The sequence below is a fragment of the Pyrgilauda ruficollis genome, unplaced genomic scaffold (genome assembly GCF_017590135.1).
Source record: "Pyrgilauda ruficollis isolate IOZ18807 unplaced genomic scaffold, ASM1759013v1 scaffold37, whole genome shotgun sequence".
In the NCBI taxonomy this organism is placed as follows: Eukaryota; Metazoa; Chordata; class Aves; order Passeriformes; family Passeridae; genus Pyrgilauda; species Pyrgilauda ruficollis.
The window spans coordinates 13,315,807-13,459,985 of record NW_024525156.1 but is presented as its reverse complement, the minus strand read 5'-3'; positions in this window follow the sequence as shown (position 1 = coordinate 13,459,985).

Here is a 144,179-nt window from a genome sequence, read left to right as displayed (position 1 = left end):
CAAGTAAGTGGTGTTGAACAGGCTGCCCAAATAAGTGGTGGAATTACCCTTCTTGCAGGCATTAAGAAGCCTTGTAGAAGGGTCACTTAGGAACATGGTTTAATGATGGATTTGGCAGTGCTGAATTAACAGTTGGTTTTGGTATCTTAAAGGTCTTTTCCAAACTAACCAATTCTATGTTTATGTGCTTGACAAGAGCAATAATACAACTTTTGTTATTCAAATCTACAAAAAATAAAAATCTGCAAAAATTAATTGTTGAGATAGAAAAAAAAAATGTGTCACAGAAAACAGGGAAGCATCCATTTTTTGGTTAACTTGGGTCAAGTCTTTGTGATCAAACACAAAGTATTCATCCAGCAAAGAGCCACAGAGACTACAGTTACAGAAGTTATAAGTGCTCATGGAAGATCTTTTTGAGAAGTTATTGGGATGCTTTGCCCCAGAAGTCTTAAGATCATTGCTACAGCAGCCAATAACTATTACAAATGGTCTCTTGCCTGATAAAGGCAGGAAACAAAGTTAACAGTTGTATTGTACGTGTAAACAACAGATAACTGACTTGTAAGTCATTGACTAATTTACACAAAGCCTAAGCTTTTGACTTCTAAGAAATTTTCACAGACTAGACTCTCTACCATACCCCCCAAAACCCCTAATTATTTAAGGATTAGCAAATCTCTTAATCTTACAGGCAAATTAATATTACTATCTAAATGACAATCTCAAAGTCACTCAAAACTCTTATTTTCTCTACAGATTTATCTGTAGAAATTCACTACAGAGTATTCCCTGTGGCATATTCCTGTATGGGGAAGAATTAAATTCCTGAGAAGCTAAACTAAGGCAGAGATCTCCACTAAGCTGCGCGACTCATCAGTCCTAAGAAAGCATGTTTGTTGTGCTTCCTTCTGCTGTGTGAGCTTTGGGCATCAGAAAAGGGATACATCACAGTAATAACGATCTAATGACTGCTGTTGTCCCCATTGATGTCTTGACCATCCTACGATAAATCTTCCTGTCTGTACTTTTGATTCGAAAGCTCAGGAGAAGAATGTCTGCTATCTAACAAAGCCTGCTTCCAAAATATTATGGGAAAAAAAAAATGACTTGGAAAGTCTGTTGTGGATTTATGCAATGTGGGTTCCTTGGAATAAACCACACTTCTCCGGCATCTGTTTCAGGAAAAAAAAATAATTGGCTTTGTGAAAAATTTGAGGGTTCTTACGTAGATTAAAAAATCCTGAAATACTAGTTGATGAATTTATAAGCACTTTGATACAATGTATCAGTGAATGTAAGCAAAGAGAAAAAAACATCCATAAACAACATAAACTCCTAGTGATGACTGGTCATTCAACCAGTATCTTTGGAAAACAGAAAAAAAAAAATAAATGCTTAACACAAATTTAGAAAAGGAAAAATAGGTGATGAAACATGATTTTTGAAAAAAAATCTGTGTTAAAATGAGATAAATGTCTGTATTATTTTCTGGAATTGTTCATCCAACTAGAAAAATTTTACTCTAAAATTCTCAGATGAATTCCCACTGGAAACACATGATTTTAACTAATCTATATTCCCAAGGAAGTCATCCCTTACATTACAAATATTAATTATTAAATGAAAGTTGACCATGTTTTTTAAAGTAGTTGCAATTACAAGTTGCAAAAACAGATCTAAAATCCTTCTTTGCATATATACTCTACCTAAAACTATTTTTGTGAGCACAGTGAGGGTAAGTTCAATTTCAGTTTTGCATCTGGACACTAATACTAATGGTAATATTTTATGAATGATGCCTTGCTGTAGGTAGAGAACTAAAAGGAGGAAGTTTGAATTATTAACAGTTGTTTTATGAGTATATTAACTTTGCATTTTGGGCTGTATATGGCCTTTAATTCCTGTCCTAAACTGAAGTGTTGCTGCACAGCTAATAAACATGGATGGATGAAATTATCCTTGTGTGGAGAATATAAATTACTTTAAAAGCCCTTTGAGAGGCTTAGGGGTTAAATATGTCACAGAAAATTATCACAGTATTGTGTGAGCATCAGTCCATCATTCTATTATTGCCATGAGCTATCCATTATACCATTATCTTATGATCAGACTAAAGTTTCAGGGTAGTTTTTATCTCAGAAGAGACTGAGATCGCTTTTCAAGACTATTGATTGATTTCAGGTTGCAGTGCAGTTTGGATTAATGGCAAAATAAAAATATGTTATACTGGGCAATGAAGAAAAAATAAAGAAAAGATGAAACATAGTATAGAGGAATAAGAAATAATAAGGAATAAGTAAGAGTATAGAGGAATAAGTAAGAATATACAGAACAAGACTTTGTAGTGTGTTGAATAGAGTATTCTAGATTCTTCATTCAAATAATCACCTTACCAGCATGTATCAATAAGACCACAGCCGGGAGATGGAGGAGACAGGTTCTGTTCAACACTCTGAAGAGAACATATAAATACTACATCCAGTTTTGAGTTTCCCACAGCAGAGAGACATTGATAAACTGCAATTAGTTCAGCAGAAGTCTTTCAAGCTGGTGGAGTCTTGAGCTCCAGCTCAGTGTAGTGATGCTGAGAGACTGAATCTTATTCAGCCTGGAGAGGCGGTTTTGAGGGACCTTTGAGCAGCCTGCAAGCAGCCAAAATTGGGATTACCAGAACACAGAGCTGGGCAGACACCTTGGTGCCTGGTGAGAATACAAGGCAGAGCAGGCTTAAGTGGAACGAGAGGAGGTTGTGTTCAGACATGAGGAAATTATTGCCATAGTGAAAACCTTCAGTATTAGAAAAGGCTTCCCAGGGAGGCTGTGCAGTCTTTATCTTTGGAGATTTTCAAAGTTTGACTCCATAAAGCCCTCAGAAACTTGGTGTGAATTCAGTCTTGGTCAAGGAAACTGTGCCAGAGACCTCCTGATGTCCCTCCCCTCCACAAGGGTTCAGTGATACAGCACAGTCAGAATCACAGCACAGAGCAATGAACTCCTTAGGTCCCCACACAGACTGACCAATTCCTTCAAGTTCTTGACATTTGCCAATCAGACCATGCAGGACATGGTGGAAGCTTCAGCAGCTTCTCACGGGAGCCACCTGTGTGGCCCCCCTACCAAAAACCAGACCATGCAAAACCAACATATCAAACCAAACAAAAAAAAACCTCCAAAACCACAAAAGCAACAAAAAAGAAAACAATATCCAACACTCAAACACAGTAAGAGCCAAGAGTAAAACATCAATTTAATTCAGGCTGGAAATATATTCAACTGTATAAGAGTATTTTGAAACCACAAAATATGACCTCAATAAGAGAAATTTCCTTCACACTAATTCTGTGCATCTCAAAACTGGAGGTTTAAAGCACTCTCTTAAAATCACATATCTATCTCTATCTCTCTATATTGTTATCTATATAATCTATATTTATCTATATACAAATATTCAAATACTCTCAGAGAGAAAGGAGTCTACTCCTTAGTCTTTTACTAAGTAAATGCTCAAAATATGGAATAATTTGGAGTCCTGTGCATCCTGACTTTGTAAAAATTGACAATAATTTTTTTCTTCTGTCAAAATTATTTTAAAAAATTGCAAAAAATTAATTATTTTTTTTTCATTTTTGGTAGATTTTTCTGCTTTAATATTATTGCTTTTAGTCTGGGTTTGATTTTGACTGATTAGATTTTTAAAGGCATGAAATAGGCTTGATGATCCAAAGCAGCGTGCTGCTCTTGCTATATAGGTTTCTATAGCCTACATTTTTTTCAAGAGGTATTCAGACTTTGAAATAACAATACTTGATGAGAAAAGTTTTCTTTTTCAATTATAACACTTAAACATTATTTGACCTAAACAACCACTTTTTCAAATTCTTATATTTGTTACGATTTATAAATCTTTCCACTCCCCAGTCTGGAAATATATTCTGGCACAAATCTTATATGGAACTGCTAGTACTTCAATTCATTGCTGAATTTGGCTAGTAATAAAAATACTCATTTCATTTAAATGAGTAATGTTCTGGAGATTGGCATCCGCTGGATCTGGGTTTTAATGGTAATCTCCTACTTATTTCTTCTACTAATGTCGAGTAAAGCAAGTCTTGCTTTTTTTATTAATTAATTAAAGCTTTTCATATGCCTGATGATGCAAAGATTGGCTTACAGTAAATAATATCATGTCAGTGGAAAAGAGATCAGTGATATTATGCATTCAGTAACAAGTTCTGAGAATTTTCTTTTGCAGTAATAACTGAAGATATTGAAACCTAATTAAACTGTTCCTTGATTCAAACATTCAAAAGATGTGATTATAATTTTTAGATGGCAAACTGCTGATTTTGTAGGGAACCTATACAGCACGCTGTTTTTCTGAAGGGCTCTGATTTACCCTGCATTTCAACAGGATCGTAGCACTGAAACTACAAGTTCCATATGTCTGCCTGTGGTGTTGTGATGGCATTGCTATTCCTCTGATCATGGTGAGGAGATATTGAGAGCTGGTCACAAGCTGGAATAGAGGGGATCTTGTGTTTTGCTCCAAAAAAGTACCTGGGCATATGCTCAACTTCCTCTCTGGCAGTGCTTACAGGTCTTCATAGACGATGTAGGTTCATTTGCATCATCAAGACAATATTTTCAAAGGCCTAATGGAGCCACCCATGAACTGTCCCCACAGGATCTTCTATTAATCAAATTCACATAGCAGTAATCTCATTTTGATTTAAAATAATTAATATAATTTATCCCATGATAATTAGTTCAGGATATTACTACGTTTAATAGACCACATTCTGTAATCAAGTTATATTTTTAGACTTTTTATTTCCAATACATTTAAAAATAAACTCCATAGGTAAAAGAAAATTAATAAAACTTAAATTAAATCCTTAATTATTATGAACAAGATATATTTATGCTTTTTTCTTACCGTGTACCAGATTGCATGCACAGCTAGCTAGTAATTTACAGATGAGCAATTATCTATGACTAGGGAATGAGAAAGAGATAGATAAGTTCAAATGTTATATATCAGCAATTAATATTTTAGAACATAGAAAAAAGAATCTGTAAGAAAAAAAGGAAAAAACCCTACTCCATAGAGGATGTGGATTTAAGTACTTCCATGGAGAAAAATGTCAATAATAAAGGACAAGTAATTTGTTTGAGAGTTGGCTGGCATGGTTTTTTCAGTGCTAGGTTCTGAGAGGAGGACTTCAGACAGAATTATTCTTTGGTTGAATATTTTCTATGCCAGAGTGCACTGGCAGCAAAATGCAGGAGTATGAGTGAACCACCACAGCAGTTAAAGGGATGGTGAAGCACTTACTGTAGAGGGCTACATCCCACCTGTATCTGCAGTAGTACTCCATTTATAGCTTTGGTATCCATGTAACCTCTTTCTTTTCTTAACAAAAAACATTTTCACATAAATGATTAAAAAAAAAAACAAACCAAAAACCCCCCCAAAAAAAGCCAATGGCCAATGGAATTCACACAGACCAATGCCCATTAATATTTTCCCCTCTCAAGGACTCTGCTAGACTGAAGACCCAATATATCTGATATACCGACCTTTCAGTTCACAGTCCCTGGCTTTTGATGCAGTAGGCCACCTTTTTTTCAGATTAGAGGAAATTTTTTTTCCTATTTTATCTTTAGTGGAGTGGACTTGGTTCAGATTGTTTGTTTGTTTTGTGGTTTTGGGGTTTTTTTTGGTTGGTTGGTTGGTTGATTTTCTTTGTAATTTATTTTATTTTGAGAGTTAGTTAGAATGACCATACGAATAGATGAAATCAGTTGGAAACTCACAAAGAACATTATTCTACAAGTATCTCGAAACTACAAGTTTCTGGGGCTGAAAATGCCAAAAGTACTTTTTCACAGCTGTCCAATACTGCAGATTCCTCTTTCAGAAAGTCAGGAGACATGGATATGCATAAAATAAAACTTAACAATTGTCTAGTGTTAACCAGAAGTTTCATGTGCTTAATCATAATAATCCTTTAGCTTAAGTGAAGTCAAAGAAGGATATTTTGCTTTTACATCACTGTTTATAACTGTACTTTTACTGTCCCTTTTTTATTTTACATGTCTGAATTCATGCTAGCAGTATCTGCTCTTGAATAATTAAAATTCATTTAATTATGACTTTACTTGAAAGATGTACAATTAAAGAACCTGTAAGTAAAACTTTTGGGGATGATTAAACAAGCTTAGTAAGAGAGATTTAATGATTTGGAATACATAAGTACAATAGCTTTATTTAATCTTACTATAAAATGGACATTTTTACATTGTAAAATATGTTTAAATGCAAAACTCAAATAATTTACAATAAAGACTAATGCCCATGTAAGCCTTTTTTTTTTAATGGCAGGGGAAAAGGAAATACTGCAATACATTTTTCAGGTTTAATATTAGATTCTCAGACATGGGGAGGGAGGGGGAAGGGCCTTTATTTTCTAAAAACAATGAAAAATATATATTACTGATTTTTACCTAAACGTACTTGCAAAATAATAAATCTAGAAATTCCTTAGGAGTAATAAACAAGCAACAGACTGTACACAGACTTGTATACGGTTTTTAATAACTTAAATATTTAATTAAAGTTTCAACATTTTTGTCACCACTGTCTGATGAGAGAACATGCATATAGGGAAATAGCACCTTCCCTTGGGAATTCAATTCAAAACTGCCTTAGTTCTTTCAGGGAAACCACTGATCTTCAGCCACCAGTTGAGTACTATTGTCTTAAAATGTCAGTTTAAATTTGTCTAAATGGATTCTCTGTGTCTGGTCTGTCTAAGTCATGGATGGATAGGAACAAATGAGGAGGAAAAGAAGCACTGCATCACTGCTGCAATCCCTCATGGCCTTTCCTCTAAGGCAGAAGGTGAATTTCCCCGACAATTAGAGTCTGGTGCTTTGTGAGATTCAGTCACTTGTCTGTGATGCTACAAACAATGTTTAAACTCCTGTCCCACTGCAGCTGAACTAGGTGGCTTGTGAGATTTTGTGTTGTGCTCAGATGACCTAAATTCATAATATGAGGAGAGTGGACAGCTAAGTTATAGTTGTATGCATCTGTGTTACTGTTATGCATCTCTCTACACAGATTTACAAAGATTAACATTAAATTTGTCTGCACAGGCACAGTCATTGTAGATCCAACATCATGAAGCTCAGATAGATATATTTTATTCTATTTTACCTAAGTAGCTCAAATAGAATGTTCATATTCAACAAAACAGTTTCTTCATGATGTTTAAATATTTTGCAAATCAAGACCTTAATTAATCCTATGCCAAACACTTCTATTTGAATCCAAATATGGATAAAAGCTAAAACAATTTGATTTTATCTTCATAGAATCATAGAATTGTTTATGTTAGACAAGACCTTTAAGATCAAGACTGAAGTGTGTGACTAACTCCTTTTTATAGTAAAACATGCCAATCTTAATTAATAGTCTTTCTCAAAATGAAAAATAACTAATTTTACAATGAAAGATTAAAATATCAACCCTCAAACAAAGCATTATTTTACAAAAATTCCTAATAAACTTCTTTCACATTTTTAAGCTCTCTCTTCTGGGTATTTTTTAAAGACCAAACAGAAGACACATGACCTGATTTAAGTCTTTCTGGAACAATTTTTCAATTAGTAAAGAAGTTGTAAGTTCTGTGTCTGTCTTCCAAATCATCTGTTTACCAAAAGCATGAACTCATCTTCCCATAAGCTATCTGTATTTCTGAAAGGGACCTCAAGAAATTTCTACATTCTCCAAAATAGCCAAATTTACACAAGATATCAGTAAATGATTGAATCTTCTTATTTATCTTTTTAGCTTTTTTTTTTTAATTGCAGGGGGAAAAGTGTCATTTCAGCCAGACATATTGTGTTGCTATGGGCTTTTTACCTAAGGAGTGTTATCTAGAAGTCTAGTGTTATTTAAAAGTCTCTAGGAGTTATCTAGAAGTCTCTAGTCCTGATTTTATTTTAAATGTCAGGATTTATAAACAAAACTTATTTCCCACAACTAACAAAGAGTCTTGTTACTCCTGTGAGTTTATATGAAACCTAGTCAGATGGAAAAGAAGATATTGATGTCTGAAGAAGTGTTTTTTCCATGTGGCCCCATATGTTGGAAAACACAGGTGAAGGATGAAATGCAATTTAATCCTTTGTGAGGGTTTTGGATGGCATAGAAAAAGATTTCTTCATCATAGCTGGTATGGGGCTGTGTTTTGGATTTGTGTTGGGAGCAGGTTGGTAAAACAGGGATGTTTTCATTATTGCTGAGCAGGGCTAGGCCAAGAGCCAAGGCTTTTTCTGCTTTTCGCCCCACCCCACAGCAAATAGTCTGGGAACACAAGAAGTTGGAAAGGAAACACTGCCAGGACAGCTGACCACAACCATAACAAATTGTGTCATGCTTAGCATATACTGCTGCAGGAGAGGTTTATGCTGAGGGCTACTGCTTGGGAACTGGCTGGGCATAAATTGGTGGTGAGAAATTATTTCAATTTGCATCACTTGTCTTTCCTTGGATTTTCCTTTTCTCTCAGTGTCTTTTTAATAATAATAATAATTATAATTATAATTATGATAATAATAATACCTGTGTTTTTCTCAACCCATGAGTTTCTTCACTGTTATACTTTGATTCTCTACCTTCCCACTAGGGCAGAGGAGTGAGCAAGTGGCTGTGTGGTGTTTAGCTATTTTCTGGTGTTAAATGCTGACAGTATTAAACACAATAAAAATTAATGCATTTGCACAATTCAAAACAATAATTTAGTTATAAGAACATGAAATGCAATTGCTTGGTTTTGTAAAAAGCACTGTTTTCTTCTGAAAATTCTTTGATTAGATATCGGTATCTAAACAGAAACACTGAATTTTGCTCTCTTTTTTACATTAGTGAGTGATTGCACATCTGGGGTTTTTTCACCCCTTTTGACATTCCAATGTATTGGAGAGAATCACATTTACACTTTTCTAGGAAGCATAATTTACAAGGACAAAACGCTTTGTGCAATAGTTGTTACTTGCAAAATGCAACATCTTCTTTAGAAATTATGTTAACCAAAGTGAACAAGTGATATGCATTGTACTAAAGCAAAAAGACATTACCATGATGCCTGTTAATAGAGATCAAGAAAATGCTTCCAGGCACTGTACCTCTAGCATGGCTTCAAAAGTCACCATTTCTTACATTCTATTTTAAGTATTCATAACTGAATCTCTTTTGACAAAATATAAATGATGATAGTAAAAGACAGTTCTTTTTTCTAAAGGGTAATAAGAATTGTTGGAGGTTATCCAGTTGTCACATCTGATTGCAGCAATCCTTTCTTGTTTTAAGAATGTGTGTAATTGCCACAAGTTCACAGGAACCCCTGAATTTTAGGATCTCCTCCCATTCTGCTGTTGCTTTCCACCTGTCTATTGCTGTTGTTTCCCAGCACAGGCATCTTTCCACCATCTGGACATACTTCCAGCCACATCTGTCGGCTTTGGATCTGCTTTGCTGCCCCATGCCTTGAAAACACCGAAACCTATGGTACTCAGTAAACTCTGCTTTTCCAGAATGCTCCCCACCACAGTCTCTTGGCAAAAAAGGATATATCAATGAGGCTGGAAAGTCTTAGGGGCTTTCCTCTAACATTTAATTGTTACAAGAATATTAATAAGGGTGTCATATTGAGGGCTGCAGGTAAACGACTGGTTTAAGCCAATTCAGCTAACAGAAGGACATGGAACAAGACGTATCATGAGAAACTGCTGAACATGATAGAAAACTAAGTGTGAGAAACTTGCTGAATTATAGATAGTGCTATGAGGGACTGCTGGGTATCACAAGTGGTTAAGGAGCAGCTGTGGGCAAGTAACACAACTTCACAGATAATGGGAGGAGAGCACTATGGAAAGTTTTGGGAGCAGAGTCCTGCAAGGCCAGTCCCATAGGTAAGGCTGACATTGCCAAAGCAACACTATCATAAATACTAAGTTTGTGTACAGTTGTGACAAAACTAGGAATTATGGAAAATAGAGTAAATAGAGCAGGTTTGATAGCTAAGCAGATTGTGGTAGAGACAGAGAGGTAAAACAATGGTGAAAATTAAAGTCAGGAAATGACAAAAAGAATAACAAGGTATGCATGCCATGCACTGGTTTTTTCTGGGGGCACCTGTTGGCAGCCTTGGGCAGAACCAGCCCTGAGCATAACCAGAGATACAGACCCTTTTTAAATGACCACACCAAAAGTGCCAGACTGCTGCCATGGTCACAAGGGCTACAGATGGTGGAGCAGAAGCTTTCCCAGGTGAGCAAGGGGAACACATGGATTGACAACTCAAGCATCCTGGTGTCCTCACACCAGTGACTGCTGCAGACGTGGTGGCGCCAGTAACAGACCAGCACTTCATGCCACACAGCAGCAATCCTTGCACAAATATATTGACTATATTAAGACATAAAACTTTCTACTAGCTCTTGACAGAGAACATATGAGGGAGGAAACAAAATGTATTTGAGAATAGCAATGGATATAAACTAGTCAGTTCATCAAATACAATCTGCTGACATGAGAAAAGTCCATCACAAAAGTCAGACGCTGAGATGAGTAATGTGGGCCAGGACACTACTAATTCATACATCAGTGTCACTAGAAGAGTAACATCAAAGCTCCACGAATATTTCAGGAATGGGTAGCTTAAAACTGCTACCACATGGAACAGTCATCATCACAGCGCATTTACTGAAACAGAGATTTTTTTTTCTTGAATTGTATAATTGTGGCCTAAAATAGCTTAAGATGCTTCCAGAACCACTGCATGGTTCTGTATTATTTCTAGAGCACAAACCAAGGGAAAATTAAAGCAAAATTTTCACATCACCAGATGTACAATGCATATATTTTTTGGGTAAGGTGTTACCACTCCATCATGAAAATAACTGGATATTTGGGGGAAGGAGCTGTGGGTTTTGATGACTTTTTTTTTTCTTTTTTTTTTTTTTTATCAAACACACTTCAATATCCACATATTTATTTACACCCCCTCAAACTTTTTCATTCTCCAAAGAGATGTAAAGGCCCAGATCTCTTTATTTCAGTACATATACAGGTGATTAAATATGGATTGAGACTTTTTTTTTTTTCCTAGGTGGATTTAAATCCAAGCAAAATAAGCAAAAAAATTACAGTACCTGAAGGTATATCATTCAAATTTCTGTCCTTCTGCATTCATTTGCCAGCACTGCATATGTTTAAATTACCAGTTTTTATCTCAAACTTTTTATTACATCTCTAGGAAAACTACTAGAATCTGTTGTCATTTTTCAGCATAAACGGTAAAAACATAGGGCCATATTTTCTTTTATTTTGAATGGGTTAAACTTATAGTTTTGTGTCTGAATGTTTTTTTTTCTGGTTTCTTTTTTTGGTTCTTTTTTTTTTTTCCTACTTACAAAAAGAAAAAACAACCAAAAACCCAAGAAAATAAAGCTCATAAAATTGCTTAAGGGCAGGATATCTATAAATTCATGCCAAGAATTTTACAGACAGAGATTCTGTCTGATAACTGTGAAAGAAAATTTGAATAAGACATAAGGCATTCAAGCAGACCTCCTATAAGGTATTTGTCAAAGAGTTAAAGAGCCCCAGATTGATGTACTTGATCACTGCTATGACTGCTTTTGAAGTATGCACTCCAATAGAGTCAAATGCCATCAATAAGAGCAAATCCCATGTGTGTGTTTCTGTGTACACATATTCACACACACAAAGCAATAAGCAGGTTGACTACAGAATTCTGAGACTAATAATAATGATTTTTTTTTCGCAGAAAATTCATGGTTTTAAAGCAATACTGGTGAGAGCCATTAGACGGAGCCCACTAGGCAAATCTGCAGGTGAGTAACCATGATCAAACAGAACTCAAATACTTTCCAGCTTCTGGGAACAGTACAGCATAGGACATGCTGACAGCACGAAGAAAAATAAATCCAGAGACAAACAGTAAAGAAGACTCATGGATACGTAGAATTGTTTATGACCTCTAAGATCTAAATGACCTCTAAGTTCATCAAGTCCAACCACTAACCCAGCACTGCCAAGTCCACCATGTACCCAAACACCACATCTACATCTCTTCAAAGTATCTCCAGGGGGTGGTGACTCTACCACTTACCTGGACAGTCTGTTCCAGTGTGTGACAACCCTTTTGGTGAAGAAATTCTACTGATATCCAACGTAAACCTCCCCTGGAGTAAATTGAGCACTTCCTTTCTTGTCCTGTTTCTCGTTTTTTGGGAAAAGAGACTGATCCCCCTCCTTTCAGTTAGTTCCAGGCAGTGAGTCCTTTTCCCTAGGCTAAACATCCCACCTCCCTCAGCTGATCCTCATCAGACTTGTGCCCCTGACCCTTCACCAGCTATGTTGCCCTTGTCTGGGTGCACTCCAGCCTCTTCATGTCTTTCTTGTAGTGAGTGGCCCAAAACTGAACAGAATCACAGATTCACAGAATCACAGAAGCACAGAACTAACTCAGCTGGAAAGGACCTTTGAGATCATCAAGTCCAACCTATGACCGAGCATCACCTTATCAACTAAACCATGACACTGAGTGCCTTCCTCAGACTTTTTTTAAATACCTCCAGGGACAGTGACTCCATCAGCCCCTGATCAGCCCATTCCAATGCCCAATCACTCTTTCTGTGAAGAATTTTTTTCTAACATCTAGCCTAAACTTTCCCTGATGCAGCTTAAGACTGTCCTCTCGTTCTATCAGTCGTTGCCTGGAAAAGGGACTGACACCCACATGGCTGCCCCTCCTTTCAGGCAGTTGTGGAGAGCAATAAGGTCTCTCCTGAGCCTCCTTTCTTCCAGGCTAAACAACTCCAGCTCCCTCAGCCATTCTTCATAGGGCTTGTGTTCCAGACCCTTCACCCGCCTTGTTCTTCTCTGGATGCATTCAAGCATCTCAACATCCTTCCTAAATTGAAGGGCTTACAATTGGACATTTATGGACATTCACGGTCCAGCTTCACCAATGCAGAGTTTGGGGGACAGTCACTGCCCTGGTCCTGCTGGCCACAGTATTGCTGATCCAAGCAAGCCCTCTTGGCCCTTTCCCTGGTGCAGCTTAAGACTGTCCTCTCATTCTATCAGTCGTTGCCTGGAAAAGGGACTGACACCCACATGGCTGCCCCTCCTTTCAGGCAGTTGTGGAGAGCAATAAGGTCTCTCCTGAGCCTCCTTTCTTCCAGGCTAAACAACTCCAGCTCCCTCAGCCATTCTTCATAGGGCTTGTGTTCCAGACCCTTCACCCGCCTTGTTCTTCTCTGGATGCATTCAAGCATCTCAACATCCTTCCTAAATTGAAGGGCTTACAATTGGACATTTATGGACATTCACGGTCCAGCTTCACCAATGCAGAGTTTGGGGGACAGTCACTGCCCTGGTCCTGCTGGCCACAGTATTGCTGATCCAAGCAAGCCCTCTTGGCCACCTGGGCACTCATTGGCTCATATTCAACTGGCTGCGGACCAGCACCCCCAGGTCTCTTTCTGCTGTGCAGCCTTTCAGCTTCTCTGTCCCCAGAGTACCACTGTAGGCGGTTGTTGATAACCAAGGGCAGGACCCTGCCCCTGGTCTAATTGAGCCTCATACAAAATTGACCTTGGCCCATTCATCCAGCCAGTCCAGATCCCTCTGCAGAGCTTTCCTACCCTCCAGCAGACCAACATTCTCACTCAACTCAGTGTCACCTGCAAACTTTATGGGGGTGCACTCAATCTCCTTTTGCAGACTATCAATAAAGATATTAAACAGGGCTGTCCAAATACTGAGCTCTGGGGAACACCATGGGCCACCAAATGAATGTAGCACCATTCACCAGCAGTGCCTTGGCCGCACTACTCAGCCAGTTCTTAACCCAGTGAGGACTGTACATGTCCAAGCTATGGGATGCCAGCTTCCTCAGGAAAATGCTGTGGGAAACAGTGTAAAAGGCTTTATTGAAGTCCAAGTAGCCAACAACCACAGCCTTTCCCTCATTCACTAAGAAGGTCACCTTGCCATGGAAAGAGATCAGGTTGCTCAAGCAACACCTATGCTGGCTGAGCCTGATCCCCTGGTGTCTTGTACATTTCATGTGATGGCATTCAAGATGATCAGACCATGACCTTCCCGAGCACTGAGGTCAGACTGACCAGCCTGTAATTCCCTAGATCCTGCTTCTGGTTGTCCTTGCAGGTGGATGTTGAATTTGCTAGCCTTCAATCAACTGTGACTACCCCAGTAATCCAGGACTGGTGGCAAAAAAATTGAAAGCTATCGTTGAGCTCTTCTATCAGCTCTCTGATAGAATATTCTCAGGTGGATTCAGCCCTTCAGTTTTCTGTATTTCTAAGGGGTGTAGTAGATCACTAACCACTTCCCCTCGGATTATGGGGGCTTCATTTTGCTCATATAATCTTACCCATTTGCAAGTGTTTATTTTATTTGGCTTTAGAAACAGAGCTTTTACCTTGCTTGTAATTTGTCAAATTGTAAACAAAATTGAAAGCCCACATCACAAAAAGGTCTGATACAAATCAAAAACCTGTTATGTATTGAGCAAATTAACAAAAAAAATTAGATTTACATGTTTGTCCTGTCTCCTAAGAGTCCTGTCTGAATCTGGTTGTTTGTAGCTACAGTTTCTGTGGATTCTTTTTGCTGCCCGAATACTTATGTATGCTGGTGAGAAATAACCACTAGTTGGTGAGGATAGCAATTGTTCTAGGAAGACAGAGCGTTATTTACTCTAGATTTGCCATCTGGACTGTCTGGAGAGAACCAAATAAGCTATCAGTTTGTCAAGAACATACAGCAAAACAAAAAAAAAATATCCAAAATAAGGTGAAAGGCAAAGAACTGTCAGTTGCTTCTGTAGAGCTTCATAAGCCTGATGGCTTGTATTTTTTGTTGAAGTTCTGGTCTGTAAGAAAATGTATTGTGATATCTCTGAAAAGTACTGCAATTTATATGCTACCCATGCTGCGCAAGCCAGTCCTGTGACAGCCTAATAAACACTACTGTTAGGGGAATTACTCAGTCTAGTAAAATATTATATATATGTAAGAATAATGTAACTTAAATTGGGCCATATCATATATTATTATTGCACTTAATATCTTAAATAATATCCATCTTCCCGTGTTTTCTTACCCTTCACATGTTTGTGGTCTTTCTTCAGCCACCCAATCTGTGCATATTTAACTATTCTAATATTTCCTTACCTCCCTGACTGTTTTTAATCCTCTTCTCTGAAATCTCTTCAACATTTTTCTGGCAACTAGATGCTGTACATCTAATGCAGCATTTGGAATACACTCACATTGGAGCCAAACAGAAAAGAAAATTCTCTGTGGCAAGACACCTTGTTAAGAATTTTCTGCCAAATTGTGTAAGCTATTTTTGCTACAATGCCACATTCGTTGCATTCTCAATATTAGCTTGCTGTAACTGTGACCATAACTTTTCTTTCTTCATTATTGCTTCCTAGATTTATGAGGTGTTAATTTTTCAAAGACCCACATAATAGCCCGCATCAAGCATAGAAGTGTTGCACTCCATTACAACAGGCTGTAGGGTGGGCAAGAAGTGCAGGTGTGGCTCACTGAGAGTAGAAATTAATTTCTTTCTTACATTTTGTAACCATTCAGGAATAATGGAACACTGTTTTCTCTTTTCAGAGGATCCTAGACTCATATAATTGTTACGGTTGGAATGGATCTTAAAGCTCTTTCAATCACCTTGCCATATGCAGAGACACCTTCCTCTAGACCAGGTTATTCAGAACCCCTTCCAAGCCTGGTCTTGAACAGCTCCAGGGATGGGGCATCTTAAAGAGACACTCAGAAAGAGAACAAATTTCTTATGTCAAATCCTAACTAAGCCTTTTCTTGATGAGTCCCTTCCTGTTCCTGGATGATGTTGTCACTCAGCAGACAAAAATCAATTTCTAAAGAGAATTTCCCCTGCTCTCCCTTGCAGTAAATTCTTCCATGTTTCAAAAACTTAAATGAATAGTCAAAATACTCATGCCTTATCCTGGAAAAAAAAACTAGTCTAGGTATAAATTTTCACAGACTTAACTTTGGCCATGTGAGGTCCTTGCCAGTCTCCATCAGCATTTTTATGTTCTATTTTACAATCTGAGTAATCTGATGAATGAAAAACTGCCATTATTGATCACTGAGGCTACTGCAGACTGAGGCTATAAAAGGATTTGAGTGAAGAGGGTGTATGAATTAGGTGCTCTGAAGGCTTTAGCTGATCCTCCCCACTTCACTTATCCACAGCTTCTGTAATTCTCCCTTTATCCCACTTTGCTAGTGGAAATTGCACAGCTCTGACTGCTGTAGAGTGCCTTAACTTTTCCCCAAATCCTCTAACACCTGAAAAATATGTGTATTTTCTCTATACTTCATAAGCCTCACTTTACTTACATCACTGTACCCCTAAGATTCAATTAGCAGCTTTAGCACAAATATTCTTCTGCCAGGGCTCCAAGGGATGTATCCTTGCATTACATTCATGTCATTTTTCAAGTGTGATCCTGACCATGCAATCTTTGCAAAACCAGTGTAACATTATTTAATGGATTATTCTGTTCTCAGTAAAATATCTATCCTTTCATTTGCCTTTAGCATTAAATAAGGTCTGCCCACAGATGAGGAGACAGTCAATTGCCAGATGCTAAATACCTAGCCAAGGATAGTGCATGTGTGAAAATGAAGCTGACTGGGCATGTTGCTCACTCAAATCCTGTAGTTACTCAGCTCTTTTGGCTAACATTCACCCTGCTGTCAGTGTGCAACTCCTGTCTTCATGTTTCAATTGGAGTCCAAGTGCACCCCAGCCTATTTGGGTGGCAAACTCAAAGTACTTTGAAAATTTAATCTGTTGTAAGCCTTCATGCCTTTCCAGACACAAAATAATTAATATACTGCTTTTTGTTCTCCCTTGTATCCAGCTTTGCTGCAAATAAAAAATAATTAATCTAAAGGCACCCCTTCTGCAAAACTGATTTTAATCAAGAAGTGATTTGTAGCTCCATGTAAGCAGTGTCAGGTAGAGGAGGGATTCACAGCTTTCACCCTGTTCTACATATGGAAGCACAACATGAGCATCAGCCTCATGTGCTGATCCACAGCAGGCAAAGATTGCTGCAAACAGCTGTTCTGTGAAATGTTTGCACTTCGAATGTGTGCCCTGGTTGGCTTTATTCTGATTCTAGGAAACCACCAGTCCTTTCTGGGATGCTTTTGGGTGGAAGCTGGAGAAAATAAGCTACGCCATCACAAACATAGTCTTGGCAGGCTTCCCCACTGGTTTCTCTTGTTGGTGGTAGTGTTCTTTTTTGTGTGTTTTTGGTTTTGTCTTTGGTCTTATTTTTGGGGTTTTGGGGGTTTTTTGGGGGGTTTTTTGGTTGGTTGGTTGGGTTTTTGTTTGTTTGTTTTTTATTTTTCGTTTTTTTTTTTTAATTCAAGGAGACACTTTGAATGTTAAGGCATATCTTAAAATTGTTCATAGTCTCTGAAATGTCTTTTAGCTCTTGTGGACCCCACATCCCATCTCCAGTCCATAAGGGGAATTTCTTTTATGTCATGAAATTTCTTTTTTGTGATATATCAGAATGAAATTCCTATACAATTTTTCTTTGTAAGTGGTAAAAGCTACAGTTTGAGGTGCATGTCTGCATTACCATGTTCTGGAAAAATTCTAATCCTTTTGAGATTTTGTGGGAGTTTTACCACTTATTTCAATAGAGATGATTTTGTCTTGAATTTCATCCCTTGCATTAACAAATTCACTTTCTTAAATGCTTCTTTAATCTTTCTTACTGTGTTTTATTTTAAGAGTAGGGAGGAAGAGAGGAGATACATCAGGAGTATGTCTGAGAACACATAGGTTTACTTGAGATTTATAAAATAATAAATGAAATAACACTTTTTTACCCATTCTCCGTAATCCTATTACCAGGTAGTAACATGGGCCACAGAAAGAGAAGTCTTATTAATGCAGGATTACATTTACGTTTCTCTAATATATTTATATTTTATTTATTGGTTTCATCTGTGCTTTACAGAATTTGCATCAGTAAAGAACTTAAGAATAAGCTTAATATTAAACCGGAGCTTAACTACTTCATTATACCACACAACATGTAAGCTTATGATTAACACAGACTGAAGTCAATGACAGCTTAGAATATGCATACTTTTTTTTCCTGAACTGCAGCTTACTTCACAAAAACTGAATTTTGCAAAATTCTACATAAAATATGCTTGTTGATATTTCTCAGCTTTTATGTAGGATTCAATCTCATCCTCTGCATTAAAGTGAAGAAGTACACCTAGTAGCTCTTTAGCCTTTATAGTTACTCCCAAGTTAGTACTCTCTGTGAATTAATTGATGTGCTGTTTTTAATGTCTGCAAAGTCATTAGTGAGGAACAGAATATAACCTGACCTCCTAAGGCAGAAAACAAGTAGTCATTTCCTCCTAAGTCACTGTTTTGCAGCTCATCACTTCCCTTTGTTTACTATCTTCCATCAGTGGTTATTTCACATGATAACATTCATATTTAAGCCAATTTAAATTAATTTTAAGAAAAGAGATTTTATAAAATGCAGTATCAAATGTTTTTCTTAATTGAAAATGCCTATCATATTATGCTTTTCTTTCAGCCACTAATTTTTTAATTCTATTAAAGAAGCAATCAAGTTTATCTGGCAAATTTTTATTAAATCATCTTGCTACTTAGCTCTAAAAATATCAGGATGAATGCCAAAGCTATTTTCACAAACAGGTTTTCCATCTCCAGAGTGGAATTGGTATATGTTATGGAGTTAGTGAGGGTAGCAAAAGAATAAAATCAATCACAGATGTACAAGGTTCTGATATTATAAGAAACTATTTATTGAAACAAAAAAGCAATCAAAAATATGTATTGGTAACCTAATGATTAGGACTTTCTAAGTTGATTCTGTAGGTGTTGTCTGCTAGAAGCTTTTCCACTGATGTCTGGTAAACACTGATGTTGTGGTTCTGCACCATGCCTATTTCTCCGTAATGTTGCATTTAAAGTTCTTTTCCCCCTCATGAAAGTGTAATGACAGAAAATACATGTTTTGTCTATGAAGCAATGATCTAAAAGTAAAAATTACCCTTGAGTTATAAATGTCTAGTGTATATTGGTATTGTGAACATTTAGACAGGGCCGTATGTGAAAACAAAGTAGAGATGAATGCATGTATAGGTATCATCCATCTAAACTTTAGCTATTTGCAGTGCCAAAAGCAATTAAACTGCAGCAATATGACTTGTTAGTGCCCATAAAAGAAGTTTGGAGATGACTGAAAGTAATCTCACTGCCAGAATTCCACCAGCCAGTGCTGCGAGAGCACAAACTAGTTTAGGAATAACCACAGAGGGTTCAATTGTATCCATGGATTTGAGAATCAATAAACTTTGAAAACATAGCACACAGTTGTTGGGAAAGATCATAAATGAATTGGCACAGTGCCATAACCTCCTGTAGCAGCTGTGTGGTTGCAACAGGCAAGTGTACACATCAAGGAAAGCCAAGGAAAGCAGACTACAATGCTTGAACCAATAACAAAAACCTGACTTATATCACATTTTGTGAGGGTCAGAATAGGGAATTTAACCTTTCACTTCTTGATCGTAAAGGACAATAAAATAGAAAACAAAAAGCAACCAACCAACCAAACAAACAAACAAAAAACCCCAAAGAAACAAACCATAAGATTGAATATACAAATTTGAAATCTTACTAACTTATCACCTGATATCTGTTTTAAATAAATGTAATTCCTCAGAAGAGGTGCAGAGCAGTAGAGAGAGCAATAGGAATATTTCCAGAATTAACACAGAGTTTTTAAGCTTTACAGTGATTATAGATTACTACTGATACTACTGAACCCTGACCTCAGCATTTTGAAATTAACTAACATTTTGGGCCTCAATTGAATGGTACTCAGAGGACAAAACTATAGCATAGGGTTATACTGTTCTGTTATTACTCATAATTCCCTGCAAGAAATGAAGCTGAGGTCACAAACAGGAAGATGAAAACCAAGCAAAGAAAAATGCTTTTACTTCTCACTGTTCTCCATGTCTTGGCAGTGACATAATCTAAACTCAATTAACAACAATGGAGAGGCTTCATTCCCATGCTGTGTTTTGGGGAACTTTTTGCATATGGTAAGGATGTTTTTACTGAATTCAGCTCTACATTTTGCACATTTATAGCTCCACATCATCACTGTCATACTACTTCTAATAATGTATTTCATAATTTCTGAGCAATACAGTCTCATAATCCCTCTTCTTTTTTTTTTTGGCTTCCTAGCTATCCAGTGATGGTATGTGGCCATACCTTACAAGATGTCCAGTGCTCCATTCAAGATAAATAGGAAAGGAAACAAACCAAAGATTTCTAAAGGAACGAAGAAAACACTGATTTAAGCATTGAAATGATTGCAAAAATTTCTTTCAAAGAACTGTTTACAATTTGGACTGGAAATTGGTTCAGCCAGTGCAAGAAGAGCACTTATCACACCAATGAATTCCCTTTGTTAAAACAACAGAAAGGAACCTTTAATTTAATCACGCTTAATTGACATATGACATAGGGTACCAGTATTCATTCAACAGTAACTTAAACTTCATGAAGTCTTTAGACATAAGAAGATACAATAATCACAGTAAGATAAAAGGTGCAATAAGGCTACTGAACACAAGTGGTCTCATGGACAGTGATTAGATAGACGAGCCATCAAATGAAAGGTCTGCCTACCTTTAGGCTGTCCAAATGAAACTGACAATTCCAAAAAGGGAAAAAGAATCATTTATCTACATGAAAGCTACACCAATGCTCTCTTAAATCCTGGATGAACTGAAGTCCTCTTGAGGACTTAACTTCTAAAACTACAGCCCAAGTTTTAGGATGGGAATAAGGAGCTTGGGAATTGAATCTGTTCAATATGTTAGACTTAACAAAGACATAACCTACATATTCTTTCTGGGTGTTTTGGGATTTTTGGTTTTGATTTTTTTTTTTTTTTGGGGTGGGGTGGAGATAGGGTGTGTTATTTTAACTGACTTCCATGCCTGGCCAGACAATTACAAAAACTTGTCTTGTATTCAAGTCATGTTCACCTTTGATGATTAAGATCCATACCTTCCTGCATAGCACTGCGGATGTGGAAAGAAGTTCAAGAAAACTTCTAGCTCACAAGACCTGAGCTAAGACAGGCCAGAGCATAAGCAGATATTTATAAGGAATTGTTGTTTTTAATGTCTTACTGAAATATTACTTGAAGGAGATACCAGAACCAGGTGCTAGAAAGATTTTTTTATTCTGTTATTCTTAGAGGCACTTTCCCAATGTCAAATCTAGTTTTTTTCAAGAAAATTTATTTTTCCTCACTGCATTCCCAGTTGACACAAAAGTCACAAGACTCCCAATTTACCTGCCCCACTAAACTTTCTCACTCAGGGTGGCTGTGTTTTTCACTGCAGAGACATTAATGAATGAATTACAATCAGGTTAAAGAGAGACCCCAGGGATCATGAGCTATTGCTGGGCCCTTCGGCTCTCATAAGGAAAAAGATACTTCTCTTTGAGTTTTTTAGTCAGCTGGGATTTCTTGTACATCAATGTTTCCCAGGCTTACAGATAAAAACACTCTTATGTGTTTATCTATTGCCTGGAGATCTTTCACATAGCATCAGGGAATGTGGCAAAACTAACTCACTTCAATCTTTGGCGTGGGTTTAGATCTCCCAGAGCTGAGGAGCAAAATAAGGCAGCAAGATTACTAAACCAAATTGCTGCCAACAAGTGCAAGCATAAGTCATATTTTGTCATTATTATTTTGGTTTATATTCTAGTTTAGTCATAATAATTTCATTTTATTTTTAACAATTTAATTAACATCAGCAATAACTTTTACAGCCATTCATTATTCTAATGGAGATTGAGAACAGCAGTTTAACAAAAACGTATTTTGTATATCATGCCACTAACAGAATGGAAAAAGCCTTTTTAAATCCAAATATTGAGTCCAGTTGGCAAACTGTCCTGACAAAAGAAGGAATTGGGATTTTTTTCTATCATATATTTTTATTCTTTATGTGATCATGAATTGATTGTTTAAGAATATAGTATAGAGTGTCTTCTGGGATGTTGTATTTAATCTGACTAGTCTATAAAGCTTTATAACTTTTTTTCATTTTTATGAGTCTACAATGATCCTAAAGTCAAATAAGATTGAGGCTTAAAATATGTAACCCTGGAAATTCAAGGCAAAAATGAGCTAAAAAATGCCACCCCAGTACCCGCCTTACTGCTCCTGCTTACACAAAGTGAAGGAGGCAGAGGAGTTGGGGATGGAGTGCAGTTGAGCCTGGGAAAAGGAACGGGAGAAACGTCACAGACAACATTTTTAATGTCTGTTTTATTTATCAATAAAATCAAATTAACTTTCTGTTAATTTAAATCTGTTTTAATTTTTAAATCTGTTTTGCCTGTGATGATTGTGGGAGGCAGCTCTACCCATCTTTGACTCAACACAGGCGCTTTTCCAACCTCTTTTCTCACCTGTGCTGTTGTAGGGAAGGCTGAGAGCATGTTGGTCAGACCCTGGCAGCAAGCCAAGGTCAACCCTTTACACAAAATAGCACATGCACTTCACAGTAAGTACGTATTAACTATTATGATGCACTGGGAATTAAGTGTCAATCCCTCATTAACTTTCATGTACCCACATTTTCATCCAAAAAGTTAGAATACTGCTGCATTAAAATTTCACTTTGGGGGAAAAAAGATAAAACCCTTATCAGACAATATTTTTTGAAATCCAAGTATACAGTTTCATGAATGAATAAGCCATTTGTATTACTGAATTGTTTCAACTATTTAAAATTATGAAAGTATCCCAGAGAACTGTGTAATCTCGCAAATAATTTAAATTTCTAAAGTAAAGAAGGCTAGCAATATTCTAATGTCTGCCAGAAATTTAAGATCTATTCATATGTGCTATCTTTCTCCAACCCCTTCTAATCTGGTTCACCTGTAGTGAAAGAAAAGAGAGTGATTTGTAGTTGAATTTTACATTATAGTACATTATATTCCAAAGAAACCTTTCTCTAGGGATGACACAGAAATTCAGCAGCTGGTGTTAACCTTGTGTATATCATCCTTACTAGGTATCTGAAAAAATGCATCTTATTGAGAGGGGAAAAAACAACAAATTTTTAAAGAGTCATGGAGAACAATGAGAAGTAAAAGCATCTAAACATTAATTATGTGACTTATGTAAGCATTTACAGCCAAGAAGTTTTAAGCCTAAAAAGCTACTCAATTCTGTCACATCAGGTCTAAGAGGAAAAAAAAAAATTATAGAAAACAAACCCCTAAAGTCAGTAGAATGCAAAGAACTTGCAACTTTTCTCGTACTATTTCATGAGCCTTCTGATCATCAAAGCATCTTTTAAGCCAGATGACGATTTGAATTTTCAGCTTTGAATAGCAGCAAAAAGAGAATGAAACAATCGAGGAAATAAATTACCACATACTTAAAATCTTAAATCTCAAAAATTATCATTCATCTTCATGAAGATAGAAATTACTTCAGTTCCTCCACTTTTCCCACTTTCAGCAGTTTCATCTGGACAGTAAACAAGCTTTTATTAGAATTAAGAGTTTCTAGAGACCACTCTTACATACACACACACACACACACACACACACAAAATATTGATTTGGATTACCAGTCATTAAAAAAAAACCCATCAAAACCAACATAGCTTAACAATGAGTTATCAGCTACTATTACATTACTATTACATGAATTTCTTTTGTCTAGTAATTTGGTACTGGGAATTGATCTGACAACTCTAAAACCCATTAATACTATTCAAGCGTAAACTTTTCACAGAAGTACATGTATCTCTCTGTGTTCCTCCCACTGAAATTTGCACAACTGTCTACCAGAAAGGAGTGATTACCCAGTGATTTGATTATTACCACAGGGGACAACTCAGTAATGAGCTCCATAACTCATCACAGTGAGTTACAGCTCATTCTACGAGAGGGACAGAGGATAGAAGTCTATCACAGATTCAGAGGTCTTGATGTGCTTCCACAATCCAGTAGCACCACATGAAGCTCTCATCTCAGGTTATTTTTCAAGCAACAAAGTAGATATTTACTTAAAATTGAGCTATTTTCATATTTAGCAACATCTCTAGAAATTCAGATTAATTACTACTGAAAATTATCCAGATGAGATTCATACTAAGTGTTTTGTGTTCCCTCTAACAACTAGTGTTCCACATCAGCTAGTATCTTACCAGTGCAATTCTCTTTTACAGGGAACTGAGAAATCTTGGTGTTGTGGTTTTAGTGGAAGTCAATTGATTTTCTGGGTGGATCTGAACACAATGAAGAGGTAGGAGTTCCTGGACTCCTGACTCTCCAGAACTAGACCATCAAAAAAAAAAAAAAAAAAAAATCTATCCCCAAACAAGTGTAACAAACTGACTTAGCAGTAGAAATCATAGAGTGAAAAGAGATTGAGAGTGTCATTAATAATTGATGCAGACATCCCATGTTTGAAGTGATGAAGATCCAATGTTTGGGGTTTTTTTCACTAAATATTTAGTGAATATATGCTTTTAGTTCTCATTGTTTCCTTTCACTTTACACTCTAGAAATTCCACATTTACTTGCTGTGATGGTTTACCGAAGACTTGACTGCAGATATAATTTTTTATTTGGAAGAGGGTAACTACTGTTTACTCTATTCAAAACAGATAAAACATAAACAGTAGACATGAAGAGAATTGTTGTAGAAAAAAAAGAATGTGAGACACAAGCACCTTTGAAGGGTCAATGAGGAATATATTCTGAAAATCTTCATCCTCAAAGTAAAAATACAACCAAAACTTTTTAAACATTTGTGATCTTTAGACTAGAACAGTGTTTGAATACCTTCTAGCATAGGTATTATAAATGACCAGTAGGCTGAGATATATTCATATGAAATAGTTATAGGAAACGTGTACTGGAAAAGAATTTGAGGCTTTTGTGACATATTTAAAGGAGAAGATGCTATTTTACCAAGTAGATACAGTGCATGGTTTGGGTAGGTGTTTTGTTTATTTTAAAATCTCAACTCAATTTATAGTATTTTTTAATTTGCCGTTATCTAGACTCTTCTTTTTCTGGAGTTGTAATTTTACTCCCTTAAATAAGACAAAGCAAAGAAATAAAGCATCATTACATGTTTCTAATTACATGATAGATGGTAATGGGTCATAAAAATAATGTTCCATGTTTTGGGGTTTTTTTTCACTAAGTACATTTAAAATAAATTTTTCAGAGATTTTCAGACATTAGCATTCTTTTTGACCACCCAAACCAGAATGAAGTAAAAGCAGTTTCTTTTGGAGGATGAGTTCCAACACCTTATTTTGTGAATGTAGATGGAACTTCTTAGTCTTGTAGTTCCCTGTTAACAGATTTCTTCTTTGCATTAATCTCTTTCCTTTTAAAATAAAAATTTTACTTGGTTTCCATATCTAAATTTTAGTCTTGTAAATATTAACAGTTATATGACCCTACAGAAATCAAAGGAACTAACTGTGTCATTAAGTTATCTACAAATATGTGGAATGCAGAAGGCAGATTCACCCCTTTGATTAGCATATCAAATACTTTAATCACAAATTTATTCATTTTTCAAATACTGTTGAATTGAATAAGTTACCCACATTGTAAGCCAAGTGACTTGTAAGCCAATGAACTATAACAACATAAGTGCAGATATATGAGGGACATAAGCTACATTCTGATGAGAGAGACTAAATTAGCATTTAATAACATTTTACACCCATAATTAATCATAGTGGAAAATGGGACAGTTACCTACTAAATTACCTAGATATTTTATCAAATCATGTAACTGGATAATTAGACTTCTAAATTCAGTCATGTATACCTTTAATTAATTGTTGTTTATTATTAAGTGTGGATCAGCTACTATAGCACACTTTCATCGGCATGTTAGGAGCTGGTTTATGATCATTATTTATTCTGCTTCTGAGTTGGGTTATTCTGCTTGTTTGTATATTTAAAAGATCTCCTGCCATTGAACTGGAAAAAATTAAAAGCATTTATAATATTCTTTTTTTTTAGCTGTGCCTCAAAACCCTCCGTCTTTCAACTCCTGATGCAAACATATTATTTCTCAATGTATTAACCATCTCATGCTGATGTCAGTCATATTGCCTTCCTAATTGCTTCATGGTTTTTAGTATTTGGCATGACATTGGAATAGACAAAAGAGAAGAGTTTATTAACAGAAATTTATGAGATTTTAATTGCAGCAATTTGCTTGTCTTTTTATCTTGATAGAAAGCTATAGTGATTCCTAATTTAATACCCCTAAAAAAGTAAATTTTCATTAATGTGAAACTCTCAATCTTTTACACTGTTTATTTAAAACTTCTTTGACAGTTTACTTTTTTTTTAATATTGAGCATGATTGATACGTAATTTAAAGCTAGATTAGCAGTTTTTATGGGAATAAAATATAAGGAGTAACAGAAGCTTTCTTGAAGTGGAGATTAACTAATCTTTTGAGAATCATTTAAAGGGAAGAATATCCATTGCTTAATCTGTTACTGTACACCAATCAATATCTAAATACCATGGGGACAGACTCATTAGAATTACTAAAATCAGATATGTATGCCCATTCCAATGATTTATATTGACCTTTTGGAAGTCTAATGAGGTGGAATGAGAATGAAGAAAAAAAAAATCAGTGAAGACAGCATAGTAGCAATATAGAAAAAAATGAGGAAAGAGCAGAAGCAGTAAGAAAGACACTGACATCGTGAGCTCCAGCAGTAATTTTTAATGCCATTGAAAATGGAGAAATTGAGGGGGCGGTCTTAAGAGACTGAGACAAATTGCAGAGCAGAGAAAAGGAAAGGAGAAAAGAAGGCAAATAGCAGTTAGGAGGTCAAGTACCAAAGAAACTATTGTGCTTCCATAATAAAGGAACAGCAGAGAGTTCAGCAGTTAAAATAAAGGCAACAACCAGATGATGATTCTATTTTTGACATTTAAAAAGTTGACTTTTTCAGATTTGTACAGAAATTGAACATACTTGGATCTTCCACAAAGGCATATTTTAAATATATTTCCTTCTGGAATGCCATGTTTAGAAAATATTTATAGAAAAGTTTGAAGAATACAGCATTATTTTTCTAGAAATTGGATTTTCTTTCCTCATATTTCTTTCCTCAATTTTATAAATAAAATTTTTATTTATTTTCACAATGAAAGACTTTCAATTATTTTCCCCCATAAATCTATGAATGATTTTTTTCACTAATAATGATATAACTCACTCATTAAAATATAATAGGAACAGAAATAATCGGGGGAATGAAAAGTTGTATGCACACTCTATAGAATATGCATACATGTTTGCATACAGGTAGTGAAAAGATATGTGGATTAGCCCTGAACTTGGTAACAAACCTCCAACCATGGTGCAATAAAAGATTGTTCAAAGGGATCAGCTCAAATCCCACAAAAATCTTGCATGGCCTATTGTGGAAAGAGAAGAGGAGGTCAGCTGGCTGAGTAACTATGGCGAAGAGCCACTCATAGGTTGCAAGTGTTATCCTTTAAAATTTTGCTTTAAAAGTCAATATGGACATCTCCTTGGAAAATCTGCATTATCCATGCAGTTTTAATTTAGAACAGTGTTTTGATGGGTTCCTAATTTCAGATGATGGTTGCTCCTGTAGCTAGCTGAATAGAGATTCCTTTCTGAGGCTAACTGAGCTACAGAGCACTCTGAAACATTCAGTGGAAATTTTGGATGGCTGGTTTGTGCACCCACTTACTAAATTTTCTTATTAGTTCTTCATTTGCTCCAAGTTTGGGTTAACTATACAAGGAGAAAAGGCCCAGCATAAACAAGATAATTATTTCATGGCAGTAATTTTCTATGCTGTCTCTAATTTTATTGTCTCAGTGAAATTGAGACTGATCTTCTTTACCTTTCACATGAGACAGATTTTGCTCTCACTTATAGTTCACCTTTGAAACAAGGCATTTCCACACAGCTACACAGCTGTGTGGATGATACTTTAAACAGCTTGAGGCAACATTAAACTGTTGTTAACTCTCATGTATTGGTTTGTGTGACTATCAGACATGTTTGCTCTCAACTTCCAAAGCTCCTGAAATGGATCTCTGATCCAGTTTAGACTGATGTAAATTAGGAAGAAGTCTGCAGAAGTCACTGGGAGTGTGCATGTGTAAAACTTGTGCAGGAATTATGTCCTCAGTTTGATGAATTCCTGTAGTCTGAGCTAACAGACGTAGTCTTTCTGCAGTACTGCTTATATACTTAACCAAAAAATAACTCACAGAGAAGATTGCTGTTTCAAAAGAGTGTTTTGGTGCAACTCAAGCATTCAGCAATAATCCATTAATTTACTTCAGTACTTCCTAAGGAAATAAGATAAATCATGTGTGGTTCTCTCTTCATAGCTTAAACCAGAAATAATTTTCTAATTAAACTAAGCTTTGTCATTAAATGCCAATGACTGAACTTGAAAAGTGTCTTGGAAAACAAAAATGGATTTGAAGATGTTTCAGGACATTGAAGCCAGGATCTATAGATGTGACACCCCAAATCCCTCACACATTCTAGTGAGGCCTCAGCTAAGACACCTGGAGACACAGATTTTGAACAGCCTATCTTATAAGGCTACTTGGACTCCTTTCCATGAAATCAGAAAATGAGAAACAATTCTTAATATATTCTTGGATCCATACCAGGGCCCCATAATGTTCCCCAGGCATCCTGTTACAATTCTAGGGTTTTAGGTCTACAATAATCTAACCAGCATGAAATTAAATTACTCCTTTACCTCTTTCAATTCAGACTTGACCTTCCATGGTAAAACTTGAGATATCTGACTTAATACTATTTGGCTCAAAACAAAATGTCACTTCTGAATATTAACTTCTGCATGTCACTTCTGCATTTATAAGGAACAGAATTTTCACAATGTGAAATCATGATTGATTAAAAATTAATGAAATATAAAGGTATGATATATTGTTAAAATATAATTTTTCACTTTATTTACATTTGAGTATGATTTTGACATAATGTGTCTGTATAGAATTTTTTAAAAAGCAGTGTATTTCTGAGGGTTTTTATTTTCTTTGCTATCCTCATTCTAAAAGAAATGAGAGCTACTAATTTTGTTTTATTTTACTTTTGTTATATTCTGCATGTGTTTGAAGCCAAGCAGCTATATCATTTTTCCTTTTAGTGCATATTAACTTCTTAGAATTTGAATTAAGTTATTGGAAAGAATTTAGAAATGTGTGTCTGTATATTTTCTTCTTTTTGTTTAATTATATCCATTTCATGGTGCAGATGTTTAATAGCTTCATAATTTAAAGTTTTAAGTCATTACCCTGAACACTGGTTGGACTTCCCTCAGAATTGGTATGGGACTGATAATCATAGGAGATAAAGCTTTTACTTGCCATCCAAAGAAAAGGATAAGATACCTACCATGAGCACAAGAATTCCTACCTTGCTGCTTCACTGAATTGGAATGCAAAAATTCTACCCATAAATACCTGAGCTACAATTCAACAAGCAATGTAAATACCTACTTAATTTTCAGCTTGTGTATAGCTCCATGGAGGTCCTAAAATTATCTACTGATTATTTACAGATTAATTTATCTTGACAATATATGATTTTGAATTCAATGTGAAAAATAGGATTCTACAATGAGATGAGAAGCAGAATGTAAATTATATATGGAAGATCTGAGCACAAAATTGAACTCTCAAAGTTTAATTTATTCACTGAAGTCCTGTGCTTATATCAACACAGAAAATACATTTAGTTGAAATACATTTTGGCTTTAGGTTTTTAGGAGTGAAATTGGATTCATTTTTAGTACTGTACCAGTCCTTTCTTTGTGACTACTAAATCTGCAAAAGGTTGCCATAGAGATTAGCAAGAAATGAGAATGTGAAATCTGTATGAGCATCAGGCATAAAAAGTATAGTTTCAGAATTCATTAACTTTTAATAGCTCTTTTCTTCACCACAGTCTTCAACAAAGAATGTTGTCATATCCAAAAGAAAGTTCCTAGTAAAAAAAAAAAAAAAAAAAAAAAAAAAAAAAAAAAAAAACCAAGTATTTCTTCATAGTAGTGGTAGAAGTGTGTTACGTTTGTAGCTATTTTAAGAAAATCCTGGAGAAATGTTGAACAAGGACAATCAAAAAATATTTGAGAATATATTGTGAAGGGATAAATACACAAAGTTTACTGTAAGAAGAAAGACTGAAGGGTGCTTTGTCTCAGTGTTTACATTCTCAAATCTAAATAGTTGTTATTTTTTACTTTTTCAGGCAAAGCTACAGCAATACACAAAGCTTGACATTAACTGCTGCGAAAAAAATACAGGCAAAGTGATTATATACCACTTTTGTTTTTTGACAGTGGTTCATGATTAATATCTTCCTGTGATCATCTGCAGATGTTAGGATAGATATGTCTTCTTGATTTGCAATTGACCAGATGTATTTTCCTGCATTTAATTTAAATTTCCATAAAATTTCATGAGTTGACTACAGAAGAGAGGACAAAATAATATCATATAATCTCCTCACTTCAATGCATGGTGCTGAATATTTCTCAAGCTCAGATGATAAACTGATGAGAATCAGAAAATAAACCCTATGTCTCCCCCAATTCCTGGCAATATTGGTCAAAACCACCAAGCAGACCAGCTAAAATTCAGTTTTTTTCTTCCTCTGCAGCATGAATTGTCTGCTAGGATTATCTGGGAATATTTCATATAATCGGGGATTGCAGTTATAAGTATCTGAGAAATAGATGCCACCTAAATTGCATCCAATGTTTCTGATACACCTAGTTGCATAGTATTTTGCAAAAGAATACAACATTATAGTTCCATTACATTTGTTGCGTTTTAAATATCCGCATGTGGATTAACTTTACTATGTAATCCCAGCAGAAGAAGACATTTCCATTGTTGCCACTGATGTGGCAACTGATGTGCCACATCACATCACTGATGTGATGTTCTCCATGACATTTAGCTTGGACTTTTTTTAACCAAACTGTGAGAATGGACTCAATCTGTTTTCCAGATTACTGTTTTAAACCATTGTTTATTTAAAAAACAAACAAACAACAAAAAAAAAACACCCAAAAACCAAAAACAAACAAACAAATCCCTTAACATGTTAAAATGTTTGTATTTTTTTGGAACAAGTGATTTTGTGGATGAGGTTTGTGTGATGCATTTATTCACAATCACTGCTTGCACTGCAAGACAGCAAGAGAGAAGATCTGCCTGTTTTCATTCTTGGGGACACTGCAAATGAATTCTGGTGGAAGCCTTTGAGGGAGGGGAAAGTCTGCTTTTCTATCCAGATAAACTAGACATGTTAAGAGGAAGATACTTTTCTAGTCTGAGGTGGAAAAAGTAGAAAATGAAAAAACTAGGAAAAGCTATCAAGAAGAGCAAAGCATCCTCATAGCTTCAGGCTTCAAAACCAACAGAAATAAGCACTTTCTGGGGTGCCTGACCATACCTGAGGATTAGGAGTTTACTGGAACCAGTAAGGTTCACTCAGCTGCTGAATAAAACTTTGAATAAAAGATCCCTTTTAGTGGAAATCTCTTGCTGGGACTTTTTTGTTTTGTTTTTGGTGAGCTGCTGTAGTAGTAGTAGTAACAGTAGTAGTAGTAGTAGTAGAAGACGAGTTTGGAACATAAAGTAATTTAATTTCAAGTCATAAATCCTTTCCCTTAAAAAATGGAAATGTTACCTCAATACATATATTAGTAGCCTATCTATGAATATGTTTATGAACACATACAGGACTGTGGTTTTACACTTGAAAGCACAATCATACACACACACACACACATATATTTGTGTGTATATATATATATATATTTGAATTGGTTTTTTAATGGAATTTCTTGCTTACAACCTTTTGAAAATAAGTATGCTTTTTCCATTTAATTTTTTTCTCTTTTAGAGCCTAATCAATGAATGAAAGGTGAAATAACTTCACACTCCTTTCAGATGTGTCACTGAGTCATCTCTGCACAGGAATCTTAGCAATTAGAATGATAAAAGGCAATCTAAGCCTCCTTAGCTGTAATTCATACAGCAGCATCACATCTTTTACCCAAAAAAAAAAAAAAAAAAAAAAAAAAAAAAAAAAAAAAAAAAGAAGAAAGAAAATAAGGAAATAAGGAATGTACTACATTTTTAAAGATAACAGGAAAGGCACAAGAAACCTGACCTGAAGAGCAGAACATAACAGAAAAGCTGGCTGAGTAGGTTTGTTTCTGGGCATCCTAGGTACTTTCTCTTTGTAATGAAAGGACTGGAAACATTCCACTTGGATGGGAAAAAAAAAGGGGTTCTATTAAACCTGCTACTAAGAGACAAGTCTCTCTGCCTTCTGAGTATTTTACCCTGGTATTTTCTAAGTTGTGGTCACTTATGTACAGGCTAGACACTCTGCTTTTTAAAATATTTTTAAGTTAGAAATTACCATATTTCTGAGTGTATTTTCAAAATGGTTGGCAGTTGAGCTTTTCAAGTCTTTTGTGAGCTATCCAAACCTAAAAGTGTCATTCCTGATTCTTACTATCATGCCAATTCTATATTATATTTCTTAAATGCATCTTCTATTTTACTTTTTGTTTGTGATAATTCTGAATTTTTTCCTACTGGTATCAAATTGAGAACACTGAAAACACTAATCTCATTCTCTCAAGGGGATCAATTGACAATAGCTCACTCCTAAAGCGGATGAAATACATCCCATCCTCCCAGCAGGCAGATAAAGACCTAAATAGCAATCAGCAAAAACAGAAGAATAGTAAAAAATAGTCAAACAAAACAAGTAAAACAAAAGAAAATAAAAACAAACAAACAAAAAAAGAAAAACTAAGAAAAGAGGAAAATAGAAGAGAAAAATAATCTTCAGTCCATTATTTTCTCAGGTAAGTCTAGATTTCTGTAAAATTATCACCGTTAGACAAAATAAAAACTGTGCTCTCTATAAGAAACAAAATAACAATTTTCTAGATATTCTTTCAGAAACTACCCCAAACTATGTTTAACTGTACTTTGCATTTCAATAAACTTAGGGCCTGGTTTCATAAGTCCTCATTTACATAGGTATATCTCAGTGAATGATTCATGAGAATAGGCTTTGGTGGGAGTGTTAAGGAGAGAACTTTGCAAAGCAGGTCCATTTCTCTGGTGACAGACAAACCTGTTTAAATTAAAACCTGTGCTGTTTGCATCCATCTGGATGCTCTGATTTCTGAGCCAATTTTTCTAATTATAAAAGCAGTTTGGCACAAGTGTTTTAAATAACTAACTACTTTCAAATACTACTAGCAGACTATGAAAGAAGAAACCTGCACTTAAAAGTTCTTTAGTTTTCATCAATTGTAAGAGTTATTTGATAATCTGAAGAGATAATATGGTTGATATAATAGCTGTTTATTTTTTTCTCACCATAATGTATTTAACATGAGTTGATTTTATGGCTATGATATTCTTCTATGGCTGTCTGAATATGAGCCTGAGGAGCAAATCTGAAATCCGCTCCTGAGGTCTGTACATTTATGAAACATGGTCAGAAAGTTCTAGGAAGCCTAATTCTCTTATGTTTACATAAGAATTTGTACATAGAGTTAGGGTAATAAATCATAAAAGTGAAAGAAGAACTGGCATATCTGTGCATCTAACTATAGAATCTGAAGTAATCTACAGCTAATGCATTTTCTGAAAATCATCAGGTAGGATTCTCAGGCACTTAGAGTGTTATTCACTGTTAAGCATTTGTGATTTGTAATAGATTAGTCTCTCAAAGGAACTGTAGCCATCATACTGCATGGGAATCAAATAGTTCCTACTCAACTTTATTCCTCTGAATTTCATATAAATTTTTAATTAATGCCTTATATTACTCAAGCTTTTATGCAATTAGGTGATAAATTATTCAATTTCTGATGTTATGTTTTAGACAGATGTTAAATCAAAGAAGTTAATGATTGAACACACTCTAATAGATTTGCTACTGCAGCTTTTAGTCACTTTAAAAATAATTTTTGATTGAATTTTGGTGCTTATAAAAGTGAAAGGCTAAGGACCACTTTTATAAAAAGTTCTTTACTGAGTCTCTGACTAATTTCAGAGTTCTGAAGATACTGGGAATTATAGGCCATAAACAAAAACACAGATGAAAAGGAATTAAGTGGTATTAAGCACAACCCACCCCAGCCTAAAAGACTTGTGAAATCACAAAGTATAAGACGTTTCTTAGCCATGCTTGAAAAAGGGCATCTTTTCTGTTTCTACAAGATAAAAAAAACCCAAACAAACAACAACAAACAAAACAAAACACAAAGAAACCCCCAACCAACCAATCAAAAAATAAACAAAAAAAAACTCCTGAAATTATTCACCATTAAAACATAAAACAAATCTTTATTCACTGATTTCCTGTGAGTATTATGTCACACAAGGACTGTTGAAAGTCAGTATCAGTCAATGTTTTCTCTGCAGAACTTCTCTTTGGACAATGGCATGACAATGAGAAAGTTCTGGCCAGGACAGTGCTAATTTTTGTGGTAGCCAGAAAGGGGCATGGCTAAAACACAGAGGTTATTACATAAATCATTCTCAGGGACTGGGGAAGAGCTTCCTTTGGAGCTGGGTTACATGGCATGGTAACATGGAGGGAATGGTTGGGTACATTTGGGGATTTTTCATGTGAATTTCTCGCCTCTTTTCTGAATCCTTCGTCATTAGCATTGTCTCTGTTACTGTTTGTTGTCTTCTTTCACTGCTGTTTCAGATAAATTTTTCTTATCACAAGTCGTGATCTTTACCTTTGGTGCCTCCAATTCTGCTATCCAGCCCACCACAGGGGGATGGTGAGACTAAGTGAGAAGCACAAGGTTTAGAGGGTTTCAATGACAACACTTAATTGGGGAACACCATGACAGATAGGTTGAAGGAAAATTATTTCATAGAATCAGAATGGTTTGGGTTGGAAGGGATCTTAAAGACCATCTAGATCCAACCTTCTGCCCTGGGCAAGGAACCTTCCAGAGACCAGGTTGCTCAAAGTCCTATTCAACCTGGCCTTGAACATTTCCAGAGATGAGGCATTCACACCTTTTCTGGGAAACCTGTTTCCATGCTTCACCACCCTCACAGTAAAGAATGGTGTCCTATTACCTTATCTAAACGTTATCTCTTCCAGTTTAAAGACATTCCTCCTTGTCCCATCACTACATGCCCTTGTAAAAAGTTCCTCTCCATCTCTCTTATAGGCCTCCTACAGGTACCAAAAGAGCACAATAAGGTCGCACCAGAGCTTTCTCTACTCCAGACTGAACAATCACAACTCTCTCAGGCAGATACATATACCTGATATATATCTCAGGTATTACATATGTTTATATGTACTTATATATATCATACCTGAGTAGTTTCTTACTTGCATTCTTGGGTAGCTCACCCTTCATGTCTATCAGTGAAGGGCATTCTGATTAAGCTGCGAAATATGGAATGAAAATAATGTTATATCTGATTTCTTGTCTTATGCTGTAAGGCTAGGCTGTCCAGAAAATAAAGTAGAAAAACAAACAAACAAACAAAAAACAAAACAAAACAAAAAACCAACCAAACAAACAAATAAAAATTACAAATGGAAGAAGAAGAACATAATTTCATAAACTGAAATATTTTTAGTAGTTCGATCAGCATGCACTTTGGTTTCCAACTAATGATATTAATATATGATTTCCTGATGTTTGAGGATAATTAAAAGGAGATGACCTGATTTCAACTGTGTTCATTTCTGCTCATCTTTAATGCTGTTATATATATGCATACATATATATATATATATTTATATATACGCACACACACACATACACATACACACACAGAGGTAATATATTGCTTCCCACAGAACCATTTTATCAAAGATTGTCTATTACTTTACAGATATTGGTATAGTTCCAAGGTATCCCTTCTTATATATGTCTTGTAAAAAGGAGCAAATATGGTGTTTTTAATTTTCCCTAGATATTAGACTATAGCCCTTACTATTTCATTCTGAACAGATTTCTAACTGAAGAACTTTTATAAAATAAGAATTTTCACACTCTGAATAATCAAAAAGCAAAAAGTTGCAAATTTGTCAGCAAGCTATTTTCATTTGAAGTAAAAATCAGCCCACACAAATTCACACCTGTAGTACATGTCGAATGAAATAGTAAAAAATAAATGTACTGGATAAAAAGTTACTGGATAAAGTGATTTAGTTTTCCATATTGTATTCTTTAAATGTTGTCATTCATCATGGGAAAGTAGACAGCTTTGAATAGAATACAGTTAAAATGTGCTTATTTTGCATTTGATTGTATTATCACTACTGAAATTAGAACTACTGATGAGATAAAAGTGTAAAAAAAAATTATTAATAAATATTTTATTTTTTAAAGAAATTGTACAATTTGTGAGAAAAAAAAAATCCTGGTTTCCTTGATTCCCAAACGGAAATAAAATACTCTTCTTTTGGTATCACATTTTAAAAACAACATAAAATGAAATTTTCATAACATTACACATATATTTTATGTACTCATAAATCTAAAAGCTGAAACACTTCAAACAGGGAAATAAATCAGGAACAAACTCTTTGGTATTCTGAAGAAATTTAGTACTTTGATAATTTCTGGAAAGTCTGGAGTTTCTATTATTTATATTCCTAATCAGCAGCAAAGAAATTTTGTTGCATAGAAGGATGTAATTTGGTTTGTTTTCTTGGATCTATGTGCAGACTCTGGGCAATTTTTCTTTTTGAGGCAGGCCAGAAAATTTTCCTTATAATAGCAAAAGTTTGCATATTTCACAAGATGGCAACCTGAAAGTAGACTGGGACAAAGAAAAGTCTTTTAAAATGCACTATACAAAAATTAGTTCAATCATAGTAAAGCCTTCCTATTCCTAGCAGAATGACAGAACATCATGACAAGATGAGAAAGCATATGAAATGAAAATAAAATAATTTTGGATGAGTAAACAAGTTAGTATTACAGTCAACATTCACTTTTGTATCTACTAGCAATTTAGTAAAGTTATTGATTAGATATTTGAAATCATTCAGATGACCTTTTCAGAACAAATACAATAACTTTAGAATAAGATCATTATTTATTTATCTGGCTTTTTCCAGTTTAACCAACTGGAAGCTGTTTGAACTGGTTTAAACCAGTTTTAATTTTTTTTCTTCTGACTGGATCTGGTTTGATGCAGAATAACGTAGAGGAACAGATTAAAAAACTGTTATATCCATTTAAGTCTAAGTTATTCCTGAAAACCCTCTATATTCAATTGCCATTTAAATCACTTGTTAGGAAATTAAATACATTCTTGAATAGCAATGAAAACTGTCACTCTTGGTGACATTAGAAAATGCAGACCATCAAATTTTCAAGTTCATCCCTTCACAAGGCATAAAAATCCAACACCTCATTTCCTCACAGACCTGACAAATGTCTGTGTAGTTTTGCACTTTTTTCCCCTTTCCTTTCAGATGAATAATGGGATTATTCAAAAGGTTTGATGCAGCTCTTATCTAGTTCCAAACATTCCAAAATGTATTTTATCCTCTGGAATTGTTTTTTGATATAAATCACTTAATGAATTGTAGTACTTATTGGTTGTTGACCTCTTCTCCCAGGCAATTATTGAATAGAGAAGAGTATAAAGCTTCAAGCTGCAGTAGGGCAGTTTCAGGTTGGACATCAGGAGGAATTTATACAACAACCTAAAGGGTTGTTCAACTTTAGAACGGACTAAAATGGCCCAACGAAGTGGTGGAGTCACCACCACTGGAAGTATTCAAAATTTAATGGCACAGTTTACTTGACAAAGTGGTGATCACTGATTTGATGATCTCAGAGGTCTTTCCCAACCTTGTTTATTCTATGATTCTGTGATTCTGTGATATGCAATATTACTAAAGGAGAAGCCACAACCTGTGTATTTTCACAGCATTCAGGGAGTCACACACACACACACACACACACACACACACACACACCACTTGAGACTGTAAGTGCCAGGAGTCTTGGACAATAGGCTGCTCCATTGAACTGATGTGTATCCCAATAGACTCTGTCCTCACACACACTCCCATTCTCAGGCCCACTTCCTCTTTCAGGTTTAACCCTAGTTTTCTCAGGACAAAGTCTCAGGTGCTAGATAAAAAAAAAAAAAAAAAAAAAAAAAAAAGAAAGAGAAGAATTTAATGAAAGGATACAACAGCAGGTCAGCTTGAGCTCAGTGCCTCTGGAGAGAGGACCAGAACAAAGAAGTCCCTGGGAAAATTTTTCTTGGTTCCCTCTAGATTAAATTATTTACCTTCATCTTCTCATATCCTTCTAGTTCTGTAACATTTCAGGGTATAACTGCTTAAAAACTAAGAACAGTTGGATTGTTGTGCCAGAATGCGGCCTGGTTTACTTCAATTACTTCTATTCCTGCAAGAACAGCTAGACTGGGAGACATGAAGAGAGGAATAGATCAGATGGCAAAAATAAAAAGAATTGTGCTGAAAGGAACCTATTTTTATTCAAATCACACTCTCCCCAGGAGACACCAGCTGAATTTTGCATCTGAAGCTAAGTACATTTGGGAGTCCAAAAGATTCCCAAAGAGAATCTATTTAATGTTCCAGAGACCTCAATGAGCTTGACTCAAAATCTCTGTCGACAAATGAACAGAAGTTTTTTAGATCAAAATAAACACTAAAAAACCCCTTCTCTTTGAATTAAGGACCATCCCAGAGGAAAACATTGACAAAGGAAATTACTGGCAGGAATTTTTTTATGCCCCTAAGTTTCATGCAAACAGGCGGGCAATTCTAACAGATGTACATTTATACCCATGGGTTTTGCTTCCAGAATTCCACATGCTGAAGACTGTACTACTGCATTGGCTCAACCACAATTTATTTGAATTTTCAAGGAATGTTTTTTCCTTCCAGTATAACTGTTGTATCACTTGTCTAAGCTCAAATTGCAGCAAAGAAAGAGAATACTTTCTCTAGTATTCTATCTTAGTCTGTAAACTTAGTCTGTATGAGCATGCTACTGTAAGATATTAATCAGGCACCCTCTTAAACATCTACTAAAAAAAAATATTACTAAAGGATTTAATCCAGTGTGATGGATATATGCAATTCAGCTTAACAATGGTGCTTTTGTTTGTTTCTGGGGTTTTTGTTTAGTTTTGTTCATTCCTTCATTCCTCTAGTTTTGAGTTTGGTTTTGGGGGTTTTTGAATAGAGGTAAATTTGTTTTCAAAAGATTTAAAAGGTAGGGAGTTTTTTCAACATAAAGTAGAAACTTAGGAAATATACAGTTATGCTAGAAATCTTAATTCTGTTGTTGCTGTGATATGAATGAAATAACATTACTTGGAAAAGAAAATGTAGAATAAGCATTTCAAATTGATCCTCTTGTAAACTTAAGAATGAGAAAAAACACTATATCAAGCAATTGCAGGTTTGCCATTTTGTATCCTTGCATATATGTAGTCTTTCAAAATTATATTTTTGCACAACCAACCCACACCATATATTTTTTAACTTGGAAACCATAGTTGTACTGATACCTAATATAACTTACCTGTTCATTAAAGATGACAGAAAGTTGTAACTGGAGCTACAAGGCTGAATACCTTTGTTAGTCAACCACAGCCCTTAGAGAACTGCATACATTTTCAGAAAGGAGGTACTGATACATTATGTTTGGCATAGGCCACCCTCTTAGAAACGCAATGCAGTTTCTTTTTTGGGGAAAAAAAATCTACATTTTCTGATGTTATTGTCTACTCTGCAGATAATTTCAGACAGAGGGAATCTTGAGTTTAGATACTATAAGAGAAAATCAGATTTGTGATTAGAGGAATATGAATATACTGCGTCTATGGGACCTGATGTGACGTATCCCAGAGTCCTGAGAGAGGTACCTAATGTAGTTGCCAAACCACTTTCCATGGTATTTGAAAAGCCATGGCATACAGATGACTGGTCCCAGGCAACTAAAAAAAGGAAAATATTGCACCCATTTTTTAGAAATTGTAAAAAGGAGGATCCCGGGAACTGCCGGCCTGTCAGCCTCTCCTCTGTGCCTGGGAAGATCATGGAGCAGATCCCCCTGGGAACTGTGTTAAGGCACATGGAGAACAGGGACACAATTTGAGACAGTTGACATAGTTTCACCATGGCCAAGTCCTGCCTGACCAATCTATCGGCCTTATGTGGTCAAGTGACTACAACTGTGGACAAGCAAAGTGCTAAAGATGTCATCTACCTGGACTTTCAAAAGTCTTTTGACGTGGTCCCCTAGAACATCCTTCTCTCTTAATTATAAACATATGGATTTGTTATGCATAAGGCATATCTCTCTTATGCAGGAAGAATAGCCTGGATGATCTCATCCAGAGGCTGGTGGTCAACAGATCAATGTCCTGATGACATTGTCAGTTCCCAGTGAAAAGTGATATCCCTTAGGGGACTATATTTTGACCAGCACTGTTTAATCTCTTCATCAATGACATGGACAAGAGGACTGAGTGCACAGCAAGTCTGCAGATGACATCAAGTGGAGATGTTGATACCCTTGAAGGATGGGATGCCATCCAGAGGGTCTTGGACAAGCTCGAGAAGTGAGCCTTAGGGAACTTCAATAAGGCCATGTACCAGGTGCTGTACCTGAGTGGGAGCATCCCCTGCTATTAATAAACTCTGTGGAGTGAAGGAATTGAGAGCAGCCCTGTAGAGAAGGACTTGGGGGTGCTGGTGGATGAGTGGCTGGACATGACCCAGCCATGTGCACTTGCAGCCGAGAAAGCCAAGTGTGTCCTGGGCTGCACCCAAGGCAGTGTGGCCAGCAGGGTGAGGAAGGGGGTTCTGTACCTCTGCTCTGATCTGGTGAGACCCCACCTGGAGTGCTGTGCCAGCTCCACAGTTCCCAACATTGTAAAGATATGGAGGTGTTAGAGCAAGCCCAAGGGAAGACCACAAAGATAATCAGAGAGATGGAGCACCACTCCTTTGAAGACAGGCTGAGAAATGTAGGACTATTCAGAGTGGAAACGAGAAGGCTCTAGGAAAGATCTTATTAGAGTCTCTCAGTACTTAAAGGGTGCTCATAAGATGAAGACAATATGGTTTTTTTAGGTCCTGTAGTGACAGGACAAGGGATAAAGATTTTAAACTAAAAGATAACAAATTCAGACTAGATATAAAGAGTTTGGGTTTTTTTACAATGAGACCTGTGAAATACTGCTACAGATTGCCCAGAGACATTTTGGATGCTTCATCCCTAGAGAAATTCTAGATCAGATGGGATGGAGTTCTGAGCAACCTGATGTAGTTGAAGGCGTCCCTGCTCATTGTGGTGGAATTGATCTAGATGACCTTTAAAAGTCCTTTCCATCCCAAACCATTTTATGATTCTATCATTCTAATTTTTTTTTTCATTTTCTTATGAGCAAACACAGAAGGAATTTGTCTGTGCCTGTAGAGATAAAACTTGTTTAATAAGAGCTCTATACTGACATTTTTACTAATTGAAATCTCTTTTCCTTGACTGTTTTGAAACTTTTTGAGAACTTAAAATGATCAAGACCAACAAAATGTCCTTCAATGTGAAATTGTTAAAGCACATATTTTATGTTCATATGATGAAATTTGCATTTAAAAGTAGCTTTGTAAGGGCATATATCAGTCTAAAAGGACTATCTGGGCATATACCAGTCCAAAAGGACTAATGTGGTTTCTACGATGCACATGTTACTTTACATATAATTACTCTATCTGAGACCATTAAGTAAACCTCAGTCTAAGTTTCAGCTAAGTCAACTCTGACTTTGACCTCAACATTGTGAAATTTCTCACTCTGATGTAATGAAGCAATGCAACTGGATTAGCAGGAATTCATGGAGAAGTGAGGGAGAGAGGGCTTTGGTTAGTTATTGAAGCAAAACATTATTGTCCCAGAATAATTTAATGCAAATTATGATATTTTCATTCATATCTACTTTAAAGAGAAATAACTATATATATGCATATACATATATATATACACACCTATATTATTTTATCTATTTTAACAACTTAATCTTCTAAGAATCTATGATCTGGCTCAAAGCATATTATTGTTAATTAGAGTATTTCTATTGATTTTGGCTAACCTGGATTTGATTTATGTCTATACTAAAGAATTTTTCAGAACTAAAAATGTTTATATTCTGGCTTTCCCATGCTCTGTTTTTAATATTCTCTTTTCCCTTCAGCTTTGTCATTAATCAATAGTCAAGCATAAAACGTACTTTATTTTCCATTTTTGGGAAAATTTTTGAGCTTCAAATTTTCCCATAAGGGTAAAAAGTCAAAATCCAGGCAACCAAGGAAGAAACCCCCAAATCCTCAGATCATTCAATCAGCTTTAGGATTCTTCAAATATTTAATTTAGTATTAATTGTTTCTCTTTTACAATAATTAACTAAAAATTCTCTCAAGGATTGGGGTAACTAATTCGGAACCATTTGTTGCAGAAATTTGTTGTCTGTGTCTCTTTGTGAGCAGGACTGTGATCCCAGAGGCTCATATATCCAGGTGCAAGCAACTGAAGAGATTTGGATCCAAGGAAGGCTGATGGGAAGGCTGAGTGACCAAGCCCAGCAGCTGAAGGGATCCAGACTGTGTATCTATAGACAGATAGACATGTATTTCCCACTATTTGTCCTTCATCCTGATAAGCCAGAGGGGTGAACAGGATGAGGCCACTCACTGGTGCTGTTTGTGTTCATGTCAGTGTGATTATGTCTGTCTATGATGACCAAAACAGAGACATGCTTTTTTAGGTGAATTGTATGTGCTGCCATTGGGAATACATCCTCAGCCTCGCTACTGGTTGGATCAGCACACAGGGACCTGTTGCAGTCTCACCTGGAATAAGGTTGTTCAGCTTGTCAACCCCAAAAAAAACCAAAAGCAAATAAATTTTCATCTCTCACTAAAGTATTGAAGCCATTGTAACAGGTAATAACTAAGAGTCACTCAGCAGTGAAAATATCTCATCCATATAGGAATATATATATCCTTCATCATATATAGGGAATATAATTAAGAATTTTTGTGTTTTGAAACTATACAATTCTATCAGATTATCAAGGAAAAAAAATCACAGACTCTTTGTATAAATTGTATAAGTTTTCACAAATTTTCAGAAATAGAACATTTGTATATCCTTTAGCCCCTAAAAAAATCCTAACTTGCCCTTGTATTAAAAAAGGAAAATTATTTCACTGGAATTTGAATGAAGTATTGTCACTCAAGAGACTTAATTGGTAGATAGCATCTTGCATGGGAAAGGCACATAAATTTACTGTTTGCTGCACTTTGTCTCTTATGGCTATAAATATTCAATAATGAAAAAATCAAAACAAAGCTTGTACATAAGAATAGCTGAAGCGGCCATTTCCCTTCATTATAAACCACAAAAAATAAATCTGATACTGTTAGATATTTCATGTCATTATAATTATTAATTTTTAAAGCAGATGTAGGCTTATCAAGAAATTCAATTTCCAATTTTTGGTATTTTTTTCCCAAAGAGAACATGAGTACTTTTTCCCACCAGGTCTGGAGGCCCCTAGTTTCTTAATTAAATTGGAAATTCCTGGTCATCCCATTTCATTTCACAGGGATAGCTGGCACTAACTTTAATAGGGAATACAGGGAATACTGTTTCAAGACCTTTTAGATACAGTCAGATTAATGCAGATAAGTGCAGCCTTAGTCTCCCCATTGCAATGCTGAAGCCAAGAGGAAAGGGAAGATGATACAGACACATAAACCAGGTAAATCTGAGCCAGCTTGAGTATAAGTAGAGTACAGTAGGTAAACAGGTGATGTAATCAAACAAGCAAGCCTCTCCCCAGTCAGCACTCCTTAACTTTTTTGCAGTATTTATTCAGGGTGATTGTGTTCTTCCAGATCCAAACTAAAAAGTTTGCATTATGTTGCAAGGAAATACAGCAATTTTGGTATTTACTTGGATTAAGAGCCTTTGCACTGTGTTCCATTGTGTGATGTAGACTTACAATAAACATGCAGTCTTGAAAGGACTTTTTATTTTTCTCATTATCCAACTGAGAGTAGGAAATGGCACTGGGCAGAAGTGGAAGCCTTTTCTGCTATGGTGGACACAGTTGCCATATTATTTTCTCTTACCACTATCATTATTCCATTGAATTTCTAATAGCTGCTCCCAATTTACCCTACTTTGAGAGCAGCTTGGCTCCTTTCACTTTCCTCAGCAGCAGGAGCTTTCCATGATGTACTAAAATCCCATTTTGCCTCCCCTTTCTTTCTGGCAGCATGCTGTGTCCATCAGCTATCTAAAAGCTTCCATCCCAGAGGAGACTGCATTTCATTAGTAATGTACTGTGTAGTTATATAGTTCAAATCTGGTCTGAAGATAAAAATATTAATAATTGGATCAGTAGTGGTTTGAATTCTTTATGGTCTCTATTCCTATTCCATCCTCTTCTCTGTCTGCAGTATGAGGATGTGCATGAATCTCTGGCATAATACTCCTCCTGTCCTGAGCAAGTAACAAAACTCTACAGGGTTTCTACAGACAATTTAATTTTTTGAAACAAGTTTTTGCTTCATTGCTCCACTCTCAGGGAGCTTCATAGCCATAGAAGCTGCCAGCCTCTGTTCAGGACTTAACAGGAAGTCTTTGTCAGCACACAGATCAATGCCAATGAGATAATGATTACTGCTGTCACACTACTCATTTTTAAATATGAAATCTGGACTGTCTTTTTTTTTTTTTGGTGCGCTGTGTGCAAGAAACTAAATTTTTTTGTCTGATCAAGGACACATTGATGGGTACTGCTTGATAAAACATTAAATTAAATGCTTCTTAGAGGCACCTTTAAAAGAAACTATTACTGAACTAATCATGTGCTAGTGATTGAACTTGTTCACTTCCCATCTCCATGATGTCACTCTGATGAACAAGTCAACACTGAAATGTGGCTGGTAGTTAATGGAATCAGATTTTGTCCTGGCATGCATCTGTCCTTCCACATTTAGCAGAGTTCCCTGTATTAAATTTTTTAATAATAGCTAAAGTTTAAAAAGAAAGACTTAATAGAATAAGATATTTCTATGATAATAAGAATTCTGACATTCCTGGCACTTCAATTCTTCAGCAAAGCCATTAATATTAATTTACCTGGGTCACTTCCCAAACCTTTTCTTATATTACACCTTTCTAGAGACAGGGTTTTTTTACTGAAGATTTAAATAAATAAATAAATAAATACTTTTTCTAAGAGAGAACTAGAACCTTAAAATAAAGTTAATTTCCTAAGTCCTGCCATTGACTTTTTTTAGTGATGATGAACAAGTTAATTAATTCACCATGTTTTACACCCTGTCTTTGAAACAGAAATTCCATGTCCTTTGTGCATTCCCTCTATTTAAATTCTCAGCTCTATAAGGAAAGCAGCATCCTTTGCTGTATATTTTTAGAGTAGAGAAAACAATGAGATGCTTATCTCTCACATTTCAGCTAAATTTTAGATGTTATTGTAATGCAAAAATTAAAGAAAATAATCCACGGTCAACTAGTACACCAAGAACTTACTCTGTTTCTTTCTTTTTCTGCTGTTTTTGAGTAAAAACACTAAACTATAATTGACATTAATCTGCTTTCAGCATTATGGGGAGCTTTGTGGAGCTTGGGTGAGCAACATATATGGGTACAATCACACCCCTACCTTCCTATTGCATGAGTCTCTGTTCCTTTCTCTCATTCTTTCTCTTATCAAACATGATAACACAATGTCAACGGCAAAGTGTTGGAGCAGCCTCAGAAAAGCAGGACAAGATTCTCCTGAGACAGGAAGGGAAGAGTTCTTTGTACCACAAACAGGAAAAAAGCTTTTCTTTACCCATTATTATCCCTAGATCTGAGGGGAAATGTTCTGCTTTCTTTTCCACTGATAGCAGCCTTCCTTCCCCCCTGTAGACAACTCAAATAAAAATTTAAAGGATTAAGTCAGGAGAGGAGCCACTAAGCTGATCAGAGGGCTGGAGCACCTCTCCTATGAAGATGGGCTGAGAAAATTGGGGTTGTTAAGCCCAAGTGGAGAAAAGAATATTCCAGTGACACCTTAGAGCAGCCTTCCATACATAAAGGGGTCCTGCATGAACGTTAGAGAGGGGTGTTACACAAGAATGTGTAGATAGGACAAGGAGGAATGACTTTAAACCGAAGGAGGGTTTAGATTACATATTGGAAGAAATTCTTTACAGTGGGAGTGGGCACTGGAACAAGTTGCCCACAGAAGTTGTGGACTCCCCATCCCTGGAGACCAGACAGGATGGGCCTCTGAGTAACCTGTTTTAGTGGAAGGTGTCCCTGCCCACGTCAGGGGTTTTGGAGCTAGGTGACCTTTCTGATCCCTTCCAACACAAACCATTCTGTGGTTCTATAATTCTGCCACAGGTGGCCCTTTGCTCATCTTATTCCTGTCTTCCCACCTCAATACTGATGAAATGTGCAGGCCCTGCTAATAAATTGGAGGATGACTGTAGCAGGGAAAGATTTCTTTCCTGGAGGGCTGACATAAGAGAACATTAATTATAAGCTTATATTCTCAGTTTGGTCTGGATTCCAAAAGATATAGAAAAATGTCATAATTCCAAAGATTTAGCAGGATGGTGCTACAAATCAAACTTGTTCCACCAGTTTTCTTAACACTGTTGTAGTAAGGAAGGAAAAGGAAATATGAATTTTGAAATTATATAGTGCAATCCGTGTAACTGGATATGATGGAATAAATGAAATGTCTTTTTCAATATACCTTCTCCAGTAAGGTAAGTAGCAAATCCCAACATGCTGTTTTATCTCCTCTAATGACACCAAGTCAATGCTTGGCAGTTATTCTCACACTTTTTTTTTTTTTTTTTATTTTTTACTCTTCAGCAGTTTTCCTTCTTTTTCCTAGAAGTTTGCCAATGAAGAGACTGCAAACATATTAAAAAAAAAAACAAACCTAATAATCTACTAACAATTTTTCATTGATCCTCTATGGTGTTCTGACATTGGAGTTTGTGCACTGCCAACAATTTAATTCTACTGATTTTAAGTTTGCATTAATGGAAAAAAAATATCCATTGTAAGAAAAGTGCTGCTAATGTGGCAAATCTTCAGGCCTTTTCTCCTTGTTCTATTTGACTCTTGGAAGAGAAGTTGCCAACAGTTCTATGTTCACATGAACTTTTTGGTGTTTGAGAGACTTTTCTGCCATTCACACTTCAGGAAGTGTTAGTATCTATTGTCATGAACAAAAAACCAGCAATGAGTCATAGGAATAAAGTCCTTGAATGCATGGCTGGACTTTGATTGGTGTTGGTCCAAAATGTCTTCGTTGTTAAGTATGGTGGAACTAGCCCTTTGTGAGATGTGTCCATACTTAACAAAAGTGTGTGTTGGGAGGGCTGTTACCTGTTGGTAGACATGTTTTCATGAGAAAAGTTGAGCCAAAAAACCTGCCTCTGAGAAGGGGGTCTCCTGTTCCCCTTTGTCACCTTTCTCCTCATTATTTGCACCTTGAATCCATTCTGGTAAGAAATGTAAGACAACAAGAAAGGTCACTTTGTTTGCTTTACTGAACTGAATTAGTTCAGAAATGTCTTATGAGAACAATAGCAGCAAACCATTCAGGGTATGTGGGGGAAAGAGGAAAAAACAGATTGTGCCTGAAAACATGCCTCCATCTGAAAACCTTACTAAGCAAAAGGACCAGAAAGTGGCAGGGTGGGGGTGCAACGAAGGTAGGGGAGGAGTGAGAAATAGTAGAAATCTAAGCAATTAACCTAGTATAATGAGAAATTATCTAACATGTATTGATTAAAAACAAAGCAAAACATTAGTAGAATTATGTATTTTCAATCAAGATGGTAACTCATTTTGTAGAAAAAAAAGATTAATTTTCTCCTACCTACTTCAAAATGTGAAAAGGCAGGCTTTTAATCACCTTTTTCTATCTGATGTGTGACAACATGACCGTAGACCAATAGTGGCTTTGTATGGTTCTTCCCCTCTTCTCTACAGAATCTGTTTAGGGCTTTTCCCCCCCTTATTATTTTTGTATTGAGAAAAGTCTCCTGCGGTGAAATTCATCCTAATACAAAACACCAGAACAAGCTCTGTGCAGGTCCTGCTTATGGTCTCTTCTGAAGAATAGATGTAAAGGACCAGCAAGAGAGGATCAGATATGTTCATTGCTCCAAAGCTTTAGCTTTCAAATTTTAAAAGAAGTAATAAATCTCTGTTACATCTATTAAAAAGTAAAAGTAAAGCCTTGCATCTTTATGACAATGTATTTATTTCACAGATTATACACAAGTATGGAAGAACAAATCCACTAATTTCTGGGATGTGAATTTTTCCCCTTAATTTCACTTATCTCTATTTTCTCGCACACATGTATTTATAGGTGTGTGTGAGGACAGAGAAGAGGTCAGCAATCCGCTAAATAAACCACAGAGAACATCCCTACTTGGAAGGACTTTAAGCAAAATGATGACATTGTCATAAATTACTTTTATTTTCCCAAAATTTGCACCACCTTTGGTTTACATATTATTTATTCTGTGGTCTGACACACTGTCTATGCTGTAATCAAGCCGAGTGAAAAGGAGTTCTGCCACAAGGTTCTCATCACAGTCGATCCCTCAGTGGAAGCTCAATATCATCACAGAGTGTTTTTTCTCCTCAGACCTGCCAGATCAGCTATGCACTTGGTCATTCTTACACCAGCTCAACCAAAGCTGTCAGGGGTATCTACCATCAGTCCAGGAAGTTTCAGCCTTGCCAGAGCTACATCTGTCCCCCTCAGAAGAACAATTTTTCACTTATATTAATCAAAAAAGTAACCCAAAACTAGCACTCTTCTGTGTCCAGTTAAATTTATAAGGTGCCTTTCAGAATTTCGCCTAATAGGTATTCATAATAATCAGATTCTTCTGCTTTTTGGACACTGATAGTCAAAAGCAGTTTTAATTTCAGCTGTGTGAAAGACTTTTGTTTCCAAATATGCACTCATCTTAACTAGGGAGCTGTGTAAAAAATTCTTACAATGCATGTGCATGTGTTCCCTCTTTTTCTTTAGAGACGTTAAGGGATAGTGATGAAATTGTTTCTAGTCACATTACTGAGAAAGATTAAAATGGGAAACATAGTAATTTGAAGCTGCATTTATGTCAGACCTCCCAGCTTGTTCTTCCCCTATAGATACAAATTTGGAACCTACACTTAGAATATATCTGTTTATCTCTTTCACATTCAGTAACTGCAAAGAGCTTTGACCTCCCAAAGGTGGCAATAAATAGAAATACATCTAGATGCATGGCTCATCAGTATGGGTCCAAAGCTCACATGCAATCAAACGCTAAAATAAAACTTCACATACTGTTTTCTCCACTGGTGTATTTACTGACTTCTCAGTGTGTTGCCTCTGTATTATATTTTAAAAAGAAACTTGTTTTTTGCTGCCTTTGTAAGCAATCAAGGGGTGCTTGCCACTCAAGGACCTTTTGTGAAATATGCAGCGATCTGCCATAGATTGTAAATGGGGTCCTTGACTTTTTCTTGGCCTGTTGAACTATCTTGATGATATGGACACCTTTTATTTTATTGCAAAAATTGCAAAATAACTTCAAGATGGAGAAATGTTTCAGAAAAAAGTAGAAAGTGCATATAAAGTTTCAAAGAAGATGAAAGGGAAGACAAGGAGTCTGACAAGACCACCTAGGGTTGATATTCGTACTACTAATGTTCTCCTGTACTACGTGATCTAGTGTCCTGCATGCTTGAGACTATTTGACAGTGCTTTGGTTCTTGAAGGATCATAGGTGTCACTCTGAAGTCAACTACTATTTGTCTTAAAAGGAGCATCTGTAAAATAAGAAAACCCACAGACATTTAAGATCTATATCTCTATACTTAGCCAGACAAAAAACTTTGAATTTTCTAACGTCATTCTCAGAAGCTTGTTGCAAGTTAAGGAAATTGCCCAAGGGAAGTTGTGATTAAAAAATGCAGCTCTCTGCAATGGCTATGACAAAGAAGCAGTTTGATAAAATATACTTTAATTCTTCATAGTTGAGAATGATATGAAATAGTCAAGTTCCCAAAAAAAAAAAAAAAAATCTTTAGAGACCATTTACACTGAGATGCACAGTCCTGTCCAATGATGCCTGAACTAACTCCTCATCAGAAAATGCATGTCAGAATGGCTCATTCCTTGCACTGTTAAACTGAAATGGTTGTCCAATAACAAACCATACCTGGAAGGATAAAAAAAGAATAAGTGGTGTTGATGGATGCAGTGGATATTAGTGGTTGCCTTTTAAGTATTCAAATATATATTTTATTTTATTCTTCAGAAGCTGAGACTGAAAAAAATACAATGACAAAAACTATTATCATGTTGACAGTAGTACAAATTTTATTAATCTAGTTCATAAAAAGTTGTTCAAAAGTAGCAACAGAATATACTGTTGAGAGAACAGGAATATCCAAGGATATTCAGCTGTGTTCCCCTCACAGAAACGTAATCAGTCAGGCAATTTTCTGCCCATGGAGAACTCACCAGGTATGCCATTCTTTTGTCATGTGTCAGCAGTTATATTAAGTATTATTCACTCTATGACTGTCATGGAGATGCTGTGGCAGAAATGCCATGCTGATATTTTTCTTAATGTTATGAGGCTTCCTGACAGAACCCAAAATAATTTAAAGACAGACATTATATGGAAATAAACCTATGAGTCTGGCATATAAACAAACTTGAGTATTTTTGAAGTCATTAGCCTAACATAAACACTTGCTATTGTCTTTCATGAATTTGGTCTAAAAATAGTGTTTAGGCCAGATGCAACAGAATATTTCATATTTGACACTATTTTTATATATCCTCCTTCCACTTCAGATAAAAAATATTAAAATATAAAGATAAGTCTGCTTCCAACATACAATAATTATTGCTATATTTAGTCAGCTTTTGAATAAAAAAAAAATAAATCTCAACCCCTTCAATTCTTTTAATAATACTATATTCCATGAGATATCAAGGTAGAGTTGATTGATCTTGCTGTAACACAGATCTCGTGTACCTTATGAGTGGAAACCTTCTGGTACAAAATCTCTGGTGAGAAATAAATAATGTGGAACATGTAGGTGACATTTTACAAGGTCAGGTTTCCAACCTGTTACTATAATTTAAAACGTAATTCCTCTACTCTTTTCTATTCATTGCTGTTTGGCTATTGCAAATGTTCTCACATGTGAAATTAATTCACACTTGCCCTTTATTTGAAAAGACAAAAATAAATGGAAAATAATAGCCATATACTATAAATTTCAAAGCTGTTTCTTCTACTACACACACTCAGATAAGGCAGGAGTAAATCCAAAGTAATCTATACAGTGACAGTGGCATGAGCAATATGTTGTCAATTAAATAAAAAACTGGAAATGCTTTTTCAAAAAATACATAATAGATATCAAAATTTATTTTTAAAAAGAGTTCTATTTATTCTATACTAAAGTTTCTCTTTTAGCTAAAGTTTTGTCTTGACAAGAAAATATACTTGTGAAGAACTCCCCTCAAGTTCAATGGAATACTTACATCATGACTTTGCATCTTCTCAATGATCAAGGATTGAACTCTCAGGAGTGGGAGCATCATCCCAGGCTCTGTCATCGGCCTTCAATGATGGTCCTCTGAGTATCATCAAACTGAGAGACTGGAAGGTCTGAGAAGTGTTCCCCTCAGAGAGAGGTGCTGGTGCAGTCCTCTGGGGCCTAGAAGAATTCAAAGGGCCTCACTTGGAAACACTGTTAATAGGGTTGTAACTTGTTTGGCTAAATTTCCAACAGTAAATTTCCAACCTAGCTCCAGTTTGGATCAGTACTTACTGGAATTTTCCTTGAAAAGTCCAGTAACAATATTATCTTAAAACATCCAGAAGTCTACTGATTATTTTTTGGCCCTAGTGAGGTCAATGATAACAGTCCTTGTATTTCCCCCCATGGTCTAAAAAACATGAGACAGCTGATATAAAGATGAAACTATGGGATGACAACAAGCATGTATCACACTGGCCCAACTCAGCAAGACCATGAAAGAAACTGCAAATGACTGCTTTTGAAAATCCTAGATCAAAATGGCATGGGAAATTGGGGGAATGTGTAAATAAGAATTTTCAGTTCTTGCTATTGTGTTTCCTTGGAAAAACTATGAAATACTCAACATTTTTTCAAAATGGAAATTATTTGACCCCAAAAATATAAACGAGGCAATCTCTTTATTCCCCCTAGTGTTAACAGATTTCATTTTTGTACTCCTCAGATATATCCAGTTCAATTGAATCAGTCTGTAAATTCAGACAGGAAAAACCTAACAACTTCAGAATTTTATGCAGCAAGCACAGGGGTTTTCTGACATAAGCTTAAGCTGTAAAAAATAGCTTTGAAACAAAAGCATATTGAAGTTCAATAATTCTTGGACTAGCATATTCACTTCTAAAAAAAAACATTTAAAAAAAGTCAAAATAAAGCAAAACAAACTCTCGACAAGGGAAGGGGAAAAAAACCAAGAAACTGGAATGGTCTATATGCTGTAGGATTTGTGAGGTTCCACCAGTGAGTGCTAAAGGAGAGAATAATTTTCACTTGCCATTGAAATGTTGATACCAATACTCCTGAAGGTAACTCTCTCCCATTGTACTGTTCCAGCATTCCCATTGCTTTGTCTCTTTTGTGTTAACAACAACAACAAAAAAATCTAAAGTAAAATACAAACAGATATGACTGATTCTGCATGGAAACAAACCAGGTGAGAAAATGGTAGCACAATTCAGGGAAGCAACTAGCAGGGAAGAACATTCCACAGTGAAAAAAGAGTAAAAAAAGAGAGAGAGAATATCTTGTCTCTCTGGGAACAGAAACCTCCTCTCTCCCAACAACAAAACAGATTTTTATTCTCTCGACAAGGGAAGGGGAAAAAAACCAAGAAACTGGAATGGTCTATATGCTGTAGGATTTGTGAGGTTCCACCAGTGAGTGCTAAAGGAGAGAATAATTTTCACTTGCCATTGAAATGTTGATACCAATACTCCTGAAGGTAACTCTCTCCCATTGTACTGTTCCAGCATTCCCATTGCTTTGTCTCTTTTGTGTTAACAACAAGAACAAAAAAAATGTAAAGTAAAATGCAAACAGATATGACTGATTCTGCATGGAAACAAACCAGGTGAGAAAATGGTAGCACAATTCAGGGAAGCAACTAGCAGGGAAGAACATTCCACAGTGAAAAAAGAGTAAAAAAAGAGAGAGAGAATATCTTGTCTCTCTGGGAACAGAAACCTCCTCTCTCCCAACAACAAAACAGATTTTTATTTTTTTTTTTTTTGTGATGAAATTCAGCTCTTTTTACTGGAATTGAAAACACAAGGGAGAGGGCAGTTTGTGTTTTAAAGCTTATTCCTCACTGTGTAAAAGACCATGTCCAGTCTGTTAAAGTAATTTAGAATAGTTCTTCCTATTATGAAGTAAATCTAGACTGCCACTAGTAGTAAATGTCAGAGTTGCACTTACTGTCCTTGTCAAGAAACACACCACTGAGTGTTAAAGAGACATGCAGTAGTTATTTTATTTTAAGACAACAAAATTAGAGTCCTTTGTAAAGGTAATTCATAGTAACAAAAAATCAGTAATTCAAAGCCTGAAAAATCCTGACACAGATCTAGATCCAGGAGGACAGACAGATACAAATGAACATATAGATAATTGGAATAAAGACACAAAGAATATAGGACTAAAGGTGTAAGTGGAAATAATTTATATTTCTTCTTTCACAAAAATTCCCATTGAAGTCAATTATAGTATGCAGTTTGGTGCTTGTGACACATCATTTATTTATAATTCAGGATTAAATGGTGAGGAAATCATAGAAATTATCTCATGTGATTCTCTCCAGAAGAGATTTAAAAGCTAGTCACAACAACACAAAAGGGAACAGTCTAATTGAAGACTTAACATGGTTAGATTTTAAGATGTATTAGACAAAATAAATGGGCTATTTTTTCCACAATGAAAGACCCAATCTAGAATGTGCAAACATTCCCTCCTTCAGTATTTTTGCTTTTTCCAATATCAAATTTTATTTTTTTTTATAGATTTACATTTCAGACCCATCTGGCAAGACACAAGCATTGCAAAATCCGTAATCTAAGAATAATTTCCACTGAAACAGATGGAACAGTTTGCTTAACAATGTTAATCTGCTGTCCCTGTTTAACTTCTCTTTGATGTTGAGACTTTACTGTTTATATATAAGTCAAAAGGAGCTTTTGACTTTTACGACAATTGTCCAGAGTTCCATACTGGCAATATAGTCCCTAGATACTGCCAGGGGGTGACTCTTACTGTTTCTCTTCACCCATCTGTCTCCTTTTCCTAAGCCACCATGGACTGGTTTATTGAGTTGAAGGGAAGATGAAGTATTTTGCACTTTCTTCAGTGATTGTGGAAGACCCATAAGTTAAGGCTCTCAAGATTCTTCACAGAGACTCCAGGTTTTGACCACTGCCTGGTATCTACATTAGGACTGACAGAGCCAAGGATACCAACAGACTAGTGAAGGCACATAGCAGTTACTAAAGCAGTTTGATGTTGCCCTTCCCAGCATAAAATAGAAAATCCCAAAACATTCAAGAAAGGGTAAGAAAAAAAAAAAAACAAACAAGAGGGCAAAAAGCTGCCAATATCTCAAGCAATTAACACAATAATGTAATTTGTTACAGAAAGATGTAATTTGAAACAATCTCCTTGGAAACTTAAAAAGCATCTGTAAAACATTCTTGTACTAATACCAGTAATCGTATTTTAATTCTCAAAATTATGATTACACAAAGCAAAATGCAACAGAATTTCTTCCCAATGAAAAAAAAAACAAAACCAAAAACCAAAAACCAACTTTGATTCTCATTCTGTGTGTTTTTAGTTGATTTGCACTTTAATTTCTTCTTCCCTCACTTTCTCCTTTAGAACAAAATAATAAGAGGAAATCTTACACTCAATTTTATGTCCAAGTCAGGTTATTTGACAGTGAATCTGTATTAAAAGGTCATTTGTGTATCCTTGTCTTTGAAATGTAGACAATTTTTGATCAAAAAACATCGAAATAGCTCTTTGTAAAGCACCAACTAATATTTCCCCCAATGACTTCTGGATCGCTCACTATTTCTGCTTTTAGAAAAGCAGAAGCGTAAAGACTAATGAGCCACTGATACTTGAATAATACAGCCTGGTGGGACAGAATCAATGGTAGCTTAATCCTTATTGCTTCCTACTGCATTTGCTGCCTAAAGCAGCCTGAGAACAGCCTTGAAGCAGCTGCAGAGATTATGTACTTTTGAACTGAGCAGAGTAACCTTCTTCATTCTGTTGAGAATTCAAATTTCCATTTAGTAGCAGAGCTGTTACTTTCCCTATACTTTCATGTTTCAAAAGAATGAAAAAATTAACTCAAGATTCGAATTAGTCCCAAAAAACTTAATTCAAAATAATAACTTGTAAACACGTCAAGGGAAATATAGGTTGGATTTGAGGAAGAAGTTTTTTTACATAAAGGGTGATAAAGTTCTGGAATGGTCTGCCTGGGGAGGTGGTGGAGTCAACATCGCTGGATGTGTTCAAGAAGAGACTGGATGTGGCCCTCAGTGCAACGGTTTAGTTGAGGTGTTAGGGCAGGTTTTAGGGCATGGGTTGGTCTCGATGATCTTTAAGGTCTTTTCCAACCTAGCAAAACTAAAAGAAAAAAAAATCTGCAGACGGTAAAAAGCTTTCGTAGCATGAAGCAAGTACTGCAATTTTTAAAATATGGTGAGAGTTTTGTGGTTTTTATTAAAAGAAAGAAGTTTTTGTGAAGAAAACCAGCATAATTTTGTGAAGTGGTTCATCTGGGTTTTTTCCTAAGCAGAAATACAATTTTTTTCAAAAGTGAAGCCTTACAATTTTTAATGCACAATAATACATTACATAGCTTCCTCCTTTCAGGTAATTAGTAATTAGTGGAATGTACCCCTTCTCTTTTTTTTTTTTTTTTTTTTTTTTTTGGTGTCTTTTAAGATTGGAAAATTTTAACCAGCTACACTTCAGCTTCACCAATTTAGTACAGACCAAAGCAGAACAGATGTCTAAAAACCACAGCAAAATCATGGAGAAATGCTTATGGGATTTCAGGAATTGAATAAAAGTCTTGAAGTGGTTTTGATTATAAAATTTTCCAAAATGTTCACGTTTGCAGCAGCGTGTGGCAGCAGTGACAACCGTGTTCAGGGAGGCCACAACCAACGGCAGGGCAGACAGACAAGTCTCTTTGTTGTTTAGCACAAAAGTCCATCTTATTTTCCCCCACCGCCTCCCTGTGCCGGGGGGAGGAGGAGGCAGAGGCCCAGGAGCCCAAGCAAAACTCAGAGAGCCAGAGAGCAGAGAGAGAGCAGACCCAGGGCTGTGGGGTTTTATCAGGTGTCTCATGGGAGCAGTCTTAAAATCAGATTATAACCTCAGAATGGGAAGGCTCCACACAGTTTGATAAGATATTATCTTAAACCTACCTTGAAAGAAGAAACCACATATAAATATTCATTTTTCTGTTTGTTTTAAATGCTGCATATGACATAAGGAGCTCAGGAGTATGTGCTCTGTGATGAGTTCCATGTCTCTCTTTGGGTGAACGCATGGGGTTATTTTCAAGGAAACATTACTCAGTACAATTTTTTTTAAAATGTCATCATTCAAATAATCTTCATTTTCATTATATGCTGCCTCTAGGTCTCTTTTCCTAGTTAGATTAACTCAGCTATTCACACTGTAAAGCTATCAGTTGTGCCATATGAAAGCACTTTGCAAACCTCCCCTAATTGCTTTTGTAAATGTCACACCTTTCTGCAGAGTATCTTTTTACCTAAAGCAAATATTTCATTTTGATCAGTCATGCTTTACTCACTGCAAATTTCAGTGAGCTTATGGCTGTTGGACAAAAATGTGAAAATAGTTTTGTCCTGAGTTCTTGCTGAGTGTTGTTAAGACATGTTAAAATATGCCCTTTATTCATTAAGCCAACTGGAAGGCTAGGGATTGCTCACAGAAGTATTTCAATATCATTATTGTGTTTTGAACCTCTGAAAGGTAACTAATCCATTACAAGCCTGTAAAATAGCAATTAAGTCATGCTAGCATCTGCAAAGTGCTCTCTCTTCCTTATCCCTGGCATTTCAGTTCAAGAAGGGCACATCACCTTTTCAGTTAGAGTTCACTCGGTAGTATCTGGAAGATATTTATCTATTTGGAGTGTCTTATATACAGAGAAATCATCTTTTTGCTCAACAAACCACCACTATTAATAAAGTATTATTAATAAACCACCGTTACTAATAAAAAGACTCTGTCTTGATTATGTTAATGCTTTTGGCTGTTTTTTTATTCACCTGCTTCTTTGCTTACTGAAGGTAGCAGTGAATGAATTTCACACTGTCTAGTGAAATTCCATACTGGCTAGTGAAACAGCCAGGAGACTGTCACAATTAAATCATTTGGACTCAATTTGTGCAGCACCTACAGCAAAGCCCAGACAAGTTCACAGCCTCTGTCCTGGCCTGTGGCTGTAGGCAGCATCTGTGGTAGCCATGTGTTCCTCTTAGGCACTGATGGAAGAGGGAAAGAAACTGACACAGAAAGAGGATTTGGGATGATCCTCGGTGTATTGTCATACTGAGACAGTGAGATGCGTCACTTCTCACTGAAGTTTCAGTGCTCACTTAGTTAATTTGTGCTTTGCTCCAATTTAATAGAAGTTCCATTTAAAGGCAGAGTAGATCTTGAAATGGCCTCTTTTGATTCATATATCTATGCACAGTATTTTGCTATACAGTCTCTGAACAATGTAAGACACCCTGTGTCAAAGCAATAGGAATTCTTTGGTATTTCATCAGATTCAACACTTTTAGTCTTTCCATTCCTATATGAACATAATTTCAAAACTATGCACTACTATTTTACATTCTTAATTGCTAATTTGCTTTTGATGATTTTCAGCATAAATGAAATTACGTTTAAAATAGGAACTACTAAGCTAGTGAGTTCACCTTTATAACAAAGATGATTGGTCGGAAATTCTGTTTGCCACTTGAAAATATGATAGGAAATAGAATTTGGAAGATGAAAAAAGAAATGAAATCCCAAATACAGTAAGATGAAATCTGATAGTTTCTATGGATTCTAAAATGGAGACATTTTTCTGTGACAATTATGAAGCCTGTTACAAAATTGTTTCTTTTTATGGGGGTTTTTTTGCTATTATTTGCCTGATATTTTAAAATGAAAAGTCAGTCAATGTCCTGAAAATATTTAAGTGAGAAATTTCAAACATTTCAAGACATTTTTGTAGGAATATTTTCAAAAGGAAATTTCACCAAACCCAGGTCACATATTATTTTTTGTTCCAGTGAACTTGAAGACTTTAATTTCTAGTTTTATTTCACTTTCGTTATACCATAGTTTACTAAAAACATTATTTAATGATGTTATTTATTTTTTATTCTGTAGTAACACTCTGAAAAGTGAATGCTTAAACTTAAAACATGATGTAAAGTCATGAAAATATATTATTTTATGTCTTAGCACCAATGGAAAAACAATTAACTCCCATTGTCATACCAAATATATATTTCAGAAGATTCATGTCTATTGTTTTTTCTACTGAACTATTCCCTGTGAAATGTATATCAATGCTTGCCTTTCTACCAATATATATTCACATATATTCATATTAAGTATAATTTTACATGTCTTTTCATACTCTAACATATGCACAACCTGTTGTACTTTTGTATTTCTAGGTAATTGATATCAAGGCTTTTCTGAAGTAATTTGGTTTCTTTAACTCATCCATGCAATATTTTTACATGTTTCTTCCAGGAAGTTTGATGAGTCAACATTTCTACCATTGTGAATTTTCCATTTATAGAGCTTGTAAATATTAATGTATCTCTTGTTCTGTATGCTTTTCCACAATAGTCTGAAATGCAAGCTTTCAATTACATAGATATGTGAGTCATGTTTCTTTGCCTTACCTACACTGTTTGCTGATTTTGATTTTTACTGCATTTTGTGTTTCTGTTAAACTATTGGGTTTTTTCCTGAGTGTCTCATGGCTTATACAGGTATCACATTTTATTGGAGTGGTTTTCAGGTTATTGGCTTGAAAGACGTATGGGATTTTCTCATAAATGTCTGTCCTTTCCGAAATCTCTCATACTTTCCTCTTTATTGCAATTCTAGCTCTGTCCCCAGACCATACGTTCTGAAGATATCTCTGAAACTCTTCCTCAAGTTCCCCCTCTTTTTTGTTGGCTTTTTTTTTTCCTTTTTCCAGTTGAGACAAATCTCATTACACTTCTCTCTTCATTTATTCCTATTTTACATTTTCTCTGGAAATTCACTTCACTGAAAAATTGTCACAGACCTGAATGGAAAACAAACTAGTACTTGTGCAATATTTTACAAGGTCTGTAGTGATATCCAGGGGAAAACCAGTCCCCAACAGTGGCTTTACTCATCTTCTTTAATAATGGATTCCAGTTCAGGTGTAATTTTTATGTATCTTGAAGAACCTTTTAAAATCAATTACACAACTCCCCAGCAGTTCATTTCCTTGACCTCAGTATATAATGCAGTGAAATGCTTGAGGAGGCAGTTTGGTGTTAGCAATATTTTATAATAGTTTTATATCTCATGTTTGGATCTTCTCTTTAAAGATAAGTAAAATCCTGGTACAAAAAGATGATAAAAAGGATGATGAAGTAATAACTTTATTCTCTGTAACAGCAATATTCTACCCACAGCACACATAACTGAATTTATAGCATGAGGGCAGAAATGGTTTTGGATCATAAATTATTAGTGGGGGTTTGTAGCACCTTTTCTACCATATGAGTCACTGGCTCAACGCAATCACCAGAAGTCAGTAATTTTTGTGAAAATATTTTCCTGAAAATACAATTAAGACCAGAATTCTCCAAATGTCAGAAGTGGAACAGCTGAAAGGGACATAGGTTCTTTGCATGAATAGAATTTTGCAGATGATGATGATTTAAGTTATCAAAATACAACTAATTCTTTGGACAGAAGCAACAAAAAGAAGGGACAAAGAGTACAATTGTTGCAACACTTTTGCTAGTGAAAAGAATCTAAGTGTCCTTCAGACCCTTATGTACCTAAAATTCTTTCAGGCAGCTCCATCCTCTTATCAATTGGTACCTGAAATGAAGGAGCACAAAAAGAGACTTGCCATGCAGAGTTTCTCTAAGTCACCTTTCTAGCAGACTGCAGAGTGAAAAAGAAAATGAAATTATGAAGGGATCACTCACACAGAGGTAAGGTCCATATAAGTATGAGGTTTTGTACAATAACTTACATACATTTATAGGTAAATTTATATTCACATTTATTTTAATAATGTTCTATATGAAAAATATCTCCTCCAAAAATAAAATCCCCAATGAACTCAGATGCTAACAAATCAAGCATTAATTTAGCATTATGTAAGATTCATAGTTTATAGATGAAAAAATAGTGCATAATCTAAAAACATATGCTGCTATGATTGCTTTAAGATCTGAGAGTTTCAGCAGTAGATAATGTGACATAAAGTCTCCTGCCACTTAATTACATGGTATTTTTTCAGAAGTTTTGCATTATAGTATATGAAAAGAGTATATTTAGTATTTTTATTTAGTCATAAAAAACGAGCACATGCTTTGATACATTGGAAGAGCATGAGTTTTCTTGTTTTGTTCAAATAATTATAATTTATTTTTTCAAACAGACAGCAGAACCAGAGAAGTTTTTTTGTTCATATTTTGAAATCAATTCCTGAAACTAAAACTACTTAAATCTCCAGCTTTTAGAAAAAAAATCCTGAAAGTTTGGATTTTGCATTACAAAGGAAAATAATTTCAAAAACTGAAACCAAAGGAATAATGCATACTTTTATTTTATTTTCCATTTTTGTTTGTTTATTCATTTGTTTAATAGCAGTTTCATAGTTCTATGTTCAAGAAACCTAAGCCTTGGATGGATGTGAAGTAATTTTATGACCAAAAAAATGGCAAGATTAGATAGATACTAGTAATTGTGAAGTCTAACTGCTGTTTATTAAACTAAGAGCCAAAAGGATCAAAGGGATCAAAGTGAAACAGCTGCATTAAGGCACCTTCACTAAAAACTCTCTCCTACCTTGTTCCTTCCCATGCCCCACATCTGGGTGAAAAGATTTTGATTGTATATCTGCATTACCACACACATGAAAACACACACAGGTATATATTGCTCTGCTGGTCAGAGCATGGTGCTAACAACACCAAAGTTGTGGGTTCAAACCCTGTATGGACCATTCACATAAGAGTTGGACCTAATGATCCTTGTGGGTCCCTTCCAACTCAGAATATTCTGTGTATTATTCTATGTGTGATTTTCCTGCTGTGAGAGACTGGTCCATGACTCAAAACAGTCAGCCATTTGCAGAGGTCGCAGGATGCTTTGCCAGGGTTTGTATCACCCTCCCTCCCCGCAAAACCAAAGGGGAGGAGGAGAGTTTTTAGATGTGCAGTGGCAAAACCTCTGACCCATTAAAGACAGAGAGGGTGAACACCCACTACCAGAGGCTACAGAGTGGGGTACCAGGGGTACCACAACCAATGAGGAAACAGGGAAAGGAGAAACCAGGGGAAGCTGGGACATACGGGGAAAGGAACTGGGATGGATCACTGTTGCGCAATAACCCACGAGGGAGACCTTTCTGTCTGCCCAGGTTGGGGGAACTCTATGGTAAGTCTCTCCAAGGGAGAGGGAAGGAATCAGGTTTCCATATTTGTCCAAGAGGGACAAGTACTTTATTTTCATAAGAAGATTAAGTGACATATGAGCAACACTGCAAAGCCACAATGTTCCACTATGAAAGGAGAATCTAATGGGGATACATTTTAAAAGAGATAGTTGACATGCCTAGATCACCGACTGAAAACACACATTACCTTCCCCAAGACTAACTTCACAACAAATATTCAGAAAATACAGTCTCTTTTTTTTGCATCAAAAGTTAACAAAAAATAAATACGGCAATTTAAAGTCAGGATATAAAGCTCCCATCTATACATGTATGTCTTTGCGTGAATTATTAACATATTTTATGCCATTAGTGAATGAACAAGTTCATTATGGAAGGAGATCCTTATAGGAGTCTCACCTTTAAATCCAAATGAAGACCTTGCCTGATTGTACATGAGTTACAGTGGATTGTAATTCTTCTCTTCCTAATTAAACTGATTTTCTAATTTCATTTGATATGCAAAGATTTGCATCATCCTCTACAGTCCCCTGGTTTTTTACTGATCTCCTAGCATAGAAAAAGAGCCAATAGAAGAAATGAAGGAGAAAATGACTGCAACATAGAATGAGAATGCTGTCTTTTCAAATTACTTTACTGCAATATTTATGTAAAGACATCAGCCTCTGAATATCATATTTCCATGGTGCAAAAATATTTTAGGCTTCTGTAAATATCAATCTAGTAAGACCAAGACTGATCTATCTTTATTGTATATTAAACTAGACTGGTTTTATGAGCTGGGTGTGCAACTGGTTGTGTAACCAGCCCTCCTGGAGCTAACTAATGAGATTATTGCCTTCTTGAGTTGGCAAGACCAGCCTGGTGAAAGTGTAAATGTGGCTTAGCCCAACAAAGGATATAAAAACTGAACAATTAACACAGACTTCTGAGAGGTCAATGGACTTAAACTGGCTTCAGGCCATTGTTCCTCTCTAGTGACTGGGAACGCCCAGCATCAGGATGATGAGCATGCAGAAAGACCAGTAAGGGGAAGGAGATATGTACTGTGATTCAAGTGTATGTCACAACTGCTATGTGCCTGTAATATGCTCTCAGTAAACTGCTTGTGTGCCTTTCTGAATGCAAAATACCGCGTAATGACAGCAAACTTGGTATCACAGGTTAAATCCTCCTCATGCAGACGAAGGTTTCTCTGAAAGAAGCTAGAGACAGAGCACTGGACACTGACAGAAGAATATAAACCTTACAAAGTGTTACTTCTTTTATTCAGCTGAGTATGTTTGAATTCTATCAGGAAATCTTCAGTAAGCCTAAGGCAGAGATAGCCATTCTATTCTGTTTTGAACCTGTTATGAATTTCTCTTGTAGTATTATCCTCAATTTGATCATTTGCATATCTAAAATAATTGCAGCCTGGATTTAAATTTAAAAGGTACTTTTAAAAAGGACAATTATACATACATATTGCTGCTGTACTATATTATCATCATCAAAGAAAGAGTTCATTTACATCAACAGCGTGAAAGTCAAACAGGCAGTCACAGGAACAGCGTAATGAATAAAAAGAAAACCACCTCAGCTGCTAATAGGAATAAAGTTTTGTCACAATAATAGCTTCACTAATTCCAATATGATTTCATTTTATTCCTCCAAATATCATCTGGATGAAAATTTTCAATAGTTACAGTGGGTAATATCTAAAATAATAACATGTGGATTCTATCAACTTTTTTTTTCTCTGAATGCACTTGACTTTTAAAGTGAAATCAAAGTAATAAAGTAATTATTTACATTATTCTGATTCTACTCTGGTTAATTACATATATACATTGATCAAATCATTGTTGATTTTTTTGTTAAAAACTCTTCAAAATGGCTAGCAGCAAACTTACTGTGGAAATGTTCCTATCTGTTATTATTGGGCACTATATTCACATTGAAACATATTTATATAAGATATGTAAGAGATTTTATAAATTATCACACTGTGCAGGACAATGGGTCATCTGTTCCATTTTTCCTAATTCAAGGAATGGGAATAAGGCAGGAACATGAGAACAAGTACAAAATTACCCTTACACTGATATATTTTTCACAGCTACAGGCCACAGGGGATTTCAGAACTAGATACTGCATTTAGAATGCTGCATTTAACAGGCACTGATAGCTTGTCTCATCTATTTGGAAGTAATTTATACCTACAATTATAAGTTGGGTGGAAAAATAGTTATTTTTCTTTTAAGCTTGCTAACTGATAATTTCACTGAGTGGACTGCTTGTGATCAATAATTCTCCATTTATCACCTCAACATCATTCACCTCTGTGCAGTCTTATTCTTTTGGCCCCTCATTTATTACTTTTTCAGTCTAATGAATTCTCTTCCATTAGTACTTCCTGATTTCGTCCTGAAACATTTTTGTTACCTTCCCATGTTCTGTCCTGCTGTATGCGACTATCTGTTCTCTATGTCAGTGCTCCAAGGCATTTTCTATGGTGTGTGGTGGATCCATATCTAATTAAGAGAGAGTGCATGGCAGAGCAATAGGCTAATGAAGCATGCAAGGGCTTGCTCTGAGCAAATCTTCACTTGTTTAGTATTAGTGTCACAATGTGGAAGATTGAACATAAAGTCTGTTAAAGTTCATATGTCACCAAAAAATAAACAAAACAATTTTCAGTATGAAAGTCAGTAAAAAATGTAACAAAAACAGAAATAGAAGTCTTAAAAATTGTCTGTCACTGACAGACAAGTGGCCTATCACCACTGAAAAGTCTGAATACACCATCAGAATACATCTGATTGGAAGAACATACAGAGTTTAAGGTGGACTTTACTGTGGATCCTGATATTTTATAAGTGCTCAGTTTCTTTATAACTGCATCTTATTAAAAAACTCACTCTTCTGTGAAAAAATTCCCTACTAGTACAATTTTTTCAGGTGCTCATTCATCACATTGTATTCTTAATGGTTTCACTTTTGAACACAACATCTGTTGAATAAAAAAATTTTCCTGATGATTCTCCAATTGTTTTGCACCTCCCAGCCATACACATCCATGGAAATAGGTAAATCTTCCACATCATTTCCCACAGAAATATTTTTTATAATTATCGTCAGGTTTAATTGTCACATTCTTCCAAAACTTTTGTGTCTTTAGTACTGAAGCCAAAATATTTAATTATTTAAATATGCAAACAAATAGCTCTGTGATATCATATTTAAGTTGCCTTAGAATTCTGTGTTGAATTCATTTAATTTGTCTTGCAGAAGGTAAGAAATTTTTCTTACTATAACACTGCTTCTCATAACACAATTTCAGAAAAAAAGAATAATCATAGATATGTGTGCTTCTATTAGCTCCATTTAATGTTTCAAGAATTTGTGGTTAATGCAGTTCAGATGGCTGAACTCATCAGTATGGATAGTATCCTCTTTCTAGCTAAATTCCTGATCAGAGTGGGATGGAAAGCAAAATATTGTTTGGGTGTTTACTTATTTGTTTTGTTGGTTCATTTTCTTTCTTATTTTTAATTGCAACATAAGATTTCTGTCTTCCCATAATTCATGTGAAATATAAGGTCTTGATTATCTTTTCCAGAGATATAAATAGATTTTCTTGTAGAACCTAGTGCAAAGTGTTTTCAGTATATCCTGAGGAAGAATGGATTATAAATGATGAGTTTATCGTAATCTTTCATATGTTTAAATATTATGATATAAAGACTACTTATAATCCAGAGGGCTAAAAGTCTTAAACACAGGCAAAAATATGCAGGTAATGCCTGGAGAGGCTACGTAGAACAGAGGCTAGACAGTATTAAAGCAATAAAGTAGGTATTTATTAAAAGGCCTTCAAAGGATACACCTTGGGCAGTACAAGAGCCTAGCTAAGACTGCACCCAAGATGGGCGCTGGGTGTTATAGATGGATAATGAGATGATTGGCTCTCGCAATTAAAAGATAACTATTGTGTAAATTTTAAGAAAAGCTTTAGTGATGTATAGTTATGTTATTGTAGGAGATGAACCGGCAACGTGGTATCCATGAGGGCAGTTCCCAGTGCTGTGAATTTTTCCTTATGTAGTCCTTTTGTTGTATTTTTGTCAAGGTTTAATAAACCTTTTTAAATTTTCAAAGTGACCAGTTATTTCTCACACTGAGTCACAAATTGTCACGCTTTTATAAGTTTTGGTCCTTTACATATTGGAGTTAATTGTCCAATTACAGCTTCAGGTTATGAAGTGCCATCCTCCCAGACTGCTCTCCTCAATTTGCCATTGTCTATACTTTTTGGGCCTGAAGCTGCAATGGTGTCCTTGGTTCTCAGGCTGGAAAAGGATTGTTTTGTCTGACTATACTGTGAGAGGAACTTGCTAACACTTTACATGAAGTTCAGAGTTATATACTGATACAGTACAGAATCTGGTAAACAGGAAAGCTAAAACTTAAGGCATCACAGGATGTATGAAACTTTCTTGATTTTTATTATGAAGTCTACAATACAATGAGAATTTCATTTGGACAAGGCATGTCCTATTTGGTTAAACTAATATGTAAAGACATGGACTAAATCTTACCTTGTTATGAAATAGTTATCTGATGTCAGTGAAGCTTATGCAGAGTCAAATTAAAATTGTATTTTTCAACCCTACTCATATGACACAGAGTTGATGTTGCCTCTGTTGCTGTTTGTTTCTTCCTTATTCATTGAAGAAAATTTGTTTGTGGCTCATATGGGAAGAGTATATTTATTATGCCTGTAGTCAAAACCTTTAACTTTCCTGCACAATAGTGTCGCAGTATATTTTTTACACAAAATGTCAGTGCATTGCAATAATTTTTATTTTTCCATACAAATAAATGTGAGCATTATTTCCTACAACTAGTTGACAAGAATGAACCACACTTACAATATCATAGTACCTGTATACGTATGAAATACAGAATACTATTGTATTTATCTTTAATTTTCTTTCAACCATAGGGATTTACCATTTTCAGCTTAACTTCCAGCTGTTATTTTTGGTTAGTATCTATCTTATTGCTTTTATAAAACTTTAATGGATTCGTATCATCAGTGACAGAGTTAATTTTGCCACCAACCTAAAGGAAAACTGAGTTACCTGTCATCCTTCCAATTGTAGAATATATCTATTTCTGGTTTTGTTTTTTTTTTTAAGTCTTCTAATCTCTTCGGTTGACCAGTTTCATTGGTATTTTATTCCCAATGCCTCCATATTCTTTTTTACTATATACATTGCTGTATAAGCGTTACTATGTATTGTTTATATCCTTCCTTCTGATGATATTGCAAACCTTTTAATTAACTTTTTCTACAATTCTTATCCTCTCAATAGTTTTGGCTCCTCACGGGAACAAGAAAGAGAAAATTGGCAGTGAAGTTGAGCCCAGAAAAAAAGGAGAAGTGGAGAGAAAGTGTTTTTTTTTAATTTTGAGTTTATTTATCCTACCCTATTCTGATTTGATTGCTAATAAATTAAATAAACTGCCCTATGCTGAGTCTGTTTTGCCTGTTATGGTAATCAGTGAGTGATCTCTCCCTGTCCTTATTTTGACCATTTTTATTTTATTTTCTGTACCCTGTCCAGCTGAGGTTAGTGATAAATTTGCTTTGTGGGTACCTGGCATCCAGTACACACACTAAAATATATGTATTTATTATCAAACTTTTTTATAAAAGAGAAAAAAATTACATGTGCTGGCTTGGTGTGTTTTCACATAAAGTCTCTAAGTAATGTAATTCACTTAAAATACTACTTTATTTCTCTAAATAGAGAATTTTTCAAAACATGTCACCCTTTCAGAAATATAATATTGATGATTTCCACACCAGATAGAACTGATAAGGCTGATTGTCCAATAAGGAGCCATGCTACTAGCACTGTTTTTGTAAATATACTATTTTGGTGAGACTGTTTTTGAGTTTGTTGCACAATTAAGTTTCTTAGAACAGGCTGTATGTGCAGCCTCTGTGTAGAGTTTAGCTTTGTAGAGATTTTAGAAGGCAAGCAAAAGCTATACATGTTCAGGGATTAAACAACATGTAAACTTTAATTTTACACAACTCATGTTCAGAGCTGTCAGAGACAGATTTTGTAATAGATTTTCTGAAAATTACTTAAAAATTACTTCATTTTTTCTTTATTCTTCTAAGGTATACTATTAAGTCTTCAAGACTTTAAGAAAAATAGAATTCTCTAGTAAAAACAAAGATCGTGGACAAAAGCTACATTTTTTGCAAGGATGAAAGAGGACTATGACTAGAATTCCTTGCTAACCATAAATTATTTGTAGCTATTCTGCTTAAAGCAATAGTAAATAGACCAAAGACTGGGACAGCTACAGCATGGGGAAAATCTTAAGGCAAAATTGCTTTGCTTATGGTCTACAACTTGAGCACAAACCTTTATTTTGTCTACAAAATTCCTGAATGTGGAATCCCAATTGTCAGACTTAAACTGGACTGGTTAAAATTAATTTAAATATGATAAGATCCTATCTGTCACAAGGAAGGTTGAATATGGGAGGAATAAGTAAAAGCAATCAGAGTCATTAGTTTAAACTGCAGGAAGCCAATTTAATTTCATCATAAAATTCTTTTTAGGAATAGATGAATGAATAAAGAAGTTAAAAAGCTGGTTTTTAATGACTACGACTGTCTTCACTAGGGAGAGGATTTTTCATCATCCATTGTAGTGAAAAATTCATATTTATTATGTATAGAGGAAAAAAAAAAACAACAGAAGAAGAGAGCATCAAACAGTCTAAAATTTATTACTTCTGATCTCATCATAAAATCAAGTCCAGATGATATGCACACAATCAGAATTCTGAGTTACCCATTAAACTTTTGAATAAAAACCAAATGTTTTTTTCCTATAAAATCAGAACATGTCTTAAATCCAAATAAGTTGCTAAATATTTCTTTTTCCACCAGAACATGGTAGACATTATCAGATGTTGCCTACTAGAAAAACTCTGTGGGAAAATTTGCTTATATGAATTTTTAATTACCACAGAGAAACATTTAATGGTTCTGGTTCAACTCTTCAAATAGGAAAAAAACACCCTCAAAGTCATTACCATCGTTCACCTTTGTAATAAAAGCTAGATCTCCCAAGTCACCATCCTTTTCAGAAGGTTTCTGATATAGGCATCTGCTGTGACATATCCCAGAAGGTGAGGGTAACTGGGGTTAATGGATCCCTTGGGGTGGATTAGATTGAAATGACACTGAAGGATCAGTGATATGTATGGTTTATTGGGAACAATTTGGAATGGAAAAGAAGTATGTAGCCATTTTGGTTATTGTTATCTACAGAAATTTAGCAATGTAAAAGCATAAAAATAACCCTTTACAAAATGTGTAAGGAAAATGTAGAAAGAGAAAGAAAGAATAAAAGTAGAAAGAACTCACCACCGGTGGATCCAGCAAGAGGCTTGATTGTAGCAATTTATATGTCTATTGGTGGAAGTGATGTCTTGATCAGTGGGGGTTGGGGGAATCCTGTTGATGCCTTGGAGAGGCTACCTAGAACAAAAGCTAGACAGAGCTGGAGGATAAAGATAGGTATTTATTGAAAGGCCTTCAAAGGGTACACCTTGGGCAGTACAGGAGCCTCGCAGAGACTACACCCAAGATGGATGATGGTCATGAGTTTTTCAGACAGATACCAGTTTTGTCTATTTACATATCGGGGTTAATTGTCCAATTACAGATTCAGGTATTAAAGTGGGAGCCTGCCTGAAACAGTAAGGTGTCCTTGAGTTTCAGACCTAGAGAGAAATTGGTTTGTCTGAATAAAATGGGAGAACAGTAGCTGACAGGCTATGGAGTTTCAGAGTTATACACGAAAGCAGTACTGATCTGAAAAATATAAAAGCTAAAACTTTGTGAAACACAAAGTTCAATGGGTTAGTATACAATCAGGTTCCACTGGGAATGCTCCGGTACCTCTCCCGAATGTGAGGTGGAATTCTACACTGATTGATGCAACACTGCGGATCATGTGCAGTCCTCTGGTAGAAGGCCCTAGAAATAGGTCTGAGGGTATTTTGGAGGTCTTTGGGGGTTTGTGACACCTTCTAAGAAATGACAGCTGTCTCTCACTGGTGTAGTTGAGCCAATTCTGCCCCATCAGGAGGGATGAATATCGTCAGGCCGACTGGATGTTCTGGTGCTTCTCTGGGGAATGTTTTCACACCTGAGCCAGTTATGCTAGTTATCAGAAGGGATGAATAATGGGAATGTTCTGATTCCTTTTCTGGAGCAGGGATTTACAACTGAGCCAGTTATGTAAAGGAGAACATTGGCATGATAAAAACCACTATCCCACCTTGCAGAATCTGCTTCTTATTGGCCTTCCTCCCCATCTGACTCAAAACCCAGCTTGCAGCCCCCGGTGGTGGGTGCTCAACCCCTCTGCACCTGGGCTGTTCCCTTGCACATCAGCAGCAAAGCACCTGCTGTTTTTGCAAATGGCTGACTGAGTCATTGCCCATTAACATTTCAGTCTCTCACAGCAGCACGTCTCTGCAGAGTCTTTCTTCAAGTTAAATACCAAAACTGTGCTTTTAAGAAAATTGTCAAGGACTGAAAGAATACAAAAACTCAGCTGACACTGATTTCAAGGGAACAATGACAATCTACAAGAGCAAAGAATGACATTAAAGATGAATCTGTAGTGTCACTACTATTAGTCAATTAATGTGTCAAATGTTAATGTTTGATCTATTCCCCTCTGTAAATAGACTTCAGCTTTCCAAGGTTAACAGTTTTACTGTCTACAAGAGCACTTGGTTTTCATTAAACAATTTTTAAAGTAAAAAAGAAGTCCAAATTTAAAGTTTTCTCACAATATAAAGCTCAAATGTGACAGTTTTACATTATTTTCTTTAATGTAACTGGGCAAACAAAAACCTGTTATGGTTTCAAAGCCATTATATTTATCATGCCTCCATTTTTCTCACCCTGAAGCTTCTCCACGTAATAGATTTCCAAGTTATTGTGCCTGTAACAACTGCAATATCTCGTTATTTTTAAAAGGTTCCTAATAGCGAGAGCTATTGAGGTGCTTGAGTGGGAGATGTTATTGTTTGATAAGTATCCTGAGAGCTTGCAGTGACTGTCCTAACAGTGAGCTGTTTTCAGAGAACCATATTTTTTAATTATCTGAAGGGTAAGAACAATAAATATATTTTATATCTGCCCTATATTTGCAACCTATGGATGCTAGAACCTTGAGGATAGATATATTCCAAACACACTATTATTACACATTTTCTTGGACAGATATTTTTGAGCAGTGAATACATTTTACTGCATTTCTTAAAAAACCCTTCAGCTTACTTTACTTTAGCAACAATGATTCTGTTTTAACTATCATAAAGCTGTTCATGTGAAGTGACACTTCATGTACTACAGACTCAAGATAATACGAATCAACCTAATTGTTTATTGAGCATTCTGGAGATACAAAGGGGTTTTTATGTATTTCTAGAATATTGAATTTTGATCTGTTAACTGTTCCCTGGTGGGTTTAGTAACATACTAGAGCTTTATGTTGAGATGGTTGGATGCAGTCTAAATATGAAGGAACTCCCCATGCAGTGCCTGACCTGCTTCTATCGACGCCCCACAGTACTTAACACTAATATGTGGAGTGCAGCAGGCCCAGGGCCTGCAAGGCCTCCTTGGCGGTCAGAAGCCTGAGCTAGGAAATGCCAAGTCACGATGACTGGGCCTTAGAAGCCCCTCTCTGCCGCCTTTCGGACCCTGCTTATCTCCCTGTAAGCCTATAGGTCACTTTCCCTGACCCTTACTATTGGACAATTTCCAAAACCCCTGTAGGGTATAAAAACCCCTAATTCTGCCTGGTTCACCAGAAGAGCTGTCACTGAGACCCTTCGTGGGGAACACCAACAAAGAATTCTTTGGAACCTCACACAGCTTTCTCCTCTCTCTCCTTGCATCTGCTGCTGCGGCACCAGCAAGCTAAAGAGCTCAAATCACACAGAGCTGATAATGACTAAGAGCTGAAATCACTAAAGCTTGCTTAGGCTGCCTGCAGCTGGGAAGCTGCTTGGGAATTCAGACGCTGTGCTGAGCCTACCTGAGCTATCCTGGCCGCGGCAGCCCACCGGGCATAGCCCGGCTGGAAACTGCCATGATAGGGGAGCATGGGAACCGTGCATGTTGAGGGAGAGGATGTAACTCAGGGCTGGGAGAAAAAAAAAAAAGCACAGTGTCAAAACAACAAAGTTGCAAGTTTGAGTGTTAAAGGGGAGCAGAGAGAGGCAGATGAGTTTTATCGAAAAACAGAAAGAGATCAAATAGTTACTAAATTATTTTTGGGGAGCTGCCTCAATTTTCTGTTCACTGCTGATGCTTTGTGATTTTGCAGTTTTTGGCAATGTGAAGAGATACACTAAGAAAAAAAAAAGATCTGTTGCAGGGAGTCTTATGAAATTTGACAGAATGGACAGTGTATTCATTGCCTCTGTAAAAGTAGAAGACATCTAGGAAGAAAGTGAATAATATTTGAAGGATTTTTATGGTTAAATCTTGGGAAAATTATTTAGAGTCTTTTGCAGGAGTGGGGAGCAGGAAAGAAATCTGAACAACTGAATTGGGAAAGAACTCAGAGACTCTGCCAATAAGTACTCTGACAGTACTCTCTGAACTGAAGAAGAGTTTTATGAAATTTAATAAAAGTCAATTACTTTCAAAGTTAGACAAAAGCCAGGCAAAACTATTAGAGAGATGTAGGACTCATAGTGTTAGAAAGGCCTTCTTTATGTCCATTTGTATGAAAAGCTTTCATAAATTTCAGTAGGCTTGGATTGAGAAACATTTACCAGGAAACAAAGGTCTGAAAAAAGTATGTGCTGAGTAGGGAGCTGAGTGTACAGGCTCATGGACAACATCCGGCAACTAGGAGTCCTGCTGGATATGCAAGAATCAATAAAGTCAGGACAGGAAGAGTTTGCTCAGCCTGTAGAAGGCCACTGAAACACACCTGGCATCAAGAAAAGGTCATGTCAGTCAGGCCACATCCACGACTGCAGTAGCACTTGTGCAGAGGAAGACTGCAGCATTATGGAAACACCTAATGAAATAAACATCACTCTGAAGAACTGCCCAAACTCCTGCTTAAAAGCCAAGTGACCTTAGTATGTCCCCCTGCTCCTGAGGAAACAGCTGGGCTTTGTCCCCAGCTGCAGCTCCAACTGGGTAAGTAAAAGGGGAGTGAGTGAGTGAGTGAGTGAGTGAGTGAGTGAGTGAGTGAGTGAGTGAGTGAGTGAGAATGCTGTGTGAATACTTACCTTTTGTTAATAACAGTTTGATTGCATTAATAATAACTATTAAAGGAATAAAATGCTCCATAGAAAGTCTGCAGATTCTGTGAAGTGTATCTCTCCTTGACTCAATCCCCCATTACAAAACCCCAATTTATAATCCTCTCAATACAAAGAAAAATATTTTTACAGTGTATTTGCAGCAAAAGCACAGTTCAGTGAAAAATGGAAAAGGAAGGCTTCACAGTGATACTTCAATTAGCATAAATTCATTATAAATACATCTAGCATTTCAAATACATTGCCTTCAATTCAATGCTTCTGATGTCATTAAGTTGAAGAACATTATTACATCTTTGGTACTCAACATTCAGGGAGACCATGTTGGCCAGCTGACAAGCATATTTAGCTGGCTTGGCTCCCAAATTTAACCCCAGGCTTCAAAGTGTTAGTGAAAAACAGTGTAGGCTTTACATATTTAAAATCTGCAGAAAGGGAAGGAAACAAAACACTTGTATCTCCTTTGTAAAAAAAATTAATGAAAATACTTATTACCATGTCTTTTTCAAGATACAAAGAAAATCAGAACCAACAATTCATATTCTTGTCTGAGTTTCTGTATCCAGAGAGTTAAAAAAAAATTATTGCCTTCTGATTTAACTCATATTGAAAGGATCATTTCCTTTATGAGCAGAAGTTTCATAATGGCAGCAAATAGACCAGAATGATATTATGGACTCTGCTAAAATAACATTTTATTGTGCTTTCTCCATGTAAACATTTTTTGATTTCAAGTCAGATATTTTGGTACTAAAAAAATACAGCTTTACTGCTTCTCTCTGTATAGTTTCTGTATTTTTAATAATGCATATTAAAACTCTTTGAGGAAGACAAAATAATAAAAAGTAGTAAGTAAATATATGATGAGTTAAACTGGACAAGGGAAAGGTTGTTTGTTGACAGCATATTAAAGTGAGCTATTTTACATTTTATCATTCCTGTATCTGATTTATTTTTTTTTATATACTTTCAAGGTGATTTTATTTATATATCTCTTCTGCTTTGCATTTTGCTAGAGAAGATCTGCCTTTTGTGACTGAAAATTCTTTCCTATGATGTTTTTTCACTTTCTGGTGGGTGTTGACCTCTTCTCCCAGGCAGCTAGCAACAAGACAAGGATACAGCCTCAAGCTACACCAGGGGAGGTTCAGTTTGAACATCAGAAGGAATTTCTTTATGGAAAGGGTTGTTAAACATTGGGATGGACTGCCCAGAGACGGGGTGGAGTCACCATCCCTGGATGTTTGTAAGAGATGACTGAACATGGCACTAAGTGCCATGATCTTTTTGACGTGGTGGTGTTTGGTTAAAGGTTGGACTTGATCTTAGAGGTCTTTTCCATTCTAAACAATTCAGTGATTCTGTGATTCTAGTAATATTATCTTACCTTTATGTTGTGTGTCAATTTTTTCCCTTCCTTGCATGCTTGTACTACTCTATAATTTCACAGTGATCTTTTCTTTTCCTGGGCCTTTATTTGTGGAGTTTAGGAACTGAAAGAGATACTGCAGCATAGGATTTCCCACTTATTCTTTCCTTTATTTGCCATATTTATTCAGTTCTAGAACTAAATTTAATTCGGTGTACAGTGCATAGTAGTGTAGGTGTGAACAGCATAGAACCTACTTATTTTCCTTTATCAACACCATAAAAATATACAGCATGGCAAGAAATAGCTAAATAATTTCAAGTGCCAAAACACTTGAAAATAACTTCAAGTCCCATTTTTTTCCTTTTTCTTTTTAGTTTCTTTATTTACTTTTAACAATAATGTAATATAAAATGGGAAAAAATAGCCTCACAGAAAATACAGTGCAGTAAACAGAGAAAATTCTGTACAGTTTAAATTTTGGTATAATCTTTAAACAGGGATTTGGGGGATAAGCCATTAATTTAGTGGTACAGTGTTTGTAGTGATTCCCAGGGTTCCTGGGAATTTTTTTTTTTTTTTCCTTTTTGAATGATTGCAGGTCAATCAAATTGGGATTCCTGTCTTTAAATATTGAAATATTGTCTATTTTAATACATACATTAAACTAATTCCAAGACTGGGGAAAAATATTACAAAATAAAATTATGTTTTCAAATGGCTTAAAAGAATATGTTGAAAGAATTTCACTGAAGGATTTCTGTTTTCTTTTGAGTATTGTTTCTGTACTTCATTTGATGTTGTAGAATTACAGAAAGATTGAATAATTCAGTCTGCTAGGGACTCTTGCCTAGCCTCCTGCTCAAAGCAAGTTCAGCTTTGGGATACCACTCTGCATATACTCATAACTTCTCCTTTCCTACATAATGGCTATGAGGCCTGAAGGCCCTTAATTCTTACAGCTCATAACCCATATTTCAATTAAAACAATTTGAAATTAAAATTATTATTTTGCTGAGATAAAGGGTCACTTTTACAGCTCCTAATCTTGCATGACCTTAGCACAGTAACCTTGATTTACAATGCCATAAGCTGATATTTAAGCAGTGTTCATTCATTAAGCACTAATTTTAAATTCCTCTGTAATAAGCATTTAGCTTGCCAAAGTCTTATACAATGTCATATATTTTTAGGCCACTGACATACAAAATTCCCTTGTACCACAGAAAAAAAAATTTGTATGACACTGAGTTTACAAGTTTCTCAAATGATTGGCCTTTGCAGCATTATAAAAAGCTTAACCCCCGTGAGCAATCCTAAGGATCAAGGAATGTTCTCTTTGTACAGGGTCTTTATTAATGTCTTATGACCGAGTAGTGAGCAGTAATGAACTGCATGTACTGAAGCAAAACCTAAAGAAAAACATGTATTCTGATCCTGTGTGCTACTGTGCTGAGTCTTGAGCAATCCTTTCTACAGAGACAAAAAGAGAAACATTTCAGGGAGGAACTAGGACTCTGGTTCTTTTAATTGCTATTTATATTTTGATTTTCCTACCTCCCAAGTCATAACAGTGAGGCTTTCAGCCTCGGTGTATAATCCATACCAGCACATGTACTCACATCACCAGTGAATGACGCATTTATCATTCCCATTTCTTTAAAGAAACACAGTGCTGCATGGGAATCACCAAAGGAGACATGCATTGGACAGTCTGTGAGAGACACTTCAATGTAAATTTTCCTGGTTGGCAGAAATAAGGACTTCTGTGAAACCACATTAAAAATATTTTGTCAGCCTTTAAACCAGACTGCCCTACATAGACAGCCACAAAACTCTAGGGTCTAATGTACACAGAGTTGTCAAGAAAAGGAAGCTTTCTTCAGCAGAAGTGAATCACTAGACAGTAATTCTGTTCCCTCTACAACATAAAACAAATTTGGTATGTTGTAAACTTTTTGATATAGCAATTAAAGCACAGATTAACACACCATTTCCATATTTTCTTTCTGATGCTGTAGTCATTAAAGAAGGGCATTGTTTATGATTCCAAATCCCTTTCCATCTCAAGTACTTCCCAACCCACCTCAGATGAAACTGTTTTATCACAGAAAAATGATAGTTATTCCAGTAAATAAAAAAATGAAAGAATTAGACTGGCAATCCACAGAAATTACTCTCACTTAAATAAAACCAAAAAACTTAATAGGAACCATGGTTTCACAGCTTCAGATACTAGCCAGAAAAGTGATAGCCTCTCCCTGTTCTTGTCTGTAACAACTCAAGTAGGTTAGAGCATGGTGCTAATAACACCAAGGTTGTGGGTTTGATCCCTTTGTGGGCCATTCACTGAAGAATTTGCCTTGATGATCCTGGTGAGTCCCATCCAGCTCAGAATATTCTGTGATTCTGTGATTCTATGAAATACATAAACCTTTTCTCTTTTCCTACTTCCCACTGTGCATTACTGTAAGCTGTAAAAAACAGACTCCTCAGTAAATCCTATATACACAACAACCTGAAGAAATTTCACTCTATCTAAGTGTAAAAGGTGATGTTTTCAAGTACTGGATAAGCCACTCACACAAAAGAGCTCTACAGAACAATCTACAAGAAGAAATAAAGCAGTCAGGGTCAGAGTTTATGTACTCCTTTTTTAGGCCCTTCTCACTGTAATGAGTGTGCAATAGTTCTAGCTCAGTTAACCTTGTCTTATTTTAGCTAGACTTTATTTGATCCAAAAATACAATGACTTTTCTTCATAGATGAGATAAGGCCCTGTGACCTAGCTTTGTGAAAGCAAAGAGCAGAAGCATGACAGGACTACATTATTTCTGAAAGCACAAAGAAATAGCAGCGTGTGCCTAGAGACATTTGTGTGGAAGTTCAGTGTGCGTGAGCCACTCATGACCTTGGGCTCCAATTGGAGGCACTTATTACATGGAGAGGTACCTTCTCCCTGGTGCTCTTCTACAGCCACCCTCCCTCCCACAATGTCTAGGTTGCCATAGCAATTGCCTAATTCCTTCTTTTGCAGGCTCAGACTTCTTACCCTGTGGGTATTCCATACCCTTTCCTCATCCTGGTCTCAGGTGGGCCACCCCCTCCACACATTCTGACACTCATTTCTACTACCTTTTTAATGTGGGTTCTTTTTCACATTAAAGTCCTGAAGAGGCAAAACATAAATCTCACACACAGACTCTTCTATTGTTTTTTGGGGTTTTTCTTCCATATTCTGAAAGAAACCACAAAAAAATTATAATCTCTGATTTTTCTAAACCTATATGATATAGCTTGCTTTTGGCCTTTCCATAGTGCTCATCATCCTGCCAAGCAGCCTTTAAATTACTTAATTGATATTAGTAAATACACATTTAAGTAGACTTATTGGATATTATTTTCTTGTATGTTATCCACAGTATCATCTTCTATGTCACCTAAGCAGATTAGTATTTTTGGATTTCAGTTACATGGATTCCTCAAAAGACAGGCATGGAACCAAATAACATCAGTTTGTCATCACACATAACTACCACACAACTAAAAGCCATACAACTACCCTATCAAAGTGACTTGTAAACGTTGCACATAAATACATAAGCTTAGAGAAGGAAACTTCTAGAGCTCCATGGAGTAACCATAAAACTGGAGAAGTACCTTTTTCTGATACCGTGCTCTCCATGAAGTTTCTAAATTTGGAAATTATTTTGAAGTGAGTTTAAGATGTAATAAGTACTTGTGAATAATTTTGTAAGTTGGGATTTCTGTGGTCAAAGCATCTCCTGGCTTTATACTTCACCCCACTCAGGAATGGATACTGGTGCATAATTTCACATTATATAGAGTTTCAACTGCAAAGCATGATAATTTATGAGTAAATTTTGATGTACTTCCACTTTTATTGTTCAAAAGCAGAGGATAAAAAGACCCTAATTATTTTTGGTTTTATATAAGACATGCTTTAAACTGAAAAGTGTAAAAGTTGAAAGTACTCCAAATATATAGGCGAGCTTAAACCAAACTGTTCTTCATAATGATTTATTCTCTTGACAGAAGTTTACAGTGACTGTGTAGAATTAAAAAGAACAAAATCTCACATTGACACTTCTGAAACATGCGGAAAGCCTTTTGCTGCAATAAAGAAATGACTAAGATAAGCCAATTGTATATTTCAGAGGAAAATATCCCAACAAATTATTTAATATGGATAATGTACAGAACTACTGCCCAAATAACAAGAAAATTTACTATCCAACAGTATACAAAAAAAAAAAAAAAACAAACAAAAAACCAAAATCAAACAAACAAACAAACAAAAAAACCAAAAAAAAAAAAAAACCAAAACACCAAAAAAAAAAAGTTTTTGTTCCCACTCCTTCCCTTCTGGAAAACAAGTAACATGAAAAGGCCAGGTTACAGCACTATGTTGATCAGCCATGGTGATAAATATTAGTTATTACTATAACAAACAGATCTCAGGGTTTTTTCCCTTGAAATAATGAATTACATATCAATTTAAGTGCACAGTGGATACTTAGAGGAAACTAAGAAGGTTCAGAAATATTGGTAGACTTTCTAATATTGGGGAACTTTATCTGTATTTTAAACCATGCAAAGGTCAAATTCTCCAAGCTAAAAGCAAACCCTCAACAAACACACAGACAGGGAGATAATTAATGTCTATTTAATATGTTGAAAAATTCCTAAACTTAACACATTGACCTTTAAATCTCCAATCAGAAAATTCTGGTAAATAATAATGCTACTGAATAAAGTAACTGAATAATCCACCTTTCACTGCAGTCTTGATTTCGAAAAATACATTTTGCAAACATACTTTAAAATGTCCCAAACAAATCCTGATGGAACAGTGGTTTTACAACCTCTGTCTATGAGCAGTAATTTGTGCTATATTTTTGTTACAGCTAAGATCCATAGCTATAAGGAACATTCTGTTCCTCTCTACCACCCTTCTTTTTGAAACAGAAGTGTGTTTAACTATGGCATGAGTCTATGGTAGCATGCATGTTTCTTCATCAGCTTGGTAAAAAAAATACGAGCTGAAAAATATATGTCCCAAATGTTATAAGCACCTAATCCCAAGCACTATCCTAATGATAATATGAAACAATTGACTTCAAAACTATGTAAAAGCATGTAATCAAAATACTCTGGAATGGAAAATGTCCTTGTATATTAAAAGAAAAGAAAATTTGCTTAGATATTTTTGGGGGCACCCAAGAAGCCTCTTGTTTGTAGCTCATTAACTTTCTTTAGAGTGACCATTTTTAACTCCTAGCAAATAGGCAGTGAAAGATTGAACTATAGCCTGTCCCAAAATAGAGAGGTTTTCCTTTCTTCCATTGTATACCATCTATTAAATTGCTATTGAATTTAAAATGCCACAGATCTCAATGAGTATTCTCATTTTATATACCATTTGTTTGCTTTCAGGCACTCAGAGTATTTAGCTACCCAAGAATAAATGTCAAGAGAAGTAAAATAATATTGTTTCACTTTCAAATCAATGCACCATCTTTTGCAAGCCCTCCATTCCATATCCCACTGGAAAGACCCTTCTTACCCCTAAGAGCCTGGAGAGACATGTATAAACTTTTCACAGTATTTGGTCTGGCCTACTTCTCTCTTCTTTTTCAGAAGTCAATTGTGATAGTTTACCAATCTCTAGTGAAGCTTGGCTCCTCAAGTGCTTATGTTCCGTAGGCTAGAACCAATATTGCCAATCTATTTTGAAAGTCTTGCAAAACTCCTGTAAATCATCCTAGGTCCTGCGTTTTTTTGAATAAAGGTAGCCAGTGATAAACATTTATAATCAAGACAACTTTCATTAACAAATACATAAGGATCCATATAATCTTATCATATCCAAGAGCTTAATTTTACAAATGCTCAATTTTACAAGAAAACAAGTACAGACAATACACAAAATTGCTCAGGGAATCCTATACTGTCTCAAAAAGGCATCTGCAGCTATCTGCTGAGTTATTTACAGAAGATGATGTGTAATATTTTTCTTCTCTATTAGACAGATGGTGCTTTAGATGGAGCTTTATTTTTCATTTTTGAAACACACATTTCAACAATATTCTGTAAACCTTCAAATTTGAACTTCTATTCCTTAACTTTAGTAATCACCCTGGAATATCTCTTCATAAAAAATACTTTTTTATGATCAGCATTCATTGTAAAAGAATTAACATTGTATATTCATTGTTTCTTGAGAAAATTTGAGAGAATGACTGCTTTTAAAAGTCAAAGGAGTTGTCACCTATAATTTTCTTACATATCAATATCCTGGCATTCTTTTAAATCATGTATTCTGTGCAATTGACAGAAAGTGTTAGATAATGCAGACCTGAAACATGTAACAATAATAAAGGCAGTGAATAATAGTTCAGTGGCAGATTTATTTTGGGTTTCAGTAACACTATCATCCTATTTAAACATCATATTTCCTAGATTTTTCCAAAATGCCTTGATGTAGAAAGCCTCCTTTGTTCCTTATTGCCAATGCTGTACATGTAAAGAAGGTGAACTGAAATATATGTCATCTGGATAATCAAACTATTAAAGTTAGCAATCCTGTTCTATTAAACCATCTTCAGTTTGGTTTTAAAATTCATAGTTTATTTGAAGAAAATTGTCAGCATCCTATTCATATCAGATTTGAAGGGGCACTAATTTGTTATTCAGATTTGTGGTAGTGCCTTTAGTATAACATTCAACAAGCCCACAAGCTAATAAATATTAAATAAAAAAAATTATTCTGATTTACAGCACATCTCCTTAAAGCAAATAGATAAGATGAGAGATAAGGGGAAGGAGCTCAAAAGTAATTTCATCACAGTAAGTATGTAAAAATTGGAATGCTTTATCTGGTCAATATCTCAACTTTCAAACCCCTTAAGATTAAAAATATCTGGGATGACTTCATTTGTAAGACACTCATGGGTGAGTTTTGAGTGGGAATTTTTATGAAGGAGTCTATCACACATAGCTTGATTTTACATATCTAATTCTTACTTTTTTAAAAGATTTTTCTCTTGAGCAAAACCGGAGTCCATATTGAATGGGTTTCTTTTTTTTTTTTTTTTTTTTTTTTTTTTTTTTTTTTTTGTTTTTTTTTTGGGTTTTTTTTTTTTTTTCGGTGTTACAGCTATAAAGAAATTTACCCTTTTCAAACAGCAGTTTGCATGTTTACATTTTTATCTTCCCAAGTGAATGCCAGGTAAAAAAAGAAAAAGCAGAAGAGGAAATAAGAACTTTTAATTACAAAAACGTGTGCATGGTCTTTCTGGAGATGGACAAGGTAACTGTAGATTTTGGCATGAAATTCACTCACTTGGTGCCTCATTGACTCTGGGTACAAGATGTGCTTTTGAAGTGCACGAGTATACCACAAAATACACATAGCACAGGAATATAAAGCAGCTATAAGAACACTGAGCAGTGGTTAACACAAACAGACAGAAAGGATTGTCAATGTACTGTACCGAGCAACAACATGCACATGTAAGTCCCACTTTTTTAAGACATGCAAGCAGTCTGCAATGAGAGGAGGATGGGGCAGATTCTCCCACTCCCTGAAACAGCTCCCTGGAATTGCCAAATCACCACCTTTAAACTTCTAGAAAACAGAAATTATCTTACCAGAGGCATAACTACTATGAGGACATGATAAAAACAAATGCAGAACGATTCAATCCTGCTCTCCCACAGAGCAGATAAATCTTGTCCCTATGTCTAGATCTGAAAGTAACATATTCCTTAAGAAAATGAAAGTCCTAATCATGTCTTTAAGCAGAATTCTCAGTCTCCTACTTTTATTTTGTTGTAAATGTAATCTGATGGTATCGCTCTTACCTTTAAACCCCCTTTTAAATGTAAATAGATGTTATCATGTGTTTAGCAGATATTGCTTAATGTTTATGGAAATCTTTGTATTTTATGTCCTGTTTGGCAATGTTTTAAGAAGTGAGGCTGGGGCTGCAGATCACATCTTATTTGGAACAATCTTGTGCTTTTTGCATGCTAAGCTGAACTTCGCTTGAAAGTGAGGAGGGGGCACCTCCCAAAACGATCCCCAGAAACCACTAGAGACCCTCGAAGAGGTCCATGCAGATGCAGTCAGAAGTATTGCACAAGGTAGTGCAAGCTAAGTGACTGTATTACGTAGATGGTGACTATGTATTAGATAGGAGGGTTTATGTAAATTATAGTGAATGAATTCTTTTTGTTTTCCTCCCTGACATGCTCAATTTGTGGAAAAATTCTGCCTAATATCCTGCACAGTCTTCTTTCTAAACCTGAGTCATTGTCCATGTTTAGAGAATTATCAAAATAGAGCAAGATTAGGATAGGGCTATTCTACATGATACAATTAATTTTCTGCACAGCTCACTCTCCCCCATTCTGCCACAGGTCAAATGCCTACTGCTCTCCTATGAAAGTTTTCTTTTAAAGAAAAGAAAAATGAAATAAGATTTCTTGTTCTGTAATTATTTTATTACTGTAGAGAATTTGCAATGTTCAATCACTCTAATATGTAGGAGGGTAGTACTTTTTCAACCTGTTACCATCTCTCTAAAACGTGTTCAATTTCCTATCAGCAAGGTTACTGAAGAGCGTAATGAAAGGCTAAATCACTTTTCTAGGAAATGTGCTTTTAAATGTTGGTGAAATCCTGGGTTTTGTCTGATCTAAACAAAAACAGAAAAGTTTTCTAGAAGTGAAGCAGCACACTGCCCATTCAAGCCAGTGGATGACCTGATTTCAAATGTTTTCTTACCCAAACACAAGAGTTATCTTTTCTATATGGAACAATTTCCTGAACAGCACTTTTTTCCTTATTTCTTGATAGTGCTTCCAAATAAACCTCTTATAGAACTAATCATATACTTGTAATGAATCAAACCTGTAATGAAACCCAGCTAAGATCAGGGCAGAAGAAATAGTCTTCAGGGAAATCTACTAACTTGAAATGCTGCAACTGGATCTTAAGGCACCTACATCTTTTGTAGAGTACGTGACAGCTTTGAGCACCTACATTCTATGGATCTTTTTGTGGACCTGGGACAACATAATTAAGAATTCTAACTTATCCCACACAGCAGTTCAAATGAATTTTAACATCCATTTTCAGCTTTCTAACCATGTACAAAGTAATGGACCCAAGGGAAAGATATAAATCCCTGTATTTCAGGCCAGACTGACCTCTAACTGTCAAGAGCTGGGAGGAAATTCTGTCTGGAAATGTTATGTCTTAATTGTCTCTTACAGAGATTCTTGAGCTTTACTGTGAAGCACTAACCAGCAAAATCATTAGTTTGATTCAGAAAAGCATTGCCCATGCCAATGTTTGAGTTTTTCAGCTACCAGTCTCAAAACCTAGCAGATAATTTTCAGCTGCCTAAGTAAAAACTGTAAGAAATAAAAAAGTTAAACTATGAATACTAGAAATGAGAGCTATTTTTTGTTAGTGTTATAATGTTTATTAAACAATGCTCTCACTAAATGCCTATTAGTCTACATTTATAAAAGAATGAATGTAGAGTGAGATTTTCAATATATAGTTACTCTGAGGCACTCCATGTGATCAGGGAAAAATACCTCCGAACATAAAATTTCCATGTGGACTCAATCAAGAAATGTTTCTTGATTTAAGAGGAATTTCTATATGGATGCAGCTTGTCATGCATAGCATGCAATTTATAGTAACTAATTTTGTACTATTAAAATTGGAAATTATGTAAGATTTTTAAGATCTTAATGCAGGATAAATATTGATCCCTGAAATGTTTTTGCACTGTTTTTTTTGAACAGTAACACTTTTAAAATATGTTTTGAAAAAATGTTAATGTAGAAACTATAACTGCCTAAGTGCTGTCAGCTAAATATACAGTGGCGGGAACCCCAAACATTTATCTATATAGTTTGCATGTGAGCCTTTTTTGGATTCTGTTAGTTGTGCAATATCTACAAGGATTACCAATTCTGATTGTTATTTTAAAATTAAACAGGATAACAAGCCATATTTCATATAAGAAATTCTTGGTTCAAGGATTATTACCTTTCAACAAGATCAATAGATAATCACTACAGATCTGTACAGTACCTTTACTAATCAGCATGCAGGAAATAGTAATATATTTATTTAAGATTAATTTTTCTTTTAATATGAAAGATTTCATAGCAGTTCTTTGAAAATATTTAAGTAAGAAACAATAGCACTTATGGGACTGGTCTGTTTGCTATTACCTAGTGGTTCTTTAGGACTTAATTCTAGCAAAATCTCCCGGTACACTTCATTATTGCTGTTATCCTCTGTGCTAATTATCACTCTTGTCTTGTTGGACTTCTGAGACTCTAGAACACATGTACTGAAAAAGTGTGCTCTGCCAGTTGTGACTGCCATTATCCATCCTTTACACTCCCTAATTCCTATGAGAACATTAGCCTAAAAGGGAAGTTGTCTAGATTGGAGCAGAGAGTTAAAATAGGACTGGCATCTGGATTCAGTAAGTCCTGAGCAGATTATATAAATGCTGAAATATTGAAAAGAATTCTATCTTTCAATTACATGAAAAGTCCATTTTTTCAGCAAGGAATGATGAAGCTATTGAAACCATGTTGGGGGTGGGGGGAGCTTGTTCTCTGTTTTTTGCCTTTTTGCCTTGTTAAGAAGAAAGACTTTTTCTATGAACAGATTGATGGGCACATTATGTTCTGTGCCACAATCACTGTGACAAGTTAGGCTACAAAAACTGTGTGGGAAATACAGCCTTCTTAATCTTAGCTTTTCCTTCTCTTGAATTACTAGGAAGTGTTAAAGCAATCAAAAAAAAAAAAAAACCAAAACAAAAACAAAAACAAAAAAACCCAACAAATCAAAAGAACACAGCTTTGGATGCAAAACAAAAATGGGATCCAAAGCTTCTCATCTAGTTTTGTTTTTTGAATTTTTTTCCCCATGAAAAGGTACAGTTGCTGGCTTTTAATTCAGGTCCTATACAATATCTTCATGTTGTTAACATAATCAATTCTATCCTTATACTACTCAAGAATACAATTTTGGGAAGGAAAGTTAGTAAGAACAAGTTTCTTGCTTATGGCTGTCAAGTCTGCCTTTCCAGTGAAACCGAATTCCTCAGGAGTCATCTGCTTCCTTCCAGGCACACATTCTCTCCTGGTACTCATTCAAAACACTGTGGAAGTATTGTGGCGGCACAAAATTCTTTCTGCTTAAATTTTCTGCAGGTCTGGTACTTCTAGATTTCCATCCTCTGTACAATGGACAGTTACCACAATATTATCAGGCATTTGGTTTTTTATCAACCAAACACCTGATAATATCGCTTTTCTGACCTATAGTTCAAAACAGTGGCTCCTTTATTTTCTTTCAGTTGTGCAGAGATTTTAAAGAAATAGCAGTACGCAAGCTTGCCTTAGAAATGTGTATTCCCAAAAAGAACTGATTCCTTGATGTTTGTTTATACAAAGGAAATAAGCTAGTTCTAAACAGAACTGAAATTCACAGCTATTTAATGCAATAAATGTTAGTTTCAGAAACAATGGATCTATCATGGAAAAAACCAATTTCAAGCATGTCCCAATGTAGAAAGCATTGGAAGGAGCAAGGAGATTATTTTAGTTTTTCCATATCCTGCATTAGCAATACTCCCATTGTATGACTTAAATACAGTTTAGCCTATAGTTGTATTAGACATTAAAAAAAAAAAATAGGGGAAGAAAGTTTAGGAAAAAAGATCAACATATATCATTGGATATAAGAAATAGCTCTGATATGGGAATCACTGAAGAGTCCTCGTCTATAGCTTCTGAGGAAAAAAAAAACGGAGATTTGTAAGGACAGATGTAGAGATCACTAAAAACTTAATAAATATCCATGAAATCAGGTGTGGTGCAGAGAACACAAATAGGAGATAATAGTTTAAATATTGTATTGTCAAAATAAAAAGATTACACAACAGAAGTCAAAAGTCAAAAAATGTGCAAGAGGCTAAAATTTTTTTTCTTTTCCCATGCACAGGATTTCTGAAACCAATTGCCAAGGGATGTGGTGGGACCATTTCCATATGATAGAAATATATTAAAAAGGATAGCAGACACATTTTCAAGGGTAGGATTTTTGATTCTAAGGCAATCTATTACTTAGAAAGTCTGCAAATGGATGAATGCTGGAACCTGAGAGGTTAATGAGAAACCACTAGATCAATGTTTGTGATGAATTTATTTTTTCTAAAAATAGCAAGGGTGATGATGAAGGCTGACTTGTGTTCTAATTCACAAGGAAAGTAAATAACGTTTGATCAGTTAGATTGGTAGAAAAAGCAAACCCCCCGGAAATAGTTTTCCATTGCATAATCACTGTAGAACAGAGATGGAGTGTGGGAAGAGGACAAAGATGTCAGCCGGGTCACAGTGCTGTCTTCCAACACAGTGACTTCTGTGTTTCTTGTGCTAATAGTAATTCCCAGGTTATTCACTTTCTACCTAATTGGTTTGCAGTGACATATTCTACTTTGTTCTGGTTTTGCTAATCATAATTATGTAAAGAAATCCATTAACATTCTCCCGATGTATTAGTAACATGTTGATCATCAAAATATATTAATATCTTTGCCACAAAAATATATTCTACTTGTTCTTTCATCAAGTTTCCTGGCTCATTTTTATTTCAAGGGCTGTTGTTTTAGAATGAAAAAATAAGTTTCTTCACCAAAATTCAGCATAATCCCTACAAGTGCTAGAAAACCTGAGCACTTATCCTGCACAGTAGTTCCACATGAAAAATAACAGAACAGGGAAACTGTACTCAGTTTCAGGATCCGAAATTGAAATTAATCCAGGGAATCCACATAAAAGGTTTGAATTGATGTCCAGTAAGTCAGACAGTGGCAGAAAAAGGTCAGTAACAAATGATTGCAATGGAGTTGATCAAGTGAATACAGATTATTTGACTGAAAAGGTGATGCAGCCACAGATCCTGAGCCATTAAAACATCTGTGAGGGGAATGAGGATACTGAGAATGCTTATACTGTCATGACGTCAAACGCATATGTTAATCCAAAATGTATTAATTAAAAAAATTAAATTCCAAAACCAAACCAAAACAAAAAACCCCTTAAACGTGGGATTTACATTCAAATAACATCACAAGCTTGCATTCAGTTAATTGCAAGGAAGCTGCAACAGTCTGTTTTATTATTCTGAAATATCCAGTCATTAGCAAGTCAAAACACTAGTTTGCAACAGGTTTATAGCTGTGACACGTGATAATATTCCTGTCCAAACACAAAACAGGTATTATTTCTTTCACCTATTCATCAAAAATCCTCCACCTTTTCCTTTCGATAGTTACTCAACAGTAAGAAAAGTGGGAACTCTTACGCCTTTGCAAACTGCCAGATTTAAAGCATCCATCCTCTTCCACAGCAATTACACGCTGAGACCTCATTACAAAATTACACTGCGTAAGAAATGCAGGCGGTGCCGGCGGCTGCAGCGGCCCCAGCGCAGGGCACGGCTGAGCCCCTCAGCCCCGGGGAAAGCCTGGGCAAGGGAGGGCAAAACGCTGCCCGGCAGCCAGGGCTGAGCCAGGGGAAGCGAGCGAGAAACAGCCCTGCGAGCCCCGAGGGGACAGCGGGAGCAGGGACGGGGCAGGAGAGAGCCGGCAGGGATGGCCCTGCGGCCTGGCAGAGAGCCCGGCCCGGCTGCGCCTTCCCTGCGGTCCGTAGGAAAGACTCACGTTGGAGCAGGGAAAGTGCGAGGTGAAAAACAGAGGAGCTGCGATGGATTGACAGCAGCTTTGCATTCCTCCCCCCTCTGCACTGCTTGGGTTGATGAGGTATAGCAGTCAGGAGAGAAGGAGCAAAGCTGAGCTTGAGAAGAGGGAAGGGCTGAGTGTCAGGTGGGTTTTCTCATATTTCTCTTTGCTTCTCACCATGTTGTGCACTTTTAATGGTCAATAAATGCATTTTTCCCCAGTCAAATCTGTTTTGCTCATGTCAGTAGCAGAAAAAGGATCTCCCTGCCTTTATCTCAATTTCTTTTACTTTATTTTCTCTCCTAGGCAGTTGAGGAGGTGGAGTAATATAGCAGCTGTGTGCCATATGGCCGCCAGCCAAAGTCAGCCCTCCACAAAAAGTATGGTTAACCTTTTAACTATCTACTTATGGAAATCAAGCACATATTCCAAAGCTTGCCATGCTCAGTAATTTAAAACTATCCTCTCTATTAAAAAAAAAAAAAAAAAAAAAAAAAAAAAAAAAAAAAAAAAAAGTTATCCAAAATGCTGTCAAAACCACATAAGCACTCTGTAGGTAGTTCCTAAATTCCTATTTATAGTTATAATTAATAGTGTTTTATAGGGTGACTGCATTTGCAATAAGACTTCAAGAGACAGCTATAAAATAGCCTTTATTGTCTATTTGATGCTCTAAAATCTTCACTTTTTAAAAAGGTTCCATTTTAAAGGTAATTACTAGCTTCAGCTAATCAGGAAACACACCCTCCTTGTGAACAGAAACATGACTTTAATTTATTTTTCTAGTAGTTTAACAAAGAAACAAGACCATTTCTCTGCCAAAAAATACATTAGGTAAAGAAATGGAATTGTCTCCAGCAGCATCACTAGAGTTTGGATCAGCACCTTGGCTTTGATTTGTAAAGACTAATCTATTTGCAAGAACTAAATTGAGGTCTTGATTTAATAGTTCCACCAGATATATAAGACAATTCCATTTGGACAAATCCAAAGATCTTCCATTCACTTTTTATGAAATATTTTTACTTTGCCAAGGATTCCGTTAAGAATGTGAAGACATATATCAGCAGAATATACCTCTCTCACACATTGCTCTGCATTAGGAGAAAAGATTAACCCCTGTCTCAAATGACCTCAGAGGGTTAGAAGTTGCTTCACTGCAAAAATACCTGGAATCCTAAACTTGCCTTTTCTTTTCCTAGAGCCAATCTTGAGCCTTCCCCTCCCGCAGCTCTCCTGGGGGACCTTCTAGGTTTCATGAGTTCTGCTGGTATTTTTTCTTTTGACAGTTACATTAGTTCTCCACAGTTTCTATAATGAAAGGTGAACAAGGTCTATTCTGAGTTCTTTTTAGGGCTGGGATTCTGTAGGATATCAGAGACAATCCTACAGGATATAAATACGTGTCTTGCACTGATCTTTTCAGCTAGTTTCAGTGTTCGCCCCCACTCTGGCTGTGCTATTCAGGATCTGCTAAGGAAAGCTGTGGTCTCTTTCCCTTATATCATTATCAACTTTCAGTCTTTCCCTACAGCTTAATCATATATCTGTGTCTGCTTCCTCGTGTTGTGAGACTGGAGGACTCATATTTTGAGTCTTTCTCTATCAAATAACTATTTTTGGATGGAAGACAGGTTTCTGCTAAAACATAATGCACAATCTATTTCAAGGAGTTCACCAAGTTCTCATATATGGCCAGAAAATGATGGCTGTGAAAGGGTAATTGGCTAGCCATATAAAACAGCTTTAACTCCCTTCACAAGTTTAGCTTAATCATTTTCTTAAGGGCATTCATGTTTTTGTGGTCCCTGTAAAGGTTAACAGAGGTCTGCTGTAAAAGGTGTTAACTCTGTTTAGCCTTAGCTTGTTATCAGGTCAGCCCAAATAGAGAGGAAGTTCTGCAGCATAGTCCCAGATTCCTTATTTCCCTTCTTTTCAGTTTGTTTTTTTTTTTCCTTCTAAAAAGTACATATATTGCATTGACTATGGTCTTCATGCCCTTTAATAGCTTAGTATACTAGTACTTAGTACTATACTTAGTTCTTAAACTAAAATTTATTTATTTCAGTACTTTAATTATTTTGCTTTTCATGACACAGACACTGAGAAAGCTTTTGACCATTATTTATTCCCCTGAAATGTAGTAGAGCCAGCTTTTGCCAATTGATATTGCAGTGGTTGACATATATCACCAGCTCTCAGACACCTTCTCCTGTCCAGTGTTACTCGGCAACAGCATGTCTGGTGCTGCATTGCAATGGCAAACATTCTGATCACTATTTCTGTGGAACTAAGTGGCTGACATTTTTCTGTACTTGATCTTTATTAAAAGCCTTTGGCTTAATTCAAAAAAGGAAATTCAGCATAGGTTTGTTTCATATACAGTACTGCAACACGGATGCAGTCTGCTCTCAAACTGACGAAATGTTGAGAGTTTTACATTTTGAAATTGTTTCCTGTCTTTTCTGCTTCATTTAAAAAAATTAATTTCTATTTCAAATTAAAACATGTAATATTATTCTCTTCTAGAGGATTTCTATTTTTTTTTCAGGTGTGTAAATGCATATTAATTCCAACAGCAACAGTGCAAATTTAAAAAGGAGGTAATATTTGCCTTAGCTCCCAGGTATTAATCAGTAAAAACAGACAGAGAGCTTTAACCCCCTTCTCTAGATAATCATGGATGGGACACATGCTGGTTTAGATAGCTGCTGTAATTTACAATAGACTGAAGATACCTCCAGCTGTGCCATGTGTTGAACACCTCAGGGGAGCATTGCAGAAGCTGACTGCCATCATGGCACAGGCGAGTTTTTCCCTGCTCACTGTTCTTGATCTCTATCACCTTCTGGTCATGACTCTGATGCTTGCTGCCAACAAGATGAGTGATGTAAGAACTAATACCACAGCACTATCTCAAAAAAATCCTGTCAGGTTGGGTGTTCTGCTAGTTAAGGGTCATTTCATGCTGATATGAAGAAGTGGGGGGAGGGTATGGAAAAAGAAAAGGAAGCCCTGCTGTGATAAAGCAGCTGAACTTTGGTGCTTTTAGGCTCAAAATCAATCAGTAGTGTTGTGTGCACTACTTAAAGACCATTGAATAATATGCAATATTTACATGGAATGTCATGCCAAAGAGAAACAAGACAACATGTCTTTTCCAGTTGCTTTTAGTGCACTAATAAATGCAGCACAGTGGAATGTTCTGTAAAATACACTGAAAGGTACATAGTAAGACTGCAATTCCAAAGGAAGTGTTCTGACAGACAAGTAAAGAGGACAGGGAAGACAGAATTGTCTCTTAATGGAACTTTGGAACTTTGACATAGAATTATGTCAATGAATTGCAGTCATATCTTTGTCATTCATAAAATGCAATTTAGTTTAATAATATGTGGAAAATGAAGTATTGATGACAGCAAGTAATTTTTTAAAGGTCCTTTTTGAAGGGGCTGCTTTGCAATAACCCATTAATAACTGGAGGGGAAAAAAATCAGCGGGTTTTGAAGTCACTCTTTCCTGTAATGTTTCATGACATTTTGAAATCATTCTTTAAATTGCATTGTGAAAAAAATTGAACCTTACTTTTTGAAATGATCTGCAAACTGAAAATTCCAGCACTGCAAACCTTGTCTTTCAAACAACACTTTTTCTATTTAAAATATTTTTTAATTACCAAAGGATGTGTAAATAAATTTTGAGAGTTATTTCTTATGAAATAGTGACAGAAGGGCATTAAGTTTCCCTGCCAAATACTTCAAAGTACAGTATGCAAATAAAACACAAATATGTGTTTTTTGATTCAAGGCTGAAGACTGAAATTTCAAATGCAATAGACAATTGCAAGAAATATAGTTCAAGCAGTATGAAAGAATGTTACCTAAGAGCCAAGTAAAACAGTATTTGAATTCTCCTTCCCTCATTTTCTGCACATGCACAGAAGGTAGATTATGGTAAATAAAAAGAAATTATCAGATACCACGTAGCTTATGTATGTAAAGTTATAAAACTGAACATCAAATTTGAGATCAATGATGACATATCTATTAACCCATCATCCAAGTATTCACATTTGTTACATTAACACTTGTTAAACCCCACAGCTGGGTATCAAAACTGAACTAAAAATCATTAATAGCAGTTGGAAATAGGTAGTGATATTGATTTACTCTGTTGGCTTTTCCACTTCATGTATGAGTCCTCTTTACCTGTCTTGTCAAGGTTTGGTAGGAAAATCACCTCTTTGTTTTTTGGGGGTTTTTTTCCCTGTTTTTACCAGCAGCAGAAGCAAAAAGGCTTGTAAGATTGTCATCTTATGCTGTTCTCTCCCTCTCAGATGATAACTTTAATTTCTTATATTTTCCATGGAGAGCTAGCCATAAAGAAACCCCTCTTCCAGTCCATTCAAACAAAACAGAGTGGAGTCATGGCATCATCAGGCGTCTTCCTCAGATGTGTGGAACTAGAGAAGACCTCCTCTAAGGCATCTGTGAGCTATTCACATGCACCCTGTCACTGCATAACAGGGAGAAGAAATCAGCACATCCCTCTTACCTATCCCTCCTCAGATATTTGTAGAGAGAAAGGAGGTCTCCCTCCACCCTCCTTTTCTTCAAAACAGACAAGCCCAGAGTTCTCATCCACCGTCATCAGACATTCCTTCCATCCCCTTCATCAGCTTGGTTGCCCTCCTCTGGACATATTCAAGGACCTTCCATCCTTCCTAAGTACTCATGGTGAGACCACACAAACGCTTCAGGACAATCTCCTCTTCTGGTGGCTGGTGATGTGTTCGGTGCACTCCAGGACATGAGTTTGCCTCGGGACTTCCAGGGCACACACTCCTGACTGACACTGAGCTGCTGCGAACAAGCACTCCCAGGTTTCTTTCAGCAGGGCTGCTTGCCAGCTACGCGTTTTCCAATCTGTACTTGACTGGGGTATTATTACATCCAGACAGCAAAGTTCTAAAAGTTTACAGGCAGTGAAAGTTCTTCAAAATTGTACATATTCTCATCCTAAATTCCAGTGATCCCTATTTAGCTTTCAAAGCAAGCAGCATGACAGATATTTCATCGTCTGCCACCTGTTGTCTTAATGTAGAAACAAGCAATCATTTCCCCTGATGTGTTACACACATGCATTTCTGACTATTCCAGTGTCCGAATTTTAGGGGTTTTGATCACTCATCGGTTTAGGCAACATCAGGACTGCTGGCAACAGATGGGGTACTCTGTCTCAAAGGGGGAAAAACCTCAGGACTTAGCAGAGATAATGTTACACTTTTACAGTGAGAGCTTTACACTAGATTTGAAGGGGAAGGGGATAAAAATCAGGACTAGACTATCCCCATTTGCCAAATGATGAGCCACAGGGAAGAAGACTTGCCTGTTGATGAGAGCTCTGTCTGGAATTCAGGAAACAAGTGAGAGTTTATGAGATTTGGAAGAATGAGCAGCCCACTCAGGAGGACTGCAAGGATGTCACACACAACAATCCACAATAGAACACTTTCAAAACACTCCTCCTCCTCCCCCCAGTCCTCTAACATTCAAATCCCCTCTAACACATCAATTCTCAACCCAATACCCTCCTTTCACACAAGCTCCCCCCAGTCCATCAGGAGAGAGGAGCCTCCCTCCTGACAGTTGCACAAGCCTGTGAGGCCAGAGGGATCCACCCCAGAGTACCGAGGGAGCTGGCAGAAGAGTTCACCAAGGCCCTCTCCTTAATTTTTCAGCAGTCCTGGTTAACTGGGAAGGTCACAGATGTCTGGAGGTTAGCAAATGTGAATACCATTCAGCCTGACCTCTGTGCTGGCAAAGATCATGGAGCAGATAATCTTGAGTATGATCACACATCATGTGCCAAACAAGCAGGATATCAGGTCCTGCCAGCATGGGTTTATAAAAAGCAAGTCCTGCTTGACTAACCTTGTCTCCTTGTCTTTTTCTATGATAAGGTGACCTGACAAGGTTGTGAATGCTCTCTCTTTGGATCTTAGTAAAGTTTTTGATTGTCTTCCACAACTTCTCCTGAAGAAACTAGCCATTCACATCTTGGTTGGGTGTATTCTTCAAGGGCTTAAAAATGGACTGGATGGTCAACTCCAAAGAGCAGTGATGGATGCTGGTCACAAGTAAGCTTCCCCAGGACTCAGCACTGAGGCCAGTTTTCTCTAATATATTTATCTGTGATCTGGATGAGAGGATCAAGAGCACCCTCAGTAAGTTTAGAGGTGATGCCATGTTGGGTGGCAATCTTGATCTGCTGGAGGGCAGCAAGATTGCAAAGGCATTTGGACAGGCTGGATTGATGGGCCAAAGCCAATCATATGAGGTTTAACAAAATGCCTCATCCTACACTTCAGCTATAAAACCCCATGGAGCACTACAGGCTGGGGGCAGAGTAGCTGGAAAGGTACCTGATGGAAAAGGACCTAGGGGTGCTGGTTGACATCCAACTGAACATGACCCAGCATGTGCCCAAGTGGCTAAGAAGGCCAAAGGCATCCTGGTTTATGACAAAAATCATGTGATCAGCAGGACCAAGTCATCATTCCCCTGTACTCGGAACAAGTGAGGGCACACCTTCAGCCCTGTGCTCGGTTCTGGGTCACTCACTACAAGAAAAACATTGAGGTGCTGGAGCATATCCACAGAAGGGCAGCAGAGCTGGTGAAGGATCTGGAGCACAGGTCTGAGAAGTGGCTGAGAGAACTGGAGTTGTCTAGCGGGAGAAAAGGAAGCTCATAGGACACCATATCACTCTATGCAGCTACCTGAAAAGCAGTTGTAGTGAGGTGGGAGTTGGCGTCTTCTCCCAAGTAGCAAAAAACAGAACAAGAGGAAATGGTTTCAAGCTGTGGCAATGGAGGTTTAAATTGGATATTAGGAAAAAATTCTTCATGGAAAGGGTGGGCAAGCATTTGATAAGGTTGACAAAAGAAGTGGTGGATTAACCACCCTCTGAAGTGGTCAGAAAAATCTGTGGATGTGTCACCTGGGGATGTGGTATAGTAGCGGACATTACAATGATGGGTTAACAGGTATATTCCATGATCTTAAAGGTCTTTTCCAACCTTAATGATTCTATGACTCTGTGTAACAGACCTATGGGAAAATTCTATGGGATACGGAATAAATCAGTATTTAGTAGAATAGGATGCCTTCATTAGTGACCTTGCTGAAAATCCACCTTTTATGTAGCAGTACTGTCAAAGTCCAACTAAATTTCACTGAAATCAAAACCACTGAATTTCCAGTAATCTTACCAATTAGATCAAAATCCTAAAATTTCCAAAGTGACAGAAACAAAGTCATAATTGCGTGTCAGTGAAATTCAGAATTTTGTCACTGTTCCAATAAATGTTGTAGGAACCTTTCCAGTATACTCAACAGATATAGGCCAACATTAAAATTGGAGATTCCATTATATTATACAAATGTATGTATTCTGTTTCCCCACAAATATCCAACTACTTATGCTGGCACATTCCTAAATGTTCACTTAATGGTAGAAACAGAATACGAGACTATAAAAATCCAAGTGAACAGCTTAGTCCAATTTGAGATACTCAAATTCAGAAAGGTTCACTGATCACCTCAGTTTTACTCTTTCCTTTTTAGTTATTTTTCATTCTCAAGCCTGTCACTTTCAATTTTCCTACTGATAGCCATCTGTAATTCCCTCCTGAATTTGCTTGTGTTCTCTTAGCTCCTTTCTAGTTTTCTCAGTACCTTCTCAAGATATGAGAATGCAACAAATGGGTAGAGAGAAGAAGAAACTTTGTTGTAAAAGGAAAAAGTGGGAGAAAATTCTCATTTGATCATTTATGTTGAACATAAATTTTAAGAATGACAAATGGAAAGTATTCTCTCAATATAGTCAAAGCAGAATATCTTTATTGTATTGAAATTCCTTTGTGACTTTATTTTTAAATAAAATTCTGTCTATACTGAGAAACTCTAAAAATGTTTTGTGGATTAAAAATCATACTTTACAGTGAAAGGAAATTGTCCTAGAAATTTTGCACTGATTTACTTATGTAAAAATAATTTGTAAGAAAGAAAAAAAATTAAATATTCCCTTTTATGTGTTTTATATACCATTATTTAATTTTTAGAACTTTCATCTCAAAACCATGTTAATTACACATAGTAAATTAATGTAATGCTTATGAATAAAAGACAGTAAGGAAACCTGGAGAGTTTGACTATTGATACTTACAGACTTTGTGTTCCTCTAGCACAATGAAATATTTAGGTGTTTCCATAGATCAGTGCAAAAAAATAATTAATCTGCATCACAGAAAAAGATTATTTTGTCATATAGATATTCCTGGGTTAATATCATATTTAAGTAAAGTAAGTTTTTAATTCCCATGTTATTTTACCTCTGAATAAGAGTATAAAGAACAATTTTATCCTCTAACAGAAATAATAATCTTCTAGTCACTGTCACTATGATAAGCTGCTCAAATTCCTGATTCCTCCTGTACTTGTTTTGGTTTGAATTCTAATTCTTTTAAAGTTAGTGGTCAGAAATATGCAGAGCATTTCAGAGAATGATTTATTAACCCATGTTCAATTGTACTAGTATTTCTCTCTATTGAGAAAAAATGTTATTATCAGCCATAATATATTGGCACGTCACATCATTCAGCAATGAACTGCAAAACTCTATCTTCTTTGGCCATTTCCACTGGTAAACTTCTTAGATTAACACTGGTGTCTGTAATTACATTGATGTATAACATAGTGGCTTCTAATATCAACTTTAAAATTTATTTTGATTACTCTAGTTTTCAGAAAACAGACATTATTGAATGTTATTTTAACATTCTCCCTGTTAAGAATACCCATAATTTGCTATTTGTGTCACAATACTTCTGAAAATTTTATTTGCTGTTTAAATACAAAAAGAATCCCATTATCTACCCAATGCTGACGTTAATGTCAAAGCTGTTCTCTTTTAATTGGATACTTTTTTTCCCCAATCTCTTTACTAATTTCCTCTTACCTATTTCCACCGATTCACCTTATGGTGCTCTACCCAGTGTTTTTTACCAGATAGGAGAGAGCTACATTTGTTTTGTCTACAAAAGTCATTATGCTTGTTTAAAAAGAACAAACCAAGCATCACCTCCCCCCACCAAAGAAAACAACAAATTAGAAGTTAGCTTGAAATTATCTACTTTTCCATTTAATCTCAGCTGTTCTTTCCCTCTAGATTAGTTCAGAAGTAACACTCACTCTTGGCCATGCATCAACTTTTTGTTCTCACTCTTGCCAATGTAGATTTTCACTTAGCAACAAGTGGTGCTATTTGCAGCAATCATATGAATCATATTTTTGCAATTTCAATATAAAACTCTCACCCATTGTACAAAAAAAAATCCTATAATTAGAGTTATCTGAAACTTTAAGGTTATACAAAGTTTAACTACCATTTTAGACAGAACAGATAAAGTGTTTCAAGAACATATATCTTTATTCAGTGACAGAAAGTCTAAATGACTGCTTTTAGCCTGGTATGACCTGCAGTAACTATAAAATTATTGCTTAGTCAAGCAGGGAGATAGCTGCTAGGAATTGAGCCACTGAGACATTTTTGGATAACACAAGATATAATCTGTTGTGAGTGTGGTTCACTAAAATGTCAGGTTTAAGAATAATTACACCAAAATGTCAGGTTTAAGAATAGTTCTAAGTAGTGAGAATTTGTTACAAAACAAACTGTGGCCATCTTTAAAGTCTATTTGTCTTGTTACGTTCATCACCTTGCTCTGCATCATGGTAAACATAAAGAATGTTAATGTACTCAGCAAAACCTTAAAGAAAAACAAGCCAAAACAACACGCCCCCCCTCAAAAAAAAAAAAAAAAAAAAAAAACAACAACAAAAAAAAAAAAAAAACAACAAACCAACAAACATGGCTAATTCATATCCTTACTTTTAACAAATACCACTATTTGAACAAAGAATCCTTTAAAAAAACCCCTCTTTCTTAACAAACTCAAGCTGGAGCTTGCTTTCTAGAGATTTTTCTAAGCTCAGTTTTTGAAAATTAAGTCCATTTAGAAAGTAAAGCACCTTGAAGACACAAATTACTAAAGCTGACAAAAGAGGTATAAGACTGGTGATGATGCTAGAGTGGGACCAACAGTGGCATATCTAGTCTAAGAATTTGTCCTCATTAGTATCTTACAGCAGGTAAACAATGGAAAGATGCAACACATTATCACAGTCTTCCCCCAAAATATTTAAATCAGCCTGTCCTTCCTCTGACCTCTCACCGTGGCCTTCTGTTGTCCAGTGAGATGATTGCTCTGTCCTATGCAAAACCTGTGGGATTTACTAATTTTTAATGCCACGTCATAACTTCGATATTTGTTTCTTTTTCATTCCCTGTCCAACTTTTTAAAAGCCCTACAATATATCAACTTGTCTGAACTTTCATGCAATGAATTTTTCAGGCTCCTTTTGTGTTCCAGGAAAACATGTTGTATAGTTCAGGAAAATATCACTCTCTTATTGACTTTAAAGCAGACAGTTTTAAGTTTATTAAATGTAATTCCATTTTTGTGAGAGAGTCAGAAAGCAGCTGTGTGTTACTTAGCTGCCTGTCACAGTCAATTTATATATAGGGAGGAATAAAGGTGATCTCTCTGGTGATCTCTCTCTTCTAAGCAAAATAATTTTTTTAAAAAGGAAGTTTTGGTGTATTGTCTTTATTCACTCTTAGGCAATGCTGAATTTTCTTCTCTCTTTCATTAAATAGAAATGTTCAGAGGCAGTTTTAAACAACAAAGGCCAGTAGCCCATTCACTGAGAGCGAAGTTTTTCTAGTTGTTGAAAATTTACTCTGGAACAAAAGAAAGGGCACAGTAACTGACATTTCTCTCAGTAGCAGTGACAGCTTTGAAAAAAATATCAGTTCTCTTACTTACCTGGGAGCATCCTTGTATCTAGTTCAAGAATTTGTGCAGCACACTTGTGAAGGCATGAGGGAGGAAAAAGAAGCAGCAAGGGTCATAGATGGCTCTACACTGCCAAGAGATGCACTTTGTCTCCTGCCTGGCTATGTATTATCCCAGAAATTCAGTCTCTTAGCCTAGGTACAAATAACTGCTGAGGTTGCCAACAAAATAAATAAACTGTATTTGTGATGGAACAAGGTTTGCTGTCCCTTAAATGTATGACAAAGACAATTGTCATCTCACTAGCGGAACACCTAGCCTTAAAGTAGGGCATGGGCAAGAGAACATTCTTAGCCTTCTCTAGCCAAAATCAACTGCTCCTTTAACCTTGATTGATGTAATGGAACTGACATTTGCTCAAGTGCAACACTCAAGAGTGCCCATAATTTTTTTTAATATAATAAACTTATTTTACCTGTTCCTCTAAAAGGATGCTAATTTTCCTTTTTCTAAAGAGATTTTCATTTTCCTTATGCAACATTGCTTCCAGAGTTGCAAAAAATTCCTAAATTTTTCCTCAGGTGTGTGGTGTAGTCCCAAGTAGCTACAATGTATTTCTATTATATTTAAAGTGAAAATTTTACATGACTTTTTGCTTATAAACAAAAAGCTAATTACCCTTATGAATTCTCTGAGGTTAAACTGACAACTATCATTTAGTATATTACAGTGTTTTGCTTGGTGCACAAAGAAACAATGAACATACTACATAGGAGTAGATTAAAATGTAAAGACTAACCTGCCTCGTTGTGGGTCTTAAATAAGCCTCCTCAACAGATTAAAATAACTGCAGCAATTTTTCCTCTTGTTTTGCATAAAAATGCATTTTAATTCTGTTTTATCTAATTTTTTCCTCTATTCAATAGATTTTTCTACCTGTTTGATTGAAGAAAATCTCCATTTCAGAACAAAGTCATAAGGGTTTTATCTCTCATAGAATATTAATGCACATAATCAACAGTTTTTCTCTTCACAAATAAACAACTCCTTTTGAAATTCCCTTGAACTGAGCTAAGCTAAATGTATGCTTTTGAAAAGTGTTGACAGTGTAAGATAGAACAGATATAATATGCCAAAACATTAATACTGTGTCACTGTAACTTTTTATTATTATTGTTATAATTTCCTGGTTCCTTAGGTAACTAAAATCTGTTCAAGATGCATAAGACAAGACAGGATACAATCCTGTGCAGATACCTGGAAGGTACACTTCATCTTCTAAGACTACTAAGTGTTTTCTAAAGCAAATCCTAAAGTGAAGAAAGCTCTTCTAAATGTACACTGGTGGGGTTAAGAGTAGATTTTGGTTTCATTGTTATGTAACACAGTTCAGCTGCCATCTGGATGTGTTGCCTCCACATGTCTTGTGTGTTCATGCTCAGTACTAGCATGTTGTCAGCTGAACAGCAGCCATCTATATTATTAGTAGTTGTCACAGATGTGAATAGTTTGTATATTCACCACTTTCCTAATATCACACTTCACATATTCCTCTCTTAAAACCATGTTGTTACTATTCTATTGTCTTAAAAAGAAGCATAACTTTCTTCTTTTAACACTGCCTCATTTTGTTTGATATTTTTCAGTTAATTCACTGAGAAATAGTGTAAAATCATGGAATTGTTTAGGTCGGAAAAGACCTTTAAGATCGGCAAGTCCGAATGTAAATGGACATTTCCAAGTCCATTTCTAAACCATTCTGCTAAGAGTCACATCTACATGTTTTTTATAAGACCTCCAGGGTGGTGACTCATCCATTTTCCAGGGCAGTGTTTCTTGTAAATCGTTAACAGCCATTTTCTAATGTTGCTTATCATTGCAAATTAAAGCATAGGATGCTTGTGCGTTTGTTTTCAAATAGGCTCAAATTGCAGTACAACTTGTAGAGTGATTTCAAATTATTGGAGGACTTGAAATTTTATGGGCACTTCAGTATAGAATTTAAAGCACTCCAATAATTTTAAATTGCTCTGTCTTGCACAAAGCAATTTAAATTTATTGGAAGTGAAATTTGGCGGTGATCAGAGCTCTGGGCATCTCAGCATACATTGGTTTAAAATTAAAAGAGCACTGCAAATTTTTATAAGCATTTCACTTAAAGATCTGGGCTCTGGTCTGGGGTGGTGTAATTTACAGCTGGTAAAGGTTTTCTCACTTGCACTTAAATAAAAATTTTAAAAAAACCAACCAAACAAAAAAACAGGACTCTTTTTAGAATAATCTTATTTTGCTTAACAAGAGATCTAAAATACAATTTAGACAGAAAAGTAAATAAAAAAGCAAACAAGGTACAATCCTGTTAAAGCTATCTCATCCCATTCATTTCAGAGAAAGCCATTGCTCAACTAGAGAAATCAAAACCCAAAGAAATCCGGACAAAGGTGTAATAAAAATATACACTAAATGATACTACGTAAGTAAACCCCAGCTATCCTTTTTCCTCTCCTTTTTTTATGTGCACCTAATCTAGAATAATCTTGTAAGCATCACGGAACAGAAGCAGGTTTTCAGCTCTACTGAAAGAGGTTTAGTACAGTAGAGGTGTTGACAGCTGTGCAATCCTCCCTGTGCCTACAGCTGTCCACCTGAGCACAAACTAAAATAAATGCTCTCAGGGCAGTGTCCTTCCCGCTCGGGCCGAGGTGCCCCGGCGGTGGCGGCAGGGCCGGGGCTGTGCCAGCGTGAGGAGAAGGAAGGAGCCCCAAGGAAGAGCTTTCCGCACTGACACCAGTCCTCCATTCTTCATCTCTCTTGGGCAGCTCAGGAATGGAGTGAAGTTGAAGAAGGAAGAGGGCAGCAGAAAGGGTGGGGTGCATGCAGAGAGAAAAGAGAATTGTTTATCATATTTGCTTTTGCTTCTCACCATGCAACTTTCTCTTAATTGTCAGTAAATGAATTTTCCAGAAGTCGAATCTGTTTTGCCTGTGATGGTTACTGGTAAGGCGTCTCCTTGTCTTTATCTCAACCCACAAGCTTTCTAAGTCCTGTTCTTTCTTGTTTTCCACCCCATCCCTTGGAGGTTGGATGTGGGATGGGTAGCTGAACAGATGGATGAAAGTTTGGCTGTTGGCCAAAGCTAAATCACAAAAGCTCGCTGGTCTAAAGCTACTTCAAAGACTTTTCAGTAAGATTTTTACAAATCTGAACTCCAAGGGTAATCCCAAATACCCTAGTACAGAGAGTGCTAATTAGTTCAATTGCTTTATCTAAATCAGAGAACTTCTGAACAGCTAAAAGTGTTTACACTATGGAGAAACCTTCTCTCCATTTCTGAAGGCAAGCGTAGTTTTTTTCTTCCAAGGCTCAGTAATGCATGTCACAGATTTTAGACCATTTATTAAGACAGCGCAGTGAGAATAAAAAACTCTACCCAAATTTTCTCTTTAGTTCTGTTACCCTAGATGGAATGTGATGGGCAGAATACTTAAAAACTATTCAGAAAAAATCTATGAAGTCAACATCTTGGCACAAATAAATTATTGCTTCATTGTGTGTTTTTTATAGGATGGCGCTTCAACAGAGTGAGGTCCGTGGGTTTGTTACAGATTTTTAAATTATTTTTTTCTCTTTCTCTTCTAATAGAAGTCAGGTGAGATGCATATTGTCAATGTATATTGTCAGGAGTCATGAATAAACTGCCTGGATGGATGCCATGCATATGTTTGATTAGAAGGAAATATGATTCTACTAGACATTATTGGGTTCCACAAGACTAACTTCTGGTAACTGAACATTCACAGTCTGGCAGGCACCTTCACAAATGAATCCAGAATGGTTGTTCACGGTAATTTGCTTCCAGAGCTATTCCTGGTAATTTAATTGTAAATTAAACAGTTTTACTGTAAACAGATGCAAGATTCTCTCGCTCTGCTGCCCTGAGAGGCTGAAAAGGTAAAATTAATAATTTTTAACATCACCTTTATAACAATTCTGTATCTACCTACAGATAAACTTTATATCTTCATATAATGATAGCTTTGGTTGCTTCGAACCACATAGTAATTCAGGTTGAAAGGGGCCTCTGAAGATTGTCTCATGCAACCACCTGCCCAAGCAGTCTCAGCTACAGCAGGTTGACTGGGACAGTGTCCAGCTGAGTTTTGAGTTAATTCAAAACATGCTGACATCTTGTACAAAAGTTGGCAAGGAATCCTCAGCTGACTTAAGGGTCGGTAAACAAACCATTACCATGACATTAGATTCATCATTCCCATGAATCCCACCCTCATCTTTGCCACTGCTTTGCCATCCATGTCTGATCTGTGCTGATCAGTGATGCCCCCATCATGAATGACAATTGCTCTACTGCCTAGTAAGTGAGGGTACAGATGGGTCTCAGTCCCTCAGAACTAGGCTGTTATGTTAGAAATCCAGGATTATCCACAAGAGGCTAATGCAGTATCTTCCATTTCCATTTGGGACCTCCCAAGCATGTAAACTTCTGGGTTTTGCTGGGGTCAGGGGCTCAACACCAACAGAAGGTCACTTCAGTCTGACAGGTCAGCCTACGTGTATTAGTGGAAACTGATCCTTTTCATTGCATGTGTAGTCATCAACTTTGGTGGCTTTTCAGAGCAAATGTTCTGATTTTGGAGCTCCCATAACTTCTCTACCTGATATTAATGGTGAGAATTGCTGGTATGAGCTGTATGTCCTAATTGGGTGAGGAGACATCAGCATGCCTTTTAAGCAGGCCATTAGTCTGCTCAGTAATCCCATTCTCTTGTGGCTTCTGTGGCAAATGGAACACACACTTAATGTCCACCTTTCAAGCCCAGTCTTGAAACGCTGCATCAGCAAAAGACCTGGACGTGCTGGCTGAACGTGAGCCTGCCTGTGCCCAGGTGGACAGGAAGGCCAGTGATATCCTGGCCTGATCAGCAATAGTGTGGCCAGCAGGACCAGGGCAGTGATCCCCCAGTACTTGGCACTGGTGAGAGTACAGTGTTCTGTTCTGGCCCCTCATGCTAAGAGGGACATTGAGGTGCTAGAGCGTGTCCAGAGAAGGACAATAGAGCTGGTGAAGGGTTTGAAGCACAGGTCTTATGAGGAGAGGCTGAAGGAACTGGGGTTGTTTAGCCTGGAGAAAAGGAGTCTCAGGACAGACCTCATCACTCTCTACAGCTACCTGGAAAAGAGGTTGTAGCCAGGTGGGAATCAGTCTCTTCATCCAGCTAACAGGTCACAGGACAAAAGGAAATGGCTTCAAGTTGCACCAGAGAAAATTTAGTTTGTATATTAGTAATAATTTCTTCACTAAAAGGATTTTCAAGCACTGGAAAAGGCTGCCTGGGTAAGGGATTGAGTCACTATCCTGGGAGGTAGACACCTAGGGACATAGTTTAGTGGTGGACTTTGCTGGGTTGACAATTGAACTTGATCTTAAAGGTCTTTTCCAGACTTATATATTATATGATTCCAAATGCCTTTTAAAAACTGACTGTCATGGAGCATTATCCACTTCTCTAAGAAGCCTGTTCCACTGTTTGACTACCTTTTCTGTAAAAAAATACTTCCTAATGTCAAGTCTGAAACTCTTCTGTTGTGTCTTTGAAATTTCCCACAACTGAAGTAAGAGAGTGTGATCAGGATGTTGTATTACTAACACATAACTACCACAGAATGCTACAACATTTCTCCTTTCCATGGATGACATCTGTAGACTATGTAATGAAGTAAACTGAATCTTGTTAGCAAGTCTAAGGAACCTCTTATCTACTGTGGGCTGGTGACATAGATTCATACAAATTCTCTTTACTAGGAGCAATATCATTATGGCCTGAGTTCAGAAAGGTAAGGTACAGAGAAGGAACAGTAGGAGGACCTGGTTGCCACCAGTGATTACCTGATTTGTGTCACAAGCAGGTGAGTCAGCACAGCGCATCTGTTGGCTCCCATCCTTTGTGATGGCTGAGGCTATGAAAGGAGGGAATGGCTTACAGTGGGTTGTAGCCCACATATGGGAAATCTAAGGCAGAAAGATGAAAAAAACTTACATGGAAGTCTGTGCCAAACTCCCCTTGTGTTTGGCTGTGAAGTTGCCTGACTACAATAAATCACTGTGTAATGAAGGGGTGACTTTGCACCCTGACCCTTTTGCATCCCCTTCTCCATGTGGATCCAACATAGATTCAACGTTAGCTCTTCTCAGATTTTCCTATATGTGCTTTATCTACATCGCAAGCTATAACCTTGCTTCTGTAGTAAGTGAACCTTGCTACAGAACTCTGCTAAAGTCACACTTTCACAAATTCATGTTAAAACCTGTTTTTTGCTGACACCTTTGATGATGATTCCTTAAATGGTTCAAACCACTCAGTTAAAACAGGGATAGGGAATGGGTGTTGCAGTCAGTTCACAATGCTGCGTTTCTGTTGCTCCTTCCTCCCCACTCTCTTCCCCTGCTCCAGCATGGCATCTCAGCCTTGCGAGACAGTTCTCCATGAACTTTCCAGTGTGGGTTCTTCCCACATTTTTCAGTTTTTCAAGAAGTGCTCCAGTATGGGTCCTTGTACAGAGTACTGTCTTTCAGGAATGGGCTGTCCCAGCATGCCAGAAAACCTACTCCATTGAGACCTGTCTCTGAGCTATTGCTTTCTTAAGAGAACATACACCTACTCTGGCACAGGATCCTCCACCAGCCTGCAGGTGGATCTCTGCACCATCACAGTCCCCCATGGGCTGAAGGAGCACAGCTGCCTCACCATGGTCTTCACCATGGGTTGCAGGAGAATCTCAGATGGTGGCTGCAGAACCTCCTCCCCCTCATTCTGCACTGACCTTGGTGTCTGCAGGGCTCTTTCTCTTACATATTTTCACTCTCCCAGCTGCTGTTGAAAAACATTTTTACCCATTCTTGAATGTGGTATCAGAAAGCTGCTAACAATGTCCCCACTTGGCTCAGCTTTGCCCAGAGACAAGGCTGTCTTGAATCCTGCTGGGAATGTCTATTTCACAGAATCACAGAATATTCCATGTTGGAAGGGATACACAAGGATCATCAAGTTCAGCTCAGAAGTGAATGTCACATATGGGGAATCTGTCCAACATGAGGGCAGCTTCTGCTATCTTAGCACAGAAGCCACCCCAGCATCCCTTTGCCCCCAAAACTTTGCCAGATAAACCAAATACAGTAAGAAGCGAAAGCAGCAACAAATATCTTAAGTGAAATATGGACAGACCAATTGGAAACATCATTAGAACTACAGAGACAGGCAATAGAAAATCTGGGAGAACAAATGAGAAGTTAAAATTATGCTGAACCTTTTTTAAACAAATTTAAAGTGACAAGTCAAACATATGCTATATCAGAAATACACATACTGTTGCTCAAGGGGTTTTTTTTTGCCTCTAGTACTATGTTCTTTCACAGTAATTTTGTTGTCACAATTGAATGTGAATTTCTTTTTAAAAATAAAACACAGCCACAAAACCACTTTCTATAATCTTGTACCTTTTCTGTTCCTTTTTCTCATATTCCCACATCATTTATTTTGTCAGGGCCCTTTTCTGCTAATATTTTCATACTGAAAATCTTTCTTGGACATATTCATGCTAAGTATTTTAACTTTCTGTTTGTTTGGTAGATTTCATACCACATGATGAAATAATTTACCATTAGTTCTCTATGTATCTTACTAATTCGCCACTCTGCACCTGCACTGATGGGATGTCTGCAATGTTTCAATCTGTAAAAGTCTTTGGTACTGTATTGATCTTTAGAGCCATTGTAGATTAACTCAAGCAAGTATTATATGTTTTGGAAATGGTATTGAAGCTGAATATGGAGCTGAAGGTGGAAATACCTTATTTACTAGTACTGGAAGCTTAATCCTGTTCCTGGATGAATATAAATCAACTGCCTACTTGCTTTTCAAGACTCTCTACTTACTTTCCCTTGATCTATTTTACAGCAAAACAACAGAATAGCATGTTTCATTGTTTTAGCTGGTTTTGTTTCCACCATGGGAATCTTCTGAAGATTCAGAACAAATGGCTGAAGATGCTGCTTAACAGAACAAATGGCTGAAGATGCTGCTTAAGTATGACCTCCAAAGTTTAAAATTGGCCTTCTCATGCAAGAGTTACTATTATATCAGTGGTTATTAAATGACTCCACAAATCCTTGAAGATATATTTGCAACAAAAATTATATGTCACTTCTCCTGTGTGACTACTTTATGAATTTTCCACTTAGATTTTACCTGCTCATAAAGCGCTGACTACATAGATTTTAGGTTATTTAATAGATGTAAGGTTTCTGAGGAACAGGAGAAGATCTGTTCTATAATATATTCTCCCTCTGCCTCAGACAATCTAATTTTGGTTTTGCTTTTTAAACCTTGCTCACCTCCCAGCTGATTATTCTGCACATTTATTAAGTTACGTGGGAAGAAAAAAAAAACCAAAAAACCAAGCAAACACAAAAAATATGCTTCGTTCACTTTGAGTTCTTTTAGATTTTGCATTTAACAGATGCACTTTAGGAATTTAGGTGAATGTCCTGTTTGCTTGTTTCAATTCCTTTGAGGCCATGATTGTGTTGTGAAATATTTCCCATCTAGCTTGTATGCCAGCTCTCAACCTGACAAAATTTAGAACAGTAAAGATACTGCTTAAATAAACTCCATTTTCCAAAATATGGTTCGTAATGAAAATACTGACAGGCACTTAAATATAGTTACATTATGGCCAATAAAATGCTGAAGTATATTCATTTTAAAACATTCAATGAAACATGACCTACTGTCAGCTAATTCATGGTTACTGGAAAATCTAATTATGTCAAATAATGATTGTGTTAAATTCCGAGTTTAATTGCATACAGTGTATAACACACCCTCCACATACCCCACCCCCTTTCCCCTTTACAAAGCACTGGATGACTCAGTTACTTGGAATCAAAATTTCATGAAAGACTGAAAGGAATACATAAACATTAGACACTGAATACCATGAAATGGATACAAATCAAACACTGAACAGCCCCCCCCCCCATTCCCTCCCACTCACCCTACCATTTTTAGATGCCTTAATACCTTGGAAAATCTGGAAACAAGAGGGATTTAAGAACAGCTGCACACCGCTTTGTAACATGTATTAGATTTAGGTTCCCAAATCTCATTTTTTTCAAATATGATTTAAGAGGCCAAATTACTATAGTTTCTATGCAGATCTTTCTTATTTACTAATTTAAAAATACACAATTCTTCCATTTGCAAGAAACTCTTCACCAATCTGCCCCCTAGAATAAAGCATTATAGGGGGCATATAGAATAAAGCATTCTATTCAGGCACTCCAAGCACATTCAGAGATATAAGTGTGTGCTTACAGCTGCTACCACCTTACTAATTAGGCCTGTGGCACTCTACAACTTGTATGCATCCCCTTTCCATGATTTGGCCATTTTTAACTTGATCATTCAGGTTAAATCCCATTTACTTCCTTCCTTACAAAGGGCGAGGGGTGAAAGGAAAAAGAGGGTTAAGAGCACCTTTTTTCACAACTTCAGATGTAAAGCTATCTTTTAACACAAAACCTTAGTTCCAGTAATAGTCACCTGTAGTGGTATTTATAGGCAGCACAAGACATTCCTCCCCTCCCCACTGTCTGTCACTGAGATCCCCCTAAGCTAGGGACTGAAATGACAAATGGCCCAAAAGCTACACCTGATAAGCCTTATTTTATTAATATTTTCTGGCATGAATCCCTTCTCAGAAAGATGATAAAAAATGGAGCAAAGATAGCTAATACCTGCACTACTGAAAGGTATCTTTCATCCAGTGAAACCACTTGATCAAATGTTATTTTATGACCCAGTCAGAATGAAAATGAAACTTTTGCTTTATAATTGTCTTCAAATTTCCAGAAGTTTTTTCCCCCTGTGGTGAACATGTGCTGAAAAATGCCCAAACAACACTATTAGATGTTAGCATTTAGATTTAAATATCTCTAGGATTTCTTATTAGCTTATCCTCAAATCCATTTTGAATTACACTTCAGCCAGTGCAATTGTATCATTTGAGAATAAAAAAAATATATTTTTAAAACTCTGGTTTTACCTTTAACCTGAAATTAGGTTTTCATCATAAAATTACACCACAAAAATCACACAATGCTATGCTGGGGATTACAGGAGTTTTAGTGGTTAGAACAGACATGAGGAGGACAAGGATTAGATGGTGTTGCCTAATGAATAAGGTCAGGAACTAGGAGTGGGAAGAAACTTCAGTGTCAAGAGTTAACACCCAGGGTCAGGGTGGCAAGCTAGAGTCAGCAGAAGAGATTACAAGTCAGAAACATTTATCAGACAGAAAATGACTGTTTTAAAGAAGATTTTTTGCTCAAATACAATTATGGTCACATGTGCAAACTCTGGCTGAGATTCGCTCTGTGAGGCTGAGGATATAATGCTGCTGAGACCGCTATTCCCAACATGGCTGCACAAAGAGCAAGAGCAGCTCTGCCAACTTTGAGTCACAGTTTAATCTTAACTCACACTGTTTAAATTATGTTTTTGTTATTAAAAGCTCTGCGATATATCTCAGATGCAAAATTCTCACAGAAATGACACCTGTGTTATCATAGGTGTTCCTCTTCTGCCCAGTGGATAGCTGTGCTACTTATAGACTTCAAGTGCGTATGCTTTCTCTCTCTGCCAAATTATGATAATGTCTTAGAAGTCATAAAACAATGTATTATGCAAAATGAAGTTTTTCCTCTTAAATTGTATTTGATTTGGACATAGAGCAGTGCCATGTTAAGTTTTAAAAAGTGAAAAAAATGTTATTTTTGACAAAACTCAATGACAGATGAGACTTCTAACAAAACTCTTAACTATTATTGGTTATAATTGTTATTGTTACTATCAGTAAAATTATTGTCTGACACTATTTCTGTCTCTATTTAAAAGAGAAAGGATTTCCTATTGATGTAAGAGAGATTATATTCAGATGCAAAATACATTTATTTATTGTTCCCCAGCGCTAAAGAACTTCATTTACTCTTTGGAATATTCAGTAATTTTTCCAAAATGCAGTTTCATTTTCACGTCACAGTATTCTTTGCAAGTACAATTCAACCCTATGTGACTTTATTGGTCATATATTGCATGATAGCACTGACAAATACATTCACTTTGCAAAAGTGGAACACCACATATTTTTGTTTCAGCTAATGTGTTCTTTCTTGAAGTTCAGTTTCTGTATGAAATAAGACTTAGGTGACTGTGCCCTGTCTTCATCTGTCACGGATGACAGGTACTTTTGAACACATTGCTCGAACTCAAGAGGATTTGACAGAAAAATGTGAAGACAGAGAAATGTGAAGCCCCTATCTTGCTTATGAAAACTGACAGCTGAGTGAAATGTATAGGCCTAAATTAATTTTACAGGCTGGAGAAGGCAAGTAGAATTCAGTGCCTAAACCTGCTCACTTTGGAAAGCCATACTGTGAATTAGCTGTCAGCTGCCCAATCAGAACAAGGGTGCAACGAAACAATCTACAGCAAATGATTAATTTTACCCAGCAAAATATGTAAAGTATATAAGAATGAACATCAAAATATTAAGTAAAGGATGGCTTGGCAAAAATTCCTTATGGGGAAAAAGTCAGTCATTTTAGCTTAACTATTTCTGGAAATATTTTTCTCTCTCTTCCTCCCCCTACCAGTCTTTTCTTTCCTCATTCATCAGACAAAATTCTGAGAACAGAATTAGCTCATTTTGTGTTAATTTCTGTACATCATCTTTATATCTTTATATGCAGTACATATGGTAGATAATGGGAGGGAAAAAAAAATATTTAGTTCTTGATCTTGTCCTCAGTTGCATCTCTATTTTTTCACAGTGCAGACCTGAAAATACATTACTTCTGTAATCATGTAACACAGTAGATCTGGTGTGAATAAGACAGGAGGCATAACCTATGCCAGCAATGATGCCATAGGAAAGGAATTAGTATGATTTTATTATGGAGTACTCTTCCAGTGGAATATTTGACTTGAGTTTCTTAATGAAACTTTAATATGTTTCTGTTTTTAGACTAATAGCTGTGCACTTACACACACTCAAAAAATTATTTATACCTTTTATACTGAGACAATGCCTAGAGGGGATATGGATTTATGCCTACTATGCCTATGATAGAAAGATGGACCCCTCAGAGCAGAGATCTTAATACAAAGATAAATGAAAGATGTGGTTCAACAAGAAGCCCTCAATGGAGGTGGTTGGGCTTGGCACTTTGCATGATATGGCCCAAAACACTGGCTACAATTTTTAAATAGTTTTACTTGCAAGAATCTCAGACATGCAACAGAAACAGCCCTGGTACTGTGAAGAAATACCTTTCATGAACAGCAAAAATTAATGGAGAAGTTCAGAGGCAACCAGGCTTAGTTATGATGAACACTTCTGTGGATATTCTGACGCCTGATAAGAACCAGAGTCCTGCAAAATTTCTGTTACTAGGATGTTACAGAGTGTCTCTTTGCTCTATCTGCCTATTTTAAGAAAGTATGTATTGACATTTGTAGGTTTTATTTAAATTTGCTTGAAAGTGTTTAGTGGGTCCAAGTGGTTAGTCTGAAATAAAAAAAGAGGGATGAGACATGAGAGACAGTGCTATTGCATATGCCTCATACCTTTAAGAAACTGTATTAAAGAACTTAATATTGACATTTTAAGGTAATAAATTAAGATATATATGTCTTTATTAAACTAAGATACAATATACCGTAGTATGTCCTTTAAGTAATACCAAGAGATGATCTCCCAAGGAACATCAAATGTCCTTTACTGAATAATCCCTTCAATTCAATTTTGTGGCAGCGGTTATGAAAAGTCTTTTGAATATTATCCAAAAAATGTTCAGTTGACACTTAGAATAATTGGGAGAAAAGTAATCACAATTATTTCCCTTGACCTTAAAAATCAGTTATGGTGACACATCCCCCATCCCTTCTCTGAGTCAGGGAATTACTTCTTTTTTAGTGAATCAGTCTCTGCTGTGGTAGAACTCTTAGGAAGCACAAACTTAGCATCATCTTCTGCTAAAGGTCTCAGTCCAGTAACACATAGTAACCTTAAGGACAGCCTTAAAGGATTTGCTGAGTAAGAGTGGATCTACGTGAACAATTAAATTTGGACATGATAATCTGCTTGCGTGACTTCAGCATTGAATGCAATGCTGTAAGGGTATGAAAAGAGATCGTCTGCCCACATAGTTGAAAGATCAGCCCATCTGAATACTTAAGGTTTTTACCCTGAAAAGCTATTTTATATAAGGACCAAGCTAATAACATTCTATATGTGTATTTGCTATATATATGTCTTCATGTATATATATATATCTAAACATACAATATCATTATACAGTCAGAAATGGAAGAGATACCAGAAGCTTTGAAATATAAGAATAGAAAAGGTAGCTTGTTTCAAGTTCTACAGATACACCAAAATAGATATGCAGGATATCATTATGAAACAAAGTGATCAAGCTACCATCTGAAAATGTCACCCACAACAAAAATAAATCTGCTCTGCAATTGACTATATTTAGATGAATTATGTAAAATCATAAGCAAAATGCTAAGTAGTCCTTTATAGTATCTTGAGCTGAGATTATTTATAACTCATTAAGAGATTTATGGTAAATGGGTATGTGTTGGGTTTTTTTTTTCTTCCTTAATCATCCTGGTGAAGCAAAGTACTGTGAAGGTCTTATAGGACCTTCAAGGCCAGAAAAGTCAAGCATATACATTCTTCATAGCATATTTGTATATAGTCTCACACTTTCAGTCTAAAACATTTCACTGCCAAAGGGTTGCAAGTGTAAGTGGAATTTTACAATCTATCTCTTCTGTGCTTACTTGGCTGGCCTTAGTATTAAGTACTTGGTCAGGAAAAATCAATGGGTTCCAGAAATATCAGGATAGACATAATTAATGTTATAAATAACTGGTAACACTATAGCTGAAATAGTGGCAAAAAGTATCTTACTGAGATTGTCAGTTTTTTCACTGTGCTTAGCGTTCATTCTTGCAATGGATTTAATCAGTCTTATGAGGTACCAATTGCAGCAAGAATGCAAGAATAAATTCATTGTCTAATTATCAGCATACTTCCTGTGCTTTTTTTAAAAAAAAAAAAAGCTCAACCATAGAACAGCCTGATGTCTCCCTATCTTTAAAATAATCAAGTCACTCTTTTTTGTAGCTTGCTGACCTTAAAGTCGAACTCCACTAAAGCCAAGTATCCTGACATCTACATGTCCAGTCATTAAATTGACACTGGATAGAAAACATTTTCTGATCACTGTTGGTCTTCAGTGAACAATATACACAGGCAAAAGTGGAAGCGTCATGGGTAGCCTTGCCAGTCCTTACTGTTATTCAGTGAAACTCAGAGGCAAACATTTTACCATATTACTAATAGAAGAGTTTATTCTTTGTCTACAAAATAAATAATAATGCAAACCCATTAGTTGTGTTCTTTGTGGGTGGAATATAAGCTGTGCAAAATGTTATATAGTCAGAATTTAATATGACTTGTTTAATTTTCTATTTTTCTCTTTTCATCCTACATTTATAACTTACGGTGGATGAATGGAATACATGGCATATAAATACATCTATTTTATATATAATTAACCATTGCAACAGAAAATTAAAAGCAGCAGAATGTTTAAAGTAGAAGTAGGATTTTAACATTTGGGACTATGCCTCATAAATCTAGTTTATAGGTGTAAAAACAGGTGGTAATAATTTTGAACAGAAAAAGTCTGTGCCCAGATTCACTACTGCAAAACCAGGATTACAAACATGATTCTTGCCTGTTTACTGTCTGCCAGTTTTAATATGTCCCAGTTTAGGGTGAAAACCCAGGGAATTTTTTAATAAATTTTGTTAAGTCAAATAAATCACACTCTAGGCATTTGAAAGGATTAAATCTTTATGCTGAAGACAAAGCAGAAATAGGTAGGGATGGGAATTTTCTTCTATTTTCCATCAATTCTTTTTGGCTTTTTAGATGCCTGCTATCAGCAAAATATTCTGGCTTCCAGTAGAGTGCTGAGACCTCATCTGCAGGTGTAATATGGGAATAGAAATTCTGGGAAACAGAAGATTTCAGACAGAAAAGTAGTGACTTCAAAATCTTGCTGTTAACCTTTCAGCCTAGGAGGTCTTTGGAGTATTTCCAAATTCCATTATCTCTTCCCATTGACAGACCCCAGGGAGACACAGTGATGTGGCTTATTCTTCTAGAGCTAAAAGGGTACTGCTTTCCCTGAGTTTACAAGGTTAATTTAACTATTTTTTGTCTAGATTTTTTGAGTTGGCACTTGATCTTTGGTCACTAAGTTAATCCTTCTAATCCTTTAACGAGAAAACTATTGTTCACATCAGCTTGCCAAAGAAGGAAACAAAGACGTTCTAGTATCATGACTGCTTCTTAGATCCTACCAGCTAACTACACAATTTCCAGCTATTAAGCAAATATGTAATTCAGAACTTTACTGAGGAAAGAGTTGTAAACTTACTGAAAAAGTTATTAAAATATGCTGTGATAGGACAAGCAGTATTTTCCTTTAATTTCTTGCCTCCCAGGATGATTATTGCATTCTAACACCTCAGAGTCTTGATAGTGAATATTATAACTCACTTTTTTTATTTTTCAGAAGCATTAAACTGTATGTCTGTGACAAAATATACATTTCTTCTTGCTCCACATTTTGTACAAGTAGTAAGGAGAAGGGAGAAAACAAATCGGATCATGAATTTTCATAAGTATATAAGAACAAAGAAAAGTATTTCAGACTATGCATATCTGAGCTAAAAATAAAAAATTAAAAAATGAAATAAAGTCAGCTTGCTGAAAAAGTAGAACAACTTTTATGTGGACTTTGGAAAATCCTATTTTAAGCTTTTGCAGTGAATGAGGCAGACCAGGCATGTATGCTGCCCCACCCTTAAGGGGAAAACAGCACCCAAGATATGTAGATGCCTGTGATCAAAAAGGAGTGGCAAAAGTCAGATGGTCTACAAAAAACAAAGTTTTATAAGTTAGTGTCTTATCCTGTAGTATAAAATTAATTACAGCAGATTTGGAATAAGGAATAGGGTGAAAGAGAGATTAGAAAGAGGCAGAGAGGAAGAAATGAAGAAAAGAAGATCACCCCTCCTGGCTGCAGTGTCGATCCAGATGGTGCAGTGTCCAAGGTCCTGGGGGCTCTGCCCAGGTTTCATGAGTGTACCTTTCTGTAGACAAGCTTTCCCCACCCTGGACCTAAGTTTCCCTTGTTCTATGCAAATTAGTTGTCATGCACAATTTGTTCCTCTAAGCCTTTCTGTAATGGGTTGAGGGCTTCAGGGGTTTTTGGTAGTCTTGATTCCCCTCTACTGGGTAAGCCTTTGGTCCACTGTCCATGGCCGCTCTTTGACCTCGCTCCTGCTCCTGTGCTGTACTGTGTAGTGCTTGTGTCCAGGAGCTAGAACGGGATGTTTGTCCCAGAAAAATGCTGTCCTATCTCTGTGTAGCACCCCTCTTCAGCCATGTTCTGTTCTTTCTCACAGTGTGGTCTCAGCAACAAACCTTGGCTGGTTCCATGGCTATCCACCTATTGGTGTTTGAGATGTACACATCAGCCCCTTTTCTTTCAGCCTTCTGCACCCTGTCAGTCCTCATGTCCCATATCCAAGTTATTTTCATATGCAATGTATTTCCAACACTTTGAAGTTATGGAGTGAAACTGGATGACTTCTGTTGTGGTACTTTGTATACTGCACTTCAATACAAAGGATAAGACATTAGTAGGATGCCAGAACTTTTAGTCTAAACCCCTGCCCCACTGAAAACGTGAGAGGACTGCAGACACAATAGTAAACACCTTTACAAGCATAACAGCTGTCTCAGCTTGGAGCAGGAGCCAAGTGCCATTGGACAAATCCAAATCCAGCAATGATTTGCACATGCTGCAGCTTCCAGCAGTTCATTGAAACAATTAATTTTATTCTGAAATAAAATAAACTCTTTATTTAACTGTCACTGTAGAGGAATATTAAAACAAAAATTTAATCCTGCCTCTGTTGGTAGTAGTTTTACTGAAATAAAATATTGTCAGTTAAGATATTTCATTGTGTGGGATTCATGCAAATATAAACTGCCAGGCATTTGCACCTGGAGCATTATTTTTCCTAATTTTTCTTTTGTACAGCAAGGTCTGTCATAGCATGCCATTGGAGATGCCAACCCTTAAACTCATTGAATTAAGATGATCCTCCCACTCATTTGGACTTTGACTTTTTGATACCAGATGTTCATTTATGAGAGAAATCACTTGGTAATAAACTCTCATTTCCAAGCATTTCTAACTTAAAACATCTTTCTTTAATAACTCAAATTTAGTCATAAATGAATTTCCGTATGTTATTAGTGAAATGTCAGTAGTCAAGAAATAAAAAATTCTAATGTAGAAGCATCAAGAACTGTTTGAATTGAACATTTCTAAACCCTCTTTCTCTGTAGTTTGTGATTTTCAGAACACCATTCTTATAACACTGGGCTGAGCACACACAGGATAGTGAAGGGTGGCTGAGCTCTGGCTCCTTCTAGCAAGCTCAGAACTGAACAGGTAATAGGCAGGGAATCTTTCACGGAGTCAGGAGGAAAGAATGAGGGAAATAAGAAAATATTATTGATGATTCTGCAGGTTTCAGCAGTTCTGTCTGGAGAAATGATACAGTTCTGGCAGGTGTGTACACCTGTGGGTGCGTAAGAAGGATTCAAAATAAGGTAGAAAGACATTTATGTTATTAATATGAGTCTTGATTCTTTCCTATATCTTTCCAAGCATGCTGCTCCCATGGGATATTTCCCAGATTGCTGGTGTCCCAGGGGTCTCTTCCAGGAATCCCACCCAAAACAAATAAAGGAAAGTTATAAACATTTTATCAAATTTGAGTATGTTGAATCACTGTTCTGACTCGAACCCCTGAAAATGCAGTTAATTACTACAAAAACTGCCTCTATCTTCGCAAGAATCAGCACTGAATTCCTTGATCTTACTTCCCTCTTATTCTAGTATTGTGGCAATATTTTTAGAGTGCATGAAGCACCAGATGATAGACTGTAATGAGATTTTAACTTTCTGGCACATAAGAACAGATAAAGTGTTGATGGCATTGTAGGTTTTCAAATACTGCCAACAGTTTAACAATATGCTCAAGTTAAAAGGTTCTTAAAATGTGAGCCAGTGTATGTGCACTCAGTTGAGAATTTAGCTCAGATATAATAACAATTCACACCTTTAATGTGAGGCTTGCTAAACTCCAGGGATATCTTGTGGCGCACCATTGGGATGACCGCAAGTCTGCAGTTTGACAAGGTATACTCTTCATCTTGAAGAGTGCCAGACACCTGAGATTCACACTGATTTCACTGGTAGAGAGAAGAAAAAAGGTGCCTGACTACTTCACACACTGGGTCAGGTTCTGAAAGCCTTTTTTAGCCATTAGAACACTCTGAAAAAAAACCTACAAAAATTGCTGTAATTGTAATGAAGGACTTCTTTGGCCTGTAGACCTTCCTACTTGGCAAACTTGTACAGTCAGCAGCACAAAATTTAGCATTAAATAACCCAAAGTACAAGTAAGCAGACAACCTGTTTTGTCTGAATAAATTAAAATTATTTCACATTCACTTTTCCTTTTGGTAAAGGTTTGAGACAGGTGAAAACCCATACAGCCAACATGACTCCTTTCAAATTGAGATAGCACAAAATAATCACCTTAGAAGCCTGCCTAGCCCAATGCAAATCAAGACATAGTGTTTAAAATTGACTCAAAAATTAAATTAGAATATACTGGAGACAGCAATACTGTTAGTTCTTCAAAGAAGATTTTAAGTTTTGGGCAGTGGCATAATGTCTGTTGTGCAGAAGCCTAGAAAGTCTGAAGGTTCTGGTAGACTATTTTCCTAAGCCAGTATTTGCTGTGAGGATTGGCAAATAAAGTTGGAATCCAGTGAAAGAGTAACAGGTAGGCTTTTCAGGTGGCAGTATTTTTGAGCAGCATTTTCAAATACCAGTAGAGCCTAGATTTTCAGTTGATATATCTGATGCTGTTCTCTTTCCTCCATCATTCTTTCCAGATACAACAAACATAATCAGGAGTTCACATTTATTCCATGACCACTGAGCACTGGAGAGCAGAAGCTAGGTAAAGTTAAGGAGAGTGAAAACAAAAAAAAAAGTTAGTGTTATTTGTTTACCCTTTCTAGACTCAGCAGATCCTGATTATATTTGTTTTGAGCTCCTAGCCTTTTCCTGCTGTCAGATAATGTATTTTCTGAAATTTAGGCTCCTCTTGGGGTTTGAATCTGTTCATTCTGCACAGTGTAGAGTTTGCTTCATTTAGAGACAATATAATGTGCTTTACAGATTTCTAGAGTAAGCTGTCATTTAAAATACATATTTAGCACTGCAATTTCAGCTAGAAGCTCTGAAATGTCAGGTACATACTCCTCTTGGATGCCCTATACTGGCCCTGTAGCACTGTGATTTCAGGTTCACAATTGCCTAAAGAGCTGTCCACCTCGCCTGGAGGTCATCTGGATCAACCACCCTACACAGAGAGGACCACGTAGAGCAGGTTGCCTAGGGCCATGTCCAAATAGCTTTTGAATATATCCAAGGATGGAGACTAGACAACTTCTTTGGGAGGCCTTGCCAGTGCTCAGTCATCCTCACAGAGGAAAAGTGTATCCTGATGTTCAGAGGGAACCTCCTGCATTTTAGTTTGTGCCCAGTACCTCTGGTCCTGTCACTAGGCACCACTGAGAATAACCACATCTCTTCTCTTCACACTCTGCCTTCAGGTACTTGTAGATGTTGCTGATATTTCCCTGAACCTCCTCTTTTCAAAGCTAAATATCTCAGTCTCCCTTTCCTGCTTCATGAGTTTACAGTTCCATTTAAATGGTTAAGTGTAGGAACTGAGTCAATTTCAGACAAGGATCTATGCAAATAAAACCTCAATGCAAAAAGCAAAAGATCATTTATAAATGAAAAAAAAAATTAATACAAGGTTTTTGGAGGTCCTTAAAGTTTCATAGTGAACTTGATGATACTTTAGTTCTTTCTGAAAGGGTGGGTGCTGAGACTGCATTTGAAAAATAAAGAAAAATAATTTGTCTTACAAATAGAGAGCTGTAGGATTGAAAGCTGTTGACATTTGGAAAAAAAAATCTCATATGCTTCTGAATACATTAGAGTCCTAAATTATGCTGGGGTTTTGTATTTAGACAGAAAAACAAGTGTGTTGGAAGTAATAATAAACAGACCTAAAATCACATTTGGATTAAATTCACCAAGTTGCAGAAATGTATATTTTCTAAATTTCATTATTTTTCTTTTCCCTTCAGTCCTCAAGGGAAAGCTATTGTTTGTTTTAAGTGGAAACCAAGATGTGCAGAATACATTACTATCCAGAGGAGCAGTGGAGTCTTCTGAAGGCTACAAGGAAGACCCACTTACATAGAATCTCTGGATTTATTTTTGTCTCAGAAAAACACAAATGCAAAGAATATTCGGGATTTTGGGGGGACCTCTCTAAAATAGTTTTCAAGTCAGTTGATTTATGAGATTAGAACCAGAAAACCCAGCACTTCCTGCTAATTAAAAGCTGACAATTTCTTTTTTCACTTTGTGGCATGTACAGACACAAAAACTCAGACTTTCAGTGTTTGTTGCTCTGAGATTTTTTCAAAATATAAACAGGATTACAAATTCAACACAGACTTCAGACAGGTGGACTGAATGTTCAGGGAAAAATCCTGGGATAACTCCACTGAAATAAGTGGAAATACTCAAGGAAAAAGGTGCAGTCATAATTCAGCAAGTATTTTCCATGAGGTAAATGTTTGTGGGTGAATTGTTTCATTTCCACAGTAAACAAAAAATTAGCTCATTGTCAGTAGGATAATTAAATTTGAGAAGCTATAAATAACCAGTACTGCATTTTGTTCTATATTCTGAGAGACAGTTCAGGAATAGATAAGGGTTCTCAAAGCAGACAAATAAGATCTAATAACTTTCTGTTCACAAATAAGAGCTAAGAACTTTCTGTTCACTTGCATTTTTCTTAACTGAACAATATATGGGTTTTTGTAAGTGACAATACATCATGGTCATTTGTCTAAGTAACCAGTCTTAGCTGGCTGGAATTGCATTGATGCTGCGAACATGTGTGACCCAGTTGCTGTGAAGCCCAAGGAGCACAGACCAACGAGCAGCAAACTTCATGAATGCAAAGAAGTGCAATCCCTGTGTAGGAAAACTCAGTCAACTTTTAGAGTTCTGCCACTTCAAAAGGGTCACTGGACAAGCAAGCTAACAAGAGTTTAATGCCATCCCCACCCAATCCTATAGTGCAACAAAAGGGCAAAGACTTGTTTTGCCTCTGCTAATTAAAATGGCCATTCACTGGAAGGTATTGTGGGAATATACACTTACAATCAAGTCTGTCCTCAGTTTACGTTAAGCTACAGGATTGTTATAATAGGGCTTCAAGTGGGGGAAAGAAAGTCTCTTTTCCATCTTCTCTGTATTTGAAATGTAGTTTGGAGGACTTCCTGTAAATTTGTTTTGTTTTGTGATGAGTTTCATACAGAAAATTTAAGCAAATATTAATAATGATGCATGTTTCACAAAAACAACAGATGTGTCTCCAATGGAGTTCCTGAGGTTTGAGATTTTTTTCACAGAATGGTGCTCTGCCATTCACCTGCTCCCAGCCTCCTCACATTTCAGTTTGGTGGATGTTACCTCAGGGTTTTCAAGCAGATTACTTACTAAGAAAAGGCATTCCAAAAACTGTGATGCTTGAAACATTAATTTAGAAAATGTAATTTGAATGTATAGTGTATCTGATGTTTTAGTTCTTATAATTTCTTTAAGAGGAGGTATGTTTGATATGTTTCTGTGAAGCATTATTTTAATTAGAGTTAAGGACAAGTGATAATTAACGGGACTTGAAAAAGAATCTGATACACCAGATTTATTTACATTTTTTTTAAGAAATAATGAATATTTAGATGTGTGTGAAACACAGAAATTTAAGATTTAGACTCAAAATTGTTTTGACATTTCAGGAATACTAGATTCTGAATCCTGTACTTGTTGTTTTTAAATAGTCCTACAAGAAATTTACAATGCATTTTTAAGTAGATTTTTTTAAACTTCTGCTCAGATCCCTGAATAGAGTGGCTTATCACTTTTTCTATCTGATAAAAATAGGTTATTCTAGCTGCACAGGATCATCTTTTGATGTTCTTCTAGATGTCAATCTAGATAGATCACAGCTCAGGAATAATTTTTCTCTCTTCTTGGATGTTTACTTGAGATTTTGTCCAATCATTTTTTTCCATATTTAGTTAGTCCCAGGATAGCCATTGAATTAAAAAATCAAAATTAAACAATCAAGTTTGCCTATTACATCAAGGTGTGTGGGGCAGTTGACACACTGATGGAAGGGATACCGTCCAGAGAGACCTTAACAGGCTTGAGACATGGACTCATGCAAACTTTGTGAAGTTCCACAAGGCCAAGTGTAAGGTCCTGTGCATTGGTCAGGGCAATCAAGCACAAATTCAGTCTGGATGGAGATGGGATCAAGAGCAGTGCTGAGGAGAAGGACTTGGGGGTGTTGGTAGAAGAGAAGCTTGACATGGCCTGTCAGTGCACGCTTGAATCCCAGAAAGCCAACTGTATCCTGGGCTGCATCAAAAGAAGGGTGACCAGCCGGTCTGAGTCTGCTGCTGTACTGCGCTTTTGTGAGACCCTGCCTGGGTACTGAATACAACTCTGGGGCCCCCAAGACAAGATGTGCTCCTGCTGGAGGGGATCCAGGGGAGGCTCATTAAGATGATCAGAAGAATGGAGCACCTCTCCTATGAAGACAGGCTAGGAGAGTTGGGGTTTTTCAGCCTGAAGAAGAGAAATCCCTGGAGAGACCTTACAGCACTCTCCAATACCTAGAGGACGTTACAAGAAAGGTGGAGAGGGACTTTTCACTAGGGCATGTTGTAATAGGACAGGGTTTTAAACTGAAAGAGAGTACTTTTAGAAAAGATATAAGAAAGAAATTCTTAATTATGAGAGGGGTGCTGCATTGGAACAGATTGTCCAGAGAAGCTGTGGATGCCCCATCCCTGGAAATGTTCAAGGCCAGGTTAGATGGGGCTCTCAGCAGCCTTGTCCAGTGGAAAGTGTCCCTGCCCATGGCAGAAGGGTTGGATCTAGATAATCTTTAAGGTTGCTTCCAAATCTTTCTCTGATTCTATGATTATATAAATGTCTACCTCATCATATAGATAACATACTGATTACAGCAAGCCACTTGTTCTTTATATGCAGCTCTTCCTATTAAAAATCATTTCACAACACGCTTTGACTCCTAATTTGTATATCTTACAGCACCTTTCATGGAAAACATTGATTACATTACCAGTAAAAGGGATATTGCAACTATACAAACTTTTGTTGTAGCATGCCAGTAGTGGTGCTCTCGTTCTTGCTTTATCTAAGAAACTGTTTGCAAATATTTCCTGTGAGATGTTTTATTTTAGTGTTGATCACAGAAGTCCCTATGAATATTAGGTACCTGAAAAGTTTTGGCATCATGACTGTTTTCTATTGGCATTGTTTGATACTTATATTCCTCCTAGAACATTCCTTACATCACTTTGATGTTGGTGCATATACACGTTGTGTAATGTATTGTATGAAATATTGAATGTTAACTGATTTTAAATAATGTTATTTCTAACATAGCAAATGAAATATCTTGATTGTGAAAATACTAAAATGGATAATAAAGAGAGTCTGCAACTGGATGCTTGGGCACAGTGATGACAGTTTTGAATCTATTAGATTATGAGTGCCATAGTGTTTTGCATCTGTGATTACATTCAGAAGTTAAAAAAAAAAAAAGCAGGCAGGGAGGAAAACAGTGGAAAAAAAGACAGGATTGAAAAACCTGACATCTGTGGAGGGTGAGGAAGGATCTACAGAGAATTGTGTTTCTGTCAGTAAGGAATTATTGTGTGACAGCAGACCATAAACTGCAAGGTAAGAACCTTTACATTTTTTGGTAACTAGAAGCACAGTTGTGTCTGTTTCTGATACTCAGAGCCAGACTTTCCTGTCACCAACTGTTTTCTCTGAACATATGTCAAGTGCTGCTGAAGGTATCAGCATAGCAGACTGAAAAAATCTGCTTTAGAACAAAAGCATCAAGTGTCTTATTCTTTGTAAACAATATCACAATGAGGTCCTTACTTTTAATTCACAAAAAGGTGTGGCAACTTTTATAAAACAGCATAGGAAATGCATCATTTATGAAAGGTACAGAACTGAAAGGAGGTTGTATTTTGAACCTATTTTTGTTGGGTTTTTTTTTCAGAATATAAAAAATTCTGGTTTTTAAACCCTCAATTAATTCTAGTTTCTGGTAACTCAAAATTTTGAACTTGGTCAAAGTTTTAATTTATATGTTAACTGTTTATATTTATGCAAAGATGTTACAAAAATCACAAATGACAATAACCTTCATTATTTTATATTTACTTTACTGATGCACTGCAATGCAGTTGTAGTAGTAGTAGTAGTAGTAATAATAATAATAATAATAATAATAAATCCAAGTCCCAGATGCCATTTTTGTGAACTGTTGCAGCCTTCGGTGTTTTAACATGCTCCAATTAAAATAAGTTCACATGATTTGTGAAAAATGCATTTGTTAAACTCTAGTTTACATAACAACAAAGACATTCAGGATACTGGGCACAAGGAACTCTAGACAAACTGTTTTAGGTCTGCATTGTCACCTTTGTTCCAAGTGCCATATTTGCTTTTCAGCTTTAGTCAAAATAACTCATACACCTAAATTAGCAGGATACTCTCCAAACCTTTGCAGGCATATAGTGAAGAGGAAATTGCCAAAAGACAATTCACAGCAAGGGACCAAATTAAATGCTCTAAATCATTTCTTGAGAAGCTATTCTTTCCCTGGTTATGTCTAAGAGAGACTCAGGAATGTTTCTTGGAATAGGAGCCCTGAACTTGTCCTTGGTTTCATGACAGGATATAACATAGCACACATCTCTTCCTTTCGTAGTTATCCCAATGTATATGCTTAGTGTTTTATATTATTTTAGTAGAATGAATATGTCATTCAGGATATCCTCCAAAATAAAGGGTTCAAAAGTTCAACTTATTAATCATATTAAGAAAGTTATATTACAAATGCATGACTCAAGATCCAGTGAAGTTTGAAAGAGCATTTTTACATCCCTTTTCCATAAAATGTGAATGATCCTTGAGAAGAAAATCATGACTAGAAAAAGATTCCAGGGGAACACAGCAATGACATTCATTTGTTTAGTATGCTTTGTTTTGTTACATGTGTACTATTGACTACTTCAATAAATAGGCATACATTCTTAGGTGAGTCAGTCTCCTTCTTCTCAGCAAAAATGAATACTAACCTGCTCTTATAAAAGTTGTTCACTAATTTAGCTTCTGAATAACCTTTCCATAGAAATTAAACTTTTTTTTTCTAAATTCTCAGTTTTCAGTTTAACTCAATTTTATATCTATTTTTCTTTTTAACACTTCTGATTATATGAAATTATACTCCAAAATAAGTTGCAAATTTTGGACATTTGCAAGACCTAATAGTCTGATTTTATAAGACCCACTTGTCTCCACTGATAACCAATAAATCCTGCAAAAAGTCCCACAAGCTCACTCATCTTGGAAGACAAATCTAGCATTTACTTCACAATCACTGTGTGAAACATGATAATCTCTGTCAAATGTCTGGAATTCAAGAATGGACTTCTTAAAGATTCAGACAGGTCCTTGTAGTTACATTCCAGTCTGAACTGTGTCCCAGAGAAGTACATCATTACTCTTTCAATGAGATTGCTGCATTTGTATTTTATTGCTTTGAACATTGGAGGATAAGATGACAGACATCTAAACAATACTAAAAACGCATCAGTTGGTCTGAACTCTGGCTAGAAATGCTCCAAAAGTAAATTCACTGAAATTTTCTTTATGGATGTTTTCTCCATAATTTCACTGAATTTTTTTTCAACCTGGATATTGACCAAAGAGTTTTAATTTTGGCTATTGCAATATGAAGAATCCCATGGCTTAATGATGATCTTAAAGAAGAGATCATCAGTTTTACTGAATGTTTTCTATGTAAAGACATGAATTCTTTAAAGTAATTAATCTCTAATGGAAATAATTTTCTTAGGTTCAAGGGCTATGATACATTTTCCCCAAGCTGTGTAACACATCCATGCCAACAGAAGGATAAGGCTTGAGTAAATTTTTAGGGGAGGAGACATCTGTTAATGCTGAAATATCACCCCTATAAAAAAGTCCTCAGCTACAGCTTGCAAGTACGTCTCTAACACATCAGGTAGAAATAAAGACAATCTGTCATCATAGTGGTCATGAGCAAAAAGTTATTTCAATTGCTCTCCTTCTGTAATACTCAAAATCCAATTCTAAACAGATTTTGTATATCTATAGAGACCCACCAGTTTAAACATTTGATAACTCTATTGTAAAAATCGTATGAATTGTGTACATAATATCAAAGCCCAGGACTCATATTTGGTATAATTCAGGTTTACTGGAAATTCATAAGCTTTGGGTTCAAGCCTATGACCGAGGCACAAGCTGTTTGAAAGCTAAGGTCTGAGCTCCCCAGTTAACAAGTCATACAACCCCAAAACTATCCACAGGGATAACATGCTTACTAACAGGAAAATTACTGCTTCCCTCAAAATCATTGGCTATCGAGAATTACCTGCTTGTAAACAGAAGACACCTGTCTATAAATCTGTGATGTAACCATTGGAATTGAAGACAGTATAAGCAAAATAAAGTAATTGTGTCAGCAAAACACCTTATTTGTGTAAGAAATAACTTATGTGTTACAGACTTAGAATGAAGTGTATGACACATTTCATTTTTTTCCTTTCACAATAATAAATAAAATGCATTTAGTAAAATGGTAGACTTGGCTGAACAAATAACAAATATTAATGATGATGTCTGCAGAAAAATCCATAAAACCTAATTATTCTGGCTTTTATCCAGCATATATCAAAAGCTGGAAACATTTTTTCTTTGCTGAAGCAAGATGTTTCTGACAAAAAATATCAATAACTTTATTGAGATATTTTTACTTCACATGTGAAATGGTAATTCCTCGGAAATTTATTTAGCAATGCATTTTGTTGCCTTGATAGAACTACTTTTAAACTCCAGACTTTTTAATGGAAATCCTTTACATCAGAGGACAATAATAAAAACAGAAGAAGGGGCACAGCAGGAGCCAAGAAATAGCACCTCAGAGACACTATAGTATATATGAATACTGTATGGTTAACCTTGATTTCATTGGACATAACACAATTGTAGATTAGTAGAAGTTCAAAAAGAGGGAAGGAATAAAAAGGGGAAAAAAACCAACTTGGTTTTTGAAAGAGTCCAGCCAATCAAGAAAATGTATAATTTTAAGAATTTATAAACTAGAAGTTGACAGTAATTTTCTCAAGCATTCAGAGACATTGCCCCTTTATATTACTATGCTTTATGAATTATGAATTTTGGCTGATGAGGAAGCCTAAGGGTTACAATGTAGCTTCAGTGTCAGTAATGCATTGTCATTTCACGCTGTGTGAGTTCCTACTATACCTAGATGAATTTTTCAAGCTTAAATAATGTTACTGACTGCCAAAGATTTTATTAAGAGGTCTGATGATATTATATGCTCTGCTGGTAAGATACTAATCCCTATTAACTAGAAAAAGGTCAAATAATTTGAAAGATTGCCAGGGCTTTTTTTGTCTGCCTGGGGTGTTCAGATGTATTTATACTCCCCCACCACAATTCACCTATTTTGAGTCAGATAGTGAAATAGAAAACCATTTTTCCAGCATCACAAAGAATGAAATTTGAGTAGAAAAGACAGTTGTTCTGTGAGATTTTTTTACATGGCTCCTGTTACCAAGGAAACAATTTATTTTGGCTTTGAAAGGTTTGGTAATGGTTGGCCTACCTACAATTCGGGCAGTATGGAACAAGAGGGGCTATTTATCTCATGTAATTATAGATATATGCACATGTAAACACACTTGTCCTCACATTAGGGAGGAACAGATTTAGTAAAATGGAATTATGAAGCCACTGAAGTTAGGAAAACATTCTGAACAACATTCAAGGAATGTGTTGATAGAGAGATATTGGCACTGGCTTAAGTCAATCCCATCCCACACCTGAAAATATGATGTTCAAAAATTAAAAAGAGAAAGGAAAAAAGAAGAAAAAAGATAAAGTGCAAATCAGAGAGCTCGTACAATTACTTAATCAGGTACTTAATATTTAAATTGTATACTCAAAAATTATGAAGAATACAGAATATTTATAATTTTGAAATTGTGGAAACAAAATTTTTTGCCTTACAACCTCTAACTAAATTTGAATGGAAAATCTGATCCATTATTTTAAATATAACTTTAAAATTTCACTGATACATCACAGTAAAACAATCTTTGATTTAAAATGGAAAGGACAATTCCCAAGGATGGACTTTTAGACATAGGAGGTGAGTAAAGCAATGATGAAAGATGCCAAGCAGAAATTCATTAGCTGGTTTGAAAGAATCAGAAAAAAAAAGTTTTGCAGGTGCTGATGGGGATGAAAAATTCTACAGGAATATCAAAATAACTTATTTTTTCTATGTAGAAAATACAAGTCCATTTTTTATGTGATCACATGCAAAGTTTGGGCAAGGTAGGGATAATAATGGGCATTAAAAAAAGCTTGTATAAATATTGGGCTCAAAAGTAGTAGTGACAAATCAAGAACAGTAAGAAATTAAGAAAAGAGAAAGGAGGAGACTGGGTACAAGTATAAAAGGAAGAAATGTCTGTCTTATAAATTGTAGTTCCTCTCACTAATGTCTGGATGAGTATCACAGACTCTACATCTTTTAGAACAAAAGCATATTAAATGATCACCAGATTTGTAGAGGAAAAGGAGACTGATTTATTTGTTTTCTTCTTAGGAAGACTGTGATGGTCACTCTACAAAATAAAAAAAAAACGAGAGAATTTTAAAAAACATCTTCTGTGTGTTGAGGATTAGTGTATTTTCTGATTTTCATTTATCCCACTTAGATTTGAAATTACTAAGGTGAAATGTTTGCATATGGAGAATTTTATTTTCATTGAAAAAAACCCAAAATATACAAAATATCCACAGTTTTGTCCTATACTTAGTCTTAAAATTTAATCTATTCTTGCAAAGAACTTTTTATGAATAGAAATGTCGTATAGTAGATGTTTAAGGAATATTGTTTTCTTCTCTTGTGAGGCTTCAGTGTGTATAGGAAACAATATTGATTCTAAAATGAGAATTTTTTTAAATTCTGATTTTTTATTTGATTTCAAAACGCTTAAAGTATCTTAAGAAAATGTGAAAAAAGTCATGACTCATACAGTAATTCCAGCTCAAAAATGCATGAGTGCCAATAAGTCAGAGAAATCTGCTATGTATTTCAACTGGTTTTAATTCTATAAAAAATACTGTCTGTTTCTATTATAAAGAACTGCAATGTGTAACCTTGAAAGAAATTTTGTTTTGCCACAAGTGAGACTTTTTATAAAGGTATGCAGTGGTAGGACAAGGGAGAATGGCTTTAAAGAAGAAGAAGGTAATTTTAAATTAGGTATTAGGAAGAGATGATTTACTGTGAGGTTGGTGATGCACTGGAACAGTTTGTCCAGAGAAGTAGTAGATGGCTCATCCCTGGAAGTGTTCAAGGCCAGTTTGGATGGGGCTCTGAGAAACCATCTTTTCCATTTTTTCCTGTATATTTGTGTACCTGGTGAATTTATTTCTTTATTATGCCTAGTGGAAGGTCTAATGGAAAGTGTCCCTGCCCATGACAGAGGGGCTGGAAGTTGTTTGTTTGTTTGCTGAATTTCTACTCTTGAGTTTTGCTTTCTAACAGCTCATCACTGAATAACATGGGTGAAAAGTCTGTGTTTTCTCTGTGTTCAGACATGATGCTGATGAGAATAATAAAGAGCTACCCATTCATCTATTTTTATGATGTTCTGTCAAAAAGCAGCAAAATGATAACTGAAACAATGTTGTCGGATATCAATACAGCTGATCATGGAAATAAGAGATAAATTGTGAAGGTATGAACTTCTATTTTTCAGAAATACAAACTCATCTCTCTCAGCAGCTCCAGCCAATCAGATTGAGACTATGCATTTTCTTAAAGAAAAAAAACCCGAACAACAAAAAAAGCCAAAAGAAAACAACCAACCAACCAAACTCAAACATTCATTTGGATACTAAACCTTTGGAAATACCTTAACACAGAGTTGAAATAAAAGATTTACAGTTTTCAGGGAAAAACAGTTGAGTCTGTGAGGGTAAGTCAGTTTTAGAAGACCAGCTGCCTGTTTTGAGTCTTAGTTAAGTATTCAAAAGCATTCATATAGAATGAACACACAGTATCTGTATTATTCTCATAAAATAATTCATGCTGAGCTTCTTTTAAACTCAGACACAAACAGAAAACAGGGAATATTTACACTGCCCTAAAAAATCTAATGAAGTATTAAATAATCTACATAGGATTTTAAGCGGTAGTTAAGGAAAACAAACTTCTAAAGTCACAAATATTGTGATCATTATCTTGCTTCTCTGTAGTGCAAGACAATATTAGCAAAACACTTCAAGTATTATATAGTTCTCAATGATACTGTGGTTCTTAACTGATAAATATGTTTTATTATTCTTTTTTTTTCCATGTATCTAGTAATTATTTTGGCCATTAAACCAGCATAACAAACCAACTAGACTTCCAGAATACAGTCTCCCTAAAAATATAAGCTGCTTGTCCCTACTGCTTATCTGAGTGAGCTTGCATGCAAATATTTAAAACATTATTTTGCTTTGGTTTTCTTCTCACTTTATTATCCATGGTAAACCTTCACTACAGTTAAGGAAGCTTATATACTTTTAGCTTTCAGAATTAAGTACACACTGGAAAATAAAAAAACAAACTCTAAACTTCAACAGGCTCAAGTGAATATTTCTTTCTGGGGACATCATCAAACCAACACATTTCCCCATTCATTGAGTCAAATTATACTTTTCCTTTCATCTTAAGTGGAAGGAAATGGTCTCCCTCAGACAGGAACAATCTTACTTCTTTTTGGTTGCACATTATTGATTATTGCATGGGGAAATATTACACCTCCTCTTCTGAAGAGCTCCTCTCAAGTAAATAGGACTCTTCTGCTACACTAAAATATAGACTGAAAATAAGGCTGAGGCACATAAAGACACTTTCCAATTCTGATTTTAAAAAAATACATCTAAATGGTTTTTATCCTTATTCTGTGCATAATTGATATCAATAAACTATAATGTAACACATAATTCAGTACTCTGACTCAAACAGGTGTCCATTCCTTTAAAATAAAATAAAGAAGAACAAATAAACACATAGAATTCAAACCACTGCTTCCAAGAAGTGAACAGGATTTGAAGTAATACATCACTGCCTATCTACAAACAACATTTGATTTAAAGCCACTAGGTGTCAGCATATAAGTATTACTAAAGAGACTTATCTGTCAGAAAAAGTAGTTGTCAATAAACAAATATGTAAGATTATAGGTGGTTGATGATTCCTTATAAAGCCATGGAAGAAAGCTATAAACTTGTCAGGCTCACTGATAAATATTAGGACAATTGAGGAATATTTTTCCACATGATAAATTAGCCTGGATTGGCACCTTCTGTTTTTTGATAAGATACTCTTGATATTTTAACTTATACAGACCTTTAGTGGTTTGACTTCAAAATAAATTACTTTCCAACCAAAACCATCTGATAAGAGCAGGTGGCCTTGTTGTCATGAGACAGATTCTTCATATTGACATGTTTGTGAGCCATTTAGTTATTGTACTTAAATTCCTCAGTAAAAATCAAGTTATTTTCTAGTAGTATTCTGTTGTCACTAAGACCCTAAAGGAGCCCCCCAGTGAAGATGACAAGAGCACAGAAATGAAGGACAAATTTAAGTCATTTATCTTACTAATGATCTGTTATTAAAGTAGAGCTAATAACTCAAAAAAAACAAGATGCTTAAGGCAGGTAATACTGTTTTAACAAGAACACAGAAATGACAGTGTACTTCAGTCACTGTGGACTACTGCTTTTGTGCTTCTTTATATGCAGGGGGGAGTCCAAGTGTCTGACAGGGCACAGAGTATGTGACCAAAACTGATTATTACTCCTGACTCATCCCTAGATTTTTAGCTATTGACAGACTCCTGGAATGTCTCTTCATGTAATTCACTTAGGGTGTTTTGTTATGTTTTTGTTTTAATAAGTAGTGACATTTCCTTGAATTTACATGATACTGTTTATTGGATGTACTGTAACTACCTAATGAAAGCCATAGATACACCTCAGAGAATTCAGAAAGGATCTGGAGGGTTTTAATAGCTATTTAAGCATGATTAATGAAATATCTAAATGACACACTAGTTTGAGAGTGATCTAAATTTCATAGCCACACTTGCATAAAGCCATAAAGATTGTACACTGATGTTAAAAGTGTTGGGTGTGTATTTTACTCCTACCATTTTCTGCATAACTGTCCAGACTGCGTGACTAATCATAGTGAAGACATTCTAAATATAAACAAGGTGGCTCACGCTGAAGCCCAGCAAAAATGTCTCCATTTTTGTTAAAGTATGGGGGATGCTTTTAGGTAAAAAGCAGCATGGTGATTGATGAGAAAATAGATGAAATAGTTCTGGCATAAAGCATACCTTATTTATTTAATCTTCTAAATCATGGTAAGGATGTAAACTAGACTGTGTCCCAAATCTGGTAAAAACACATAAAGAGAGGTATAGAAAGAGAGCATGAGAGTACATGCATCTCTGACAGATGAGGAACAAAGAAGATAGCTAGCATCTTTAGCAGCTTGAAATGAAAATCAGACAAAAAGTCACAGCAGCTTGTGTTTCCCGCCTAAATTTGACCAGAACTACTCATCAATGTTGTGCCCCTTAAGTGATTTACTGTATGTGTATAGTAAATTCAGCAGTAAAAGAGAGAAGTATTTGGCCCTCTGTCTTCAAGAGATCAGGTTGTCCTACTGTCCCTTGCCCCAAGAAATAATTCAGAACAGTTGCCTTACACAATGAATCTGTGTAGCACTGATTGATGATACACATCTACAGAGAAACTTTTTAAAGAGATTTGTAGTTTTCAGGCAATAAATTAGCTTTTGTTTTCCAGAATTGTCTTGAAAATTCCCCACTCTTAAATGCAAGGATGCAGGCAACATTTTTTTTTCTCCCACTGGAGAAACAGTAAGAAATAATAGCATTCTCCTAGAAAAGGTTTTTGCACTTCCTTCTGCTTCTAAAATAGAATGCTGTGCAGTTGTACTTACGTAAATTTACTTACAGAAGCCCAAGTATTGTTCTAAAAGAGTTTGAGTATCAACAAATTAAGTCTTCAAAAACATAATGGTTCTGAAGAAGTTTGTGGAGAGCTCTCTTATCACAGGGACTGCTGACTCCTGAAGGCAGGTGTTGGCACAATGTATTATATATTGTAATGAAGTATCAGAGAGGTAGTTTTCCTATCTTGCATCTTTCAGCGCAGAACCAAATGGATGAGAGGATTCATAAGATTGTGCAGTTCTTTTGAGGTAACAGCAGAAACTCATTTTACATCTGTCTTCAGAATGGCATCACCTGAAGCACTATGAGGCTTGTAGAGCATGTGAGAGGGCGAGGAGCCTGCTGCCATCCTCGGGAAGTGCCTCACAGCCCCAGCCCCACTCTGGCCACCAGCCTTACTGCCCTACTTTGCTTGCTGAGGCACAGTGGGGCAGTGCCAGCACAGAAAGGGACTAGAGGGAAAGAGAAATGAAGGAAAGTGATAGGAGTGGAGCAGAGAGGGGAGGAGTGTTGCCATACAAGGGAGTTGCCAAGCTGAGCTGACCTCCAGCAAGAAGTAATAAGATCTAAATGGCAAAAAATTAATCAGAGAAGCCAAGGTTAGTCATATTTTGCAGGCTACGTGCAAGAAAAAATGGTGTTATGGCTGATGTGTCATTCATTACATGTCTTGGTTTTGTCAGATAAACAGGTTTTTCATTGCACACATTTAAATAAACCTGAGCTAATGAGGACATTGCCCTACAAATGCAGGGCAACATGCACTCTCCAGAAGCCTAGTAGATCTGGAGATAATTGCCTTGGAACTTCTGGATGCAGATGCCCCTCCTCTGTGCCCACCCTGCTTTTCTGTCCGCTCACATCGCTGCTCAGCTCCTGAACCAGGAAGCAGGTGTGCAACTGGTGAGGACTAAAGGAGGCAATTTTTTTTCTACTAAGAAGAGAGGGCTGCTGCTGTCCACTCCATTTCATCTGAAAAAGTCAGGACAAGGAGATAGATGACAGCAGCTTGAAGGAAATGCAATCTGAGCATGGCAGGGACATTATGAGCACATTATTCAAATGATCATATGTTCTTGGCAGGAATATTTTTAACGTGTCTTAACTCTTGATTTCAGAGTTCTGAAGTGATTCTGTTTCTTAAAGCCCAAGTAGCTTGATAGTGATAGAGATGTGTATATTAGTTCTTTCTTTAAATTTTTAAAGTGTATCAGCAGCTGCAATACATACATACATACATACATACATACATACATATGTACATACATACATCTTGCATTGGTAATTACATTTCCTTAGCATGGTGACGAGGTTCTTTACCAAAGGCTACACTTCAACATTATTTAAGGGTTACCATCGATTCACAGAGCTATTACTGCTTTACACAGGAATTACTGAAGTGGTTTGGCCTAACTGTTCAATAGGTACCCTCTTGCTTCTGAGTAGTGAGAACTTTGTTCTTTCTGGACTGGTTTGGACTGAGAAATTCCCAGACTGCCAGTCTCTCCAGTTGTACCCTGGCAGCAGTGACAGAAGATGCACTTGTCATGACAATTCCTAGCATCTAAGATGTTGTGAGCAGTAGCAAATTGTCCTGTGTGAGGAATTTGACTGAATTCTTCCACCAATAATTAGAGGTAATGCTGACCTTTAGGTGCAGCACAAGCCATAGCCCTTTCCTTATTTATTGCTCCAGAAGGAGCGAGAAGTCTGGTTGTTGTAGGCAATTGTTTTTTTCTTTCTGACAGATGTAAATATCAAAGGATATCTGGGTTGCTCTGGGTGTTATTTAATGTCATCAATATTTTGGTGCCTAGCAAAAGCTGCTGGGACATCCATAAACATGCAACAGCCCTGGAGATGCCAAGAGAAGTGGGGAACTAATTGTGTGAATTGGTTCACTCTGAGAGTTAGTCAGTGGTTAAAAAAAAAAAAAATTAAAAAAAAATCCTGATGCTGTTGGCAAAGGAGCACTGGCCCTATCTTCTGACACATTCAGAAGCTACCTGGAGGGAACTCTAAAATTGGCTGCCTTTTATCTGCTAATGCCCTAGCCCAGGAGAACGCTGGATCTGACCCAAGCTGGGAGAGCTGGCTTTTTCATTCAGAAGGTCTCTTCAGGAGGCATGTGTGAGGTTAATAAATCTGCCTCCTGCTGGGATGTCATGTGGTGGCTTTAGCTCTTCCTCTAGCACACTTTATAAAATCAGTGCTCTTTTGTATTTTGAAGCCTCACAACAACAGCACAAGCCCTTTGGATCAAATGCACGATAATTGTAATTTTCTCTTAGCAGGATTGCAAGGAAAACTGTCTGTCAAAAGCAGCTGTTCTAGAATGCATAATTACACTTGCCTGTCTTAGCCAACATTGTCTAAGACATGATGAATGATTTTAAACTTGCATATTATTATTATTATTATTATTATTATTATTATTATTATTACTATTATTTTTAAAAGCTGAATTGTGAACTATATTTAAAGTGTCTTTCTTGAGCCTTGTCATGAGGTAGTTGAGACAGCCTACACTCACCATTTCAAACTTTTTTAGTCAAATAGTTTCTGCTATAATTTGAGAAGCTTATTTGTCTTTTTTTTATCCTGAAAACATATCTCTAAGTGTAATACTGTTAAAGTAATATGAATCTCTTCCATGTCACTTGCTAACTCTTGGTTTGGTCCTGTGTGCCTCCTTATAATTTCTGTTTCACCTGAATTTCAAGGTTCTCTATACAGTGTTTGTATTTTACATTTCCCATTTTTGCGTTATATAAAACGTAAGTACCTCATAAATATGATGATCAATTATGCAAAAAGTTTCTTGAAGAGGAAGAATGTAATTTTCTGAAGGAAACTCAAAACAATAGAAATTCAGTAGCAAGAAAATAAAAAGTCTTCATCTGTAATTTCATCTCAGGGAAATATTGCTATGACTGAATTTTTAAAGCTCTATTTCAAACATGACTTAAAAAGACGAGCAAGCAGTGCATAATCAATAAGATAAAGTGAGACAAGGTAATCCTTTCCCTCACAATGCTCACCAGAAGGGAGAAATACTCTAACTTCAAAGCTGGAGACATGCTCAAGTTTTTGCAGCATTACAAGTTTATACACTGCAACAAAGACATCTAGTAAAAAGTGCTTCTCCAAAGCTCAAGATTCATAGCAAGTTATGACAAGAAACACAAAACAATTATTTTCTTTTTCAAGAAACAGCGACTCAGGCAACTTTTATTATGTGTAATCACAGTTGTTTTCTTCTAATAGCGTTTCCAGGGAAATAAAGAAAAAACACATAATTGTCAAAATAGTCACTATTAACACAAAGTGACCATAGAGAAGAACTTGCAATAATACAGCATGGAGGAGAAATATGGTAAAACTGACTTCATAATTAGAGATGGTTGGGGAGATCATTGAGGAGATTTTTCCCAAGAAAATAATTTAAAATTTGATGGCAAATTCCCTGTCACATTTGTAACATTTTTGTGGTTTTTTTCCCATGAAATATAGGCTTGTATATTATTTCTAAATCCTGTCTTCTGTTCCAGTAATTTGTTTCTCAGGTTTTTTTATCTCCATTTGCAGACAATCCAGTGCAATATCATCTTCAAACTCACATGGAATTTCTTGGACTTAATGTAGTATAAATGTTTATTTGTAATCAAGAAAGCCCCTTTAAAGAAATCACATAATAAATTATATTTAATTTCTGATTATCTGCCCTGAAGTATTCACAGGGCAATCTAAAAGGAGAAATATTTCCTAATTAAAGTTAAGAAAAGAGTTTTGTGCTTTCACTCCAGGCAATTAAATGTAACATTTGCATGCATATAATTCCATGGGAAACAAAACCCAGGAAGTGGATGTTTGAGTGTCTATTAATTAAAAAATCTAGCACTTCACTAGTTCTACTGGCTGGCCTTTTATACATTCTCTGTAGGCTAATAATTGAAGTAAAGTGTGCACAAAATAGCACCAATGAAGGGTTTCTTAAAAAGAGCCAATCTCTGTTAATAGTAAGCATATTATTTTTATTTCCATTAATAAAGATGTATAATTCAAAGGAGTATATGATTCCATAATAAAAGATACCTTGTATCAGATCAATCAAGTCCCTGTTGTGTGTACAGTGACAGAAGAATTGGGAAGCCTGCTCTTGGTAATGTGCTTTTCTTTCTTTGTGATTGCTAGCCTGAAAAATGAAGCAAAGCCAGAAATCATTATCAATATAGAGAAAACATTTACTTTGGAGAAATTCTCCTGTAGCACAAAATGGAAAATTGTTGAGGAAAATACTGTCATTTGCTACTCAACCTGCAGTTATCTGTAGACAGAAAGCAAGTTCAGCTAAACCCTGTGAAACTACAAAGTACAGAGCCAACAGTCCATTAGTGTAGCTAGATCAATATAAAGGAAAGAAACATGGCCTTCATTTTGCTTCAGCACTTTTGAAGATGACCTGTTGAAGATTTATCAGTTTTATATAGAAGGATTTGCCATCCTCCTCCTCCTCTTTATTTCCCAAAAAAAAAAAAAAAACTGTACAAAATGAAATACAGGTAAATATCTGGCCAAGAAAAGTACAGTTTGAAGACATGAGGACATTCTTGCTTCTAGATTCTGTAAATAAAAGACAAGTAATTGAGGGCTGATTTGTAAGGCTAAGTGTTTATTTTCACATTATGACAAACCTTTATGTGTTCTGTAGTTCTCCTCTGCTCTTCCATTGTGCTACAGATTTTAAGCAGGATATCTTCTTGAAGTTGGCTTAATGCTTAAACTTAATAGGTATTATTTTAGGTTCATTTTACACTGGTGCTCTAGGACCATGCCTCATTTGGCACAAAAAAAAACCCCAGTAGTCTTGTTCATTGTGGAAAATGAGAAAGTAATAACGATGGAATTAATGTGTAATGTACAAATGGAAAACATGGAGAGAAAAATGGCAGTTAGAAAAGAAAGATAAGATGAAAATGTTGGGATAAGAGGACAAGAGGTTGGTGCACTGAACCCAGCTGGAGGCAAGACAAATGGAATGGCTAGAAGCATCCAGGAAAAAAATCAAGACCAAGAAGGTGTTTAGTTGATTCACATTTGGAGATAGTCAGTATGCTTTTAATCAATCAAAATTTCAATGGTTCAATAAGCTCTATACCTCTCTTAGGGAATTCAAACCTATTTTATGTTTTCTCTCAACATATATTTATCACTAGGCATATTATCCAAATATGTAGGAGAATGACATTTAGGATGAACTCTAGAGTTGCTCTCTGTGAGCACCTTCTTTGTACTCTAACTTGTATTTGGAGATGAAAACTCCAGACAAATAGCTAAGTATAGGAAAAGAGCACCAAGGTTTAGGAGTTCTAGCACTCTTAGACATTTGATATTGTTTCTATGTCTGATTAAATCCTGGGTTAGATATGACAGAGACAGGGCCTTCATCTCCCTTTCTCTCTTTTTTTTTTTTTTTTAATACACTAAGACATGATTGAAGCTGAATTGTCAGTATTATTTTACTGGCATTCAAGTTTTTACCCAGCTTCTCATGTAAACGAAAAAAACTGCTTTCTTAGAGCAATGTGCCACTAAAATAATGCCCAAATCATCAAAAGACTGCAGAATTACTCTTCTTAAATAGTTTTTTTGGTGTTTTTTTTTTTTTTTTTTTGGTTTTTTTTTTTTTTTTTTTGTCCAGGTAGTGTGTAGAGAATAACAATTATGGGAGAGAGTGATGTAATTAGTAACTATTATTACCAAATTCCTTGATTTTCTTTTTTTTTTAAATCATTCTCCTGTAAGCAACATTTGTTCAAGGTCTTCAGGTTTTTGGTGATGGCTTTTTTGTTGGTGGTGGTGGTGGTTTGGTTTTTTAAAATTATTTTGTTTTGTTTGTTTTCGGGTTTATCTGCTGGTTCACAGTTTTAAGTGGCACCTGCCCTACTGCAAAATTTTTGATACTAATTTTAAGAGTTGTTAAAAAAGAAGGTTATTTAAAACATGAAACAGGGAGCATGTTAATTTAATTCAATCATCCTGGCAAGGATAAAAAAAAAACCTATCACTCTTATGCTACTGTAAATGGAGCAAAGATTTAAGTCAGTTTAGACTACAGAGCTCAGAAGTTTTACTAATTACATCTACAGGGACAGCAAACCATGGCTGCAAAAAAGAAACGTGCCTTTTTTTGATCAGGGAAAAAAATATTTCAGCATGTTTCTAGGTATCATTGAACAGCACATCTTGCTAGGCCTGCAGCAAAATAAGCAACAACAATATGTTTGAAATAGTTGTCTCTGATTTCTGGGTTCAGCAGCTTTTAGACATCAAAGAGCTGCACAAAATTAAAGATGATAATGCGAAAGAAAGTGAACGTTAGGATTTAATTACATTAAATTGATTAGGAAGTGGCAAGCTCTTGATTGGGAGCGCATTAACTTCTGTCTGTGTAACATACAAGCTAGTTTGTTAGTGAATATGCCTTTTAAAAACATGAGAAAGGTAATGATGAAAAATACCTCAAAAGTATCTGAGCCAAGGCCTACACAGCTATTTCACTCACTTTTTCAGTTTGGCAAAGAAAGGCATTTCTCAGGTCTTTGAGAGGTAAAAAAATGCATCCAGTCACAGTGAGGAGAAATAAAGTATTCCTCTCTATCACAGACATGAACTGGAGCTGTTTTCCATTCTTTCCACCTGCTGATGAAAATTGCTTCTGAAAAAAATCTACTTTTGACTAAAATAGATACCCAAGTTGTGACTTCAACATATGCACAAATAATTTCATTTAATATAAAATTTAACGGGCAAAATATATATTATATATGGAAAGCAATTTTTACATGTTTGTAGCATTTCACAGATTCAGTCAGAAATGTAGCATTGCTCAATATTTAAAACACAGCACCTCAGCTAAGAGCACATGCAGGCCTGGTATTAGAAACACGGTACACTTAATGAGCCTGGGCAAAAAATCTATGCTTTGTTAGCCACATTTTTTCAAACTATTAAATATCAGAGTAAATACTTTACTCTGAAAGGTAAATATATGCTTTGAGGGGGATATTGTGAGGTTGCATTTTCTTTAATGACTGCACAGAGTACCTTGCAGAAGAAGCAGAACAATGTAAGGTACATGACTGATTATTTCAGTCTTTTCTTCTGAACATAGCTTGGTCATTTGATATTAATTATTCTAGTTGTGATTTCAGTGAACAACAGATATTTTTTTCAGATTTACTATTACTCAAGACAAAATATGGAATGTATAAGACCTTCTGAAATGGATTTTACATCTCAAAGAAGCCTCAGTTTGACTGCTGAAGAAAAAATCTTACCATGTTCCATTGAATCTGTGATACTAGTAAATGCAGACATTTATGTGCTAGTGCCTCTCTAAGCAGTCCAGTAAAGAAACTTTAGATCCAGTCTTTAAAACCTCAAAGTGGAAGCAACACATCTTATTATTTTTATGTTATGATTTGTTATATAATGACAAGAATAGTCTTTATCACTTAGTTCCTTACTTGGCATAAAATTACTTTTTGGACTGATCAAACACCTCAGGCTTTGCCTTGGTATTTAATCAGTTTCAGCAGCTGTTCATAGCTTCAAATACTATAGAGCAATAAAATTTAATTGCTTAATTAAACTCAAACCACAGTTGTCTTTTTAACAGGCAGAGGCCTGCCTAGATTTTGGATACTCAAAGACAATCAGAGAGCAAAAATGACATCGCTCTTCTCTCAAGGATGGTTGATCTAGAAGTTTTATGTAGGTGCAAGGAAAAGCCAAAGGCCTCTTTTAAGAAACAATTAGGAGTCTTCTTTCCCATTTTTTAACCTATTTTTATCAACACAGCTGCTGTACAGACAAGTGCACATAAATTAATTTATCAGTATGCATAAATTAGTGGGGAAACTGACCAGTGCATGTTAATTAATTGAAAAACTAGGGACAGATCTTTGAACAGAGTACACTGACTTGTTGAGTTTGATTTATCCTGGTCAAAGTTCTGACTCAATGGGGCTTTTTAATTTCATTTTCTGCCTCTGGTATTCAATGTCAGCAGTTCTAATAAGCAGACACAAACATGCACTGAAGTGGGGTGGCCACTTTAGCTATCAAATTGGAAGAAATAAGCAAGTGTTGCCAAATTTTGTACTAATGTCAATGAACCATGTTGAGACCTGCTACCTTTACTTTGAGAACTTCTCTATTACCTCTCTCTCTTTCTTAAGAACTCCTTTTTAAATATTTGTGCATTTTCAGGAATCCTGTCTTTTATTTAATATCAAAATCTATTAATACTATTAGCATAATATGTCAGATTCAGTTTGCCATGTTAATATTCAAAATTATTTTGTGTTCTATAAATTACAATTAAATAATTATAGTTTGTGATACAATTGATTAGAGCATGGAGAAAATATCGGAAGGGAAAGAAATTGCACTTAAGAAGCATGACATTAACCTAGATAATATTGTGTAGAAAATTTATATAGTGAATTTGTTAGCCAACTTCCCAATTACCATAAATCAGTATGATTTCGTTTATTTCAGTGGAGCATTGCCAAATTCAGTAATACTTTACAATCAGATGAGGTTCTATGCATCTGAGGATACATTGTCTAAAGTATGTCTAAGACCTTAATTTCTTTAAAAATGTGTTCTGAAATTATTGAGCATGTCTACATGAGATTTCTTTAACACAGAGAAAACTGGAAATACCTACAGAATTATTAAGGTCCAAAAAGTTAGCACTAGATTTTGATTATGCTTTGCTTTTGTTTTAATATATTAAAATTTGTAGGGTTTGTGGAAAATATTTACCTTTTTTCCCCTTAATTCCCTGTTAAATGTCTATGGATCTATGGATATAAACATATATATATCCATGTATATATAAACATATATATACATGGATATATGTAGCACTAAACTACACATGCACAGGTAAATCTTTCCAAATAATTCTTCACATAGCAATAGATTTTGATATTTGATCTTTATATCTTACAAATATATTTCATGCTTTTTAAAAGATGCCTGAAAACATTAACAAAACATTAATTTTTTATAATGAAGCTACTATCTATTGACAACTCCTCTTCACAGAGTGTTCCTCTTCCTGCTGGTGCTTCAGTTTGGTAATAAAGGTAATCAGAATACACCTTGAGTTGAAGAGGCCAGTAATTTGATACCAAAGCTGAAAACCCCTCCCTGGAAAGACAAAAACCTAGACGAAGAACGGTCTTCTATGGTCATCAGTGGTCCATGTCAGTGTCTTGTGGGGCTCACCATAACATCATAACACAAAGTTTCAGACGGAATTTTCAGAGATATATTTATCTTTTCTTAATGTTACCACTGTCTTTTCCATATGTTATGCTTCAACGTTTTTTAATACAAAATGTTGAATTCCTTTCAGATGATCTCTGATATTTTAACTTCAGGATATTCTCTGAATTTTTTCTACCCTTAAAAGCATTAACAATTTTAAATTACTACATATAAATTTTATTATTTTAGAAAAGTAGCAATAGGTTTGACAAATATTTCACTAGTATTAAATTGTTAGTGTCTACAGCTTCATATTGACTGCCTTACATTTCACAGAGTAGCTGTAATCAAAGGCATCTGTGAGTAATAAACTACATGTATATTTACGCACACTGCAATTACTATGTTCCACCCCACAAATATAACAATCTGGAGTCATGTCTTCTATAAAGACAGAAAATGAGAGAGTTATGCTGGATACTGTATTAATTCCTCCATTCAGGCACAAAGTGCCACAAATCTATGTTCACAGACTTATATAGTCTCCTGAAATGTACTTCAGTGATACTCAAGAGTAAGAAAAAAGCAGCAATTCAAACTACATACCATGCAGTACAAGGAGGGGATCATGTAACTGTGGTTGTTTCTTGTTTTAAGAACTGGAAATTCACTGAAAAGGCTGTTGCAGGAGAAACATGGAGGCTTTTAGGGCTGCCAAAGTATCACAATATAGGAACTTAGAGGAAGAAAGAAAACCACATTTCTTATTTCACAGGGCTGGTAAGAATATGACTTCCATCCTGCAAGAATGTGGACATTCAACAATCTATTTTCAGCATGATTTGAAATGGACATAAAATTCATAAGTGAAATGTGAGAAAAAATCCACTCAAAACCACTAAAACTTCTATAAATACACTACAGGACTGCAGACTGCAGTAAGATAATGAATAGTTTCTAAAAGTTACAGCAACACAGAATGGGTGATATATTGTCTCCTGTTGCAGTGTGGGGAATGCACAAAACAGCCAAAATCAAAATAGAAAGCTTTTTTTTCTTCAAAAGGAGTTTTGCTATCAACTTTTGACCAGGAGGCTTATTGATTATTCTTTGGCATTGGAAAGATAAGACTGAGGATCTTACATGGAGCCAGACTGTATTATGTTCTTGGCAGACCTATTAGAGCTATATGATGTCAGGGAAAACAGTTGGACTGCTCACAGCTGGCATTACAATGAGTTTTAGGACTTACATAACTACTTCTGTTCAATATTCAAAGGCATTTTTCCCCTCCTTGGAGATAATGGAAAATTCCTCTTTTCCAGGTGTTCCAAAACCAGGCATTATCAGAAATTGCAAAAAAAAAAAAAAAAAAAATGTAAAGACTAACCCTTTTCCTGATTGTGTACCTGTGATAACCTGGCTGTACTC